Source organism: Lipophrys pholis (genome assembly GCF_963383615.2).
Source record: "Lipophrys pholis genome assembly, chromosome: 9".
Classification (NCBI taxonomy): domain Eukaryota; kingdom Metazoa; phylum Chordata; class Actinopteri; order Blenniiformes; family Blenniidae; genus Lipophrys; species Lipophrys pholis.
In genome coordinates this window covers 24,740,884-24,877,205 of record NC_137639.1, presented here as the reverse complement: position 1 = coordinate 24,877,205, position 136,322 = coordinate 24,740,884, and the positions used below count along the sequence as shown (strand labels likewise).

Sequence of the window (136,322 nt, the reverse complement as noted above, 5' to 3'; positions counted from 1 at the left end):
GAGTTTGATTTGGATGCAGAAGGTCAGAGCTATTTATATGGATTGGGGTTAGTTGGGTGTTTTGTTCTCATATCGAATGGTCAGTCATAACTGAAACGGAGTTCCTTGCCCGCTAAAGTCAAGCTCAAAGGTAGTAAAAGCTCAGACACCAAAGCACAGAGCTATACCTCAGAGCATACAACAGCCGCTGCCAAATACATGCAGGCTACACAGCAAACAATCCACGTGGGTGGTTTTCCGATGACCAAAATATAAGTGAGTGGAAGCAGCAATCACATATCAAACATCAAGTCTGGCAGAAAACAAGGGTGATGATTGGACCGCCCAATATTCCCAGGCTGCAGCCATTACCATGATTAGCTTCATACATTGCAATATCTGATTGTCTAAGCAAAAAGCCGGATGCATGAAAGCCACAAGTCTATGCTAATGGATTCTGGTGCATGAAATGAGGCTCGCTGGAACATTCTGATTTCTGTACTCTTTATACTATATAATCAGTAGGATTGATTGTGAGATTCACTCTTTCGAACTTTGAATGCATTGTGTGCACTGTTTTAAATTTTCAGGCAGTTTTCATTAATGTGTAATTGTTACCATGGTGCAAGTTGCTGGTTAAAGGAACAGAAAATAAAGTGGATGTAGATTTTCTACATTAATACAGGGTTATCAGAGCAGATAGTTCCCAGGTAATGGATTATCTGATACATAAAAAAAACTGCAACAGTTATTCTTTAGAGAGCATGCTGAATGAGATCAATTATTAGCTGTCTACAGTGGAAAGATTTGTTGCAAATTGTGATTTGGCGCCTAAAAGAAAGAGGAAGACCAAGTAGGAAAGGAATGGGTGTATTTGAAGCCATTCTAGATCGTGGTTACACTGTACTGCAGAAGCTTGCTGGGAAGAGGTGGTTGGATCTGAGGTGTGACCGAGCCAAGGAGCCACTGTGCCGCAGGGCACAAAGCAGAGGAGCGAGAAACATCCTGGTCTAAGGCCCATGCCTGGTACAGTGACTTTTCTCTCTTCTCGCTTCACCTCCTCTGCACGACACATCTGCTGTATGTGTTTCCCTGAAGGCTTTGAGTGTCCTCATATGAGCCCCTTCAGCTATATTTTTGAGGTTATGTTTTGGGTTGCAGGCCATGACCCAGCACAGCTAAAAAGGCCAGATCTAAAAGCAGTTTTTCTTAAGGCAGAAATATATGAGAGGCCTTGGCTGGAAAAACAACCCACATATACTCTCAGCATTTGCTCAGAAAATGGCTGAGCTGTCAAAGCCGCCCTTTTTGTAAGGCGTTTACATGAGTAACGGAGGAAAATAACGTCCAGCTGGCTGGTTGGCAGCAGATGATATCCTTGGTAAAACTTATCTTGGCTTTGGACAAAGTCAGGAACTGTGTTGCAAGCTGTGCATAGCTCTCTCTTTTGCTCTCTCTTTTGCTCTCTCTCTCTCTCTCTCTCTCTCTCTCTCTCTCTCTCTCTCTCTCTCTCTCGCTCTCTCTCTCTCTCTCTCTCTCTCTCTCTCTCAGCTCTATGGTCTATCATTTGGATCGTTTTGGAGATTTACAGTGGAATCTCCCTACTGACCCCTACTGCTCTGGTGCTCAATGAGTGGCCTGTAAAGTTAATGGGTCAGATCCAATCTTCCCTTGTAACACACACACACACACACACACACACACACACACACACACACACACACACACACACACACACACACACACACACACACACACACACACACACACACACACATCACCCTGTCTCTCTATCTGTTACAATGTAGAACATCGCCGGGATATGGCCTCTTCTTTATAGCAGTCCTCATCATAGTGGTTATAAAACCTGACTGAAAGAGTTAGCAGTAGACCTGGTAACACTGATGCATGCAATATTAGATGAGCATAGAAGAATTGAGACTCTTCCCTTTTCTATTTCCCAAAATAGGAAACTTAAAACACATTTTCAACCTTACAGCCCTTTCACACATTGGCTCAGGTATTTGTTTGTATGCAGCCTGAAAAACTGCACAGTACCACAGAATAGAATTTGCAAAGTATACTTCAAGAGCGAGGGAGTGAAGAGATTGCACATGTTTTTTTAAACAGCACTGACTACTGTAATTAGCTGACAAACCAATAAAAATTAAACATAACTTAACTAATAGACGTTCACATCTCAAGAGCCAGTTTCTGTTGCAGGGGCCTGGGAAGCCACATGGCTCCCAGTCACCAGCTGCTCGCCAACACACACCGACAACAAGCTGAGACCTCGGTGACCCTTGTCCTGGCAGGGTCCATGATTGTTTGTGTTCTGTATTCATGGAGAATTTAGAGTGGCTCTGCAGGAGAATGTGCTCCCAACGGCATAGCTCTGAAGATCCCTAGACCATACAAGCCCTTCTGAAACGACAAGGCCATTTATGTATTTATGCATATTAATTAAATGTTGCTGTAATAAAAATGTATATGGGTTATGAAACATAAACCCTGATCAATGCAGCCATTGAAATCCAACAGCCTCACTATATTTAGACATCTTCATGACACCACTTGTGTTATGTGGAATTTTCTGGGTCAGATGTGACTCTTGCACGACCAGACACCTCAAGATCCAAAGAAGAATATCTAAGTGAGACCTGTGTGTGGGTGAGGCACAGTCTGATGATGAAATGCAGTCAGGAGCAGTAAGTGTGGTAGCGCACGCTGCAAACTGAGTCATAAAAGCAGTCACACTGGCAGACCAGGAGTGTAACCGCGACTTTTGACAGCTTAAATACGCCACCATATTACAAAAGCCCTGTTGGATGGTGCAGCAAATAGTGTGTTACATGATAGTGTGGTTTTGTAGCTCAAATTGTCTGCCTGAATTAACTTTGTAGGCTTTGCTCGAGATGCGCCATTTAGGATTTAACCTGCCAGTGTTGCAGAGCAGAATAACAAATGATCTGTTCTGAAATATTCCCAGAAATGTAATCAATATGTACTTCTGCCCTCCACCCAAGAAAAACCAACTCTTGCCACACATGCGAAATGAAGAAGTGAAACTCAATAAACCGGAAGCAGCCTGGTCACTTCAGCACTTTCATGTGTTAGAATGTGTTTTGTTTCTGTGAGTCATCTGTAACTCCAAATGACGAGAAAAACGTTGGCATAAAAACATTCAAATGAAGAATATTTGAATAAAACATGTTAAAGTGACCCCCACACAAAAAAGAACACTGCAAAGCTCAGCTGTGCCTTGCATGCATCTTTCATTCACGAAGAGTATTACAGAGCTCAGCAAGCTGCAGAGGAAAACCAAACCTTTTCCACTTCTAACCTAATCTGCCCTCCCTTCTCGTCTTTAATCACACCATTAACTCCCCTTTCTGGTTTTTCTTTCTCCCCATTTTACTCCAGCACCCATTCCTCCTCAGCTGCTTCAACATCAAATCCCACTCTGGAACAGAAGTCCTCAAGGTAGTGAATATATAATTCATCCCTGTGACCACACACTGTTGAATATTTCACTCTGACAGTCATGTATAATTATAGTTGACTCTGTGTCAAGCTGTCACTCCAGTGCCCCCTCTCTGGTACTTTTTTTTCTTCTTGCCTTCAGGCCTCAAAAAACAGTTTCCTTGCCAGGGTGGGCTGCCTTTTCGTCTTTTGGAAGAAGTGGATTGCTCAATTACTGTCAATCGTTGACTGGCAAACCACCATTCACACCTGGCCCCACCTCTGATGAAACACAGTCGGGGGGCTAACAGTTTCTGACAAACGTTTGTGTGGCACAGCGCAGACATCCGTGAAATGCATACTGTGGCGTTTAGGAAATGAGATAAAGCAAGTGGTAACGATCCTCGTGAGGGTGGTAATGAGACTTAATGGGAGTTAATGGGGTTACACTGATCAGGAGAGCAGAGAGACCCCAGGTTAATACAGCTACTAACAGGACAAAGACTGAGTGTTTGTGTGTGGGCTGGGATTTACATACACACACGTACACTCGCGCGCGCGCACACACACACATGCACACGCAGCCAATATAAAGGCCTGTCTCAGTGCTCGTGCCACAGACTGAAATCATTAGATCGTTATACCTCTCAGCAGTTTAAGAATTATACATGAGCCCTCTGGTAGGTTCCTTTCTTTGATTTTCTTGTCCTATGCAACTGTTAGGGTTACACTGTGTGTGTCAGTCAGTGTGTGCATGTTGGAAAAAGTGTGTTCTTTCAAGTATTCTGCGCTTAGCAGCAGTTAATTAGATGAGGGTGAGTGTTACCTGTGCCGAGGCCTTTGATGAAATATGTTCAAAAAGAGACAGGGGGTGGCGGGGGTCGCAGAGAATGAGATGGGAGGAGAGCGCCAGCAGGAGCGAGTGGGAAAGTGTCAGGGTTTGTGTGCGTGTGCATGTATGTGTGTGTGTGTGTGTGTGTGTTGGGGAGGGGGAGGGGGGGGGGGGGGTGATATATAGAGATGGCTTGGAGAAAATAGAGAGGATATAGAATGGATAATAGTGAAAAAGAAAGGGAGCCAGGGCAGAAGCAATAGCAGAAGCAAGGGAAAGTGACAGAGAGCAGAGTCGAGGACATTCATTTTTAATCGAGAAGAAACGTCAGTTTCACCCCAAAAAGGAAGGCTGATAGATGAGACCCATTCACTCAGAGGCTCTGCTCCAAGCACACAAAGCACACACCTATTCACAAGGCACAACACATATGCTCCCAGCTTCGCTTAACATTAACTGATTAGGCTGTTTAGCTTTGTGAGAGGGAATTGCATTGAAATTCTATGAAACCCATGAGAGAACGTTTGGATTATAGTTTTTCCTTCATCATAATCAGACTCAAATCCTCCTTTTTAACCTTAATACTTTAATTCTAATTACTCCACACAAGCTTCAGTGAGTGAAAAACTGGGAATGGTCCTTATCCTAGGGGACAGTAAGAAGGGGGGACAGCAGGAGACAAACCAGAAATGAGAAAAAGAACAAAGCTGAGAGTTGAAAGTGGAGGGAGTGGAGAACTAACTCACATGAGTTAGACTAGTGTGTCTCTCACAATTATTTCATGACTAACATTAAAATGCTTGGTCTTCTGAATGACAGGCACACAGAGCTTAACCAACAGAGGTTAAGACATTTTCTATGTACTGTATTTTGTAGGGGTGTGTAGAAACACAAACATGGCTCTCAAAATTGAGACAGCACTGCCTATTGAAGCTGTCCACTTCATGAAAAGAGCAAACAACATGGTTGGCTGTGCCATGAAAGGGCCGATTTTCAACAGGCCAGTATATAACTGCGTGTGTCCCTGGTGGGTTAGCTTGTAGTTGGCACTTTGAAAAATGGGGGCGGCAGGTTATGAAGGTGAGGGACAGGCCGTCTTCAGAACACAAATTACATGATGTCCCCAGTCAGAAATGATTGGTTGTGCAGAACCAGAATCACTTCCACAGCATCCAATTCACAATCAGCTGCAGGTTTAGGGGATCCAGAAGCAAACTCCAGAACCTTTGCTCCTTGTTTTACTTCCCAGGTGGCAGTATAGTGGAGCAATGGTTAATGCTTTCACTTCACAGCAGTCAAGTTCCTATTTGTAAAACGCTGGATGAAGATTTCGGAGTAGAGTTTGAACGTCCTTCCTGTGGCTCCATGGGATTTTACCTAGGCGACCCCCACAACTTAAACCCGTTGCAAGTGATGGCCATTGGTGTCTCTAAACTGTCTGTCAGTCTCTCCAGACATGTGATTGATTGCCACTATGTGGAATGCCCTGCCTCCGGCCTTGTGTTGTCAGGGAAAGGCTCTAGATCCCAGTGAACCCAGTCTGAATCCCCAGGACAGATTACTTTGATGGTTTTCACAGGAAAAATGTTGATGGAATGCTTTTTCACTGAAAATGTTTCCTATTGATTCACGAGCAGATATCATGATACGAAGAAACAATTGCATAATTTTCTAAGTGTAATAGAGACAAATTAAAATAATAAAATAACCTATGATGCAAGAAAATAGTAAAGAAGAGTATTTAGTAGTGTGGTGGTCACTTTTCTTGTACACAAGTATATGTAGGGCAACAGAATCACGTCTTAGTCCCTTTATTAAGATATGTTCCCATTTCACTTGGTCCTTCAGTTATACGGTTCAATTACCAGCCATAATGGCCTTGGTGTTACGACTTTGTTTATAGAGGATACCCAAGATTTGAGGCAACGTGGAGGTGATATCACACGGTTTAATTTCCAGCCTCGAGGACTCTGTTGTTCAGGTATAGGAGAATTAGAATTGCAGATTATATATAATGACTTACCAGATGTTGTTGGTATGGAAAAGGCTAACACTGGAAGAGTTCTTTTTTTTTATTGTTTATTGCCTGATCTGAACAGCTGTTAACGTTTCTATCTAATAATGTGAAAACATTAGGAAGTCCAGCATTCAGCCCAAGATGTTGTTCTTTATGAACCCACACAATGGCCTTTTTGGTATTGATGCCCCATGAGGGCATTACAGTGTCTGCGAAGCAGATATAATTTATTGAAATTACGGAGATGGCGAGGAGAAGATAAAAGAAAAGGGTGAGCAGAAAAGAGAGAGAAAGAATATTTTGGTCCACTGTCTGATTATAAAGATCAATTTGTGATGATTTTAGTGAACCAAACAAATTAACTGAGCCTGATTAAATTGACATACATTCTTTGAAATGTATGAGTCATATGTGCAATCACTACAGAGGAAACATTGTCACTCACCTGTAGTGAGTGGGGTTTTTTTGTTTTTGTTTTTCTCTATTCATTTAGAAAAACCTGTCTTAAAGCCAGATTTTAGAAACATCATAACATTAAATGATTGACCCCAGGTACTGCCGACTAAGAGGATAGACACATACTCTGCAGGACCTATTAATACTTTCCTGAACACTGTCCAATGGAGGTTGAGTTCAGACCAGAACTCAACATGAAAACGCATCAGGACAGATGAAATTTTTTTTTTCCATGGGTCTCTCCCCCTCTCTCCCTCTCTCTCTCTGCTCATTCTGAACTGTTACCTTTCTCCACGTTAGTTGTTCTCATCCTGCTTCCAGAGCTGAGAAGATACACAAGACATTAAGACAGAAACACACAAAAGAAGAAAAAAAAAAACATTCCGGGAGAAACATAGGAAGTCCACTGAAAATAGAAACACATTCTCCCGCACACACACACACACACACACACACACACACACACACACACACACACACACACACACACACACACACACACACACACACACACACACACACACACACACACACATTAAAAGACATACACACATAGGAGAGCCAAGGTGGCTGACAGTCAGAGTGGAGATAGATGGAGGAGGTAAATAGGGGTGTCATGACAGTGTGATGGAATGAGGCAGAGGAGAATTCATCCTGTGTTTCCTCTAGCCTCTGTCCCCCTGTTGACAGGATCCTGAAATAGGGCCCACTGTGTCTGTATATACCTGTGTGTGTGTGTGTGTGTGTGTGTGTGTGTGTGTGTGTGTGTGTGTGTGTGTGTGTGTGTGTGTGTGTGTGTGTGTGTGTGTGTGTGTGTGTGTGTGTGTGTGTGTGTGTGTGCACTTGTGGACCCCAGTGATGGAGTGAGGCGAGGTGGACACTGTATATTGTGCTGTGGCGTGGTAGAACATGCTGTGTTACCCTTCAGCATTTGCCCTAAACCCTGTGTTTGTGTCCAGATGGTCGAAACACTGATTCCAGCAAGATGGACTCAAGAAGTTTCTTCATTGTGATGCCAGTTAAGAGGTTTTACAAGCAATCTCGCCAAATGATGTCCCCTAACTTAGTTGCAGGGTTCTTTCTTAGATTTTTTTATCTTTTTTTTCTCAATTGTATTGTCAGCTCCTCAGGCTCTATAGCATTCCTCTCCCGCTGTTGTCTTCCAACAGCTTTGTTTCACACCCCATATGTCCTGCAAATATGAGAGGGAGTCACTTTCATTGAACGAAAGAGTTCTATCCAATTCCCCAACCTCATTTTTGTTCTGCAAGAAATTGTCCCTTTCTTTATGTCTCGCACACACACACACACACACTCACACACACACACACACACACACACACACACACACACACACACACACACACACACACACACACACACCCCGGCGGTCCCTACCCTGCTGTCCTTTTATTCCCCAAGGCCACGGTCATGCATTTTCTCTTCATATTAATTTTTTTGTTTGTTCTCTCTGGGTTTCTATGATCCATGACCACAAAAAGAGAGAGAATGAACAGCAAAAGCAAATAAAATGGATATTAACAGCACAGGCATGCAGCATTGAGCTATCCAACGACTTTATCTCTCACTGAAATACCTCTATAGCTGCCACTTCTCAAGGCCAGCAAACACGTTTCTCTCATATAGGCACTCGCTTTGTAACTCTATCACCACACGTTTCCACTTTGGCTTTAGTCCTCAATTGAGTGCACTCTTAGATGACATGACAAGGGTTATAGGGTTTTAATTACATTCAGAGTTTGTCCTTGATTTTTATTTTGATTGATTTCTGTTATCATGAGGAGGGTTTCAACAAGTGTCATCCCATTTATGCAGCATACTGTACCTCAGTGAGGCCAAGGTATGTCATGGTTAGCCTGCATATATAGAGAGAAAACGAGAAAGAGTGAAATCATGCCGCATTGATGCAGAGTCAATAAAAGCAATTGTCAAAGCCTTGTATTTGCAAAGAAGCAGCACAACGGTGCCAGAGATCACAGCCTCCTGGATATCACTGAGAGATTCTTGTGTAAAGTCTATCATGCTGTTAATGCGACAATGCTGTTCATTTGCTCTTTCTCCCTACTTAATTCACTTTAGTGCCATGGATAGGCAATCAGCTTACTGAGCTGAGCAGCGGGAGAGTGAAGTATAGCTCTTGATTCGTATGTGCAGATTTACATTATCATTTTTTAAACCTGTGAACACACTGAATACGTTAATACAGTGTGCAGTGACTCATGGCTGAGAATGAAGTCTGCTCAGAGGTTACTATTTTTAATCATTAAATATTCATGAACACGTGATATTCAAATACCTCAAGGACACATGTATGAATTTTTGAAAAGTGCTTAGTTGCTGTAATGTGGTTTAAGAGGTAATTCCTGCTGGGTTTGCAGCTGATTTGATTAAATTTAGTGCAATCTCAATTTATAATACTTACACTTTGTGCTTCATGACAGCTTAAACACTACAGGGTGACAAATTGTTGCTCATATTGAAAGGCCTGAATGCATATCCTGGATTTTCATGCATATGCAACAGACTTGCAGAGGCCACTGGCAAAAACAAATACACTTCTCTGAGTAGCTGATGGCTGTATGTTATTCATGTGTGCGTGTGAGTGGGGTCGACAGTCTGCTGATGGCCTAACACCTTTTTCTCCCAGACAGGCTGGACTCCCGTGTTGTCTCGTCAAAGCAATGACGACATCCTCAGCATATAAAACAATTGCCCACTCGAACAAATGTGACCTACTACACACTCACACACATACAGGCTCTCACCCTCAAATTATACATTCACAAGCACAAGCTTACTTACAGTTAACAGCTTTTTTTTATACGCTGACCCAAAGCAACCCTTTAGCATTCCCAAGGCAAGGTCAAAAAACATTACTTAATGATACAAACACAACTGCAAAATAAGCTGGAAAGGCAGCGCCTAGAAATACAAAATTAGCCTGCTGCCCAGCCCAACCACAAAAGCTGTCCCAGATGCTGAGGAAAGCTCCTCTGGGGCCCATGCAGAATGCTTAAGGGTGGTTAGTTATTTTCAGAAGCAATAATTAGCTTCTATAGTGTCAAGATTCCTCTCTGGCTCTGCAAATAACATTTTGTATGACAACTATTAAATGGCGTAAAATCAGCTTGAAGAGCCTATTAGTTATACCACTCGGACATAACTATTAAAATCTGAATAATGCAGGGTGAGAAAGAATTCAGATTAGAAGAAACAGGCGGCAGATCCAAATGTCAGACAGAGTTACATAAAGCATCTGTGCAGACCGAGAGCACAGAGGAAAATAGAATTTATGAGAAATAAAGCAAAGGAAGGAGTAAATGATGTAATTTCTTTATCACCTTTGCATCTCTTTGGACATTTTCTACAAATAAGGAAGTAGCGTGGTTTATCTGAATAGAGCCTTGTGCATGAAGCAGTTACAAAGTTTGAAGTAAAAAGAAAAAAGCAAAGAATAATGTTACAATGGTGAAGAAATTGTAATCAATTGCACAGAATACATTTCAGTTTAAAAAGTGTTCATCAAGGATGAAGAGTGCTTACAGCGAAGTATTCAAAGAAGCCGATCAAATGGAACTGAGGCTCAAGGCTGCAGGGATGGCCTGATAGAGGTCGATAAGGAGCATGACAATAATTTAAAGAATATAATAGTTTCCGAAAAAGGAAATTAAACTATGTGAAATGGAGTGGAAACATGTATGTAAACTACCCAAGTTATGTTGTTTTTTGGGGCATGTATGCACTCATTATTTATGATTATAAATTTACTTATTTCACCCCGTGTGGAACTGATTGATTTAGTTGACTTTCTCTTGTGATAAATGAGTGAAGTGGTGTGTGTGTGTGTGTGTGTGTGTGTGTGTGTGTGTGTGTGTGTGTGTGTGTGTGTGTGTGTGTGTGTGTGTGTGTGTGTGTGTGTGTGTGTGTGTGTGTGTGTGTGTGTGTAAATTATAGAAGGGTTTCAGAAGGAGACTATGCAATTTGTCCAATATGGGAGGCTCTTCCTTGCATTTATACCAGATTACATATTATGTTTGGGAACATGCCGGTAATTTTACAGTGACACATAACAAGAAACACAACAAAACAAACAACAGGTACAGAAAAGGAGAGAGAAGTGACACAATCAAGTGGATCCATTGAAACCAATAGTATGTTGTTATCACAGCCATGAAAACACAACACGTCAATCAATGTCAAGGTCAAACAATTGCACTGCAACTCTGGCCCCCGTGGATAGCACATCATCATCAGTCACTCACTTCATTTTTTTTTTTTTCTTCCTCCCTCCACAAGTCAGGATATCAGCTGACACACAGTTCAGCACACACTTCCTGTGAACATGCATAAATGCATGGCTGCAAAAGTGTGTGGTTTGGGTTTGTGCATGTGTGTCTATATGAGAATGAGGATGTGAGGATAATTTAATTATGGAGCAGATAGAGCGGGTTACCGAGGTTAATATCCTGCATGCACTCTGTTACTCTCCGGACACAGTAATTGCTTTAAGCACATTAGGAACTTTATTGACTGCGATGGCCTTTTAAGACATTACATTTCTGCTGCTTAGTGTCAGACGGGAGTCGTCCTGTTCTGCTTACTGTCTCTGTCTCCCTCTGTCTCTCTCTCTCTCTCTCCCAGCTTTCCCTCTCCTCACACTGTCACGCTCTTCTTTCTGCATGTTTCTCCTTGCCAGTATCTGCTTAATTGAGGCTCTGTAAATACTATGAGATTTGTATAGTGCCTCATCTGCAGAGGCGGCTTGATGAGGTTTGACTGACAGGTGATTAACTCCTCTTAACCCACAGAATCATTTGTCCTCAGTGGAACAGTTGCACTAATGACACCATGAAAGGCTTTTTGATGTGTCAAATTCTAGAGCAGTGCTCTGGAGAGAGAGAGAGAGAGAGAGAGAGAGAGAGAGAGAGAGAGAGAGAGAGAGAGAGAGAGAGAGAGGGAGAGGGAGAGGGAGGAAGCTTCCAACAATTCCCTCGAAAAAGTGCAGCCCCCTCACTTTCTCTTTCTCTCAGCTGAGATCAATCCTCTCAACACCCCCTCAGTAGATGTCTCCATTTTCACTCAACTAGACCTCTTAATGAGGATGGAGGTGAATGGAAGGAGTTATTAAAAAGTCCTCACCTCTCTCCTGGGATCGCTAAAGAGGAATTATATGCAACTAAGTGCACTTACAGCCCCAGTTAGAGTTATTTCACATTTCTGTAGCCATAAATCCACATCCACTGCAGTCAGGACTGGGGTGGAAAATTATTTCTGGCCCAGAAAGAATTTGGTGTTCTTTTCTTTTTATAAGGGATCTGCTGGAAGATTTTCATTAGAGGCTTCAGGTGCTGAGAAAAAAAAAAATAAAATGAATTGGAGGGAGGAGATGAGAGACATGGGGAAAGTGATTGGGAGGGGAGGAGAAGCGAAGGAACAGTGTCACAGCAGACAGGGAGGGGAGCCAAGCAATAACTACAGCAGATATAGCCAATGTGCAGAGATAAATGATGTAATATCTGCATTGATCAATGTCTGTCCTGCCCCTCTAAAAGGCAGCATCTCTATAAATTACAACGCCGCCCCCTCCTACAACCAGCCTCCACTCAAAGGTGCTCGTTCCCACTGGAATAAGACACACGTTGAACACACATACTCCACAAATATCTCAATTACAACAAATTAAGATGCAGCGCAGTAAAGTTCCTACAAAGCCACGTAAATGTCTTCCTCCAGCTGTCCAGCCCCATCTCCATGCAGATGGTGGTAGGAAGGAAGGAAGAAATCAATGTGTTAAGATGGAACCATCCGACTAATGAGAAATCAAGTGGCTTGACTTTTCACATGAATCTCATCATGTCCACTCATATTATGAAACCAGGGTGCCATTAGTTGCACTTAGTGTGACTAATATTTCTCCCCACGTCCTCCTTTTGTGTCTTTGTTAACAGTCCCACCGTGTGGCAGGAAAGAAAAATACACCTAGAAAGATCACATGGGGGAAATACCGCTCGACATTTTTTAATGTCTTTAATTAAAACGCAGTGGAATAAGAACTGGTGGTAAATCCCACAGGAAATTTAATCAGCTCTAACGTTCTCTCACTCCCTTCTAGTCCACTATAATAATTATGATTTGAAATCTACTACATGAACTGGTCGATTACTCTTGTGTGCCATATCGATTATTCACAGCACATGTCTTATCAGACATAATTGAAACTCGTGTTTCCATCATGTTTTCAATCAAGGACAGAGTTTCAATGGGGGCATGGGAGAGCATCTGACTTTTGAAACTTTTTTTTGTTTAAGTCATCACCCATCATTAAGTTGTAAAAAAAAAATTTATCCAAACCGAAAAGTAGTTTGTAATTATGTAAATCACATTGAGTTTCTTTCTATGTGTTAAAAAAATAATAATCTGTTAATGAGATGTTTCACATGATAATGGGCCTTGCTAAAATACATAATATTCTTGTTTTGCACCACTTAAGCTGCATAGGATTCAGCTGAATAGCTTAATAGCTTAGGAACTGCACTGGGAAAGCAGATGTTGAGGAGAACAATGTCACCAAGTGGACATCCATCCATCTTGAACATGGCTCACTCAAATTCAAAGGCTCTTATTAGCTATAAAGAGAAAACAGCATACACACAAACACGTTGATACCTGAGCCAGAGAACTCCCAACCTTCACACTCAGAGACAAACAGCTGAGCATGACATGCCCAAGTGATCCAGAAGGAAAAGTCCAACCGATCATCGATGCTGACTGTGCATGAAAAGGTCCTATGCACCCTCCTAACATAGAGAAATGTCTAACTTAGCTAAAATAAAACAAGAAATGATTACAGTAAGAGAGCAATCTAAAATTTTATTTCTAAGGAGCCTAGAGGCTAAAGAGAGATGTCTGTGGCAGCCATTGCGATGGCCTTCAATGTTCAAACCTCTGTACCCTCTGTGTCTCCTCTCAAAAATGATCTGTTCCGGTTTCAAATCATGATTCCTGATTGAATCAGACACAACCTCAGAGGGGACTTTTCCTTTCAGGTCTTATCCTCATGTAAATCGACGCTCATTGTACAAGATGACTCATTTATGAAGCTTTTTCCTGGGATAATGATTTATCGTATTGCCAGCATGAATTGCTGCATCAGTTGCCAGGACAGTGAAAACACACACACACAGACACACACACACACACACACACACACACACACACACACACACACACACACACACACACACACACACACACACACACACACACACACACACACACACACACACGTACACCAGTATGCTTTCACTTTAGTAAGGTTACACAGCAGTGCTTCACATGGTTGCAAGTCCTGGTACCACAACTTGGATACATGTATACATATATATTGACAGTGTTTTTCATCTATATATAAATATTCAAAAATCATAATATTACCCATATATATATATATATATATATATATATGGGTAATATTATGATTTTTGAATATTTATGAAGAAAAGCTTTGGTGTCAATAAAATCTAATGTGGATGCAAAGAGTTATTTCTAGTGGGCAATCCAGGGATCTATCTGTGAGTAGTTAACCAAAGGTGAAAAAATGAACGCAGGATTTTGTCTTTCTTTAATATTTGGACTTCTAAGAGGAAATAAACATTTTCATTGTTCCGTTTGATGTATTTTTATTTATTTATCTTACCTTATTGATTTCTCTTTGCAAACAAGTTTTCTTTTCCATTTCTGGTTCTTCAACAACTGAATCCTAATCAACCTGAGCAGTCCAAAACAAGAGAAAAAGAATTACTATTGCAGTATTTTCTGTGAAAGAAATAGAGAAATATCCCCAAAGAGAACTCAAACGCCTACTAAATGTTGTCCTGAACTTTATGTTTCATGTCTTCTACATCATATAGTGAATTGTGGCAATTTTCAAGAATGACTGACATCACTTAAGAGCGATGAAAGAAATGAACGAAAGGTGCCTGACCCCAATCATGTAAGGACGTGAGTAAAAATAAGAATGTCAACATTTTCATACCAGTCCACTCGGTAATTGTAGAGATCCTTCAGTCAATGCCAGTTTGTATACATGTACACTTAGTGGTAATTGATATTTTCGCCGTGTGTGTCTCTGCAGTGACCTTGCTTTATTCAAGCTCAACAATGAAAGCAAAAATTGTCATTCAGCACTTGGAAATCTTCAGTCAGCATTTACTGTTACACATGAGGAGGTTTTATCAGAGCACTTTGCCACCAACACAATGAAATCCTATTGATTGAGACAATGTAAGAGGGCTTTTCTGAAGCATCCATTCTTTCCACAGGCCCGTGGCCATGTGCAAAGAGTGCAGTCACTGTTTCAAATGCTGAGTAATGGAAAACTATGAGGTAATTCATGGCATCTTGCTGCAAGTTTTTTTATGCCTTTGTTGGAAGCGCCATTAAAGTGCCATGAAAGCAGGGGAAGAGAAGAAACCTATACAGGGAAAACAAACAGTAGAAACTTCTTCCACGGTCTCCTGCCTTCTCCTGTGTGAAGGAGGCAACAGGTAAATTGTTCAATCATTCATGTTCTTCATCTTGTCTTTCATGCAGGAGGGAGGTTCAAGAGTCATTCTTTTTCAGGTGGGCGGATTAAGAGAAATGTACCAAACCAGACGTTATTGATCAAAGTGAAAGCAGCTTGTGTGGCCTGTTGTTTTTAATGATGTCCAATGCATCCTTCATTCTTTTATTCAGATGTATTTTTTGTAAAGCACTTCAAATAGTCTAGTGTCAGATTGAGTCTACTTAAAGATTGAAAGTGAAAGAGACATCAGCTTATAAACTTTAGTTCAATGCAGCAGAAGACCGGTATGTAAAAAAAGAGGAAAAACCACAGTCTCATTCACATACACTAGAGTTTTCTTTCTCGGCTAGAAACCAGCAGAAACCAGAACGTTGGAACCATATATGGAGATGTGTCTCATAAAGATGATGTCAGCAGTGGGTGAAGGGATTCCTCTTTCATTTGGAGGAATGCACAGGCAGCTGTGGGTGTGAGCTTCTCTGGGCCATAAAGATAGAGGCAGGGCGAGCAGAGGGCAGGGCGTGAGGCTGCAGGAGAATCAGGCGGCAGGTTTCGTCAAATGAAGTGAAGCAAAACTCAAGGAGGAAGCATGTTGTGCAACAGAAATTATATCCGGATGAATAGCTGAGGGGGAACTTTGTGAAAAATCTTTGTATTTAGGGTGAGATGAGAGAGGATAAACATATGAAGAGCTGATTCAGAACCCCAGACTTGCAAACTGCAACAAGAAGGAGAGACTGAAAGAGAGAGAAAATAAGAGAGAGCAGAAGCTGCTTTCACTCTGTGCAAAGCTTGTTACTGATCTCACTGAAGGCTTCCTGTGTCAGCACCATGGGAAAATCAGGTAAGTGGATACTGCACCCTGTGGAGTTTAACTTTGATTGTTGTGCGAGTTGGATCTTTGCTCTCACAAATGCGTCTGCACACATGACTCATGGCTTCCTTTATTGTCAGCATTGCTATCTTAAATTAGATAGGTGTTATCTATCACATTGTCATGAATTCTAATGCTATGTGCTTCTTCTCTTCTATGTATTGTGTTGTCTCCACTGAGATGCATGCTAGATGGATGCTGGCAGCATCTATTGTTTCTGTGTAACTATGTGAATGTGCCTATTGTGTGAGCACTTGAGAGATTGTGAGACTTATGAAAAGGCCAGTGAGTGATAGGCACCAGGCAGGCAGGCGGGGGGGAGGGGGGTAGGGCAGGGTAGGGTGGGGGTGTTGTGGATGACGTTTTCTGCTCCATCATCTGTCACCAATTCAGCACTCGCTCTCTGAGGTCAGTCAGACTGTAGGTTGTTTTTTCTGCAGCCGTGTGTGTCAGTCCCCGTGTTGCTTCATTACGTGTCTTTTGTCAAGACGCCGTCTAACTCTGCTGCTGCCTCTCGTCCCTCAGCCTCCAAGCAGTTTGCTGAGGAGGTGCTGCACTGCCATAACGAGTACAGGAAGAAGCACCAGGCCCCTCCGCTGAAGCTGAGCAGCAAGCTGAGCAGAGAGGCTGCCCGGTGGGTTAATGCACAACACAGATCAAATTAGAAACCTAATTAGCAAGGACTACACATGGCAGTCATTGTCAGACCGCCCTGGATAACAGTGACAGTCGCAGCTCGGTCTGTCAAATCCAATCACCACTGAATGTAACATGAGCTCTCAGGTGTTCGGCTTGCTTTTGTTGTGCTCACATTTTATGTTGACAATTTATTTACCACTAATTGCGGCCACATAATCATTTCTTTCAAATTATATTTTGGAAGAAGCTTCATTTCAAACTATTATAATGAGGGAAGCTGTGGAAATTAATTGCATAAACCGGTTCAGTATTGTGTGAAAAACAACAGAGAGGAAGCTCTCCTGCATACTACCCTTTCATTCCATTTACTTAAGTATGTTTGATGATGCAAAGCAACAAAACCAAAAGCTTTATGTGTCATAAACATAATTGAATAGAGAAGCAGCTGAAGCACAGTAATGGCTGAGAAGTTGTTTATCCATTCATGCTTGTAAATCATTTAATTCAGGAAGGCTGATTGTGAAATGCTCTTACTGATCATTTTTTTTAAACAAGAAACCGCAATTTTAATGCTAAAAATCTACACTATGGACATTAATATCTCTCACATTCAGTCAGTGCTGTTGTGTTTAGAATCTACATGTGGAACATGCTGAGATTCATGTCTGCCTCTCTCTCTTGGTAGACTTGCTTTTAAAGGTACTCACCACGGTTTCAGCAGTAGAGTATTATAAATATTTACAGAAACCAGCCAAAAATTGTATACAAATATAAAGAAAACAGAACAATAATTAGAAAATGAACAAGTTTGTTTTTTCCTTTAAAAATGGAAAACAAAATGACAATAGTGGAGGACTCTAAGTATTAAGTCAGCGAAATCGCACTGTTTCATTCACTCCTTTTTCTTTTCAAGGGTTTTTCAAATAGAAAAGATAAGAACAGGTTATGAACTGATGACCTGCTCTGAGCGTAATCTGCCTACTTTCTCTTGAATTTATTCACAAGTAGGTTACTGATAAATTGGTTTCTGGAAAAGTGGTTCACAACTTGGGAACCACGAGGACAAAATCACAGCGAGAAACTAGAGTCTGACCGTGCTGAAATTGTCAAAATTCGATATGCACATGTTAAGATAAAATACACGATTAACACACTTTCAATGATCTAGAGCAGAAGAAACTGCCCAACGCTCTGATTCTGATGTTCCTCCTGACCAGTGTTTGGCTTCACTGTTATGTTTTGGCCAATCAGAGGTCCGATGTCACACAGGAGGTCACTCAGCCTTTCATAACAAAATTCTGTACATTTAGAAAACCATTAAGCATGAAAATGTAGAAACCCTGCTTTTTTCTCAGAAATCAATAAAATTATACCAAATTATGAACCTTTAACTTGTCTGAGATGAACGCAAATATCGACTAGTTTTCTTTGTTTACATCAGTTTGATATGTGACTGTGTGGAGGGCGCGTTGCAGGATGCTGATGATGCCCCAATGAATACGATCAGATCATCTTGTTTTTTGTTTTTTTTATTTCAAACATCAGCTTGTCCAGAAGTGTCCCTGTACTCCAAATGGCCAGTCAGTCCCTGGTTTGCCAATAAAGTGAATTTAGTATTATCACTCTATTTTTGGAGTTACATAAATCAATAAATAAAATACATTTTCATGCTGAAAGGTGCTACATGATGAACTGTTCGCAAAGAATTTGAAATCCTTTATTTCATACATTTATATCATAGCACCTTTTACATATATACATATATAATCAACATTATAGAGGTGAACACATTTTACATATATTGCACCCACATCAATGCAGCTGTAGTGTATATAAATTCACTTATACACACATTCACAGTAATCATGTTTGAAAAGTACTGGTAAGAAGAACAACTTACTACTTCTTCTATATACCGACATAATATTTAATATGTTTCTGAACACTATAACGCCTTTTTCATATTAACTCATCGGTTACATTTTTTTAACCTAACTTCTCTTGGTATTCTATACTTACACACATCTACACACATGGCTCCCTATGGACACACAATCACTCATTTAAATCAGACACTAAAATTGAAAGCCCTTTTTGTGTCATTGTGTTGTTGTTATTTTTATTACTGGGGCTGGATTACCCCCACTGCAAATAAATATAATTCATCAGAGAGGAAGATGTATTCGAACAACAGGAGGTAAAATGCTCCCCAGCCAATTGCACCCGATTCGCCACTTCGGAGGATAATTGATGTTTTGCATATGTAGCAGGATGCACAATGTAAAAGTGAGGAAAAAAAGAAAACACAAGCCAGCAACCAACAGGCTGAACTTTCTCTTTCCACAGTTATGCTGAAAGTCTGGCCAGCACACGGATCCTGAAACACAGCGTTGAGTCCAGCAGAGGGAGCTTTGGAGAGAACCTGGCGTGGGCCTCCTATGACCAGACAGGTACTCAAAGGACATACACACATAGTGAAAAAGTACTGCAAGTAAGCTTTTTAATGACAGATGGTGTCTGTCTCAGCTTGTCTGTATGCATGTGATCCTTCCAATGTGGCCGTCTCTATGGATGAGTGTCTTTGTGATAAAGAGAAGATGGAAAATCTAATAAGACCCATTCCTCTGTGCAATAGTTTAGTCTACTTTAAGTCTGGAATAAAATGCTTGATCCCAACTCTCAGCGCCTGCAAATTAGGAGCTGGGACCTATTTTTCCCCTCTCACTTCAGATACCATGACTCACCGCAGAAATATGTCAGCCCGGGCCAATGTGATTCATAAAACATCTACACTGCAGCAGCGGGTGACACAAAGTGCAGTGCTGTAAACAACATGGGCCCGAAGGGGATTTGTAACTCAAGGATGCTGTCTCTTTACATCGCTATTAGTCTGATTAATATGGATGACCTGTGACTGATTTGACTGTCCTTTAAGTTGCTTTTCTGTCCGGCGCTCGTGCAGGGAAGGATGTGGCAGACCGCTGGTATGATGAAGTGAAACAGTACAATTTCAATCGTCCAGGATTCTCCTCTGGCACGGGTAAGTATCACAAACGTCTGTGTGTGTGTGCGTGCGCGTCTCATTTTAATCTCATCTGTTGCTTACAGCCTATCGCTGTCGGTTGCCATCAGTTTCTCTTTCTCTCTGTGGGACACTTTCTCAGGCATGTTATTCTTGTACTGAGGTCACATTTCAGCCAACGTGTGACTGTCTGACTCGGTGACTGGGGAAACTGACAGGGAATCATAATCTTCTGTATCACTCCTAAGCCTGTCGGTCTGCATTCATTTCTTCAGATGTTTTCCCATAGCCTCAGTTTGTGTGTACTATGGGGATTTGCTTTATCACAAACGATGCAGATCACTTGTAGGTCATCGTAGTGATTTACAATGACTCATTCAAAGTTCCCAGATAGTTACAGAAGAGGATACGATGTACAAAGTACCAGGAGAGGTATTAAAATTCCCATGTCTGTAAATGTTTAGAAGAACTTACAAAGATGTGTACTTAGTTTCAACCAAGTCCTAACAGAGTTGTTTTTTTTTAATTCCTTACTTCTACCCCATCTCCCTGCTGTTAGATGTCTTCTTCATGCTTTCAGTTTATCATTTCTTTTTCTGTTCGTCCCACAGGTCACTTCACAGCAATGGTGTGGAAGAGCACCAAACAGCTGGGTGTTGGAAAGGCCACAGCATCCGACGGGTCTTCCTTTGTGGTGGCCAGATACTTTCCAGCTGGGAATATTACTAACCAGGGACACTTTGAGAACAATGTCCTCCAACCTCTCACCAGCTCCTAAGGCGGCGTTGATGCCTTGGCTTGACTCGGGGCCCAGAGGCATTTATTTTGGTTTTAGGGAGAAGTAGACTGTCTGAACTGCATTGAGGAATACTCAGGAGAGCAACAATTCCTGCCTAGGAGAGAGCCATACAAGAAAAAGGAAGTGTTTTTTTTTTTTTTAATGCTACTTTAATATTGCTAACAAAAAAAAATGTTTGGTTTGTGAAAATCTATACTATCCCTTTGGATAGTTGCTTTCATTACCTGTGACAGTATTTGAATCATTAACACCAATTTCTTTTGTATAGTTTCACACATTGAAGTACTACCTATAGTTTCACAATGGTTTGGTTTTGTGTGAATAACATGTGAAGGCTTGAGATGCTTCGTACCGTATCTTTATTGCTTTTTTTTAATTGTCCAAGACTGCAGTCCTGTGTCTATGTATTATATTGCAAATGGTTTTGTACAATAAATGTAAAACATTCTGTCTGACATTCTGTGGCATCGCACAACCATGTATCATCTATGATTGCTTCATCCAACCTAAGGTTGCAGGCTGATCACTTCTGGTGATGGCCGTCGGCAGATGTCGGTCACTACCACACACATTAACCCCTTTGTAGCATCACCATTTAACCTCATCATGTGTGTGTCTTTGGTCTGTGGGAGAACATGCAAGCAGCTCAAACAAAAATGGAACAATTTACCTGCACATGACCAACATGCTACAAAATATAATGATGCACTACATATAAAATTCTCATTTCTGAAAGTTTACCGTTTAACCATGAAAAATCACACTTATTAGTATTAAAAAATGTCATTTTACTTTTCTTTTACAGAAAGTATTTTATCAGAGTATTCTTTAAAATGTGCTAATCTCATTTTGAGAACCGGAGAGTGCAAAGTATTAACTCCACTGTGATCTCTGCCACCCCACAAGGGCATCACTGACATAGCTGAATGAAGTTAGAATGTCTGCAGAGTTTGTATCCATCTATTTTCAGTACAAAAATCACTTCCATGAGGCAATCAGAGCTGACATCAGAACAGACTTTATTTAGCAGATATTGGGAGTGGGGTGGGGGGGGGGGGGCAACATAGATTAGCAGCGATACAGAAGAGTCGGTAGTATTTAGGCTTTTTAGGCTGGAGAAGGGGAGTCGTGGGATGTTACATCGTCATCATCACTCACATGGTCAGTTCCTATGAGAAAGAGGTGCAGAAAAGTAAGAGGAAAATTAAAAGAAAGGATTTAGAACAGACGATTGAAACGGAATTGTACAATTCATCATCACAAATAATATTCACATTCTAACAAAAGCAATTCCTCCACTAAAGTTGAACCTGTTTCTTTCCACTCAGTACAGATGATTTGAAAAAAGGAGTAAATGTATTTGATGTCTTAGAGTTTGAGCTGTGCCGCTGTTGTTAAATCACGGTTCATGAGGTTTTACAACCAAATCATGAAAAGAAATGAATCTGCGTCACTTGAAAACTCCTGCAGTAACCTCAGGGTTGGTAGCTGCTGCCACCTAGTGGCGATGTACCGGCACCGATGACCTACAGGACTGCAGAGGTTACTCAGTTACTGGGGAGAACCTCTACTTGTCATTTGTCCTCTGCTTTTTCTCCCACTTCCTGCTTGTCGACTATGACTCATTATTTTTGTTCACCATCTGTCCTGTTTCCCTCCCTCCCTCCCTCCACCCCTCTCTTTCTCTTTCTCCCCCTCCTTCCTTACCATGATAGCATTCACAATGTCATTCTTGTTGTGTTTCAGTGCACGGATAGCCTTGGCTCGTGACACGTTGGCCTGAGCCATCACCAACTCGATGTCTCTCTGCTCCAGACCTCCTTCGTCCAGCTGATGGATGGAAAGAAGAAGAAAAAAAGAAACAGGCAATTAAAAGCACTGACAGCTCAAGTAGTGCATACATATTCAAAAACAACAGTAGAGACTTTGAGCACCTCTTCCTCCTCCTCTTCACTCTCCTCCTTGATAGTGAGGCTGGGTGGGACCGGTGGGGTTAACGGGGAGGAAGTCACAGGCACCTTGAATTTTTCAGCAGCTGCTTTGTGAGCCTGCTGAGACAGGTCTTCGATCTGAGGAGTGAAAAAGAGAAGAGGGGAATTGAGTAAGAGGATATTATGGACATGCACTGACAATTAAATGAAAGGCCAACAAAGAGATTCACCTTTGCTTCTCCAAATACAATATAGATATCTGACGCAGGACTTTTGAATACATCAGGTCTGCTGATGACAAACAGGATACTCTTGGACTTCCTGATAGTGATTCTGGTCACACCGTGGACTGGCTTCAGACCCAGTTTAGACATGGCCTACATACAGAAACAGCAACAGAGAATCAGCAAAACCTCAACACTGAAATTATACCGAACTATTATTAGAAAGTCCTCAATTTAATTGTATAATTAGTTATATATTTTTGTATCTTTGACCTGACCTTGCGTGCCTTTTTCTCACTGCGGCTCTGTTTTGGTCTGTTCAATCCTTCATCTGCAGAGGAAATTGACTGTAAGGAAGAAAGCAAATCAGTGAGCTATTTTTAACAATGGATGGATGGATGGATGGATGGATGGATGGATGGATGGATGGATGGATGGATGACCTTGGTTCCTTTTCATCTCATAAAATACTAGCTAAGGATGGATGTTGTTTTCTGTTTTGTTTTTCTTTGTCGAGCTTGGAAAAAAACACTTTGCTTTTGTTTTTATCATTTAGAACAGCAGTTTCCAAAAAGTTGGTAAAAACTGTGAACTAAGACAACAGCCACCACAGCTCAATCACAAAAAAGAAATAGCCACAGAGCCTTGAATCTCATTGTTGATATTGTGATGAAAAGCACAAAGAAATAGCAGCTCACTGCCAAACATGAAATATAAAGAGCGCTGCTTTTGTATATGTTTTAATTGATTTTTGTTTGGGGTTTTTTCAACTGTAAAAGCATTTAAGAAGACTCTCACAATGAAATCACTGTATCATGGAGACATGGGCACAGAGGTTGTGATAATACATTACATTCAACATGCATCAAAAAGTGAGATTTATTGTAAAGAGAAAAATGAAGCTTGTGAACCGACTCACCTGTGGCTGGGAGGGTCTCATTGGCTCTGGCTCTTCTAACTCAGGCACTGAGCCTTCACTCTCAGACTCGTTACAGGAAGCCAGTATGGAACCTATATGAGGGCATGCATGTGAAAGAAGCCCATGTCAATATTTTGATGGGAACTGAAAATAACAAAGGCACTTCTGACTCCGTTGTATCCATTTTATGACGTTGTACCATCATGAAATGTTCTAAGGAATCAAATTAGCCTATGGAAAACAAAGGTTAGGGTTACTATAGATTATTAAACAAAAGGTTTGAATAAACAAAAGGCAGAAAGAGAAAAATGGGGGTAGTTCAACAAAGACTAATGGAATTAAGGTAATTTAGATTATCCGTAGTGGGTTTAAAAAAGGAACTCACAGTTGTTTTTGAAGGATAGATCAATCTCTTCTGAGATGCTGTGGCTGTGACTGATTGGACAGCCTGAGTGTCTGTCAGAGAGATGAGGGGACGAGAAAGGCTGGGTTTCCTGTTGAGTGGTGGCATCACAGACACTGTGAAATGATCCATTCCTACTTCCTCTGGGTTGGGACCGCTGACCATGTCTAGGTGGTGCACAATCGTCTTCACTGTCAGTCTCTTCTTCAGCCAAGCATGGACCTTACAGAACATACATACATCATCATTCACACATCAGGAAGTTCATATTCTTCTTAAAACTCATAATCAAGCAGATCAGGGTGAAATAGTAGCAGTGTTCTTTTCAAATGCAATTCCATTAACCAAGTTATAACAGAGTGAATATAGAATTTGTCAGTGTATATTGGGTTGTGTTATCAATATAACAATTATTGTTCATTTACCTCTGCACCTGCCTTGGGGACTCCACGTGGGACCTTGTTTGATTTGCTTCTGAGGAAGGATTCCGACATTCGTCTGAATCTGTGAGTGTGATTGGCTTTGGGGACGAGACTCTTGAGTCCCTGATCCAGGTGACGAAGACCTCCGGTCAGCCTGGAACAAGTTTAATGGCATGGCAGTGGAAAATGAGGGTGAAGAGACACTTGTGGTCGACGTAGATGATGTGGACAGGACATCGGTCAACTCTTGAATGAAGCTGTTGGGGTATCCAGAACGAGCAGCTGGCTGGGTCTTAGAGGAGATGGAGAAAAGGGCGGGGTTGGTGTGGCATGGGGATAGTGAGGATTGCTGTTGGGCTGAGAGAACAGGTTGGGATTCCTGCACAGGTGTAGGAAGATCATTTTCTGGCTCTGTTGAGGCACAAGGTAGAGAGGAGGATGACGAGGAAGAAGAAATAGGAGATGCTGTGGAGGAATGGGGTTTCAGTGAGTATTCCATGTTGTTGTGGGGAGATGTGTCGTTAATGTTGTTGTCATTAATGTCCACTGTGATTCCTCTGTGACTAACAGATAGAGGTCTGTTATCGAGCACTTCTTCTTCCTGTTGTAAGTCTTGGTCCATCACGTTCACAACATTGAGGTTGTCTGCGGTATACACAGCAGAGCTGTTATGTCCATGACAAAGACTTTTGACATCAGGGCAAGAATTGACAGCTTTCTGCATCAGTAAAGCACTATCAACTTGGTCTGTTGCAGATGTTCTTTGTTGAGAGTTGTTGTTTGCATTGTGGACTGTCTCAATTGTAGAGCTGTTAGCGATTCCCTTCGGCCATCCATCTCCTGTGGCTTTTAATGGACAAGAGGGTTTCTTTGGATCGTCAATAATTTCAAGGTTGGAGTCAGCATGGCTGCCCGTCTGAGATGCCCTTTGTTTGTTCTGCTTTCCTCTCCTCCCTTTCTTGGTAGGAGTTGGAGCATCTGTGCAAAATCCCCCCTGAGGTGTTTGACAGACAAAGTGCTCTGGTTCTTTCTGCGCCGAGAAAGATTTGCTCCCCTTTTTGTTCTTATTTTTTTCTTCACCACTGTTTTTTGCATCTCCCTCCACTTTTTTCTCCTCCTCTTCCCCTGAGTCACACTCAACACATGGATGTCCACTAAAGGCATCTTTAGTCTTTGGTTTATTTATAATTCTGTCAGATACATGACAAACTTCATTTTTTCTTTGGACTTCCATCTGAGGCTTCACCATCACTGTTTCTGACTGACAAACATTTTTGACTTTGTGTTCAGAAGCTCTCCTTTGTTGGCTGCAATCAAATTTGCATGTAGGAGTAAAAGATCCAAAGGATCCCTGAAGCAAAGAAAACATTCTACTCTCCGGACTGACTGGCTGGCATTGTATGCTAGTATGACGTTTTGACTCTTTATCTGGTGAATCAAGGCCTTCATTTGTTTCAGTTTCAGCCGAGATGCCACAGATACCATCCTCAGAGAACGGTGTTTGCTTTGTTTCTGATGTTTGGTTTGCAGAGCTCTCTGTTGGTTCCTGTCGTTTATCATCTGAAACTTGAGTTGGCATCTCTTCAAGTGGAATATTGGACACGGACTCTCTAACGCTGACGCTCACGCTCTGGTGTCTGACTTCCTCTGACAGAGCATTCAGACTTCCATACAAGCTTACTTCCAAGGAGTTAAAAGTAGAGTCATTGTTATTGTTAGAAGTATTCCAAGCATCTTGTGTCTGTGCGTCAGTGTTTTCTAATTCATTGTCTGGATTCAGATTACTAACATCATCCTCTGGAAATCGGGAACTTCCATCCTCTCCTCCTCCTGCTTCTGAAATCTCCTCAATAGACTTCCAACTGGCCAAATTGGACTCACAAGCTCCCCCTACGACCAAATCATCATCAGTTATTTGGTCCTTCTTTCCATGCTGACTGTTGTCATCTGCTTCATCAAAAATAGAACTCACAACATTATCATAGTTTTTGCACTCGTCACTGGGAACCATAGCTGTCTGTGAGCTCTGGCCCTCCGCATCACATATGAGGAGGCTCTCTGCTTCTAAGTTGTATCTCTTCCCCATCGACAATGAGAGAGATTCCCCTGCTCCCCACACGCCACATTCAGATGCTGAACCTAATCCTAGACCGAAGCCCAGTCCCATCCTGGTGTCACACCATGCCCCAGCTATCGGGCCCATGTCCCTGCTCGTCTCTGTTTCAGAGTTTTCCCTTTTTGGTGAAATGGCGAGCGGAGAGTGCGGGGATCCGACGACTCCCAGCACCCCCTCATCAGTACTCAGGGTGTTTTCCCTCAGGTTCTCCTGGGCAGAGTCGACAGGACATTGCTCAGAGGTTAAGACCAGATTGTCAGAAAGTTCTGAAATCACTTCCGGGGAGGCAGAAATGGGGATGTTACTGAGGTTGGGACTAGGATCTTTAGGGCAAGACAGAAGAAGAACACCTTTATTCAAGTCATTTGTAGCAGTGAATATTTTTACAGAGGGACCGGACTCAGTGATTCGACACTCAACTGAATCATTCCCACTCTTCTGTTCAAGCACTATATCGGTGTGAAAGCTTGACTCTGCCCCAATTTGCCCATCGTATTTAGCTGAAAAAGCCTTTGATAATGCTACTCTACTTGCTCCTACAGTCCTTTGACTTTCAGACTGGTAATGACGTGGCTTTATGAGCAATTTGTACGAGTCCCTTTCAAGCTCTTTTCTGGGCTCATCTCCTGAGTAACCACAGCACAGGCGGGTTTCCTCTGACACTTCTTGTAAGGGGAGCGAGCTGTCTGGGTCAGCTGTATCCTGTACAGAAGGGTCAAAGAAAGGAAGCGTGTGAGGCTCGGCATCAGAATCGAGTGAAGCGGGAATGATTGCAGGTGTAGTGGGAGAGGCAACATAAAGACTTTTCTTGGGCTCTTCGGGAGTGTTAAGACAAGGACCCTGATCTATTGTCTCACTTCCATCTCGATATTTGTGCAGGTTGCCTTGAGACTCTGGTTGACAAGATGTTCCCTGTGCTGGACTGGACAGTTTCTCCTGATCCTGATCCGCTGGTTCGTCTTGGGCTGCTTGCACAAAGTTTGTGCGACTTGTTTCACTGGTGGATTCTACTTCACAGCCTGATTGAGATTCCTGATTTTTAGGTTCATCTTGAGGTTCGTGTTCCACATTGTTGCTTTTGGGGTGTTCAGCAACGGCTTCAGAAAGACATGTTGCTTGTTCGTCCATGTTGAGTTGTGTGTGCAAAGGTTCAGTTGCTGTACCAAGGGTTGACTCCTGTTCGGGTCCTGACGTGACTTCATTCAGAGCATATCCGTTTTCCGCGGTTGGTTCTAGAGATTGTGCATGCCTCTCAGTGCTGTATAAACGTTCGTCTTCCTCCCCATTGTATGATGCAGAATCTAAGGAGTCATCAGTATCATCTTGGAAACAGAAAGATTCATCCAACCCCTCCTTAATAGATGTTTCTGAAAGTGAAGGAAGGAACGATGCTGAACTGTCTTCATCTGTGGCATCATCTACAGCTTTGCTATCACATTCGTCATCATCATCATCATCGTCGTCATCATCGTCATCATCATCATCCTCTTTCTGCGCTTCCACTTCTTCTACAACTTTCACCTCTACTTTGCCTTCCTGACCTGCCTCATTGTGCTCCTCAGTTTCCTCATCTTTTTTATTTTTCTCCTGTTCAACACTGTCAGCCCCACCATTGGCATTTATTTCTCCATCTTCATGACCATCCTCATCTCCATCATCCTCATCCTCATCATAATCATAATCATCATCATCATCTTCATCATCATCATCATCATCATCATCATCTTCTACATCTGCCTCCTCTTCTCCGGCTGCATATGCATCTACATCTTTTCCTTCATGACTGTCTTGAACTATGTCATTTTCATCCTCCGTGGGAAAGAGGGTGATTTCCATTGAATCAGCCTTAAAGATGAGGCTGGTGTGGAGAGGAAAGGAAATGAGGGAAGCAGGGATCATTCTTTCCTCCTCTGGTACGTCATCAGCACAAGCTGCTTGGGAAAGTATGAAAGAACTTGGGCCAAGCCTATCAAAGGCACCAGAACAGAAGGCATCCAGAGGGAGGACATTTGACTCAGGGCGAAGGCCAGATGGACCCATTGTTATGCTCTCGGAGTCAGGAGTCAATGTTGTCGAGAGAAGATCTTGGTGAGCATTGCTCTGTCCATAATGTTCTTCTGATATGCAAGCTTTTAGCTGCAGTCTCAGGCCTGTCTCCATAGGTCCAGGATACTCATTTCTCCCTGGGGCGGCTTCTTCTAGTGGACAGAGAGAACTTTCAGACTCTCCTCCATCCTCCTGGGAGTCACTGCTACAACTGCTCCTAAGAGGGGACCGATCCTCTGTCACCCAGAAAGGACGACAACTTTCCCTAGAAATACTGATCTCTGCCCCTTTTCGAACTTCTTCCTCCTCTACGATCACTGAATCAGTTATTCCAATCCGTGAAGTCATAGCAAAGTCCTCAGGATGGTACAAGCAGTAATTCCCTGCTCTTTCCTCCTCCCGCTCTGCACTCGCTCTGCCCTTTTCCTCTCCATCTTCATCTCCTATCTCTGACAAGGAGCCCACAAAACAAGCAGGGGCTTCTGGGTTTTCTTCTGTGAGGAGCAGATTGGGGGAAGTGGAGGGAGAAGTGGAGGATGTATAAGAAGAGGCCCAGCTGCCTCCCTCTGCTGTAATATAAGAACCAGAAGGAGAAGTGAGGGGGGAGCAAAGGTCCTCGCTGTCAGATGGAGAGACAGGAGAAAGAGGGCAGGCTGGGGAACCAGGATAGGAGTGATGTTTAAGGTGAGATGAGTGAGAAGCCATCTTGATTGGTGTAGACGGGGCAGTATAATAAAGGTCTGGGTCAAGAGCAGAGGGAACACCCACCCGGAGTGGGTCAACAACATATGTTGGCTCAGAGAAGGACAGAGCAACTGAACAGGAGAGCTCGGAGAAAGAGAGGGAAGGCACTTCATCCTGAGAGAGGGTTTGTCCCTCTTCCTTGTCTGTCAAACTGTGGCCCGCTGTAACTAACTCTGAGGAAGAGGAGGAAGGGAGCGGTGGGTTGTGAAAAGGAGATGGGAGGATGATGGCGGGCTCCTCAGGCTGTTTTTGAGGACTTTGGGGTTTGCGTTCCTCTTTGCTGATTTTCTGAGTCTCTTTTGCTTGTGTCTGAGGTCCTAGAAAGTTTGGGAAATAAGGTAAAGGTATAGCCTGACCGCCCGTTTCCAGTGGCTTTGCTTTCTGGGCCTCTGTGGTTTTGAGCAGAGTCTCCTGACCCATCACAACCCGGGTGTCAATGGTCTGCTCTTCCTGATAGTCACTCTCCACCTCAGAACCAGTCAGGACCTGGAAATAATACATCATACGTGTAAAACAATTCCATATCAGTACAGCACTAAAACAGCTAGCATATCTGCTGTCAACTTGGAAACGTAAATCACAATATACTGTGAGTCTGCACACACACACACCTTGATTCTCTCCATTTTGATGGGGACATGGCGGCCACACGGCCCATGACCACCCAGCTTTCCGGACAATCTTTTTGTGTTGTGGTTGCGATAATCAGAGCCCTCAGGCTGAGGTCTTTGAGAACCAGAGGAGCTTGGCGTCACATGAAATAGCCGTGGCCCGAATGGAGAAGTGCATACTGGGAGTCGCTTCTGTGGCGTACTCGGGGAGGGGCTTGAGCCACTGTCACTCGGTGAGGAGCCACTGTCACTTGGGGTGGAGTCAGTCGATGGGTGTCTGGTCATGTCTGAAATAGCAAGATAGAGTAGGATTAAGATATAGTAAAATAACAAAACAACAAATGATAGTCCATGAGATTTATGTTAGATTTGAATATTGTTCAATTAACAGATAAATAAAATTCTTGACATGAGGTGGCTCCTTTATTGTAGAGTAACAAATATTATATCTTCATAATTGAACTTGACTCTTGTCATCCCAGACACAGTGGGAGCTTCAGAAATGTCACCAAAATGTCAGCTACTAATTTAAACAAACACATCTCAACTGTGCAGATTCCTCTGACACTGCAAATTGTTACGAGGAGGCACGAAGGCTGAAAATTCTTTCTTTTATTAAATTTAGAGTCAAAAACATAATAAGAGATCCACAAATGGGAAAACACTCGGGCTCCCTGGGCTTGTCTGTCTCTTTCTTTATGGACCTGATTCAATTTGCCGGGGGCACTTACAATGTTCTCTACACACTTGTCTTTTTAGTCCATATTATTTTCCGTGTTATCAACTGTGGTCAGTCATCTTGAAATCATTCATGTGAAATGTCAGAATGAATGAACGAAATTAGGTCAGGAGAAATTGGAGTAAGTCTTTGCACATGAGCATGAAATGAAAAAAAAGACGCAGAACATCAGATGAAAGACGACTTTATATGTCGATTGGTGACTGTGACATTAAAACTTTGCATTCACATAATTGTGCCAACAAGATGTGCTGTGAGCTTCTTTCACTGCAGAACGGAACCTGTATGTGCTCTGTTAACTGGGCTACCACTGCCACTGTGACCTCAGTCTGCACGCTGATTGGTCATTACACACACACACACACACACACACACACACACACACACACACACACACACACACACACACACACACACGCACACACACACACACACACACACACACACACACACACACACACACACACACACACACACACACACACACACCATGTGCCCAACCAAATCAGTTTCTTTCTACTAGATCCTTCCTTGAATCCCTTTGAATCGCTCTTGAACATTGACTTTGAGATGAGCCGTACCACATGGATTTGATAAAGCAGGACATGAAAATCACCTGTTTGTTTTCTTCCCATGTCCCCCTTTCTTCTCTACATCCTCCTCAGGTCTCCCTCTCCTCCCTCACTTCTGTCTTGCCCTGCTTGGGGTGGTGACCGATTGAGGCATCTGCATTCAGCAGAAATGCTGCCTGACCACTGTTTCAACAAGACGCTCTAGGTGTGTGTGTGTGTGTGTGTGTGTGTGTGTGTGTGTGTGTGTGTGTGTGTGTGTGTGTGTGTGTGTGTGTGTGTGTGTGTGTGTGTGTGTGTGTGTGTGTGTGTGTGTGTGTGTGTGTGTGTGTGTGTGTGTGTGCGTGCGTGTGTGTGTGTGTGTGTGTGTGCGTGCGTGTGCGTGCGTGCGCGTGCGTGTGTGTGCGTGTGTGCTGAGTCATGCCTCGGAGACTGAAACCTGGCACTCGTCAGAGATCTGCATGCATTCGCTATAATTCCATGTACACTCGGCTTCAGTGGCCATAAGCATATAAAACAATAATTAAAACATGTCTGGATGAAAGAAAATTGTGGAAATGAATATATATATACAGCACTGCGTTGCCTCTGTGCAGCAGGAATTGTAATCATTCCAGTAGAAACAACATAATTTCTGTTTTGCTTTGCAGTGAACTGAGCAGCCGCCTCGCTGTGTGGGGAACAGGCCGCAGTTTAGCAGACTGGAGCTGCGTCACAGAGGCTGCAGCGCTGGATTGCCAACCCCAAGGGGAGCAAGCGCTTCAGCTACTGTTCAGTTTGATCCATGATAAAGAGACGCCACAGTCCGGTAATACTCTCCATTGTATTGTCTTCCCTCATTTTCACAACCACAATCTAAACAAGCACATTTATTTCAAATATAAATATCTGTCAGTACAAATGTATGGCAATGAACTTTCTTTAAAGCCTCTTCCACGCTCCCTTTGTGGCAGGTCACTGATTTCACATTTCGGCACAGTTTAATTAACCGGGACAAATATGAGCAATAACGGATTGCAGCAGGATGATAAAGCCTTTGCCTTTGTGTTTCTGTGTTACAGTGCTCTCTCCCATGCTGCTGTGTCATGTTCCTGCTCAGGCTGGGGGAAGGGAGGAGCCACTCCACGCTGCTCGGCTCTTACAGCCCACAAACTGATGTAGAGATGTGGATGCAGATGAAGATGGGGTTAGTGGGAGGAGGCGCCAGGGTGAGGAGGCCAGGTTTCGGCAGGGGGGGGGGTTCAGACAAAGCCATTAGAAATCAGAAAGCATCTTTAAAGAAATATGTTCTGAATTTTTCAAGGAGGACTATAAAGAGACGAGCTGAGAGTTGATGTGTATGGGTGGTAGAAGCTTTGGGAGGGATGATAATAGCCGGGACCTGGTAGAGCAGTCAACATACAGTTTAGTGAGGAGGCAAAACATGCAGCTGAATCACAGCTTACTCAGACTGCACATGTCAACAAACCGACAGCAATGGCCAAGCTATGAACTCGATGTCCTTCACATGAGATATTCTACTTCTTTCTGCTTCCCTGTGCTTCCTCCTTCTTCTGAAAAGTCCTCAACAACTGCTCTAGTCTCCGTCTCCTGCAATGATCAGCTAGATTACCACAGACTCCTTTCTCCCTCCAAAGATCTTACCTGGTCCAGGGAGCCCTGTCTCCTCGGCTCCATGCTCTGGATGCTTGTGGATGGGGACAGATCTGTGCGTGCTCTCCCCTGGCATGCTTCTCGCTGGCTCCCTTTGGCTCTGACGCAACGATAAACCATACAGCTGGAACAGACAAGGTGAACAGGGAGAGTGAAAGAGAGAGAGAGAGAGGGAGAAGGAGGAAGAAGAAGGGGAGGGGATCTGAATGCTCAGCGACCCAGCACTCAGATCTTCCCCGCAGCACGTGTCTGCCTATGTGTGTGTGTGTGAGAGGGAGAGAGAGAGAGAGAGATTACGTGTGTGTGTGTATGACACCGAACAAGGCAGACCAACACCAAGGGAGAGAGAGAGAGAGAGAGAGAGAGAGTCAGAGATGAGAACACAGGCTGGTCTCTCTCTGTGGTGCAGCACAGTGATGCTGCTGTTGTGGGCGTGTGTTTCTGAGCCTCATGATCCACTTCATCTGTGTGTGTGTGTGTGTGTGTGTGTGTGTGTGTGTGTGTGTGTGTGTGTGTGTGTGTGCGTGCGTGCGTGCGTGCGTGCGTGCGTGCGTGCGTGCGTGCGTGCGTGCGTGCGTGCGTGTGTGTGTGAGACAGAAATGCAGTATTCTCTCTTGATGCCCAGGTCCTGTATTTTTCTCTCTTCCTCCTCCTCCTCCTCCTCTCTCCTCTCTCCTCTCTCCTCTCTCCTCTCTGCCCCCCCCCCCCCCCCCCCCCCCCCCCCCACACCCCCATTCAAGCCATGACTGGATCTTGAGAGGTGATGTCAGCAGATTTCTGCTGATATCTCTCTGCTGCCCCCGAGTTCGAAGGAAAACTCCAGTATTGCAAAAACAAGAGTCATATAGAAAGAGAAAATTGAAAAAAGATTTTTTTAAAGAATTGAGATGGAAAGGTGCAGAAGTGAAACCTGGAATTATGCTGCTTCTCACATCCTCTGCCTGCAACCCTGATTAGATCCCAGAGGAAACAACAAGGGAGGCTTTCCTGCCCGGGGGAAACTAGAGCATCTGTTTCTGCCCTCCATCTTTGACTCCCATAAGGACAATTATGTAGCTTATTTCAACAACAAAGTCAAATCAAAGTGGTTTACTTCGGGGAAAATAAAGGACCAGCATACGAATCCAAATAAATCCAAATATGATAAACTACATAACATAATATAAGAATTAAAGTGGGAAAAAAATACAAAATTGATTAAACTAAAGTGATATTACAACAGTAATTGTGGTGCTCAAAAAAAAAAAAAACTCCAACAAATGAACAGAATTTGTTATTGAAGCTGCAGGATCCAGACCACATTTGATTTAATGAAACACTGTGTTCGGTTGCTGACACAGACACTTCCAGCAGCTTCATTGTGTTTGGTTCTGACTCAAGGCCTGGCCAGTTTAAAAAATGAACGCCTGCCTTCTGGCGTTGCGCTCACAAAGATAAGAAAAGTAACAATTTAAGATTAAGGTTACACATACAAAGAAATTTGATAGTAGATCACAGATATAAGACAAACGTCAGTACATAACTGAGTCAGGGGCTCACTGAATTAGGCGGGAAACTAAATGACTCATATTGTAACTTCTGTGTTTCATTTGAAGGCATAGCAAACTTTAAAATAAGTTTCTCTATTTTACCGGTCATGACATTTGTGAAACATTCAGTTTGAGAGAGCAGGATCATATTAAAGCTTCTTGTTCAACGAATTGTCATCTTGCCTATATCAGATAAAATTATATTCAGAAGCAAATAGGTTTTAACTCCAAGTGTTGATAGGATGGGTCGAACTGAGCATTATCGTATGCTGAAAGTGAATCTATGTCGTCTTCATAACTTTCACTTCTGTACATGTTGAAATGAGTCTAACCAAAATAATGACTATATAGTACGAATCATAGAGAATTCCCTTTTACAGACAGTAATTTATCATCTGATCTAAATGGTGGTTTTAAAATCAAGGAGAAACAAAACTGATGCTTTTCCAGAATAGTACATATTTACTCTGCTGAAAATATAACAGCAAAATCATTTCAGTTATATAAATCTGGCAAAAATGAGAGAGGGATGCGGTGGCCTGGAAGTGCAAAATTCAGAAACCACGAAAGAATTTTCAGAAAACACAACAAAATCCAGAATTTCTGAATTTTTCAGATTTTTGTAAAGTGCTAATGTAGTGTTTTCTTGATTTTGTCATGTTTTTCTTGAATTTTGGAATGTTTTGCACTTCAAGGCCAACATAGAGGTTCAAGTCAGGCATGAATAAAGTTTTTTTTAATATTTTTTTTTTTGGGTTTAATTGTTGAAATAGAAAAATAGTTTACACACTCATTCCACATAATCGGGATGAGAATATATTTGTTTTGCAGGATTAGTCAGCTTTCCAATGCTGGCAAACTAAACATTATAATTCATTTCTGTTAATTAAAAAGGAGCCTGTCTTTCTTTATAACTTCCCAATCAATTGAAAGACTATATTCCAATTATATTCTGCTTTTCTGTGTCTTCCACGGACTGACGAGGTTCATGTTTACACAGAACTTTCTGTTTAGTAGGGTTTAAAGGATTTGTTTGTTGTTATAGTTACAGCAGCCCATCTGAATTATTCTATTAGCTATGACATCCTTCCAAAAGGATTCGTATAGCTTATTTTAAGCAAAAAAAGATCATTGTGAGCTGGGATTGCCTCGAGCACTGTGCGAGCCTGATAGATGAACAGATTAAATGGATTAAACTTAATCTGTTGAAAAAAGAAAAGTAGTTTAGGCTTATGTGTTTGTAAAACTTAATTTAAAAAAAAGTACCTTTACATGTTTGTTTTTTTCTTTCATTTGTACTGTTTTGAACAATCAAGGGGGTAAATAGGTAGAGTCAGTAAGAGGGGGCGATAACGCTGAACCTAATGATCAGCCATGGTAGTTTCCATGGTAACCTAAAAGTTCCCAAGACAGCGTGCCAGCTCGGCAGCAGCGACTGCAGCTCTACTGGAGAACGGCCTCCGTAAGATACGGTTGACCTCAACAAATCCCACTGCTGATAAAATCAAAGCTTGAAAAAGAAAGACGTTTTTAGACTTTACAGCTCACATTAACCCCTCACAGGCTGCAGGGTTTGTGTGCACAGCAGCGTTTTGCAGATGTAAATTACAGTATATTCGATGTATCACATTGGGAGTTTACTTTTGGTTGAAAAAGAAAAAAAGTATTAAAAACAGCTGTATTAGAAAAAAAAAAACCTACTCTGACCATTGTCCAATTTTAGTGAAATATCATCTTTTGAGTTTTGAAAACTTCCGAATTTTTGAACATGCTTGTCTCATCTACAAATCACTCCATGGTTTGGCCCCGCCCCCTTCGGAGGAATTTATTAGACGAAAAGACAATAATCTTAGAACGAGATCAGCCACTAGGAGACTGTGAGGTTCCATTCAGACGAACCACCACTGGACAAAACATCATTTCAGTGAAAGGGTGAACAAGCTGGAATAGTCTTCCAATTACTATCAGAGAGTCTTCCACTTTTACAGCATTTAAAAAAAAAAAAAAAAGAGTTGAAACTATGATTAAATTTTATAGACTGTTTATATTGCAGGGGTAGTTAAATAGTGCATATGCTCTATGTCCATGTTTGTTTGTTTTTAAATAATCGTTGCCCTAAATGTATGAGGACTACGGATGGAAATTAGCCCATGGCTAAATCTGGTGCATTTACACAAAGTGACTGTACTGAGTGTCCATGAATGTGCACTGTCCTCTGCAAATAAACAAAGAAAGAAAGAAAAGAAGATCACGTGAAGTCTTCATCAGTCCTCATCATTTCTTTTTGCGCTCCTCCTCCAGTTGCCTCTCCAGCTTCCTCTGCACTGGCCTGACTTGCATTTCTCCGTCTCTGATGACCGAGTGTTTCTGTTGCTGTTCGCTGTGCGTAAGCAGCATCAGGTCAGCAAAGTGTCCATACAGGGTCTCCCCCTCCTCTCCTCAGCAGGGCTGCTAATCTTAAACATCCGTTTGTGTACAACCCAAAGTGTTATTCTGAAAGTCCTCTGCATCAGGACACTGTTTGTTTTGGAGTTGTGGAGCGTAAGTTGTTAAAGTTGAAGAAAATCTGAGACGGGTATTCAGTGAGAAGGATTTCTGTGTGATGATGTGTTGTCGAGGACAAAGGTGGATGAGACCAATACATCAATTCGCGTCAACTACGGTGTGTCGACCATCGACTTTGAAGGAGGAAAACATTGACATTGATTTGAATTTGCACCAAAAGGAGGTCATACCACTTGAAGTTGGCATTCTGAGTTTAAACTGGGGACAATTAGGAGCGTGACATGTGAGTATAAAGCAGGGGTGTCAAACACATTTTAGTTCAGAATCAGAAGCCACATTCAGCCTAATTTCATCTTGAGTGGGCCGGCCCACTGAAACATGTGCCATAATAACCTTCAAATCGAAACTTTAAGGTTTTTCTTTGTTGTGGCGCAGAGCATACGAGATGAAGATGACGAGTTTACAAATCCAAACAAATCGCTGATAAAATATTACAACAATCTCAACATAGAGCCAAATTTAATGTATAAAATCCAGTGAAAAGTTCAAAAAAGCTTCTCTCGCTGTTGCACTATGTATGATTTTACAAACTCACCCTGACCGCATGGCTTTGAGGCTCGTTTGCACACAATAAGGTGAGCGAGTTTTCGTGGCGGCATCACCGAAATCTCAGCTCGGGTCTCTGGTCAACTTTGGCCGACAGGCTTTGTGTTAAGACGTGCCTGGTATAAAGGGCTTCATGTTGTTTTCACAGCATTTAAAAGTATTTTGGACTATTCAAATCATGATAAGAGCAGATCAAATTCCGTTTTTATTTCTACTGGAACATGTTAAATATAACACGAAAATTCGAGTTGTGATATTGTATGAATTTTTGAGCTCAATGTCACACAATGCGTGATGTGTTAATATCTCCAATGTGAGTTAAACAGGCTAAATAAATTGCAAATCAGTTTCTATTGTTATATCAGAGAAGCTATGAGGCTTCAGTGCCGCTTGCTGTTGATGCAGACATTGTTTACTAATAATACTGACTCACTCACACACACACAGCAGTGTGCTGACAGATGCTCGAACTCGCTGTTACACGTGAATTCAAACATCCTCTCTCTGAATATCACACCGGGAACCGCCTGGAGCTCACATCCACAGAAAATTAGATCACAACACACCGCCACACAACCTCAAGAGTTTCTCCTGAATGAAGAGACAAAAAGAGACATAAACAGGCAATAAAACAATTTATTTTATCACATGATGACACACATTCGGATATAATCTAGTTCATGCCATGTATTCACATACTGATGCACTTTTGTTGCAAAACTCTGCTAAATGCAGTGCTTCAGTGTACGGACGCCTCACAGATGTAAAGACTCGATCATTTCTGCAGAAAACTCGTGTTTATTTCTGTCTTCTCATGGCTCCAAAACTTTTCATCGCCATGGAAACAGGGAAAGCCCCACACGTTTCCAGGGGAACCAGAGTGAAAATATGTTTCTTCTTCTTTTTTTTTTACACCGACAAAGTAGAAGAGCTACACTGCAAAGCGGCCTTGCTTCCAGTGTGAACGTGGGTGTGTGAGTGTATTCCCTGCGGTCTCATTTGATTGGGAAAAGATTTAGCTGAGACTGCAAATGTGGCCCACTTCACTTGGCCATGTCCTCAGCAACAGCCTTCCCCATTTTATCCTTCAGGTAGGCCAATTTCTGCCACTCGGTCTTCAGCTCCAGCCACTCGTAATATGGCACCTGACAGAGATCAGAGAAAATCCAACATCAAACACATTTTGTGGTTTTAATACTGATGGTTAATGTCCTTTTGCTTGTGAGAAAACCTCACTTGCAAAAAAATTGTTAAACGTTAAAAACACCACTTGGGTTTTCAGATAATTACTCAGGTAAATGCCTACGGCGACAATGAGCGCCTAAAAGGTAACAGATCCTGCTGTTGAATAAAAAGATTGTCCTAGATGAGAGAAAGAGAGCGCTTGGATTGGCCTAGATGAGGCAGAGCTGCAGCTGAAGCTCTATTTATACCACCAACTGCAGCGAGGCCCACCTGACTCGCAGCTCTCCCAAAGTATTAGGCCCATTGTTGGCGTCCCCTTAGCCTGTCAGATGCTGCTGCAGCAGCAGCAGCACCGGTGCTTCGCCGCTCACTATCGCCATCAGAAGAGCTAACACACTAGAAAATTCCGCATTTGACTGAACTCTAGTGCATAAATAAATATGTGAGAAATAAATACCTCAGATCAGCCTACAAAAAAAAATAAAAAGTGTATTTTCATGTTAAAAATACACTTTGAGGGAACTAAACCATCATGACAAACACTGCAACAAAGCTTCCCCCATCCCCATCCCCACCCCCTCCCTACCTCCACAGCGAGGAAACCTGCCAGCTGGAGGTGTCTCTTCATCATCGCAAAACGTCCCAGAAGGTCTTTGCTCTTTGAGCCAAAGTTGGGAAATTCCCAGGCCAAGAAAGCAAGCCTAGAAAAAAAACAAAAAACAAAACAAACAAACAGAAAATATGTGGGAGGAGGAAAAATCATCAGGAACAATGAGCAAAACGAAAAACTGCTCCAACGTCCAGGCGGAGGAGAGGAAAAGTTAATTCTCTGTAACTCACCTCTGGGCTCCTACAGGCAGAGCCTGGTTTCCTTCTCCACTTTGTAAATGAGGAGCTTTGAACTGTGACAAGGCAATTGGTTTGTTGTCACAGTCCACAACCAGCTCACCATCTAAGACATGAAGAAAACAGAGACGGAGACTTTAAAACTGCAATGACAGAGGAGGCGTCGATGAGATCTGAGAGTATGTTCCTAGACGACGTTGACAGTATCTTACCAATAGTCCATCCATAAACCGTGCCGACGCCGGTCCGAAGGAACTCTGACTTTCCTCCCACTAAACTCTGCAGTGACTCTCTGAGGCTGCTCTGTAAGGCCGACACTGTGGGGCTCCTGGTGGGGACGTTCAGAGGGCAAGAAGGATCTGAGGAGCCGGGGTGCTCCAAGTGAAGAGTAGCAGCGACGTGCAACAGCTTCAGCATGTAGTTTTCTTCTCGAGCTGGACTGCCTTCTACATAGAACAATAAAAAAAAAAACAATAACCAGAGAGAAAATGTCAACTTCTTGGAAAAATTGATAAAAAAAAAAAAAGAGGAATTAAACTACCATGACAATGTTTCAAATCTAAGGAAGTGAGAATTAGAGGTGAGAAGAACTCTGCTGGTGCTGCACTGCCCCCTACTGAGCCAGTATGGCACTTTGACACCTCCCAACACACCACAGCACTTAAAGATGTTTAATAATTACAGGTGCATTGAAAAAATCTGAATATTGCACAAACATTTGAAATTTGTCTTTTTATGCAACAGACCTAGAATAAAGCTAAACAATCATTTCCATTGTATTGTAATGTTTTGGGATGTGCCTGTGCAAGAAGCTGATCATTGGAATAGTCTCAAACAAAACTGCATTAACTCAAAAGATCCTCAAAACATAAGCTTCTTAAGCAATAGTAAATACATATTATGTGGTCTTGAAAAACTGTTAGAAAGTTTAGTTATATGCCACAAAATCTACGTCTCTGAAGCAAACTACAACCAAAACCAGAACCTGAATTTTAAATATGACACATTAGCCTGAGGCAGTAAACCGAAGCTCTTTTATACCAGCTGGTTTTTTAAACTGGAAGTTTCAGACATTTTACTGTATTTTGACACTGCAGACAAAGCAATGCCTTTACTAGACTGTTTACATGTTTATTTTTCTAACATTTTCTAACTGATGCTTTTTGCTTTAGATAGTCCCAATCAAATACAATATGGGAAAGCATTGTTGGTTTTAATTGAATTTAAATGATTGAATTTGATTTCTCTGCCCTGACTGAAAACACTGTGTGTGGAGGAGCAGGTGTTTTGGGTTCAAGCTGAAGCGCCGACACTTCAGGATCAGCCGGCATATTGATCAAAAACAAAAAGATACAGAATTAGGATGAAGGCCCACAGTCACGTTTCTTACCCGACAGTTTGGTAACATGACTCGTTTGTATGAGGGGAATAATATAGCTGGGCTTGGCCTGCTGCAGAACACACAGAGCCCAAACCACATCTGTCTGCAGAAATGGGTCCAGCTGGGAGAGAGGCGCCTCCAGTGCTGCGTGAACCTTTAAGACAAATAACAGATGACACGATCATGACACGACAAGTGCAACCCAACATGTGCCGTCTTGAACCGATCCAATAGCAACAGTACCTTGCTATAAAACTGTACTCCTTTGCTGGGCTGGAAGTCCAGTCTGGCGAACGTCATGAGGAGATTACAGAGCTGCAGAGTGCTGTACTTGCCGCTGTTCACTGTGTAGTGCTGGGGAGGAAATGTACAAAAGGTTTCACACAGAGTGAGAAAGAAACAACTGTTAATCGTTGTTCCTTTGAAATCATCAAAGACCCAAACTGAATCGCAGAATCTGTGTATTACTGACATCAGCAAAGGCCTCAAAAAGAGGGATGTGCAGCCACTTGAGGAAGCCCAGTGACTTTGCACAGCGTGTGACGTCTGTAGAGTTGAGCTCAGGGACTCTGGGTAACAACTCTGAGGCCATACGTTGAAACACCTGAGAATGGTGGAAACTTAACTTTCCTGTGGGAACGCAAAGACAAAGTTGTTACAAGCGTGCATCAAAAACAGACTGCGCTCCACTCTACATTACGAGTGGTCTCGGGCCTCATTCAAGTTGAGTGAATCGCATTGTAAAGCTGCTGATGAGGACTGAGCTTCAGTGGCATTACCATAAGCGAAGGCCATGTCTAATATCAGCTGAGTGGTGAACTCCTCCGCGGGCTTCTGGAGGAGGTGGTAGGACAGAGCCCGGAGCAGCGGGACGCTTCTGCGGCCCTGAGCCGCCAAAGACACGCACACTTTGCGAATCTCTTCAGTTGAAAAGCCCTCTGCAAGCTCCAAGGCCTACGAAGAGACAAACGGAAGGTCGTCAGGCTGCGTTGAGGATATAAACTTTTTTGTAACTCACACTGGATTTAGCCTGGCTATTCAAAAAGGTTCTTCCACTGTCACATTGTCTAATGACACTCCTTTGAGGCACTTAGATCTTTTAGTTTTTTAACTTTTTGTAACTTGGTATCATTTGTAGAAAATAAATGAAATCAGCAAACATCACACAAGATTCCATTTTCACTTTTTCAATGAACAGACTTTTCAGATTGCACAGATTATGTGTATATCGACACGTTACACTTCCAAAAATGTGTTTTTTTCTAAATATTCAGATTCTCCTTTTTGTGTTGATAATGATTTGTCCCACAAGATTAAAATAAATCAAATCCTGATGCACACTTTGAGAAACACTGCATACGTTGGGCCAAAAAGCAGGTTTCCTTAATTCTAATTAGGATAACCAATCTAAAAACAGTCCCAACCACACACGAGAATCAATGCTGTTAAGAGTATTTTGTAAACATGCAGCTTTGTACTAATACTCTCATTGTATATTGTTATACGCATAATTTCTCTTTTTTTGCCAATTTTGAAAGGGTGAAATACAGATCTCATCAACTATTACTGGAGGGAATTAAATTGTTGTTTCCAATCTGCATCCAACAAAAAGTATTATTGTCACTACATTAACTTTAACTTATACCACAGGAAGTATTTTAAATGTGACACCTTGTCTTCTAGTCGGTCCATCAACGCAGGCGACATGCATTTTCCTTTGGATATGAGCACGCTGACGGTTCTAGCGTCCGCTATTTCAGTCCAGCGTAGCTCTAATTGTTTTAACGCTGCATTCACTATGGCCACGTCCTGCCGTCCCTTCCTGCTCGCTCCCCAGTCTGCCAGGTTGCCCAGCTGCTTGTACGCGAGCCTGCGGACCCTCCACAGGACCTCGGTCTGGACAGAGCCGAGAACTGGGTCTGTGGCGGGGGTGCCCATAATCCAGAGGCTCCGCAGAACAGACACCAGAGAGCTGTTCCACACTGAAGACACCTGAAAGGACAAACAAGCAGAGACAAGGGGTTCGTTTCAACACAAATAGGAACCTCCGATAACAAAACACAAAACCAATTCAGACATGAAGATACACCTTTTCTATCCCTTTAAAAGTTTTTGGAGCACAATATGAAATCATTTCACCTTTTTAAAATGTGGATCACTAAGTGTACTGCTTCAACCATCTTTATTTATAAAGCACTTTCAAACAACCAGGGTGGAAACAAAGTGCTGTACATGAGGAATCTGATTTAAAATATAAGACATAAACCATAACAAAAAAACAAAAAGACAAAAAATCTGAATAATGTCTCATGCTGGCTTGACAGCTCGAGAGTTAAAGTAGGTTTTAAGATCTGTTTTAAAAGTGGACAAAGAAGAGGCTTGTCTGATAGATTGCTCCACACATTAGGGGCAGCAGTTGAAAACACTGTCGCCTCTGAGCTTCTGCTTTGATTTGGGTACCAACAAGAGCAGAATAAGTTTGAAACCCCAGCAGCAGAGTAATTGTTCAAGCTCTGGCGGACTCCACGGCAGCTTTTTGCTCCATGAGATCAGAACTCTGAACTCCCACCTGATTCTGCTGCTTCTTTTTTATCTAACCCGTGATAAGTCACCCAATGAAATCCCAAGAAAAGTCAAAACCAATAGTATGATTAAAGACTTTTTCAAGAGCTAAAAGCCAGTGTAGAAGAAAACCACGATGCACCGTTTGCAATTGATAAAAACTTATAAAAAGAATAATATAATTTTTACCTTGGAAATGCTTTAAGGGAATCCTGTAAGAAATTTGTTAAATACTTCTGATAACATCCATCCTATTGTGTTAAAAGCTCAAAATAAATCAAATTAAACTTACCAGCCTTGGGTGAATGTTTTACAATGGACATGCTGTCACTTGCTCATTTTTATGCTTTCATGTGTAAATGTGGGTTAATAATATTGTTAGGATAGGTTCTCTGCCTCAGAGGAGTAGATGCTTTACCAAAGAAATCAACTTCCTGGTTTTTATGATCTTTATCAGTTTACGACCATCCATTTGGAGTATGTTTGAATCAATATGAAAGAATATTCTTTGCAACAAGTGTGTATACGGCAACTCCTAAGAGAAAACTGCAGACATTGTGCTGCTTCACATCTCAATGGTTTAATCCTCGGACTTCCTCACCTGCTGAGAGAGTGCCTGCATCATGTCCAGAAGCCTCGGCTCCACAGTCAGTTGTGGTTCTTGATCTCTAAACTTCCCCTTTGTCTTTAGCATCAGCTGAGTCCACTTTATCAAGGAAACAGCAGCCTGATTACCGTTTCCTCTGCACTCTGCCCAAGCCACCAAGATGTCCTCTGGCTCTGTAGCCTTTTCCACCAGGTCATCCAGATGGGTGCGTGTAGGCATGGATGCAAAATGGTCTTCTTTGGTATCTGTCTTGCTTTCAGACATGAGTCTCTGTGTGACCCTCGGCCAGCCACTTGCCCTCTGCAGCTCAGCAGGTCCGGCCATAGGTGGAGGCGGACGGGCACCAGCAGCAGCTGGAACCTGAGAGGAGGACCTGCACAGCAGACGGGCATATCGGCACAGGAGCCGGCTGGCCATCGAGTCCAGGAGACAACACAGAGGCCAATGGTGGGAAAAGAGAGCAGGTTTCTCACAGTTCAGCAGCCGGTGTCACATCACACATGGAACCTAAGGAGGAACAATCTGTGGTTGAAGATAGAAATGCCAATTTCTGGTATATGTAGCAAAATGGTTTCAGATAAACAGACTCGCACCGAATATCAGTACATGGAATCTTAGAATATTCCAAAAAAAGAACGAACAAGAATTAACTGCAACTCTGTTAGGACAGTTTAAACTTTTAGCAAATTCCTCTATGAATACTTTACAAACAAGCATATTTATGTATGAATGTATTATTTATCGATAATAAAAAATACCTTCCAGACATATTTCACAAACCTTTCCTCTTATTCATCAGACATTCACTCCAACACAACCAAGAATCCAAATCGCTTTCATTTACTTTAAGTATCAACTTCTCGTCACATTTTGTGGGCCCAAACTCTGGAAGGCTATGGATAAACTATATAAACTGCTTTCCTCTTTAACTCTGTTTAAGGCTAAATTATTTAATTCTCTCCTGTCCAAACAGTATCCCACTGATTCTGTGTTGATACGTTGTTTGGTTAAGGTGACTCTTTTCATTAACTTCTTTGTTTGCTTTCTCTGCATGTTGTTCCTTGATCCTTCTTTTATTTCTATTTCATTACGGTAATGTTATGACTAATATTGTTTTGACTATGGTGATATTTAATGTACAGTTAATTTGTATACATGTCAGTTTTAAACAATGATCTGAGCAGACATTGGTGCAATCATAAACCTCCTTTCACCTTTAGTCAGAGTTAAGGTTTTATTTCCTTCTTTATAGAATTGTTTCAATGAAATTGCAGGTTGTGTAACCAGCAAAATGAACACAATGTCAATGATGTAACTCCAAGCCGTGCAAACGAGGGCTTTCGCAGCTCGGATTACAAAGACAGCTGTATTATAAAGGAAGTCACCAACTGAAAGAAAGAAAGAAAGACTGACTGACGGAAAGAAGACGGTTCTGCTGTCAGTAACATTAAATCCTGACCTTGTGGAAATCAAGAGTCGCAGCGACACGCTGGAAGCCGATATTAACATCGTCTCTTCACACACAACAAAGCCCTAAAACATGTAGGACATAAACCGCTACCTGATATAAAACAAGGGAAGGCTTACCTTTAATAAAGAAAAGACTTTTGAATGGTGAAAGATTTTCACATGGGAAAGGGCTGCAACCGACGGTCGCAGGAAACTGACGTAATGAGGTTTTTGGTCACGTGTTTAGCGGACGACGCTGTGATTGGCTGAAACCGTCCAATCCTTCAAATAACTCCTCGTGGAGATTAAACGTGAAAAAAAAAAATCAACCGTTCAGTTTTTTTTGCAACAAAAAGAAATAGATGTTTAAATGACAATTAGACAATAGGAAAATCAGTTTACTGCCATCTGAAAAACATTGCACGAATTAAATGATATCTGACCAAACAAGATTAATAGAAACTTTTTCATGCATTTATTTTCGGTAGGCTGGATTTGTAAGGGTATAAAAAAAATGTGTTACACAGCTGCAGCTCATCAAGAATCTTCATCAACGTAAAGAAAGTAGAGCACGTTACACCTGTGCTCAAATGTCTACGCTGGCTGTCTGTGTGTCAAAGGATCCACTTCAAAATCTCGCTTCTTGGCAACAAAGCTTGGAATGGTTTTGGACATAAATAGAACTCAGATTTATTCATAGAAAATGAAACATCCAGACCTCTGAGGTTCTCAGGGAGAGGTTCACTAAGTGTTCACAGAGTCAGATTATTCAAGGTGAAGCAGCTTTCAGTTCCTACGCTCCTCACATGTGGAAAAAACGTCTTGCTGACACCTGAGGACAATTCCATTAACTCAACTTTTACTTTATTCACCCTATTTTTAATGGTGTTCTTAGTCACCTTATTCTAACGTATTCCCTTTATTTCCCTGCAAAGCTCTGCCAATTGCCTTGTGTCTGAATGGTGCTATATACTCTAAATGAAGTTGCCTTCCCTTTCCGAGCAACCCCTCCACTGAAGTAAAAGTACAAAGCATGTTTTGAAATGTACCTCAGTGCAAAAGTAAAAAATAATACACAAAGCCTCATTTCAACCAAAACCTCTTTATTTTTCATGTCCAGATACATGCAGCACATACACAATATGATCTTCAACTGTGTTTGTCCACATAGATTCACTGGATTTCTTGTAAGCAATGACACAAAGCATAAAGTAACTTCATATTAGTTATCATACTGTAGTTATGACTGAGAAATAATATGCTGCTACTTTTATGCCATTAAAACACTATAGTGATATTCTGTATATTGATATTTGCTCTACCTCATTGTACATGTTGGATACTACTTATTGTCTTTTAAGATTCATTACCGGTTACAAGTCACTCGGTCATCACTGTACTCTTTGTCTTTGTCAACTCGAAGGCTCCTCTATTGGTAGACCTTCATTAATAAAGCATTTATTGAGCTGCTCCCATCGAACCATCCAACATACAGTTTGCAGACTTCTTATCTGACTTTATCCCAGAACGCAGACTATAATTGGGGAGGGGCATTCATGTACTCTGCTCTATGTGTCTGGAACAGTCTTCAACGATCACTAAAATTACAGGAAGTTATCATCATTAATGATTTTAAAACCCGTGATGCAGACTTTTTAATGGAGAATTGTGAAATGCGTAGATGGTCTCTTGTATATACTGCCATCATGTTTGTTTTGAGGATCTTTTAGTGTGTGTATTGTGGTTTTTCTTTTCCTCCTCAGGATCCCCCGTCACCTCCTTTTCTGCTCCATCCAGCAATCTTCTTCCCCTCATATTTCCCCATCCTTCAACAGGCTATTGAACACAACACATCCACAGGACTTTGGGACTCTGAGGAAATACAATGTATGATTTTATTTTATTTGTTTGGAGGATGCTTTTGGTGCTTATACACGATCATTACTCAGCTCAACTGAACTGTAGGAGAGTTTACACCATGATTTTATGGGAAACACCAGCGAGGCATCACAACTTGACAATGTGACAAGACAAGGCAGTAGAGAGATGAAGATTAAGTCAAAATGACAAGACTGTTGTCAGAGTAGGCATGTGGCCAGTCACACCCACTTAACCTCGAGCAAGAGGCACGAAACCTCTGAGGAGACAATGACACATTCACTGTCCTGAGCAATCCAACAGCACTGCTGAAGATCAGAGATTGATAGCACACGTTGCAGCTGATTTAATCCAGCTGAGCAAGCAGTTTTCTTTCTCATGTTTATAGTTTGCAGGCACTGCAAAGCTTCACTGGACGTCTGATCTAGTGATTGGTTGAGAAATGTGAGAAATTCTTAGTTGTGGTTTTCTGTCCTATTCCCATTTGTCATGGACTAAATTGCCAAGAGAAAATGGTCATTGTGTGGTTGTACATGTGTAAAAAAGAAAGCAGGAAAGTGCTTGGTAGAGTGTCATGAATGACATTGGTCTGTTGTGATTCAGGATTTATTGATCTCTTCTGGATACTGTAGAGATACTGTAGAGGGTGGTCTTCTATGAGCCTATTTTAGAAACAAAATTATTTGTACGTACAGGTGACACGTTTTGTGTGTGTTTTGGGCTTTGAGTGTGTGTATAACCCCGTAATCTTCTCTCTAAATTATTTGAAATGAGTCTGTGGAAACGAGGACATTTCAAGTTATATCAGTGTAAGATCAGGTGGACTATTGGTGATACTGCAACAGTTGGAAGACTTTCCCTCTGACAGAAATAAACAGAATGTGATTATTTCCATGTGGTTCCAGGTGGTTTTCTATCTAACTGGACTGGAACAAGTCTGGAAACTGGGAATGTTCAAGTTATTGAATTCAATGTAAATAAAATGTCCTGATAAACATGTAAGAAAGCTTTCAGAACAGACTGATAAAGTATCTCTCTCTCTCTCTCTCTCTCTCTCTCTCTCTCTCTCTCTCTCTCTCTCTCTCTCTCTCTCTCTCTCTCTCTCTCTCTCTGTCTCTCTAGCTGCACAGGGAATTTTTAAACGGACTGTATATCAGCAGTTATTTGGCTCCACCTGCTGGAATACAACGGGGTTGCACATGATCAGTTATAGAAATGAGGTACAAGTTTCTCCCTGAAATTCCTGAAACTGATTTTTGTGTTATTAATCATTTGTAATGTACTACTAACAAATATATTTATAACAAACAACATTTTTTTTAAAAATATAATTGTTTAACTTGTCGCTTTTAGATTTTCTCTTCCAAAAACTAAAGGGGAAAAAATGCTGTGAAAAGGCGTCTGGGATCCGAAGGCCAGTCTTTTACCAAGAACGACTGCTATACAGTGGATGATGTTTTGTGTCTTCAGGTGAACTTGCTGCTGTTTTTGTTGGTCATCCTATCTTCGACAAGTTAAAGAGGTGCATTGCCTCCACACTAACTGAAAACATTCCTGAGCCGACTCCATATCCGATTTACATCACTACATCACCATCCGCATGCCTCTTCCCCGGGTTTGTACCACCATCCTTTTCCTGGCCAACAACATTGTGAGTAATTATGCCATTAGTACAAGCTCCCTGAGCTAGCAAATTACTTAATTATGGTCATTACACTGACAATTTATCATCACAATAGGTGTATCTAATATTTACTTGCGACATCACACATTAGCCTTATCCTTTACAGCGGGTCATTTGGTGATATTAGGAGCATTATTATGCTCCTCACATCCTTATCCACCCCACACTGATGAGTTGTTTGTTTACTCCTGTTTCCACAGTAGTTCCCATCTGTCTATCTGGCCTATCAGAAGGCAGAGTGAGATCATGCACCCAAAGCCAAGAAATCCGTGTTGTGTCCCTGTGAGATTGTAACTGCTACCCTCAGTTATTATGAGCTGAATATGTACTTCATACCGACATGAAGCAGACATTCAACTTAATTCACTGTAGTTTAAGTGCCATGTTTACGTGCAAAGTACAAGATCACATCCCTTTACAGTCTAAATCGCCTATAAAAACTCTAAAAATTAATTCAACAAAGAAATGTGTCCAAAGAAATGTGAATCTGAGACTCAACATGATGTCTCAGAGATGCCACGCAGACATTAAGGTCATGATGTATTTAAAAAAAAAAAGATTTAATCCATTTTCTCTCTTTTTAGAGCCATTCATACTTTCTCAGCCTTAACAGATTATTTTGTTGTCAAAGTTTGAACTCAGGACAAAAAGCAGTGAGCTGTTGTCTATTTAACAGCAACAAAAAGCCAGTGAGGGACTTTTAGCAGGCCTGTTTGGTGTAACTGTAAAGATGGGAAGCTGAAAATTCACTGCAGTGCACTATTTCAAACAGACATTTAAACCAGTGATTTCTGTTGTTCTCACAACTGAATATTGACATAAAATACACAAACAGAAAAATGGAAACTTACATGTTTGAGAGACAGAGTTAAAATACATAAGAGGCAATTGCAAAAATTATGTATATTAAGCATCCGAATATCAAAGTGTATAATTCATTATAATTTATTGTTCCAAAAAAAGGTGACATTTTTTCAGCATAGTTTTAACACTGTGTTTTCAGTCTTAAAATTAAAGAGCCACATGGACGTGGCTCGAATATAAACAGTGTAATTTACATTATTATTAAATATAATACATGTTCAATACATTGCATCTTCATATGATACATCGTTTGATCAGTCACCTTCATTTTTGTCTTCCTCGTTTCAACATTATCGTAACTTCCCAACCTGATAAAACTTTTTATCATGTTTGTAAATCTTCATGTCCTTCACTTGTACCCGACTCCTTTTTATTCCGCCGCTGTCCGTGTCTGCGTTCTTCACTAAACCTTCCAGATGGCGATCTTTCCATCCCGGCATGCAGAACCGCTCAGGACGTAGCGATCTTCCGCAGAGCAGAGAGTCTGAATGCTGTCCGAGTGAGCCTGCAGCTCCTTGTCCACCGTGTGGCTCTCCGCGTCCACCACCACCACCTGGCTCCTCATTTGCCCGTCACACTGGCCCCCCACACAGCTCCACCCACAGCAGCCCACCCAGATCTGACGAGGTGGGAGCACATTGAGCGAAGTTAGATATGATTTAACATACAACCAAACTAGTGATATAAAGCATGAAGATTCATGTCAAAGTATGTTTAGGATCTTTGGCCCACCTGATCCTTGACTCGAATCATGCAGGTGACTGCGGCACTGCTGGGCAGCGAGATTCTTTTGAACGGATGTTTGCTGTTGTTCATCCGCCAAAGACACAACTCTGGTGAGTCCAGACAACCTGTCCACACCTGCCCATGCTGGAACAAATACAATATACAACCAGAAAATGAAGCACAAGCTAAACTCTGCTGTTACAAATACTCAAAGTACACAGTTCTTATCAAATACTTATTAGCAGCATCTGATAACATCATCAGTAGCATTAAAACTACATTTCTGAGACAATGTCAACAAACACATATGGCTTTGGTACTAAATGTGGATACAAAGCAGGAGCTTTATTGAAATATGAGCTCATTTATTAGCAAGAAAACTTCAAATATTCATTAAATTTGTGGACATACTCTGTCATTACTTGTGCTTTGGAAAATAGATTTCATGGTGTAATTTCTAGAAATGTATGAATAGATTTGTAAAAGTATGAAAAGACCTTTTAATTACTGTAATAAGAGTTTTTTTTTTATTATTATTTTCAGTTGTTTCTTTCTCTTTTGAGTCAAATTGTTCTTAAAAACTTGACTCCCCAGGTTTCAATGACAACTTGTTGAACCGGCATTATCATGATGCAGAACCAGGTTCATTTACTGGCTGACAGTCGTGAGTCGCTGACTGGACAATTCACTGACTTTTTAAACCCCTCCAATGCGTTTTAGGTCAATTGCTTTCTTCATTGATCGATTTTTCATTTGCAGCTTGCCGAGTCACCTCAGGCATGACGATGAAGCTGCTGAAGCTCCTGGGTTCGCTGCGGAGGTCACCAGGAAGTACGATCCTTCTTTGCGACGTGCCGTTCTTTTTCAGTTCCACAATGCCGTCACCACAGCCTGCGCACACAGAGACACGGAGTGGGTTTTTGACTCGTCAAGCACAATGAATGACAGAAATAAGAGATTTCACTTCACACAACACCATGACAGTGTATGTGAAAAAAAAAACCCAACTAAATCAGGACATAAAAGCCCAGTTGCATTCCATTAACGTTTGATCTGACTGCTACTGTAAGAAATAATGGAAGGAGCTCAGACAGAGCTCCTTGTACTGCAGCAAACACACAAGAACTGTGTGAGTTCTGCCTGTGAATCAACAGGGGGCAGTGAGCACTCACAGCACCACAGAGTGCCATTGTGGATCTGTATGGAGTAGAGATGGTCACAGCTGACGTTGAACTGCCGCTTCACTTTCAGACTGGACGAGTCCCATTGCAGGACCGTCCCATCAGAGCTGCAGGAGTATGCCTGGTCACTGAGACAGGGAGAGAGATATATTCACTTTATGTCACAAACCTGTTCAATCTTCTATGTAATGCGTCCATGGATAATCTCATCTGTACCTGTTTTGTTGAGCTCTGGCGTCCACTGTAAGGCCGGTCACTTCATGCCGGTGTTCAGTCAGCTGTTTGTTGCAGGACATACTGTGAGTGTCGATGATGTAGATTACAGAGTCCTGAGAGCCAATCCACACATGCTCTTGGACCAATCCCATCATGCAGTTCTGTGATTTTGAACACAGGTTAGTTTCAGTTCCTGGAAAGAGAACGGTGACTGACGAGACTCAAAAGCAGTTAGTTGTTCATTTTAAAGACCATTTATACATCTGTGCATGGACAGATATGAAGTTTGTCCTTATCTTAATGTGGGAATTATCACTGTAACAATCAGTAAAAAGCCTTTACTTAAAAAACAAACAAAGTTAATTAACATTACAAATAATGTTAAAGATCTTTAAATCACATGAAAAAAATAATACAAATGGAATGCATGAGACTGGCTGCAGCATTTCCCTTATATAGTGGAGCAAGATAATGATCGTTGAAAGTATGCAAGATCAATTTAGATTCCCTCTGAATAACTCCAACTAACCACACCGAGTCTGCTCTCACCACTTGTGACTCTCCGACCTGGATCCGGTCCTGCAACATGGACCAGCTCGCAGCATCAAACACGACCACTCTGCCCCCGCTGAGGGCCACCCACAGCTTCGGGTTCATCTCACTGCTTGAGTCAGTGCAGGACAGCTGACCTGAAAGAAGAGGAATTGTGAGAGAGATTATTTCTCAGTATAAAATATTGCAATAAATACACAGAATATTAATTTGCAAGTTGACTGACTTGATCAGACGCTAACATTGTTTTAATGCGGGACAGGATTGAAAATCAATACATACTGCATACCACAGCAATTTGTCTTGTTCTATACATAACTTGCAAATACATAACACAACAAAAATAATCAGGTTGTGACTACCATACACACAATTTAAGCAGAAAGAGTGTGGAAAATATGCGGTGAAGTAAACCTACTGGCATTACGGCATTATATTTTAACTGCATTACATTGCATTGGCCCGGGCATGCATTCAATGCATTTTTGCAGTGTTAAATCCATCCCTGCATATACCTTGACAAATAAGAATCCAAATTAAATACAAGAACAGTTCACAGACACTATATTGACTTGAGCTGGTACCTGGTGTGTAAAGCAGCACACGGACAGTCTGGGGTTCGGGGAGGTCCTGTGATGGGTTGATCTTGTGTTTCAGAGTTTCTGAGGTAGTTTCAGGCACGATCATCGGCACTGCTCATAGACAAACACGACGTGTTAATGAATCCAGCTTCAAAACAGAGAATGTCTCAGAGAAAATGGAGGACAGGTAAGAGCGATTAAAAAGGAACTAATGAACTGATGGTTAGACATCAGGAACAATTAATATTAATATTAATTCATATCAATAATGAATCAAGTTTTCACAGAAGAAGCACCTTCATGTCTGATTTTATCAAAGTAAACCAGCTTAGATGCAGCAGTGATGGGCCTCTGAGTCTGCAGGCAGCCCATGACGGCATCCATCAGCAGCACGTTGGTCAGAGCCTGAGTCATGTACTGTGGGTCCTAGTAGAGAGACCAAATTTAAAGAGACACACAAAATTAACAAAAAACAACAACAACCAAGTTCATTACAACAATGTTGGCGCACGACAATAACCAACCAACTCAGTAACTAATTTGATGTGGGTTATTTATTTCTGTATGTATTGTAGCTAGAATTCTTCAGTATCATCAGTATCAACCTCTTCATCCCGTTCGGGACATAAGGTTGTAATAAGTCCATCCCATAGCAAATTTGAGTGTCCTGCATTTTAGCATCCTTAGGACATGACCAATTCATCATAGCCTGCGATTCTTATTTTCAAGAGACAAATTCATTTGTATGTCTTCTCATGAAGATCCTCATTTGTGATCTTGGGTCAGTAGATGTTGCAGATCTTACGGAGGTAGCTGTTGAAAGACCTCAACCTTTCTTTCATCTCCTTTCGTTACTCCCCAGCATTTTGCTGGAATTCTTAATTTGGCAAAAAGAATCAGCTAACTGTATTTCAAATGAATCCAAACACTCTATATAATTAGATACTGTGGTCAAAGGGCTTTTCCCGGGTCAATTAATAAAAGTTAGTACATTTTATGTCGAGAGACTGTATAGTAAAATGATATATAATTATTTTATTCACTAAAGGCACGACCCTAAGTCTAAGAATGACAGCCTCCACCTCAGAAAAAAAATATTTTGTCACGTTGAGTTTGTGAAAATCATTAATTTTGTGGTATTAAGCCGTGAATTACAGGGTCAAATGATGCCACGATGCATCAGTGCCAAAAGAGCCGCTGCTGACAGAGCGCTGAGTCGAAGCAGATGAAAGGGAGGTCGATGGGAAAAACAGAGTGGGGAAGAAGGAAAAGGAGCAGCATTGGACGAGCTGCAGGTCTGACAAAAAATTCAAGTAAAGCTGATTCAGGGTGTTGTGGGGGATCACATGGACTATAATAGTGTTGTCATCTGTCTTTCATACATGTGAACACGTTAGATGTGGTGTACCGTCAATACCACGTTCAGTGAAACCTTTGAGAGTTGTTTACAAACTATAATGCACCTTGTGTTGGTCTGCCAGCTTGCGTCCAGCCCACATTTCTTTCACCATGATGTTCCACAGTTCAGTCTCGGCCTTCAGGTTCGCCTCGAATGCCTCTGACCTGCCGGAGGTTTTAATTCGCAGGGAAGGAATCCGGAGGAGCAGAAAAGGAGCCGAGGCAATCTTTACATCCTGCAAGGAGAGAAGTGGGAGTTATCGATTGAGCGAACGCTGGAGAGGTCTTTGCATATTCTCATTTAGTGAATTATATTGCATATTGCATATTATACAAGAACAGAAAAACCTTTGGAAGTAGTAAAAAAGAACTTCTGACAAATCACTCAATAGTTGTCAGTCACCACAATAGGACACCTTTTAACTATTTTCTTGTATACAGAACAAATCTCTCTATGTGTAACCTGCAAATTGAGGGCGTTAAAGAAATGTCACCTGTATGTCCCTGAATTTTGTGATTTCCAGAAAGCCAGGTCGTCCCTCGGTGAGCAGAAACAGCCGTTTCTGCGTCATGGCGATTTTACCAACGCCGTGGGAGGTTTTGACAGAAGACGACAACTTATAAACGCATTCGCTGTTGTCGAGGTGCTCGACGACCTCGGAGGGCAGGTCGACGTCATTAGATTCCGCCTCCATCTCCTTCCAGAAAGTGTAGAAGTCCTTGAAGAGTTCGGGCTTCACCTGCCTCGACTGGCCTGAGACGAGAGAGACACTTCTGTGTTCAGTGACGATCGCCATTTCATTGTTCTTCTTCATGTGTCACTAAATGACTGAATTCACATCAGTCCACAAAGCAGTGCCAACAAATGTCAGAGGCTTCATTGTTCAACAGTGATTCCTCAATATGGCCATGCTCGATCACTCATAAAGGGAAAAACATGTCGACGCGAAACAACGAAACAATTGTTTTAAAGAAGACAAATAAGACTTTGTTTGAGGTTCAGTAAATTGAGCAGAACAGCATGAACTCACAAATAGCCGGGTAAAGCTAGTTTATGGCCTTTCAAAAGGATTGAATTTTCCAACTGATCTAAAAATAAACTTCACAGCAATGTGAATTTTCCTTCTGACACAGTAATCAGATGTACTGGTTGCTAATTTGAAACAGCTATGTCAGATAATCCTTACTTATACTTTCACATGAGGATGTGGCTGATTGACCCATACATCAAAATGTTGATTATTATTGGCTATGTGTTCAGGTTCACAAAATAATTTAATGAATGCAATTTAGGACATAATTTAGAATCCAGTGGAGAAACTGGGGCAAGTAATGGAATGTCTGCTCTATTTAGCTCCTTTTTGTGCATTTCCTAACGCTCTTTTTAGTTTAACATTTAGATGAACTTTGACATTTTCACATTCAGGAGCTTTAAGTTTGTCTTAAGAGCGATGAACTACAACTTCAGGCTGAACGGCCCAGAAAAACATTCTGGCTTATAGAGCTAAGTGGAGTCACAGTCTGCCTTCCGATTTGTGTCTGAGCAAAACAGAACACGATGAAAAGACTATTGTCTATAAGAAGAAAAAAAAAAGAGGAACAGATGTGATTACTACTGTTCAAATTGATTCAAATTGAATTTATGTAATGCTGCTGGAGACTCGGTTAATGTGAAGCCACTTCTGTGTTTACTATCATTACATTAAAGAGCAATTCTGAAGAGACGTTCATCTCTTTAGATTAAACAAACATATCAGAGCTATACCAAAAAACAATTACAAATATAACTCTACAAAACGGTGTGAAAGGTGCAACGCTTGCAGGTTGTATATAAAGTGTCTTACTAGTGTTTGTCTGCAAAAGATGTTCATCGTCTATGAACGTAAAACCTTAACTTTCCTTTTACTCTGAAAACATCCGCATAGGTAATTATTAAGCATATTTTTTAAATGGGTGCAACAGATGTAGCATATAGGATTATTTGTATTCTTTATACAATAACTTCTAAAAAAAAAAAAGTAGAAGTATTTAAAAAAATGTTTTACATCGTCTCACACTTTTCCTAGCATTTATATGTGTAAATCATGTAAATACACATATTTATCAAATATTTAGCTTTTTTATTTTACAGAAATGTAATATTCATATAGTCACTACTGTAATTGTATAACTTTTTCAGTTGTTTTATTGTTGATATTCTCTTATGTACTGTATATACTCAAAATAAATAAACTACATTTAAATGTTGTTCATTGAACTGTCCCTTACCGTCAGTGAGAGCATCAAATAAACGATGTATAGTTGCCACATTCTTAACAATCCCACACTCTTGAATGCAACGCACAAACTCGTCCTGATATAGATGTTTACGGGGTAGTTGGAACCTTTTGACCGAGTTATCCGGCTCCACCAGAGGCTTTTCATTATTGGATTTCACCTAAAGGAACAAAAAAAAAAAAAAGGAAGGAAATCATCACTGGGATCATCACCAGCAGAACTTCTAACCATCACCTCTAGAACAACAACAAGTGAATGGACTGACCCTGACGATTAATCTCTTCAGTTCAGGTCTTTTTTGTGCTTGGTGTCTCTCGTCTTGGTGCAGCGAGTCCACGAGCCACGTCACCAAGTTTGAGGGGAAGATGTCCGTGTCGGTCTTATAGAGGTTCTGGAAATCACTCAGAGCATCGAGCCGCCTCGAACACAAGGTGTTGATCAAACCGCGCATGTAGTAAAACCTGCAGAATGAACGATGTCTGATTGAAACTCACATGAGCAGCACCAACGCTGACATGATTTTTTAATGTGAATTCAAAAACTGCTACAGCGATGAAATTGTACTTAATTTCAAATAAAGATTAATTTAAGAAAATAATAAGAAAGTAATAAAAGTCAAAGGACTGACTCCTAAAAAGACTTGACTAAAAGCGTAAAATATTCCCTTGAAAAATGACAACTTTTCAATCAGTGGATGCTTGATTCCATGTAATTGTCTGTCTAAAATATAAACCAAATTTCTCAGACGAACAATAGAATATTAAAAATACTGATCAAGTACTTGTTTTGTGAACAAAACAGAAATGTAGTCTGTTAAACTAACCTTATCAGTTATAAATATGAACATCAACAGGTTCGACGTTAATGATGCTCAGTATTATTTTATGATTTAAAAAAAAAAAAGGATTATCTAAGTATCCTGATCCTAATAAAAAGTAACACATTCACATAGTGTTAAGTTGTACTGCGGTCGTGTCAACAAAAACGTCAACACACAGATGCAAAGTACTCCTAAATACAACCTAATGAGCAGAGAGAGAAATCAAAGCACAATACCTGGCCAGCAGAGCAGAGCTTTCGTTCTGGGCGGAGAAAATAGATTTCCCAAGCTGCTGGATGAGCTCGAAGTAATAACCTTGGACAGACTGGAAAGACAAATATGCTGGGAAGTCTGGGAGTTTAAACACTTTTACTGGCTTGGGAGGGATTTTAGGGGCTGGAAGAGAAAAAAAAAAAAAGAGACAAAAGATGAGAATATATAGAAAAGGTACACGTTGTACCTCTAATTACAATTTAATCAAAGTGGCTCATCCGGTCTCACCGGGGTCAGACATGATGTCGCTGGTGGGCAGTGTGCTTCTCTGAAAACTCATGGATTGTGCGTCTCCTAAGTTAGGGAGGCTCATTCCTAGTCTCTTATTGAGCCCGTTGCCTGTGATGGAGCTCTTCCTCCTGGCTTGTATTTCCTGCATGGTGAGTCTGCGAGCCACCTGGACCACGGCCTTCATTCTGCAGGACAAAAGAAAAGATAGAAACTTGTAGTTATATTACGAGTTGTCAGAAAGATTCCAAGTTAGTGTCATCTGTATCTTTAAACGCGACTAACTTTTGCATCTCAGAGCGAGTGCTCAGTTCCATACGGGCAAAGCTATCCATTTTCTTGTTGAGACGATCCCTGAGGAAGGAGTGAAAGATGTGCGTATCCAAAACCTGCAACACAATTAGGTTTATTTTAAGTAGAAATCATGTAAAAAAAAACAAGTAAATAAATCCTTCATATGCTCACAATGTGCCATGTATTCAGGTAAAACGTCACTTGTTGCACCTTCTTGTAGAAAAGTTGCTCAGATGGTTCTCTGGTTTTCAGGAACTCTTCGCTGTGAAACACTCGATGCTCATAGTTCAGATGATTGCCAACATCCCTGTCAAGTGGACACGCAGCATAAGGCAAAATATATACCGGAAAATACACACAGCATATGAGAAACGGTGAAGGGAGGGAGACTAAAAACAATCTTTTGGGGGTCTTAGTGGAAACAGAACCTGAATATATTGATGATCAGCTCCAGTGTGATCATCTGGATGTTTTGATTGAGGTTTTGTTGCCACGCTCTCCTCTGCGCCCGCTGCTCATTGATGCCAGTGCAGCTTGCTTGATGGCACTGATTCAAGTCAAAATGTATCTGCAGTGACTGACACCTGCAAAAGGAATTCACATTTTTGTCGTTGGCATGGTGGCAAGTGTATTTAGTGTGTGCTGCAAATGTTTATCAGAATAGCTTGAGCTGCTTTTCACCGCATACCGTTGTGTGAAGCATTCCGCAGCAACTTGAGGTATGTCGGGGAGGTCGATAATATCAGAGGAAGAACAGGAGACACTTCCATTATCAATACTGATGAGGATCAGATCGTCTGTTTCCTGGGGAAAGGAGTGAAGATATTTAAACTGGAGAAGGAAGAAATTAAATTTGCCACAAGCTATCAAATTATGCAACAACTTGAAGTTTATGAAAAGGAGAGAGCAGCCAAGGGGGCTGTAATAGTCATGTAATTTATTTATTTATTTTTTTCCTTAATGAAGGAGGCCATGTGCTTACAGCAGCAACCTCTGCAAAATGGTTGAGATGGCAGCCCATCAGAAAGGCAGTGGGGGCCATGAGAAAGTCCAGCATGCCTCCGGCCAGGACGGGAACATACGGCTGCTGCCATGACAGAGGCTGAAAGAGAAAGACCAGGCAGCAGATTAATGGTTCTAATAGCACAGAAAGGGATTCATCCTAAACATCATTCATTCAGTTCTCTATAGTCTTCACTATAATTGAAATAATTACCTAAAAAAGATTTTCCCTCCTCAAAGTAAATGAAATATTTCTATTGGAAAACTTTTAAACAAGAAATTATTCTCCTCAAGAAAAATGACAGGAACAGATTTTGCACCAACCTGCAGAAAAAGCAGAAAGCTCTCTGCCACCAGCGTGAGTCTTGCCCAGTCAGCGGAAAATAACACCACTCGCTGCTCTTGCAGGAGACAAGCAAGCACCTAGAGGATGACACAGACATGGATGAACAGAGGTGGACATAAGAGTCACCGGGGCTCTCCTCACAAGAACAAACCCTGTTACCTGTAGCAGCTGCTGAGGCCTGAAGCAGATGAACGGCAGATGGAGATCTAAATCTATAGCTGGGTGGTTGTTATCTTCACTACAGGGCAACGTGATGGTGAGTGGGTGTAATGTAAACATCTGGAAAATAGAGCAGGAAAAAAACAACTATCTATTGTTTGAGTTCATGGAGAAGTTTTCAGGTGGATTACTCTGAGCTTCAAGTTCACACACGCACACACACACATACACACCAAATGTAGCTGTCCAGGAGGTGGAATAGGAACAAGTGCCAGCTTGGCTGCAAACTCCCTCACTCTGTCCTCCATGTCTGACAGTCGACATGCTTTCAGCTGGATTAAAAGACTTCAGAGGGAAATTAAAAAAAAAGTGTGTTAGAGACACTGAAATGAATCAGAGATTCACAAGGTAATCTGTTAAAACATTGTAATTCCCAGTCAATTGTTCCTCAGTTATATGCTCATGATTATGAAATGTTTCACTCCTCCACTGTTAGAAATTATTACTTCGAAGCATTTTAATGTGCCGAGTTCGTTGGGTCGCTGCACTATTACTCACCATGACAGGCAGTCTTTGAGTGCAGTGAAGTAAGGATACTTGGTAATGACACAGAAACTGTACGCAGAGTAAAGTTTGACGCTCGGAGATGATCCAGCGCCATTCTTATAGAAAGATGTCCAATCCTGCAAAAAAAAAAACAACAACAATAAAAATATCCTTTTGAGGTTACTTGTTCTCTTTTTGCTACGTAGTAACTTTGCTCAGTCTCGGCAGCATTTTATTATGAAACGTAACAAGTCGTATCGTGTACCAGTAATGGAAAGTAACACTGCATTACTACTCCATGGGTCTTGTTGCCAAAGACATCGGTGAAAACCAAAAAGTGAAACTGTTCCTCTTTGTGCTTATTGGTTACTTGAAGACCACCTGTTGAGAAAGTACAAATAAAAAGTGTATTTGTTAGTACAGTATAAAGCAGTTAACCATATGGACAACATAAAACATGTGTCTAAACTGTAAAAAAAAAAAATAAGGAAAGAAATTTATGTCATTTCTATTTAATTACAATGCTCCTCTGCAATAAATCCTACACAACTGGAAAACATGATTATTTCATTTTCAAAGAGAGCCACATTTGCACTTTTGGAATGAGCAGCAGAACCGAGTATAAAAATGTCCCAAAGCTTCTCTTTTCTTTGCTGTCGACTCTTGTTTAGTGTAGGGGATGACTGAAGTCGGAAGAAAGAAGACTTATTTGCAATTTAACAATGCATGGTTAGTTTGAGGACTGCTGGCAGCATACGCAGATCCCAGAAGCTCAAAACAAGAATCAACCACAAAAGAAAAACTGTTTGACACGGGAAGACATGATGTGGCTTTTCCTTTTTCCCCTCATAGGCACAATCCAGATTGTTCGCTCTGCTGCTCATCCCACAAATGCACGTGTCTTACAAATGTTGCACCACTTACAAGGGGAATAACCAGACTTTATGGAATAAAGTTTATAATCAACAAGTACTGTAACAACAAAGTAATCATTTACCAAACAAATGTCCTTGCTTTTTAAAGCACTTTCAATACGGATTATGTAAATGTGCGTACGATAAAACAGTAGTTACCAGGAAAGCAGAGCTGAGGTAAAGCCATGAGGTCGATGTCTTTCGGTACACTGACATCTTCACTTCCTCCCGTTGCTTCTGTCGTACCTCCGCCTGAACAGATTTGACTGAGTGAAGTAGTGCAGGGCGTCAGATCAGTATCGATGAATTGGTGAGCTCTGCATGAATGAAACCTGGACTCTGTGCTGCTGTATCTGAAGGGGGTTGCTGCCTCTTCTTTCTCAGAAAGGAACGCCGTCGCCTCCCACGTGATCTCAGCGATTCCCCCTCAGGCTGACTTTTGCTGACAAAAGGAGGCACAAAGACGTGAAGGACCTCCGGCTCCAACAGGAGGTGCTCCGGTGTTCCGTTGTGATTAAAGGCCTGCGAGTAAAAAAAATCAGAGTTCAGCTTTTTTGGACTTTGAGGGTAAAACATTGAGTCTGATGGATATGCATGATTACATGGTGGGCTTGCTTTAATAAATATGCAATACATAAATTGTTTCTATCCAAAGGTGCAAAATATAAAGCAAAGATATACTCAGAGATTTATTTGTCACATAAAATATGATTTATAAAACCTGAATCATGTTTATCATTGTATCTGTATGAACCGTGTTTAGGAAGAAGGTGGTAATCAGCCCCGTTCTGAAACGTTTATACGCCATTTCATATTTTCTCTGTTGTTCTTTATCACACAGCGTTGACTATGTTTGTCAACTTCCTCCATCAGCACTTCCAACTCCATGTAATCAACTTCTTTGGAAAGCTCTCCATTTGAAATATCCTGTCATCAATCACGCTTTTATTTAATTGACAAGTCAGTTGAGTCGTGTTCTAAATGCCTTCGACCTTATGTAGTTGGGATTTTAATCAATTGAGCGCATAGCGAATTGAATCTCAGTTTCAGCTGGAAAAGAACTAAACAGTTGTTATAGCATATTAGAGTCTACAGAACATGTCCAGTTTTGTATTTATACTTATAGTGGGGTTTTTTGTAGCATTACTGGATTCTGGTACTTGAGAAACAGGAAATGTGGCAGACCGACTACACAAACAAGGCCTGGTAAGGTTCAACTTACCTTTTCTTGACTCTAATATTGCTTCAGTTTCAAATTGGAGCAATACTGAAGTTGCACTAGTGTGTGGTTTCTGTTCTCGGCACCAGAGGGGATTCTGTTCAAAACGCACCTCCTGTAGATATTTACCTGATGGACTTCCTGGAGTTTGTCGCTTGATGCTCCGACCACGACACAAGCTTCCAGCAAAGAAGACGGCAGATAATCCGCCATCGCTGCAACCGGTCCAGGACCCCAGCAAGCAGAGTCTGGCTCAGACGTGCTGCATCAAAACCACTGAAACTGTGGAGTTGAAAGAAAAGAGCAAAATGAGCCGAGAATTAAAAGCACACACGACGAGGAAACATCATCGCTATAACAGCTCAGGCTAAAATAAGGCAGACAGTTGTTAAAAAGGTCTTTCACATTCATTTTGCCGTATCAAAACAACATTTCAGATAAACAAACCAGAACTCAGTGAGGCTGTTCCAGCTCATTATCTGCGCTCCCGTGTGTGTCAACAACATAACTCGACTAAGCTTGAGTCACGCTGTTGAATTTACCAGCACAAGACGAATCCCAGTTACGTGCTGAAGAAGTGGCCTCTGAGCATTTTAATAGTTCCAAGATGATCACATCAGTGATTACATGGAATGGCTTGTATTTGTTCCGCATTTGTTTTAGCAGCACTAAGTCACATAAAGTCAGACACACTCCGCTGCACACACATTTCTGACTTGCTTATCTTTCAACACATCAGCTAAAGTTTGTCGTCCATTGTTCCAATCGCAGCCGTACCAGTCCATCACAGTACAAGCATTATGTGGTGTGCTGTTTATTTAACAGTGGTTATGATGAAAAGTGGCCGTACAATTTCAAAACGCTCTGAAATCATGAACATGACATCCTACCTAATAATTACTCTCTGAATGTACTACGGCAAGCCCACCAGCTCCTGCAGAAATAAATTCTCACAGGTCATCTACTCTTGAAACTCTTCAGCTGTCACATTGCAAGTGATTCAGAATTTACAGTGAATCTTGTTTAATAATCACAAACAACCTGAATATATATACTTGCTGAAATGTAATCTCCTGACTAATAGACAAACACTACTAATATCATTGACAAAATAAATCTAATAATACAAAGCAAATAAGAAATTAGTACGCGGAGCTGCTTTGAACCATGTGTACAAAATGCAGCCATGAAACAGGATGCTGCTCGTCATTTAATTAGTATTTTTCACTTTTCCAGACAGTCCAGTCTGTTCCTAGAAAATGAGGCTCGTGTGCACAGAGAAAATCACTTACAAGTTTCGCTGGAACAAATGTGACACACGGGTGACATGTAAGCATGAAATTCGGCTTGTGAGATTTCCCCTAAACTGCAGAACAGACAGGCACCGATTTGGTAATTTGAAATGAAATGACAGCGAACCCTCGGCACCAGTGTGGGAGGACAAGCTCCCGCCTGCAGTGATTGAACTCTAATCTCTTTATTACTGATCTGAGGTTATGACATTACCATCCTATCCTCATTATACAAGTCATGTGACTGGGGCAGAAATAGGCCAAACTCCTTACCAAGTGTCTCTCAGTGTTTGAACTGCGCCAACGTCTGATAACAATGTCACCACACAGTCAATGACAGAAACAAGTTCATCTTCTGGACCTTCATCAAGTCATCGACTGGACTGTGCTCAGAATGAATCAGATGTAACTTTAAAACTCATGAGACAAGTGTGAACCCTGTTTGTTGGAGCAAGATAAAAAGTAACTGGGTCGTGTGTGTTACAGTACGTGCTCCCTGGAGGAGGAAGCCACCAAATAGACCCTTTCTGATCATGTACACAGAAATGAGGAACGATCATAACTGAGGAGTCACAGAATATCTGATGTCTTGTACTTTGCATTAGATCCGCTTCTGCTGGCACACACTTCTTTTAAATCAGGACTTTAAATTATTTTTTGCTCAGACTTTTCAATAAACAACAGCTTTTACTTATTCTATTACCTTTATCTTGACAAAGATTTTACTTTATATATTCTCCTATTTATGCCTTTCTTAATGGCCTGGTTTTGCACTGTGGATCGCCTTTTCTCTGTCTGGTGTTACAGAAATTAATTTGCCTTCTGAAGCAGAGAATGAACTCTTTTACTTTCAGTTTCTTTTTATTCAACTTTTTTTTTAACCGGTGAACCTGATCGGGTTGAACATTAAAAAGCAAAAGTGAAAAGACATCACAATGTTAAATATCAAAAACTCGAGAATAAGTTACTTGTCTCGTGAAAACAAGCCGAGCATCTGACATCACTGGGACATCCGTGCATCATGGTGTTATTGTAAGTTCTCTCACACGTTTCTCCACCAAGAGAATCCACTAAAAGCTTAACGCTTCCCATCGCAGATGGACTCCTTTGGTTTTTAATATTTGTTGTGACACGTGACCCAGGTCACGAGCTGTGCAGGTAAAACACCTCAAGCGCGGCTCGAACGGCGACGCAAAACCAAACGACAAAAACAAATAAAGCACAGATTTAAAAGTTAGAATAGACTTAGACGCCACTGACCTCTCCACTCCTCGCAGGTTCCCGGATCCTTCAGTCAGACCAGACCTCTGGCTCCAGACGCTTCTTCACTCCCGCCAGGAGCGAATGAGAAGAAAGAGCTGTCAGCTGCACCTCTTCACTCAAACTGCTTCCTGTTTCTGCATCTGAAGCTCAAACATGCGCACTGATCGTTTCAGGAAACTGCAAGGACGGTATTCATTAAAGAAGGAGACTTTGATTCCTCTCGGTCATCGAATATTATCTTGAAGAGGTGGCAAGTAAAAATGTATTTGTGTTTCTTTACTATAAGTATTTTACCTTTTAGTTTATATAGTATGAATAAAAAAGAGATTGGAATACTTAAAGCACATCATGGAGTATAAATTATACTCCATACAAGTGAAGAAAATATATTTACTGCAATTGAAAGGATTAAAACTGTCATCTGTGCTGAAGCTGTAGAATTTAGGAATGGCCAATATGAATGAATGAATGGCAAGACGTGTGTGTGTGTGTGTGTGTGTGTGTGTGTGTGTGTGTGTGTGTGTGTGTGTGTGTGTGTGTGTGTGTGTGTGTGTGTGTGTGTGTGTGTGTGTGTGTGTGTGAAAGGTATTGTGTTATAAATAAGTTATGGGATGTCAAACATAAGGCCTGTGGGCCTAAACCGGCCAGCAAGAAGCCCCAATCCGGCCAAACCACCAAGCAAATTGTGAAACTATAAAAGGAACTCTTGATTTATTTATTTTTAACACAATTTTCTTCAGAGTATAACTGACAGAACACCAAGACTTAGACAGTAAGACTAATGACTTTCTCACCGTGAGCCACAAGTGCTAACAACTGCTCCACTATGCAGCACTAGACTCACCAATTACCCACAAATAGTTTTTTGGACAGCACGGGGAACTCAAAATATCAAAAGAGAACCCAAGCATGCACAGGGAGCACATCCTCATTGGGGCATTGTGGCTTAGCTGGTCTAAGTGGCTGTCTTGTAAACAGGATATTCTGCGGTTTCAATACTGTGTAGAGTTTGCACCTTCTCCCCGTGTGTGCATGGATTTCCTCCCACAGTTCAAAAACATGCATGTGAGGTGACTATAAATTGCTCCAAGGTGTGAATGTGAGCGTGTGTAGTTGCATGTCTTTGTGTTTATGTCCTGTGATTGACTGACGACCTGTCCAGGATTCTGGGATCGGCTCCAGTGCCATGTAACCCTGCAAAGGCCAAAGCAGAGTAGAAGACGGATGGATGATATTCCTCATTGTGATGGACTCTTTGTTCTTATTATTTCTCGTGCCTGGCAGAATAGTTACCTAATTGAGTGCAACCTACCAGAGCTAGCACATGGGATATCGTCTGTTGTAATGTCCTCTGGATTGGGTCAGTTGCACAGTTTGCATTGTAAATAAACTACAACAATCCCCCCCCCCCCCCCCCCCCCGGAAAAATAAATAAAAAATTAAAGAATTTTAAAAAAGGCCCAATTTGTTATTTTAGCATTTCTGAATGAAAAGGTTTATTGTCAAGCTGGTGAAAACACTTAAAATTGTAATCTGCCTATTAATACGGGAAACACAAAGTATCACATATGTACAGTTTTAAAGAATTTCCCCCGGGGATTAATAAAGTACTTATGGTTCTCATGATTTCACCGAACAGTTTATAGAGTAACCTTTAAATCGTGCAGGACTGGAGTGGGGTGAGACAAATGTCCGAGAAAATGAATGCGGCGTGTCTTTTCGTCTCGACAGCTAATGAAGTTGTATCACAGCTGAGAGCAGAGCGACAGAAGAGGAAACATTGTGTCAGTTTTCCAAACTGAGAAAATCTACTCACACATTGAACATGCAGATTGTTTTATTGTTGAAGCTGAAATGTCAAATTCCTGCCAAGTTCTCCTTTCGAAAAGCACCTTATGTCGGATTTGTAAATTAGCAGCATTAATTATCCTCCGCAGAAGCTGCATGATTGACTTGAAAGGGACCAGATGAAGGAATTCTTCATGGATTAATGTTTATTCTCGGCCTTCTCCACACTGTGAGATCCAGCCGAAGCAGTATCTGCTCCACTAGTCCTTCCTCCATGCTCCTCTTGATCTGCTAAATCAACCAAGTCCAGCTTCTCCGCTGAGCTGCTCGGCTCAATATCAGGATAAATGACAAGGAAACAGGCAGTCAGGAAGCCGGCGAAGGAACCTGCAGAGGCAACCACCGGTACCACGCGCACACTGCCGATCGCCTCCACTATAGATCCCAGAGCCACCGCCACCAAAATCTGGCTGATGTAGACCTGGGAGAAAAAGAAATCAGCAGTGTGACCACCGTTACTGCACAGAAATATAACAATGGTTAATCACAGTGACTGTGGAGTGTTTCAGAGAAAAGAGACAATCATTGTCGGCCATATTGGTTTGGCCACAAAGTGGAATAAGAACTTTTGCTCACCTGGCAGGTTAAGATGGCACAGTCGATACCAAAGCCTCTCTGCGTGTTTGCTGGACTGTGGTAAATGTACTGAGGGGAGCAACATGTTTCATCAGTTTGTTTTTTATGTCGTTATACTACATTATGTCTGAATCGCTGGATGTTCTCAAGCTTCTTTTTTTTTCACCAGCGGAGGAAATGTTGAGCCGAGGCTTACCACAATAGCTATGGACAGTTCATATATTTACTATTTATGAGGATTATATTTTCCAATGCAGTCGCAGCCCCACGGTGCAAAACAGCAGCATTATACAGGAGGAGGTGCTGCACATCTTTAACACTCATAAATACTGTACAGCCAGAACATTGCTTCTTATGAAATGGAAATATAATATTCATGCAAACATCAACATTATGTTTTATATGTTTTAACTCAAAATGCTGTACTATTTTGATAATATTAAATGTTTTCAAGTTAAAATACTGTCCTCCACCACTGGAAGGAGCTCACACACCACAATCTGAGGATTAATGCTTGATGTAAGGTACAAGAAAATTCTTCAGAATGTGAGTTCAGTTACAACAGCCTAGTAAAAAAATAGGTTTCAAATGATCATACCTATGTGACAATATGACCTCAAAATGCTGCTATGTGTTGATATTTGGTCTAATGCCTTAACAGCGACACACATAGAAAAGCTTTTCTTTGCAATGCCGTGATTTAAAAACACGGAAGGATAAAAAGGAATAGAAAATTACAGAATTCAGGTTTCTTGTTGTTCTGTGTGAGTTTGCTCATGTATCGTGGATATGAGTGTGTTTTTACCTCTTTGATTTCATGATATTGCCCGAGTAAAGCAAAGGGGCAGTAACACATACTCATGGAAATGATGCCCATGGTGCAGATCATCACCATGGAAACATAAACATTGGGAAAGATTGCCATGATCGCAGTCCCTGGGAAAAACAAAAACAAACTTAACCTGGGAGTTAATTCATCAGCTTTAATACCTGCTGACGTATTATGATGAAAAACTACACAATCTACTAATATTGAACGTGCTAACTCACCTATTGAGAATGCCAGAGTGCCAACACTGTAAACCACCTTGATGTTCAGGTCAAAGTTATCTAGATATTTCTGTAGCACAGCTACAAGGAAGGAAAGGATTTATTACGGGACAAAATGTTACTTTCAGAGACTGAAATGAATGTGAATCGATTTCTATCACCACTTATGCATTTAACAGCAGAATATCTGAATCCTAATATAAAAAACAGAACAACAAAAAGTGTGTGTGTGTGTGTGTGTGTGTGTGTGTGTGTGTGTGTGTGTGTGTGTGTGTGTGTGTGTGTGTGTGTGTGTGTGTGTGTGTGTGTGTGTGTGTGTGTGTGTGTGTGTGTGTGTGTGTGTGTGTGTGTGTGTTTCACCAGAGGAGACAGCGGACGTAGCAGCACACCCCACCAGGCCCCAGCAGCCCATCTGCACTCCTCTTTGATAATTTTGCAGTTCTGTCGAATTGGTCGCCGCCTAAAAACATTGAAGATTTCCTCCATTAACATTTCAACATTTCTCAGCTTTAAATCAGACGTGGTAATTCTTCAGTGGCAATGTCGATAAATTACAGTGTATATGTCACAGCTCAAGTGCCCAGTCTTACGTGTTCCCAGCACCTACTACCCACATTGTGTTTCATTTAGAGCTCTGGTGTCTTGGCATGATTCTGTGGACTTTCCTTCCCCTGGTTTCAGCCCTTTTCCTTTGGGTTTGTGTTCGATTGTTTCATGCCACAACTGTGTTTCATTCTCCTTTCTCTTCTTTATGTGTGTGTTCCTGTTCTCCTCCCGCGTGTTGATTTGCCCCGCCACTCTGTGTGTGTGTGTCTGTGTGTGCGTGTGTGTGTGTGTGTGTACCAATGGATCTCCATTATAAATGACTTGTCCCATGAAATCTGTATAGAACACAGATTCAGCCATATAGGAAAACCACGTGAAAAGATGGCACACACACAATCTCCAAAGCTGTTTCGGCATCTACAGTGGATAAAACAGACACAGTCAATTAAAATTAGTGTGTGAATGAAGGCATTCCACTGCTTTGTTAGAAAAAACAGAAAAACCTCTTATAGAGGCCGTGAATGTAAATCAGCACGATAAAACTAAACAAAAAAAAATAATTGTTTCCAATTTACTTCACCCTAAATAAAGACAGCCAAAGCAGCCGGACGGTCGTCCCCCTGTCTCCTTCTCCGTCACTGCAGGAGCTCGCCAATGACATGTTGCCAGCTGATATTTGCAGCTCTTGTCTGTCAGTATCGTGCCGGACCTTACTCAGGTCATTCAGACTCCGGGAGACAGTGATATGCCGAGGGCGCACTGTACGACTCCGTTGTGATCCCACCCGTCCGTAATATGAAAAGGTAAAGGACGGCTGGAGAGAAATAAAGGACAACGATAGACACCACAGTACAAAGACACACATTCATACTTATGGGTTATATAGGGTCATTGATAAAAATAAACATGTTTACAGACTGTGGTGGACAGAGATATTGTCACTAATCGCTGCAGTAACATGTCACTTCTATAAAATATTTTCAACAATAATAGAAAATGATCTTTAAATAAATCACTGAATTGTACTTGTCTGTAGAAGCTCTGTGCACGAGGCCGTGATTCTGCCAGAATACTACAGGTACGGTCCCTGGTTTTAGTCAGGCCACGACTTTTGCTGGGATTAGGCGAGCCAGATGAGAGCAAGCCAGAACTGACAGCCTTGTCAGCTTTGACCTGGTGAAACTGAAAAAACAAAAAACAAAAAACTATTAAACTTCCTCCATGAAACTGTAAATGAGAAACACAGTAGTCTTTGAAGTCTCTAAGTATGGGAAGTGATCAAGGAGGTACTTATACCTTTCTCTGCAGTGACTCCTCTGAGCCACATTTTTGATGAAGCAGGGAACGGAACCCATTTGCTGCAGGAGCAGGTTTAGACGAAACTTGAGTCAAAGGTTTAAAGACCATCTTCTCATCAGCAGGATCCTCAATCGAGGGCGAGCACCCGATACTGTGGTCTGATGGCATGAACGCGTCCTCTAGCACTATATCTGTGGCTGGTTGAAAACGGCTCTCTGGGAAGGAAGTTTGTACGTCTGGAACAAGGACACTGTGAAACTTAACTGAAGCATCTGACATGGCCAAGACTGAGTCACTTTTACTCCGCACTCGTTCCACAGAAAGGAGATCAAGGTGTCTTTTGTGAAGATCTGATATCTTGTGCTCTCTTAACATGCCTTGGGCTGCACCCTCTTCCATGCTCGTGTCTGATTCAGGACTAATAAATACCTTGCTGCTGTACCGCCTGTCCCCTGTGTCATTTAGGGGGTCGGCTGGAGTCAGTTGTGGCTCAGGAATACTAAACATGTGCAGTGCGACAGAGATAATGAAGATGATGCTTGAAAACAGGAAAAGGACCTGTTCCTGTGATTTCAAAGCGATCCCAAGAGCGGTGCCTGTCCAATCTAGACCTCCCACCATATATCCCACCGCTCCACCGATACCTAGAAAGACAGAGATATAGGTCAAGTTTGACCAATAACAAAGCTTAAATTTGTGGTATGCTTGTTACTGCAAGAGAGAGCTGCAGCTACGTCTTTTGATCGACAACTGCGACTACAACTACTCTATTTAGATCCTATTTAAATGAAAACGTTTCAAGTGAAAAGCAAGACTTCATTCATGTCTGTCTTGAAGCTTGAAGCTTGAGGTAATTGCCGATTTACATATACAACATATTTTCTGCGGCCTCGTGGTACTACGACAGGATGAGTATCGACTGGGGCACAAAAGATACTGTATGTCTCATTCACCTTGGTGCCATGAGACAAAAAAAAACAAACAAGATCCCGACAGATCCATCCATATTCACCCTGATCATGACCAATTCCGCAACTTTGTCTGATAAGAAAAACCTTAATAGTGTTATGAAATTTTAAGCTTTTGAAAATGTGGTAAATATCTAACACTTTGACATGGATGCTCTTTGTGCAGTGAAGAAAACATGCATGTCTCACTCGCTGTAATAGCATGAATATTCAAGGCGATGTCTTGCTCCTCTGTGTCAGCAACATCAAGCAGGTAGGCTCTGATTGGTCCCTCAGCTGCATCGGCGCAGAAGTCCAGCACTACCACACCCAGTATGGTAAGAATAATGCCGATTGGCTGACTGTTGAGGTTGTCGCCAACAGAAAGCCCTGGAAAAAAAAAGAAGAAGAAAAACACAAAAAACCCCACGGAATGTTCACATGTTGGCATAAACTGTAGTCACACTATTGCACAAGTTTGAACGCTTCTACTCACCAATGAGTGATCCATTTAGGAACAGGGCTATTCCGAGTAGAACACCGACACAGAGAGCCAGAATGAACGGTCGCCTGCGGCCCCATCTCAGAGTGCAGCGGTCGCTGGCTGAGCCGATCAACGGAGTGAAGAGGAGACCCAGCACGGGACTGAGGAGCCACGTCAAACTATAATACTTCTCAGGAAGACCTAGAAAACACATGGAATAGATTCATCCATGCAAATGACATTGGATTAGAATCCACTACAATGTTTACATTATTTTCCAAAACGATCTTAATAAGGTTAAGATCTTGATGCTCAATAATAATAAATATGTTCCAACTTTACTAACAAAGTTTAATAAACTGAAATGCCCATTTGTTATCAACTAATGTTGTTGTATGCTTGTGTGCTACAGTAGCCAAAATGAAGGAAATATTCAAAGAGTTAAATTCTCCAATGTCAGATTATTTTTAAATCCAAGCACAAGGCATTAAAATATCATGTACAACAGCCAGTATAGTTTGGTAATTTTGCTGATATGACGCTGATGCATTGTTTATGTGATTAGGCCAAGGTGCTAATCTTTAACTTTGGTCCAAACCATTATGTTGCAAGATGAAACTGGCAGAATACATAATGTTTCTTTGAAGAATCACAAACATACCAGCTTCTAAGTTTAATACGTCAAAGTTTTTCCATGTAGTAACTTGTCCGAGAAACTACTCTGGTGTAAGTCTGAACACAAAAACTAATCGTTTCCCGACACACTTGAAGTGGAATTGTCTAACGTTGCTGGTGTTTACTAAAGTGTTGGTTCACGCCAGGCCCTGCATACCAGTGTATGGCTGAAGAACCATTTGGGCTCTTCCTTCACATTCGGTTTTAAGAGTGGCAATAACATTCCAGATAACGCGGTGGCCGCTAACAATAACACTGGCAGAAATATGCAGCATCCGGACAGGCGAATTGTGAAATCGCCTCTTGTGGCCCCTGGGACATGACAGGACTGCTCCAGTGTGTACTCAAATCGGGAAACACTCCCTTTCAGCACATCTCAGCTCATTTATCTAGAACACATGTCATAAGAGAAGACATGCCTTCAGCACACTAAAGAATACACACTGTGCGTTCTGATGAGTAATAACACACTTAAAATGAAGCAGTGTTTTTTTATGAAAAGGTTAAATACCCTTAACGAAATGTATGACACTTGGATTACTTACTGTAGTCATTAATGTGGGTTGGGCAACCAAATTATTCATTATTTTATCAGTTATCTGAGGGTGGCACCTGACTCCCATCCTGCTATGCCACTTTTCATCAGCAACAAGCAGCACCAATTGTGTTTACTCTGTTTATATTAAAATGGGTCAGAGCAGAGAAGTTCAGTCAAAAGGCATGCAGGAATGAGAAAAACGTGAAACTCAGAACTCAATTTGATGGTGAAATGTGGAATTACTGTATGTAGATGCTTTGTAAGCAACACTGAATGTTATGTCACCCTTCTGGTCATGTGTTGTAAAATTAGACCAAACCCGGCTCTATTTAAGAAATCTACATTGAGCGTATAGGCTCGTCACCATCAAAAGTGTTTCAGATACGTACAAACCTGACAGCAAACCCCCTTTTAAATTATGGTAACTCTTATGAAAACAATGAGAACAAAATGTGCTGTGTCAAACATTCTTGTCATACCTATTCATGGAAAATGCCTTTGTTCCTCTTGTGCTATGGTGGCAAACTAAACATCTTTCTATACAGCCGGCGTAGGCCACGAGTTGGGGTCGCGTGACGGAGGTGCACTGGAATATCATTGGATTTAATCTGACAATCAAAACAATAAAGGCTCCAGACTGCTTTTGGATCTTGTTTGGATAACTGTCGTGAGATTTATTAAAAAATAAACAATTAAAATCGTGTATTCAGATATCGAAAAAGAACCCGAGTTTCTGCAAACTGTTAATGTCAGTCTTCATGGTTCTGGACACAGTTCAAAAAGTATTTGCCAAATTTCCCCAGATGACATGCTGAGAACATTTTTTTACAGCACGAGGAGAATAGGAGTGTGTTTGTCTTTATGCATATTAAACTCCTTACCGATCTGCAGCAGCACAGGCGTCACTAGTGCTGTCTCGATGGCATAGCAGAACTCACGTCCAAACATCAACGCCCCGTGCATCAACCAGCGGTGCAGGGGGATCCGCACCGCTCCGCCTTCCTCCTCGACATTCGTCTCGATCTCATTGATCTCGCTTTCTTTCTCTGATTTGGTCTTCCCTGGAAGGACAGGAATCTCCTTTTCGTCTGCTTCCGCTCCAAATTTAAACTGGTCTGACATGAGGGCAACTATATGACCGTCGTTGGTGTATCTCAAATACCACAGTGTGTTTATAAATGCCAGCAAAGCCTCACCATGTTATAATGTACGATCAGAAAAAGGTAGAGCCAATGGTCCTCTTGTGGGCTGTCTTGTTGGATGTGTGTGGATGTGAGGAGTTGGTTGGTCAGAGAGACTAATCAGTGAGCAGCAGGTGGAAGGCATATGAATTGTAGATAACAGAGACAGAGCAATGAGTCATCCTCGTGAGATAAGCACGTCCAAAATATTTATGAGGAAGGTTTTTTTTAATCATCTGGACATACGAGCACTTAGCTGAGCTAATAAGTTCTACCGGCGTGTGGTGATGCTCCGTTACAGCAACTCTCACACATGATACGTATAACAATAGGGGTCAGCATTCGGAGTATAGTGTGGTCATCATTCCAAGAGGTTTGTGACTGTTTGCTGGAGTGTGTGTGTTGGGAGTGTGTGCATGCAGTTGGTTTGTGAGATTAAAGTTTGTCTCATAAGTCTTTGCATCTGCACCAAAGTGCACCTGAAGCCCAATCCGGTCAAAAGATATAGAAATTCCTGAGTGACGGTCTGTCCCCATCACATAGGTACCTGCAAAATAAGGACACGAATTAGACAATAAAGCTATAAAACAAAGGACAGTGGTAATCATTGTCTATTTGATCATGACCAAAGTTGACTTTTGAATTTAGACCAGGGTTCTGTCACCTTTATGACCAGAAGAGTTGTTTATGTCGCTTTCCACCAAATCAAATTTAACTAGAGCTGCAAAACACGTTTAACCTTTTAAATGCAGCTGATGTAGCTCTTAAAGTTTCATATTTAACTTTGACATATGAAGAAAAACTGTGTCTTAAGTTTCATTTATGAAGTTTCAATTACATTTTCAGCTGTTTTTGTACCTGATTTTTGAGGTTTCAACCTTATTTTTCAGGATTTTTAAGAATTTTTTAAGCTCTATTTGAAGCCTCAGTAATTTATTTATTATTTTATTTTATTTCTTGTGGATTTGAGCTAATTTATCTCCATTTTAGTTGCACTTTTTTTAAAAGCCCTTTATAGCCAAGAGTTTAAGGTCCTTTTGAAAATGACCTTGTGTGTGTAAATAAAATGAAAACAAGATAAAATGTTTGGTATAATTTTGTAAAAACTTCAGGTAGAAGGCCCAAACAGCCTCATATGGCTGTGAAGCCGCAGGTGGCTGACCCTTGATTTAGACAAAACAAAATATAGATATTTTTCTGAAATACAAACATAACATTTGAGCCACAGAACTTTAGAATGTTATATTAGAATATACATGATTTTTATATTGCCGTTACATCAGGATGATCACATCATATCTGCTTTCCAAGTGTAAAAAGTAAAAGAAAGGTGATGAAATCAAGCGATTCACTGACTCATTTCTTTCTCGTGTGTTTCTTCATTCACTTTCTACCTCTGAAGTAAGCACAGGAGCTTTAGCAGCAATAAAAGTTCAGTCACATACAAGTTCAATGTTCAGATCCCTGAGTAACAGAGTAACTTGACTCACTACTGTATAATATTAAAGCCCCTCCTTTCTTTTGCTGTGAAAACGTGTTATCCACAGGACTGAGCAACATCTGGATGTTCTGGGGGGGCTTGGTGAACCAGTTTGGACATGTTTGAGGAAAACCTTGGGAAATCCACATACCTGAGCTGCCGACCGACCCGCAGCCGCGGGACAACGAGGCGTTTCAGTTTGAAACTTGTGTTGAAAGTCTGGAATAGATCCTCACTTTATGGCTGCAATCTTAATAAACTCTAGTTTAACTGACGTTTCGCTGTCTGCTCATTAAAGTTGTATCGAACGTAAAAACAGAAGAAGAAAACCAGAAGTAGGAGACGTACCTGAGTTTTAACTCCTCCGCGCTGAAGTCCAGCCAGCTCCACTCTGTAATCTCTCAGATTGTCAGTAAAATCTCCACTTTATACGAATAGTTCGCACTTTAAACCTTCTTAAAACTGAGGAGCCGTCCGCATGGGCCGCCTGCCCATCAGGTTCATTGGTTTCCAAGGTAACGGGGCGGGACGTGGACACAGGATGACGCATGCTACGTCATCACGCTGTCCCTCCTCTCAGAACGTGAGCGTCAAAGACATGCGTTTTCTAAAAAGTTTCCCCCCAAAGTAGACGAGTGGAACGACTGATCTGTTTACGTTTTGAGTATTGCAAACTTTGAAAAAAGTTAACGAAACAAACAGAAAAAAAAAAGTAGTTTAAGCATTGCTTAGCAGTAATGTAACAATTGTAGTGCGTATTATATAGGTCTCTAATTCCAAGTGTGAAGTGTAAAGGTTTATCTTTAGGTGATTTTTAAATATTGGGCTTATTGATAACTATTTTATACTATTGTGGCAGTGTATCATTTATATTAGTTCAATGACTTTAACTTGTACAGTCTAAATTCATGCAAAAAACCCTTAAAAGGGACAATTTTGTAATTGGGTACATGCTTGGAGACACTGGATACAACAATGCTTAAGATGAAAAAAGTAATTAAAATTTTCTGTATTACTGCAACATCACGGCAGTTATGAAAAAGGAATATGTGCTTATGAAACAGGAGAAACAGCGTCTTGCCGAGGGCCTCTATGATACCAGAAACGGCCCACTTGTCATGCGTTCACACGTCCTGTCAGTGATTTTAGAGGGTTTATGATTAACTTAATTCAACTTATGGTTGTAGATGTTCAGTTAACTTTCTTCACAAACTAAAACCAATCCTGACGTGAAGGGATCCCTGGCCAGAACTGATAAACACGTGGTGCAAGGAGGAGGACATGAGGAACGAGAACCAGATGTGCATGCACGAGCTTCCATTGATAAACAGGGATTTCTCAAAAGAAGTTAAAACCTCTCATCATGTGTAAAAGTTGCAAGCGCAGAATAAATCTCTTGGGGCTGATTGCCAGCACTATAGCAGAATAATTACTGCACAGGTATGTAGTGCTTCCGACATAGTATTCTTATTTTCTAACACCACTGACATATTCATAAGCTTTTTTAATTTGTTATCCCAAGCAAAATTTGTATTAATTGTGTGTTTTTTTTTAAAATAGATTTTACTATTAGTCCCCTAATGTTGTACTTTTAAATGTCAAAGGAAAGCTTCGTTTCTATGTTCTAAGCAGTCTGAGGCTGATTTAATTCCTCTGCAGGAGACTTTGTATGAATTCAACACTAGATTCTGGAAATCACAAGGGGGCAGCACAGTCTTTTTCAATCATAACGTGAATCATTTCACTGGCGTTTCAATTCTACATGTAAAGGGAATATACAGAGACTGTGTCCTCCACTGATAGTATGGATTACTAAAACAAGACAACACAGTCTTCAGCGTTTGTAATTTGTACAGTTTTAACTCGCATGTTTCCAACATAATTTGTCTGACGTCACAACTTCCAAAACCTGGAACCTAGAACTTTGGATGCAGAGAGATGATTGCAGAGAGATTTTAATAGGAACAATCTATTTATTTTTCCAGTGAAGTAGTGGTAGCAATCTTGCCATCATAACTAAGGGTGTGAGCCTGGGCTGGGCCTTTCTTTGTGGAGTTTGCATGTTTTCCGGCAGTCCAAAAACATGTATTTGACGTTAGTTTGTGACTCAAATGTGATGTGTGTGTAACTTTCTGTCTGGTTCCTCGTTTGTCCTGCGACAGACTGGTGGCCTGTATAACAAATAAGGGCAACAAATAGAAATGATCTATTTAAATACATAGAAAATCAAGTTCTGAAATTGTACATGGAAAAAAAAACGGAATAAGTTGCATTGTCAAATTACACGTTACACAAATATTTGTACTTTCTCCTTAGACCATGTGCTGTAGTGATTGCATTTCAGAAAAAGCCCTCATTTTACTAATGAAACATAATTTATTAGTTTAAGTGTCTTCTTGTTCACTTCTTGTTATGTTCTTCATTTTTCACTACGCTTTAGTGTGACATTACCGCCTTACAACTGCAAACAAATGGATTGTACTGTAGAAAATTATACAACGTTTTGTATTAATGCACATCATATTATTCTATGATGTTGATGTTCATATGTGCAAAACCATAAATTTCCTCCGAAAGCCAAATATCTCGCATATATAAGTTTTTGTGAGTCGTGTATATTGAAAAAAAATCTCCCACGTTGTCTTTTCCTTTTCAAACTAAGCCAGGTAATGCGGTAGGAAGTTGATTCAAGTGTGTTTCACTGTTAAAGTAAATGCAACGGCTTCAGACAGGCACTGACAAGGAGGTCGCTTTTCTCCTCTCTGGCAGTGTATTTGAAATAGAGTGCAATGTCGCCCTCTGGTGTTCAAAATTAGTTACATTTCCAAAACTTTCATTATGAATTTTATTGTAATTCAGACAAGTAGCAGATGAGTGTGCCTTCATGTCAGAGACAACTACAGGTGTTTAGAATTAATTCCATGCGGTTTCCACTTCAATTAGGCTTCACTGTAGGAATTAATCCAGGTATGATGAGGTATCATGGATCCTGTTTTCTGCTAAATGACGGTCCTCGTTACTTCAACAGTCAGCTGCAACATCTATATGTGTTCTATTATTCAGTACATGGAAGATGACTTAATACAGTCAATATTCCTGTGGGTTAAACTGCTCATAATCCCATGCTGAAAAATACTTTCACAGATAAAAATTCAAAGGTCTGTAGTAATGGAAATTTTTCTGGACAGGAAGATAAAACTGTATTGCAGAATGAATGCGTCTTTTGTCCAGCATGTACTTTATTCAGTTAGTAGCAGACTTTGTTATATTTTCTTTAATGTAACGATTCTCTTAATTAAAAATGAATGGCATTACGCTTTCATACAGGGATGTTGTTGCTCATCAGCATATTACAGAGTCCATTAGTTGTAGCTCCATGCAGCCCTTACAGATGTGTCTTTACAGAGTGTGGTTCTTTCCTCGATTGTTTCTTGGTGGCGCAGTAGGAATCTTGGTCATCATGATCACATTATTAGTCATGACATTGGCTGTCCCTCCTGAGGCCTTGGAGCTGTGCTGCATACTGACAATGTCACCGCTGGTCTGCTCTGGCTCTGCACGGCGGAAAAAATGTCTCACGGTGGCCTGAGGACAGTGTGAGGGCAGTGAATTATTTAGCAAATCGATGAGTTAAAAAAAAAAAAAAAAAAAAAAAACAAGTGAATGAATGAGTGATGGAGGATATTATAGCTGGAGGAAGAGATGGATAGGTGACCGAGAAGGAGGATGTCAGGGTTGATAGGATGAAGAAAAACACTGAGAATAAAGAAGGGACTTGAGTCTTACCTGGAAATGATTTGTAACGAAGCAATAGACGACAGGATCCATGCAGCTGTTCAAACTGCTGAGAGTGACAGTCAGGTGGTACACGATGATATGATGAGGCATGTCGGGGTAAAAATACACCACCACCTACAATAAGAAAAAAAAAGAAAAGAAAAGACAAGGCCAAATGTATACACTTTACCTTCGCCACCTGGACAAAAGCATCAATTCATTCTGAATAAGGAGCTGGTTTCTATCAGTGGATAAAGCGGCGTCTCTTCTGGTCCACGTGTCAGAGTTTCCTGTCTTCAGTCATGTGTGAGATGCTGTGTGAACGTTTTAACAGGATCACCAAAGTAAAGTGCTTGGAGACTGTTTCCATCTACTCATCCGGTCTATTCCAAACGCGTCCAAACATTTTGAGTGTGAGCATACACTATGACAAGCTTAACCAGAGGGGTTTCATTTCTGTGCCATTTGAATGGGACATTTGAGAAAGAGAGACACAAAATTGAAGTTCAGCGGAAGTAATCCCATTGGTCCCCCAAAACTTGAAACTCTCCCTCCAGGAGATGTTGATGTCATGCTTTGAAAACTACTGTGTGGGAGAATATAAAGAGGATTTAACACATTTGTCAGGGGCTCACTCACCTGTCTGATGTGGAAGGGTGTGAAACAGACAGTGAAGATGATCAGAACTGTGCTCAGCAGCTGGACTGCCCTCATTCTCCTCTCCCTGAGCAAATACAATCACTTGTGAAATGACATCATGTCCGTGCCAGCATTATGTTTAATGCTTGTGTGGCATCTCCTTAAATCAACAAGACGAGATTCTTCTCATGTACCTGCTCTGCTGCATGAGACGGCGGTCAGCCAGGGCCCACATGATGCGTAATGTGAAAGCCACAATGATGACGAGCGGCAGGAAGAACTCAGTGATGGTGAGAAAGAGACAGCAGCCCGTATGCTGGAAAGCGGTGGAGAGAAAGGAGTAGGTGACCACAATGGCAAACAGCCAGACTGAAATACACACACACTTGGCCACACTGGAATTCCTCCACCGACGGGAAGCTTCAACCTGTGAAAACAACAACAGCAACAAAGTAGGTTTTAGATTCTTAACCACACGTGGAAAAGCCGTTTCAGACTCCAAACCACAAGCCAAGAACAAAAAATAAAAACTTACCTGCACAATCGCAAGGTAGCGATCAACACATATGCAGGTTAGGAACAGGATGCTGCAGTACATGTTGACAAAGTAGCTGAAGATGTGCAGGTAGGAGCAGGTGAGACAGGCTCCTCCACTGTAGTAGAGCAGGATGCGAGTCGGCAGAGAGAGATTCACCAGGAGGTCGCTCACCGCCAAGTTGATGGTGTAGATCACTGAGGTGGTCTTCTGCTTGGTGCGGACACAGAAAACATAGAGAGCAAATATGTTGAGCACCATGCCCACCTGAAAAACAACAAGGGAGATACATCGGGTAAAGATTCTTTTTGGTATTATCGCAAAAAGAAAAGTAGAAAAATAAAAATAAGCGCTCACCAGGAAAATGAGAGAATTAGTGACCATCAGTGCAATCCAAAGACCATAGAAGTCATTGTAGAGTCCTTCATCTAAATGTGCCAGTCTTTGAAGATATGCCTCCTTGCCACTTTTGTTTGTGGGACTGGTTATTACGGCTATTGTGGGAAATGAAGTGTTGAGCCAGGAATCAGTGCTGTTGAAGTCCATCGTTGTGGTGACGAGATGATGATGGTCCATGACGATGATGAGGCTGATAAAAGCTGCAAGGATGATACCAGTGATGACAGGTAAGTATCAAAGTAGAGACTATTAAACTAAAAGAAAAATATGTTAAAATGAAAGCTTTCCATGTGCATCTTTCAAGTTTCCTCTATGTGGGTTTTCTCCAGGTCTTCCATCTTCCTGTCAATTGGTCTCTAAATAACTCCTCATTGTAAATACGTGTCTGTGTGTGTTGTTGTTGTTTTTTCTGTGTGTACCCAGTGACGGACAGCAAACCAGCCCAGGCTGCCTTCATACAATTATTATTATTATTATTATTATTATTATTATTATTATTATTATTATTATTATTATTATTATTATTATTATTATTATTATTAATAATAATTTATTAGATTTTTTAAATTTTTATTTATTTTATTTATTATTATTATTTTTTTTAAATCATAATAAAACAGACAAATGTGACTTTAAGAGCAATTTTGATCTTCTACAATGAAGCTTTTCTGAGCCTCTGCAAACAACTTTTTTCTTTCTTGCACCGAGCCTCTGACACGCACAGATAAACAAGCACTCTGCTTCAAGTGATTGTTGCCTTTGGCATAACTAATTGGCAAGGCCACTTCAAACCATCTTCAGATTTATTTAATCCAACTATTTGTTGTTTAGCCATATTTATTTATTGCTGGAGGAATGCTCTCTGGGAGGACTGTTCCATTGCCTAATAGGAATCAGACTATGAAGCTCTAACCCTTATATTAAACACAGAAATGACACATGTCTAGTCTTTTTGTTTTTTTTAGGTTTCATTGGATCAAAACATGAGTCTGTGTGAATTTGCCCCGTTTGAATGAGGGCAGCCCAGGTCTCGATGGAAACAGTCGTTTTATGCCTGTGCAAAATCAGTTCTGCTCCCAGAAGCTGGACGGTGCCTGTTTATTTACCTCCAAGAAAGATGGCAAATTCTTCTTGAAACTGGTATAAACAGAGTGCAATTGGGAAAATTGAATGCAATCTGTTTATATGAAGGCAGGATATTTATAATCCCAAGTTTTTTTTTTGTCTGGAACCTTTAACAGACTCAGCAGCAACATATTTACTGGTTAATGAAGAAATCCCACAGACGTCCCACTGTGTACCTGGAATTGTAACTTATTCAAAGCAACAAGATGCAATTTATGCTCTTGTCATTTACAAGGTATATTTACCAGCAGTCACATTTTCACATTTTAGTGATAATGTCCTGCTGTGAACAAACAAATCCTGCTGTTATGAGACTTTGTCACCCTTCCCATATGGTGTTTTCAGCTGTGCCGGGGATAATGTGCAAACATGAAGAAGGATCCATCAGACGTGATCATTATAGACAGCAGAGGGCAGTCGGTGACAGAATAATGTATCTTCGCAGTAAATGGTGAAAAGTGTTTGAAAGACAGAGTGAAGATCAAGGTGATTCAAAAAGCTTATTGATTGAATCATTGTCATGGGGGATTTAATGGCGTTTTAAATGTAAAGAAAATTCAAAGTCGCACGAGGTTAAACAACACATCGTCTTCTCCTTGCAGGCCTCACATTGAGCGGAAGGTCCACGGACTGGCTGGAGGCCAGAGCGCTCACATCTCCCTGCATGACAAATGATGTTAAATTGCTCATGTGATCGTCAGACTGGAAGAATCTGAGAAGCCCGGCGTGTTGTGCTGTGCATGCTCACGGCTCGCAACTAATGTCTCGGCAAAAAAAAAATCATCTGGATGATGAAAACCACAGTCTGCTGGAGCCAATGAGAATAACACGCTTAACGAAGGGTGGGCATGGATAATGTGATTCATCTACATGAACAAGACCAGTCCATCCGCGGAACATTAGGACCAATGAGGGAAATAAATGGGGGGTTTTCACAGTATCATCCTCTGATATCATTCAGCTCATTGGATCTAGTTCATCATCATTTACACTAACAAATACTGTTTCAAACGGCGTTCGACCACTTGCCTCTTGTGGTATAGAACAGATGTCATTGTGACATTTAGTGGTAAAACATTCCAGCGGTTTTCCATGTAAACTATCATAGAAAAAAGAAAAACTGGTATCCAAAGCTTCACACAACTACAAGAATGGGAAGAATGATCTTACATTTACTATGACTGAAAGGATTTCCAAAACTCTGGAATACATTTAAATGAATGAATGACCAATGATGCAGGACAACGTTTTGAATAAAAGTCACATAGAATGCTATTATTGCACATTTCCAATTAAAGCAACAGCTCGCTCTCTTCATTCCGCACTGGGATTGGAGGCATGAAACAACACAAACATGAAACTGAATAGCAGATCCTGCAGTAAAAGGTAGAAACATATTTACTAATGAATAAGTATCAACATGAAAGCAACAATGAAAACTGCAGAAAAAAGTGTTGATTGCATTCGGCTCAGAGATATAACTGGAGGTACTGTTTACCACATGGAAGCATGGCGGTGGTAGCATCAGGTTGTGAAGGATTATGGGAAAGAAAAGAAATCCTGGAAGTCAAACCGGCTTATGAAGCATCAAACTTTTCAGGAATTGTAAAAAAACAACAACATTTGATTGATCTTTCGTCGCCCGACCAAACCCATATTGTACACTTTGCTAGAAATGACTGTGTTGTATTTAGTGCTGTATGAATAAAGTTGAATTGAATTCTTGTACATGGCTACATACAAACTAGTAGACGTAGTTTATACAATGCAAGTAGTCCTTAACAATTTGACTTTTTCTGTCTTTTTTATATTCTAATACTCCTTGTTCAACCTCTGAGCTACAGTAACATTTGGAAATCCTCACTGTAGGATGAATACACCTCTATCTTGTATTATCTGATCTTGATGTTATCTACAGTCCAGACAGCCTCTTTAAAGAGACCTGAAGGGGGCGCTTCACACATGTTTCTGTACCGTTGATCCAGTTAGGGGTCAGGGGTTGCTGGAGCCAATCCCAGCTCATAATAGGCGAAGGCAGAGTTCCTCGATCAGGTCGCCATCCCCTCACAGGGATCCCACATTCACACCTACCAGCAGTTTTAGCGTAATCAATTAACCTCACAGGCATGTCTTTGGCTTGCTGGCGGAAACCAGAGTACTCCATAAAGACATTTAGGAGGAAAACATGCAAACAGAAAGGCCGGGTCTCAAACACACATGCTCTGGTATGCTCGTGTGCAGCTTCCAAGATGAATTACATGAATGCATAGCTAAAGATGAAGTTAAACATACTGCTGAAGACTCCAAATATATTTCCATTACTAATAACAGAGTAGCTCCTGTGCTCCTCCAAATGAGAAATAGCACCTCTTCATTTCAAAATGTAATGAGTTTAAACATACATACTCACTGTATACTTTCTGAAAATCGTGTAAGATTACTGTAGTTTAAATAGTGAAAACAGTGCGTAACCTATGATTTCACTCGGGGTGACATGCTATCACTCGAATGCGTCGCCATTGTTTCTAACCTATTGTTGCTCTGCTTTCTCTTTTCTTTCTTCCAGCATCAAAGACGGACTGATGCAACGACGGTAAAGTGATATTGAGAGGAGATTGGAAGGCCTGGAGGCAGAGCACAAATAATACTGTCCAAATAAATTCCCGCAGCGTGGGAGTCCTGTTCGTCTGAAAGACAGAAATATACAGAAAGGCAGGGAGACAGGGTGGAATAGTGGTGTACAGATCTCACGCTGTCCTGCATCAAATTATAGCTTTACAGAGAAGCCCTTGAGGCAAGCACAACATTTTGTTGCTGCTATAACTCTAATTTTAGAGACAGTTGTATTTGTACTCGCAATAAAAGCTCGCAGGGGTCTTCCTTTGTGCCCTAATAGGATAACTTCTTAAAACGCTTTACTTCATATCCCCAAAAAACTTTAACAACTTTCAGAAATAAATTAATTTTTAAGAGACTTTTGGTACTATGTGTGCACTTGCATACTCTGATATATATATATATATATATATATATTTTTTTTATTTTTATTATTTTTTTTTTCTTTACCTGTTGAGAAGCAGTTAATCCCGTCACTTCGGTTTCATTAGGGTTGCGTGTGATGATAATTCCATAGTCCTCAAATCCTCATTCAATGTGAAATCATTCATCAGACGCATCCACTTCCAGTGACCTCGGCGCTGTCAGTCACTTCTCCATCTCTGATATTTTAAGTTTCCAAGCAGAATTTCATTTTTCGTATCAATATGTCACTCATCATGTCTCCTCTCAGGTCCTCATGTCCACGAGCTCTGGGAGTCAACACTCTTCCTCAAATATTTGCATTAAAAAAAAACCATCCTTGTCATTTCACTCTGTCAGTCTTCGTACTTCAGTTTTTGCCCATTCCTGAAGTCTTACTCCTTCCTTTAAGATCTCCGCTGTCAATGTCTCTTTTTTCTCCTCTCTTTCTTTTCCTTTTAGCATAATGTTTAGCTTTTTGTCGTCATTCACTGACTCTGCCTTTCTTTTGCTCTCTCACACTCTGGAGCTTCCCTCGGTTTGGCCGTCAGACAGGAAGTCTGAGTATGTGTTTACATTCTGTAGGGACACACACACACACACACGTGTGCCCATGTACAGCACACACACACACACACACACATAGATATGATTTCAGAATGAACTGAGCTAAAGTGTATTTTGTCACATAAACGATGAAAGATGTATGTCAAGCCACAGAAAATATTCAAACCATGTCGACGTAGTGAGTCATTACTGTTCCTTCTGACACTGATTGTTTCACATAATGTGGGAAAAGTTCAATCATTAACATTTTTCTTGCTTGTACAAAAATAAACTATATAAATCTAAGAATTGTTGTTTAATGTTTGTTTTAAAGAGCGTTTTTATATCTAGAGCCATCCATCTTCTATGAAGGGTCACGGGGGGGTGTTCATTTTAATATATGTTGGTTAAACTGTTTCTACAGAGCCCCAGAATTAACCATACATCATACGTCGGCTGTCGGGGGACATTAAAAAAAACTTTTGCAAGTTTTGCAGCAATGATACATTCTTCAATAAGCAAGTAGTTGCAAGACACCTATATTAACATTTACATATGCTCCATATGCAAACTGAATGCAGTTTACTGTACATGCATGTGATTACTTATTAGTGCAACTCTCCACATGCATGCAAAAATAGTTCTTCTACAATAATAGTTCCATAAAACAAAACATCTTTACTTTGAGTTTCAGTTAAAAGTATCTGAAAACAATTCCAAGCCCCAAAATGATTGTATGAATAAAAGATCACTGAGAAAGGAAGGTGTTTTTTTATGAGAATAATACAAATGCACACAAGTGTTTCAGATGACTTGACAAATTGAATTTGAATGAGTGATGTAATAAATGACATGGTCACGATTATGAATGAGAATCACTTACGAAACACCAAAAACTACAAGTCATTTGTTTCTTCCTGACACTTGTTTCTCTGGAAGTGGAATGTGGAAAGACTCCGGCAATATCAGCCTGACTTGCTTAAACTTGCACGGTGGAAAATCTGTAATACATAGTTAACAATAAGGTGAAAGGTTGAATTGAAACAAAGAAGGAGGCAAATGATATTGAATAAAAGAGCACTATTAATGAATGTATTAAATGCCATCCCCTCCATTACACTGACAGACCATACCTAAACCTTTTTGTAATTTTAAATTTTAAACACATGGATCTGAATAAACCAATGAGGACTCAGGCAGTTTCTTTACACCTGGTCCCCAGTCCTCCATCCATCCTGCACAATGAGACAGACTTGTGTCTCCCGGTTTCCTGTCGAGAGGCTCATCATCACTCACTGCTTGTCAGCGTTTCTCGGGAAGATCCGGAATAACGGATGTCGGGAGAGGACCCATGGATCAACTTGTTACCGAGGACGGACGAAAAAAAGAGAAGAGGCACCGAAACAGGAGAGGAGCCGGGAGAAGGCAGAGGACAGAGTCTTACTTTTAAGATGCAGCAAACATATGATGTGTGTTTGTGTGTTCAGGTATCGAGAGAATTGATCCCGGAGGAGTATTTCAATACTGTTTTACTGGACTTGCCCCTCATTAGAGGGTCTATTTGTGAGGAATGAGAGGGAGATGGATGGTGAGATATGAGTGCTCTGCACCAAAAGCTTACGTTTTGGGCAAGTATTCTGACATTAGACGTGACCTGGAGAGTCATGCTTTATACTCACAGCCATCTCGGAATCATTGAGCATCACTAAAAAAAATTTATTCAAGAATAAAGTAAATACTTAATAACTCCTGAACCTCTTTTAGATGTTGTTTTTTTCCCCAATGTGATGCAGAGAGTGCAAGGTCCAAAATGTCAACAAAAATAATGGTTCACGCTCTTATTTGGAAGTCAGAAAAAGGAGAGTGGTGAAAGAAAATAAGATTTAGTTTTACTCCGAGCAGGTGTTCTATATTGCATTACTGTGTATACGCCACAGCCTCCTGTCACAGCTCCACCGCGGCGCAGTCCCTGCTGACCGTTGTGTAACGGCGTGTCACACTCTCCGAGCACACTCAGTGCACACAGAAACCTCGCGATCTGACTCGCTCTTGCTGTTTAATTCCCCGTCAAACTGACAAAATACAGGTTCACAGTCCTGCGCTCACACCTCGGTGAGACAAATGTACAAGGAAAGACAGACAGAGAGAGAACATATTGTTTTGTATCTTTGGATAAGGGATAGCCGGAGCAGCAAACTAGGTTAATGTTCGTTGTTGTCTTCACTTTAAAATTCAACAACATGGCTGACTAATGATGACATTAACTCGTTATACGTGAACGTCCGTGACTATATCCCGGAATGTAGGAAACAGGATGACAGCGACTTTTGTGCTCAGAGCGAAAAAGCGTCAAGGTAAATCGTTATGAGCAAAAGTTTGTGTTTACTAGTATTTGAGTATTTGTGTGATCGCTCTGTGATATATTGACAATCTATGGGTATTTTCAGGAGGTCAATCGAGTCCATGAGATTGGTTTTGCTTCATATTTGGGGATTTTGGTCCACTTGAGCTTCAATAAAAGTCCTAAACTGTTGTTATTGGATGGAACCAGCAGTGTCGCCAGCAGCCCAAAGCCATTTTAGAGTTATTACAGGACGAGAGAGAGGAGTCAAGAGTTTGTGACAATGCGGATAGCCACGGGCAAAACATAAAACATCATCATTATCATCATCATGATAGATTTGTAGGACTCCCATCACTCCCTGGAGGTATTCATTTGTGATTACGTTGTTTGCTCTGTATTGTTGAGCACAGATCAGTGTTAAGAACTGGAAGGAGTGTCTTAGGAGTCGGACAGGCAGTGGAAGTGATTGCCAGCGACCACAGTGTGATACAAATGGGACTTACAGCATGATGCACCCTGCGAAACTGGCAAAAAAAAGAGCCACAACAATAGTTCCAGTCTGCTGGTTAGTAGCAAAAAAAACCACCACTTAGTTACTGTTAGGGTGAAGATCGAGTTGAGCTGAAAAGCAAAGTCCTGAGACAGGTAGATAAGGTTCGTTGGTTAAATTGCCCGAGCTGTGACTGGAAGAGCGTGTGACACTCTCTCTCTGGTTCCCCTGTGATGGGCTGGTGGCCTGTCCGGGGTGTACGCTACCTTCACTGTCAGCTGGGATCAGGAGCCCAATAGCGAACAGGATAACTGAGCTGATCCACTTATTTAACCTCGTTTGTCTTTCAGCAGTTCAGACATGTGCTGTTTACTTCTGTCCAAGGTGAAAGCTCCAGTGAGCAATTCAACACCAACAAGAGAAATACTTGTTCGTCTAACAAAATAGGTCTGTGACCATCTGTTATAGTTAAATACCATCAATATTCTTGCCTCTTTTTTTTTTTTTAAGTTTTTTCTTCACAAATCCTGGGAGTGATTTTAACATACTTAAACTGATTAAATCAAAATTACAAGCCATGTTAAAAACTCAAATCTTGGTGCAGACATAAGAACTCTTCTTAATTTTAAGACAACAATGAGTCATTTTAAGAGACAGTAAGACTGTTGAGTAAAATAAATATTTAAAGCAACTTAAGATGTGATTCACTATTTTAATAGTACTTTTTTTTTTTTTTTTTTAATGCATCAGGTTTTTCGGTTGATGGGCATCGATGCACATGGCAGCAGCAGTAAGCTGAACACGGCAGGTGTATCACCTGCTTTGCAGGTAGAAGAGAACCTGGCCTCATTAGGAGGATCAGTTGAAGGTGTGTGTGTTTGACAGTGTGAGTATGAGTTTTGCATGATCATGAGGGTGTTTAGTGGCAGAAGCGGCTAAGGCCTGAGATTTATAGTTTGCATTTGGTGGACTGAGCTCGTGCACATTCTAAATTAATGTGGATTTCTTCCGATTTTAAGTTATTTCCTCACACTTTGGAGTTTTATTGACAGTTTCTAGGAGATAATTTGTGTTTGATGTGCTCCAACTCATGTGTTGTTTATCTTTCCATTTAAAGAAGTCATTTTATGCAAAATTAACTTTCCAATGGTTTTCCAACAGTAATCTGCGTCCCCATACCTGGAATGTCGCCCAAGAAATAAAGAAAGTCTGTCATCTGTCTTCCTGGGTTGTTTCAGTTTTTAAAAAGTGTGTTGCTCCAACAAGCCAATCAGAAATCAAACCCTATATGGTGTCATCGGGGGTTTAGTCAATCCCCATCATGGTAGACCCTCCCACAATTAGGCAGCTCTGCTCTGGCACATGGCAGCACGAGAGGAAGTACTTCCTCCTCTTGGGCATGTGTGGGCGGAGTCAGTCCAGCTCACACAGACACTGAATGCAGCTCATATGATTCAATATTCAAATGGATGAAAAGCTGGATTTGGGGCAATACATTTTGAATACAACATTTCTGGACCAATGAGACCCGTGTGAAAATGTTGAAAAGCTGTATAATATGACCCTTTTAATGTTTACAACTAACAGAGTACTTATTTAACAAAATAAAGTACAAAAAAATGGGTGGAGTTATCCAGAGTCCTCTATTGCCATCCAGGCTGGTTGTAAGTTAAGAGAGCATTGAAGCAGAAACACAAAAAGGAACTCAACATTAGATGAAAACATAAACACCAAAACAGTTTTTTTTTTTTTTAATAGTAGATACAGTATACACAATAAAAGATAAAATGACAACAACCCTCCCGCCATACATTCAATTCTTCTTGTGATGCCGAAAGTCACAATCAAACAAGACAATCATAAATCTGTACCGTACCTTCCAACAACACACTTCTATCACATTAATATTTGATGAAATCCGTCTATGTTGAATACCATCCAGGCACAAATGAAGATGCGTAAGACGTAAAAAGCAAGAGAGTAACGACAATCCAACATGCTGTTGATCTACTAGTAACAAATCTATGAAATTTATAAAGTTTAGCCTAAACTGGCCGTCACATTTTTCACATGATAATCACCTGAGCAAAATGCAGCATTATTATTATGTACCTTTCTCCCTCAATCACAGCAGCGGTTCAAGATTTACACTTGTATGTAGCATTATTATCTTAAATGATCAGCTCATATCGACATTCACCAGACTACGTCTGTTAGCTGCACTGTAGACTCGTGGTTGTTTGTGCTGGAAACCAGGAAAAAAAAAAAAACAATCGGATGAATAAAAACAGGGAAGTTGTAAGTCTGATCTTATAGATTATTCCAATATTGTGAGATGCCCCTGTATAACGAGTTTCCAGCATCAGTTGGCTTCTTGTATGTGGTTCAGGACGTAATAGTCGTGGACGTACATCAGGACAGTGAATGGCTGACCAATGATGATGGACATCCACACCGCAGCGTTGCCGTAGTTACCACGCAAGAAGCGGCCAACAATCCAGGCCAGCGGAAGCTGATGAGTGGACAAAAAAAAAAAAAAAAAAAAAAAAAAAAAAAAAAAAGGAATTAAACAAACTTTGCTGAGTGACTGAGTTTGACTAATTACGGCCTCACAATTTCTGTGCATATTTTTCTCTGATTGTTATTGTTTGTGCGCATGACTCAGCACTGTGTATCAAGCAGATGAAAGACCGACAACAAAAGCCATTTATGCTGCCTGTTGTCCTCACCAGTTAGCCGAAGCACAGAAAATGACCCCTGCTATGCTAATGAGGCCATTCATTAAGGTAATGATGGTGGAGACAAGGCCAAACACCGACAACACCTTTAAAGAGCCCCACAGCTGACAAAGGGAACATCATCACCTTGTCTTTCGACACACACACACACACACACACACACACACACACACACACACACACACACACACACACACACACACACACACACACACACACACACACACACACACACACACACACACACACACACACACCACTTATAATAGATAATAAATGTAGAAATTAATGGGCATTTTACATCATGTGCATTTCTTTAAATGAACAATCGCGCCTAATCTCATGTTCTACTTATGTTTTTATTTGTTAGTTTTACATGTTGTAACGATTCTGCTTTTAATTGATGTGAATTACACAAAGCATAGACACGCACTCTCTAGATTAGACTCGAGATGGGAGATTTTACATATTTTTTATTCATTTTGCACCGTCAGCAATGGCTGCTAAATGTATTCTCATTTCTGAAACAAGAATGATAAAATCAGACTCTAATAAAATGGAGACAGTGAAGTGAACCACATTAAATATCCCAGTCAGGAATAAAAACCTAAGCTATCAGTCTATTTTGTGTGTTTGGTCTTACCTGTACCATCATGCCTGTAAATGCCCAAAGTCTGAACATCCTGAGAGGAACGCTCACCAGGTACTGACGGAAACAAGACATGACATTTTATTTGTTGCATTTATATAAAATACAACCTGCAAAATAACCACTGAGGTGCAATGCGATCAGTTGAGAGCAGGACTGTCTGGTTTTAATTTGTGCTCTCACCTCGTGGAAGAAGGCAGACAGGAAGAAGACGGCTGATTGGCTGATTATCCTACTGACTCCTCTCCTCAGCAGCGGCTTGTAAAAGTGACTGCAAGACATACAGAAGGGAGAGAAGACAATGAAATGAGGGATCGTAGCAGCATTATGCAAAAAAATCATATAATGAAGTTTCCCCTATTATAATTCAATGAGTAAAGGTTCCACATATATTTGAATTATTAAACAAAGTCAAATATATTAAGTCTTTTTCTTTGTTCATGTAAGAGCCAATAATGTAATAATTGAGTTTTTTTACAACCATAAATGTGAGAGTGATGCATGGTATCTATCCTCAATGAATGAACATGACGACTGTCATTCACTAGACCTCGTTTAATGAGCAAACTGCACAAAAGATGTATAAAAGCTTTATTCGTTTAAGCCTCAACCCTATCATAATCAAAATGTTACAATACTGGATTAAATATCTTATTACATTATTGCAAGTTATTAGATTGTGAAAAAGACCAAAGATTATTACATTACTGGTATTATGTTATTGGCCGTTATTTTATTTTTGGTTTTATAATAGTTTTATACATAGGATCAGACGTTTTCAACCAAAGGCCATATTCTTTATCACAAAAATTCAAACACTTTATTTTAGTCTCGTGCTGTAGGCGGAACAGTCTTCGTTCCGTCTCTCCCACACACACACACAACAAATAAACTGAAACCATCTAAATAAAACACATTTACTTTGTCTAGTTTAATGTAACCACACTCTATTTGCTCCCACCGATGTGTTACTGGAAACTCCACTCATTCAGTTACAGCCAAATGAATCAATTTCCCAAATACATCAGTGGGCCTTGTTAAGTCTGCCTTCCTGCGCTCAGTCCTGTGAATTTCATCGCTCTCATAAAATGTATTAGTGTGCGAATAATTTACCGCAGACACCACTTGTGCACAGGGATGTTCCAGTTCTGCCAGAAATATGTCACCGTCTCAGAATTCCTAGAAAAGGAGTGTCGGCGAAAACAATGCTGAACAATACAGGCTCGGGATAACAGTTAAATCAATAATGAAGTTTGCATGTAAATCCACTCCGCTGCACACAGACCGGAGTACATGGTGCGCAGTGACTCAAATTCTAAAGAGACAGTGACACACTGAAAACTCACCACCAGTCATTGTAAAACTGCCTGTCTCCGAAGCGCAGCAGCTCAGCTGTGAAGTTCATAGACGAGTGGAAGAACCAATAGAAAAACATCAGCCACAACAAGTGATTTGGAACCTGCACAGAGAAATCGGCGGCGCAGTAAAGTGTAAAACATACGCTGATCAGCCAAAGTTCATGACTAAGCACATTAACTATGCTGCTACAAAACTCCACAGTCTCTGGAAGATCACTGTATGTTATATGGACACCCACAGGCACAAGTGTATACGTGATTAAAAGCGACGATGCCCTTAATTGGCTCTCTGTAACTTTTGAGTCTTGCAACCCTCCAGATTGTTTCCTAAAATGAGCAGTTAAAGCTTCAGGTGGCCTCATCTGCCCTGGAGAGTCCCACCGTCTTAAATATTTCAGTTATTTACATTCCCACTGAAGATTTAGCATCATTCTTGGCCATTACCAACAAAACACAAGTGGTTTTTAATGAGATCTGTGTATAAGGTGCCGTTTAGGTGATATAGGTTCTGTTGTTAGCCACTAAACAAACTCCACTTTTGTTTTTAACTTACAGCTAATCGTAGGAGTCTTTCAGTCATCCTGGACAGATCCATGTCCTTGCAACAAAAAGAAGAGAAGTTGGAAGTTAACAAAATGCACAGCAGCACTTTGCATCATGGTATGATTTATTCATTCATTTTGCCTGCCTTACTTCCAGTGGCTTCATGGAGCTTTGAATGACGGGAATCATCCACTGATGGTCAGAATAAGAATAATGAATCACTTTCAGACATGTGACCTTATAAATTCAAGACAATACCATGTCATTTTCATTGCATTCACACAGATTTAATGGCAATTCTTTGAGTTATGTAGTTGCTTAAAAGAAAAACATTATTAGATGGTACCTGTTGGGTCAGGAAAACTAACAGCTGGATGAAGAACATCTGGGGAAAATCACACACACGTGAAGGAAACAGTCAGGAAGTTTAAAGTGATCCTAGGTCAAATAATGTAATTGATCAGAAAATATGGCAAATGGTAAACTTTCAATTGACATTCTCATGTGTCTTTTCAGTTTTGACTTTCATGTGTCACCAAATGTCTGGATCTCGATTGGTCGACCCATAACTGATATACGTGACCTCAGAAACGGCAAAAGAAACAAACAGGATTTAAAAAAGAGCCGAATAACTTACGACAAATACGAAAACACTTCATAGCTTTAGAGGTGGACCTCAGCACTTCTTCACTACACCTACATCTATCAGCTCTGAAAAACTAAGATTCTTTATCATGAAGCCGTCCTGACGTGTGAAAAACAGACAAATGGACAAACGTGATGACTTGATGTGGTCTGATAAGGGCTAAAGTGTAACAGCTGGACGACTGTGTCAGATCACATCTAAAACTGCAGCTCTTGTTGGGCGTTCCTGCTCTGTAATGGTCAGCATCCACTGAAGTGGTCCAATCGAAAGGTGAGCTACTGCAGCTTGATGATTCTCACCATCTCAAACAGTCTCCTCAACAGGAAACTCATGCGAACGCTCGGCGAGCGAGGGAAGTTGAGCTCGTAGCACAGAGTCGGAGCGAAGGCAAAGTAGTATATATCTAGAGAGAAAGGTAAATGTGGTGGTTATCGTATGTGACAAATTATAATACAATACAACTTGCTTTACGGGATACGAGTACCTTTGATGGTCAGGTTTCCGGGGTAGCACACCTGGGGTTCGTCTCCATCTGCATGCTGCACGGCTGGACCTGCAGCAGACATTTAGGATTTAAGTAACACAAAGCCCCCCCCCGCCAAAAAAAATCATCATGGATTACCATTTAGTTTAATAAGTCACTGCAGACAAATACAGATGATATGCAGCAATTAATGAGCAAATGGAAAAACGTGTTCATGCTGCATTTTGATGCTTTCTGGTTTGTTAAAGAGCTGCAGTGACAGCTGACTGCCAGCAGGTGTCACTGCAATAGCACGAACAATGTAGTGAATAGATCTTCTGCAGGCTTATCTTGAAACATCACGTCATTTAAGTAAATTGATGAGTCAGTTAATTCTACACTCACAACATATGATCTAATAAGCTTAAAGCATTTTTAGAATATTGATTTTGATAACTGTGTCCAAATAAAAACAAAGTTTATTTAACCCTTTTGATTCTGATCATGTTGAATATTTCTGTATCTGGAAAACTAAATACAAGACTAAAATCATTTAAAAATAAAAAGCTGTCTGTCTTTCTACAGAGTGTGAACAGCTGCATAGAAGACTTACACGACAGTGCGCGGGTCAGTTTCTTGGCCTTGATGCTGCTCAGCTCCCTGCACCAACAGTTGACATCTTTGTAAGAGTACAGCTTCAGGAAGAGAATGGTGTAAACACTGAGAGCAAATGTACCGCCAACTGGAAAAGACGGGACAAAGTGATGGTTGTAAATGTTGTGATCAGAACAAACTTGCAGTCAAAGAAGATCTAAAAGAAAACGGAGACAAATATAGACGGCAGAGATGAGAGGAAATAAGTCAGGGAAAGTAGATGAAATGGGGAAAAAAAAACCAAGTGAGAGGAAGATGAGAACAAAGTCAAAATGGAAGGGCAACAGAATGACTGACTGTGACTTGTTTTTGAACAAAAAGGAAAATAAATCATTTTAATCCAGCATTTGAGGAGTCTTAATATGCCAAGGACATTCTCACAGCACCCATGTTGTTCACGAGTGTAGCTCTTATTGTGTGCGCACTGATAAAACCCAGCATTGGTGGGGTTTTTGTTTTGGCTAATCGGGAAGAAACTGATTTGAAGACGGATTATTAAAAGTATTTAGAAAATCTGTAAAAGTTTCTCTATCTGGGTTTTGTTGACAGTTGCCATATGCGTCCTACAGAGGGATCATGCAAACCTATTGTCGCCCCCTTATCACTAACTCGAAACAGAAAAACGGGCCGTTGGGCCAGCGGGGTGAGGACGAGGTCAGCACACCTGGCATCAAACCACAGCACAGCTCCGACATTCACCATCTGTCCCCCGGCCTCAGTGCGGCTCGGAGACGACTCGCCCGACGTCCACGCAGTTAATACTGACAACGGTCATAAAAGTGAGAGGGAGAATGTGCCAGAAAGGCCACCAAAACTAATTAATTTGAAATGATTATGGACTGAGAGTAAAGCCACAAAACAGCTTTATACACTATTAAAACTTGAAACTGCTTCCAGAGTGAAAACTGTTTATTCATCAAGACTCATGTTTTCCTTCTTTCTGTTGAAATGAGACCTGAAATGGCTGAATAACACAAAAAAAGCCTATTTCAAAGGCTGTTATTTTGTTAATTATTTTCAATATGAAACAATACAACCCTGAATCAAAAAGTTAGAAAGTTTGTGGAGGTTGTATAAACAAATTACAGCATAAAAAAGTGACTATTGTAGAATCCAGTCAGAAAATGAAGAAATCTAATCAGTTTTGGAAAACGAGTTTAGACTAAAATACAAATACTTAGGGACATTCTTTTACAGCATCGCTCCACACAGGATACATAGAAAAGAATGAAATAAAAAAAAGACGATACACATTACATAAGCAATGTTAAATATTAATATGTACAGGCTTTACAGTGACTAATATAAGCGCAGCAAGAATGAACTTAACAGAAAGCACAGCAAAAACACTATTTACAGAGGACTTAAGAGTCTTATGGCCACAGGAAGGAAGGACTTCCTGTCGCACACTAGAACTTAATGATTGTAAGATAAAAATGAAAAAGAATCAAACAAAAATGCTTGAAATAGATCCGTTTGTGTGAAATGAATCTACACATTTAAGTTAAGAAAATAGACTTCCTCTCTGTTTGATTTAGTCGTCCATGTGAATCTGGGTTTGCTCCAGTTTTCAAGACCTCTCTGTCAAAGTCAGGTTGATCAACACTTTACTGCATTCATGATAGGTTTATGTCTGTGGCTGAATAACAGTTTTCATATGATGAATGTCATGTGATGTCGAACACGTATAAAACATGATAACGTACAGCACTTCACACACACCCTCGGAGGGGGATTTCTATCGGTTGGTTTCTCCACAAACCAGATAACTCAACAAGGTGTTATTGTGATTATCAACTTGTGAATTAGATTGTAAATGAAGGCCGTATTAAATAACATAACGGCTCCTACTGAGCCATGCTGCATAATTTAATAATATTCCCTGGGCCTATTGCTGTAAATGGATGGCAGTGCAGTGAGATGAATCACACTGACATTAACACACACACATCTACATCTACAGTTCCTTTGCAACAGCTTGGAAGAAAAAAAACCAGGATACAATTCAACGTATTAAGAAAATGTTCAAATAAAGCTATGTTTTGAATTTCTTTTTCATTTTGAAAAGTTGACTATAAAATCTGAATTTTTTCACATTTTGGTAACCACTCCTTATTACTTCATAATGACATGAGCTTCCCCGCAAGTTGAGCAATACCAACATGTTTATTGACACACACACACACACACACACACACACACACACACACACACACACACACACACACACACACACACACACACACACACACACACACACACACACACACACACACACACACACACACACACACACACACACACACACACACACACACACACACACACACACACACACACACCTGCCCTCTGTCGTTGCCCTTCCTGTGAGAACAGCAGCGCAGAGAGAACAACAGACAGACAGATGGAGTGACTCCTTTACTCCGTCGCCTCCCAGTGAGACAACAGATGAGAGGAGAGGAAACCAAAATGGGACTGAAAAACCTTATACAAGTAAAATTTCTCTCTTTGCTGTCGTTAGGAATTGTACGAGCTACAGCTTGAAGAGTAAATGAGCCATGAAGCACCGCTGGATGTTGAATTGTCACGTTAACGACATGTAACACTCTGTACTGTGGATCATTTACGGGTGAAGTGACAAATGTGACCTTGACAGTGAAATATTCACACGTGTAGCCCTCGCATTGGTCTAAAAGGACTGGCATGCGAGTTTTGATCAGTCAGAGTTTTGTGCCCTAGGTGGCAGCAGTGAGCTACTGTTCCTCAGAGTTTAAGCAGCTTGTTGTTGCCTCAAGCTTCAGTGCACTTTTAATATCCAGTTTTCATTTGTTTTCTTCAGGAGTGGTGGTGGTGTGACTCACTGCACCACCTTGTGGCACCAATTGATATGACAAGACCGATCAGGTCGTGGCTGTATGGTTAACTTCAGTATGATCATTTTCAGATTTATGTGATAAGAAATATTACAAACTATACCTTTGACATGGCACTTTAACCACAATGAGAATATTTTGGGGATGATGGGATAGTAAAAGTTCTTACATATTGTACGAGTAAAAAAAGGCCTGTGTTTGACATTTTTTTGCACATAATTGATCTGACCCTCTCACTTTGTAGCAAAATCTTAAAAAAATGCCATAAGCTGACTTATGAAGTTATTCATTCACAAAACTGTGATATTAAAGTGGATGGATCTGTATTCTTTAACAACAACAAAAACCCAACTATAACTACTTTTATGCCAACTGCAATCCTCTCAAAGATCATGATTTAGTATTTCTCAGAGGAATATCGTGTACGTATGTGTAACATATATAGTCATCATGGGTATAGTGCATGCTTTGTGGAGGGCGGCCATGGTCTCTGTCAAGCAGCCTGATAAAGACAGAAGAAGATGACCTTTGGATGAGCCCATACAGTAAACCACACCCACTCTGGCATCTCCTGCCTCCCCTCCTCACTTGCTCTTTCCTTTCCTCTGTCCTCCTCTGCGCTCCTCCTCCTCCTTTTCTCGGAGCCAGCTGGAAATGATCCAGTCATGACCAACTGGTCCATTACCACTAACCGACTCCAATTATGACTCCGTAGAAGAGATGTCTTTTACTGCACTATCAAACTGGTTGACTGTTTCTCTGAAGGGCAAGGATATAAATGTCCCCTTAATCTTTATTACTCTTACATTATTTTCTATTCAATACACACGACTACATTGTAAACCACCAATGAATGGATATCGGCTTGCACCTTAATATAGATTACTACTTTAGTCATCGCTTTGTCGGAGTTATGCAAGACTGCAGAGAGGGCGGCATAATACGGTGAGAAACATTTTACCTGGGGTCACGGAGGGAACCAAAAGGACCACTGCAGCGGGGAATGTTAGCATAATTGCCATGTTAACGCAATGGAGCAGAAATCCCACCAGTTCGCTGAATGAACCCTGCACAGAAAGAGCAAAACACAGAGACGGCAAAAAAAAAAATTTTTCCCGTCAATTCCTGGTAGTATGTCATCCCACTTTTAGCCACTCTCACCACAGTCTGCCTCCAGTATCAGATGCAGATTTTGAACTATCGTTGACCTCGTTCTGCGAGACGGCGATTACAATACAGCGTCCCAAAAATTCAAATTTCAAGCGTTTGCCTAGTCTGCTTTTGAAACAACCACAGATCACATTTGAAGTTGTGGTGGCCTAGTTAAGTTTGGGGTGAAAAAAGAAAAGCTTGTGATGTTCCATATTCATGCCAAACACACACAGACAGAGCATAACTGAATATGCCCTAAATGCAGATGGTGAAACTAATTTCTCATTTTACCATTTAACACTTGCAGACGCAACTGGGGAGGGTCAGCTAGTCAGTCAGTTTTTAAGAGAACAATTTTAGCAAAATAATCCCTCATGGGAATTGTGGAAGTGCTTTGAATTCAACAGCCTAGTGAAAATCCACAGAGCTCTGCCTCTGTTCCTCCACTCACCTTAGAGAGCTGCCGTTCAGTGTAAAGGGCCACCAGAATGAACATGTTGGACACTGTGGAGCACAATGAGGGTCAGTTCATCGGAAACAGCCAGCATTTTCTGCCATACTTTCTTATCAACAAGATAAAAAAATAAAAAATGGCATACAATATCATAATTCCCACGTATTCCCTCAGTTGGAGTCTGGGTTTGGCTTCCTGTGGGAAATCTGGATATTTTCCTTTCCTTGTGTGGACATGTGTTTTCTCCAGGTACTCTGGTTTTCCTCCCACAGTCCAAATAGGGACATTTTTTTAAGGCTAACTGGTGATTTTAAATTTCCAGGGGTTATAAATGTGTGTGGTTGTACTCTGCTTTTCCCTGAGGTAACATGCTGTGACCCTGAGTTGCATAACAAGTCAATGGTCTTCGGTCACAGTTCAACAAATAGGAAATACAGAATATTGTTCACTTTAAATGACAGAGAAAAGAAATAAGCTGAAGTGGCTTATTTAGGCCAATCCTATATATCCAATGTATTTCACAATTATAATATCTAAACTTCTATGTTTTTATCTTCAGTGATTGTCTGTGTGGATTATGTGTATGAATTGGAAACGGCAAAGGAATTGCTCCATAACTCATAAAATTGTCTGAACTGAAACGATCACCAATGATTACATTTTTCATCAAAGACACAGGCGGGATGGTAGGACACATTAGGATTTAACAATTTATAAAGTACTTGATGCAAAAATATATTTACTAGTTGTGTTTTTCCAAAATGTTTTTACAGTCTCGGATTGTCAGCTGATGTCACAGCCAAATCCTCTCGCTCTCGGGCGCACACACGCACGCACGTGCGCGCGCACACACACACACACACACACAGACTATTCCAGACTCTCACATGATTAAACAGCAGCATCTGATGAAAGAAATGAGGCAGCAGTAACAAGGCATATGTGTTTCACAGCGCACACCAACTGCTAGACAGCTGAGTGACTGGGCCAGTAGGTAGATGTGGCTGCCTGGCACACACACACACACACACACACACACACACACACACACACACACACACACACACTCACACACACACATACATCACATTTTATTCAATACTCCCATTAGGTTTGATTTCCTGTGCTTATATTCAACATTAAGTGATTCTCGCTCTTTCAGCACCTACACTGTTGCGTTGGAGATGTGAGAAGATAAATTGGTATAAATTGCTTAAAAAATATATTTTTCTTCTTTCAGAACGGTGGCCTGTGCAACATCAAAAGAGCTTATTAAATACCCCCGCCTATAAATACATCTCGAGGGAATCTAATGGGTCTCATACTTAATAAGGTGCTTTGGTAAATGCAGGTGAAGCTTCAGAAGTAAAAGACAAGTTGCCTTTCTTTTGCAATTTATTCAAATTTTGGTGAATTGGGGGTAAGTGAAGGACACATCTCTATCAAAAACACATGTTTGTGCAGACTTTTTTTAAATGCCACATTATTATGCATTAGAGGCTGTGGTGTAGGAGGTTATCTTGTAGCAGGCGTGGTTTTTACTGAAAGGAAACTTACGGATGACTTCAGAAAGTCACTGATAGGCAGCATCCCCGTTACCCTGACTCGACTCTGCTGAGGCACGTTGATGGCATTTAATTGCAGCGATTGTTAGATTTTAAAACCCTAATCAGTCATTAGCATATCAATCTATCTCCTTTAGAGTGAACAGATGTGCGCACTGACAAGACAGTTTGATTATTGTCTTGTCATCAATCCAGTCATCTTTGAGCTTTGGCATTCCAGTTTATTAGTCACTCAGTCATGTCGTCGTTTTCTTTTATAAGGGGCACCGCGTGTAAAAAAAAAAAAAAAGGAGAAAGTTGTGACAAGAAACAAATGCCCAGCAGGCAAATCTTTTTTTCATGTGACAACAACCTGATTTCCCCTCATAAAACAAGCTTAGTACATGAAAGCACTTTCATCCGACCTGTCATAATCTGGAGTTTCATGTGATGAAGCTAATCTCTTCATGTGATTGTGTAATTTATTTTACTCGTCCTTTTCTCATTCATCACAGATCCTCATTGAGCCTATTCCTGCTCGTTTTTGCCCCATCAGAACATTTCAAATTAGAAACTAACCATGTTAACTTTTGTCTGTCTGCTATTCTGGTTTATCAAACTCATAGAAGCCAATTCCAGCTGATTACAGATTCATACCGTCGTTTCAGAATCACCAAATAACATCAAATGCACGTCTTTGGACTGGAGGAGGAAGCCCAAGTACGCAGAGAAAACCCATGCAGGCCAAGGGGGAACATGCAAACTCCCCACAGAAAGGACAGAATGAAGGAATACTCTTCCTCTTGCCAGCTGCTGCTGTGTGTCAGGCTTTCAACCGTAAGAAGAAATACATGTCAAGCAACAACTTATGTAGGGCATGTCTGCACTAAATTATATAACAGTTACGGAAAACACAAGAATTGCGTTATAGGTCCTAAATAAACACGGCTGCTCTTCATCACGTCTCCAGTTTTGATTGATTTCAGAAACATGCCTGTCCAGCATTTTCAAACGCAAACGGCAACAAGCTGGAACTTCCAACCCCGTTTATAACCCGTTACCTTTCATCAAGTGCTGGGTCACTATTGGGAGATACAGTGTGTTAAATTTGCGGGTCAGGTTTAAATGTAAAACTTTCCCTCCTCCCAAACGTTGCACCACTTCTCTGATAGACTCTGTGAACTGTGGTCCACTCATTTACTCCGGTTGGTTATTTGTGTGTAGGAGGATGTAAGTGTGTTACTTGCTGCAGTGACTGTCTCAATGCCCGTTGGGAATGAGCTGCTTTACTGTCCACGCTACTGTAAACAGACTCCCGTTCTCTCCCGCCTCTGAGCTATCGCCTGCGCAGTCATTTACCTAAACTCCGTCTAGTTCTCCTTCCCTCCACCTCCCTCTTTGTCTTGTCCTGCAGCCTTTTACGTCAACCCTCTTCGTTTCTTTGTATCGCTCATTTCATCACTGCATTCTTCCCTGTTTTTGAACCCTAAATGCACATTCAACTCATTTAACTTTCTTCCTTTAAAAGGCTACTCCTGTACCGGCATCTCCAGCTCTCTCTCTCTCGCTCTCTCTCTCTCTCTCTCCAGTGCTCCTCAACTTTCTGCCTCTCTCGCTCTCTGCAGGAGTTTCAAGTGTGCCGTATATAGGCCAGGTGATTGTCCCTCTAGAGACACTGCAAGCTGCAACACTGCAGACTTTCACTGATATATACCATAAAAATAAATACGGGGAAAAAAAACAAAAAACTTGAGTACACCATGCACCTGTTTACGTAAGCCTTAAATGAGGCAGATCAACAACCTACATTGTTTAAAGAGACCTGAAACAGTCTCAGTCATTTCAAACCAATTTAACTATTTTATCTGATTTATCGCAAAACCTCATTTGACATTTTGATCAAGTATTTCCACTCTAGATATAATGACCACTGTAGAAAACAATTTAAAATGATCAGCAGTGATTTTGAGGCGCCGTTTACCAAGTGTTTAAAAGTTGACCTACCAATCAGCAGGCACGCCGCAGGCCATCTGTACGGATCGTTCAGAAACAAGGAAATCACCTGAATAGGGTCGACCAGAACTCCGTACCTGACAGGCAAAGCAAATCCATAGATTAAAATCAAAACTCTGATATATTTTAAAGAGTGAGCGAAAACTGTTCTATACATGGACTTTTCCCCAGGGAATATAACTCAAAAAGAGAAACTAAACTATTCCAGTAAGGTATAACAAGCCTGAAATTGGCTCTCCTTTGTCAAATGCAGTCTTTATTGTTATGGCACAAAATCCATTTCCTACGGTATTACTAAATGACGAGGGTAAAGAAGCTCTATTGTCAATACAGCAATAAAAAAAATCTGAAGATAAGTGAAAGTCTTTTGTTACGGCAGAAAGCATCAGAGTGATTTTTCTAGGATTTGATGTTTATGTCAAACATCCCCTTAATCTCTGTATAGAAAAAAAAAAAAGAAATCACTAAATGTAAGTAGTGCAGAAAGCCTCTTGGAAAAAAAAAACTGGCAAATAATCTTCCAACAAAACGATTCCCACCTTAAGAGGTTTTCTAAGAAGAGGCGAGCGTTACTCAGCACCTGTAACAAAAAGCAAAGTGTCGAGTCATGTTTGATTTGTTGCACAGTGATATCGCTCCTTTTCCTTTGTCCCCACTTCTTTCACTCGTCTCTGTCAATTCATTTTCCCATAAGTGACTTAACTAGTTGTTTCATATCACTCCTCTAATGCTTTTCTTGTGCATACATCCGATTGTTCCCCTCTTTCTTTCTGTCTCGTCTTCACATCATTCTTTGTTATCTGTCCTCCACGCTCCCTGGCCGTGTAAATGAAGTGTAATATCTCATTATCCAACACAAAGTACACACGTTCAGTCTAAATGAGGGAAAACCACCTATGGTGAACTCGTGTTAAAAGAGATTTAATTAAGGCTTTACTCCTCTCATCTTTTCTCTCGCCGTCTCTCTTCAATTGTGTCTCATTTTCTGAGGTTAGACCTTAAAAATGTGTCGATCTCGACAAACATTTTACTGTATTTGATGAATGTGTTTCATAATTCAAGAACACATACATTTCACACCCTCCCCATCCTCACCGAGTCACCTAAACTCAGGTGACTATTGATACAAAAAGATTAACAATATGCTCGAGCTGTGATGATTTAAATGACCGGCGCTGGGAATCTTTGATCAAATGTACTTAAAATAAAAATCAAACGTTGTGAAAATTGCGTGCTAAGTATTGACAACGGAGGCGGTATGTAGATATCTGTTTTAAAGTGGGGGTTGATTGATCAGAAACAAGATCTGAACAAATGTCAAAGACATGGAGCTGGCTTGGAAATGAGTAATTAGGGTCAATCATTTTCCATATTTTCCATGGTTTTGTTTGCTTTAAGTCTTTCAATCTTTGGCTTTTAGTATATATATATATATATATATATATATATATATATATATATGACTCATATTCCTATTCCATTACCGCTGAGAGGATTTGCCATGCGTATTTCTCATAACCATAACAGTGTTTACAATATCTCGAGAAAATAAGAACTGAAGCTTCATGGTGGCCCCCCAGGATTTCCTCTGTGAAAGTGTCCAATCATCAGGGCGTCACACATCTGTAACAGCTTCTCAGCACTGTTGAAAATAAAAAACTGAAGTTATACTGGAACAATTGTAAGGAGTATAAGTATTCTCTTCTCTCCTGTTCAGGCAAGTAGGCTTTAAAAAAAATTTAAAATTAAAAAATGGTGTTTATCTGATAACTTCGGGTGCACAATTTTTTGCTTTCACGAAAGGAACAAGAATGAATGAATGAATGAATGAATAAATGAAAAGTTGTAAACAATCAAAAAAATATATATAATGGTAAAAATGTCCAGATTGAGTCAAAACTTGACTGCGGTACAAAAAGCTCAGGAAGTAGATAAACGACAAACCAGCTGATCGTCTTCTGTAATTGTAACTGAGTGGATAAAATGGTGCATTTACCCTCAACTGACAGAGAACGTAGGTCGATAGAAACGATAGAGAGCAGTCTTCACCTCCCACATGATGAAAAAATAAACCATAAAAAACCCTGCACTGCTACAGTGACATCAGTTGGTCTACAACTTTACATCCATTCCGTTGTCCGATAACAGAAATAAAACAGTCGGTATGAAGTACTTGTTTTCGAATAAAAGAAAATCCCATCAATAATAATTTTAGAAGTTGATTCTGCCACTGAAAACCCATCAGTCGCTGGTGTGAAATCGCATAAAACTTGATGATCACACAACGAGAAAACCATTCTGAGAGTGTTACAGTCCGTGCAGTGAGCAACGTGTGTGTCAGCGTGGATCTTACCAGCATTACCACACACCAGTTGAGCAATCCTCTATAGTTGCTAAAACCACTGGACGAACTCAGAAGGGACTCCTGTCTTTTGTGGCAGCTGATGAAATAAAACAGATGGATATGAGACAAACGGAAACGCCGGTTGGACGTTTGGCTCCAACGTATCACATGACGAATATTGGAAAAGGAGGAAGAGTTATTTTTATGGCGCCACATTTATGTGACAAATGTAGAACAACAGGTGCAGCATAAAGGTTCAGAATAAAGTTGGTAAAGGAAATTTGACCAACTAACGAACTGGATATAAACGTTATGGAAGATGGTTCAAGTATCTATTTTTCGATTCAACTAACTGTTGTTTTGTGTCAGTAAATAAAGTACATATGGTGTGTAAATCTGTTTGTAGGATGTATGCAAAGCAACTGGTTTGCCCTTTCTTAGGAGGTGGGTTTAATGTTCTTGTGTACTCATTTATGAAGAAGATTTCACAGTAAATTACAAGACAAAGCACAGCAAAAATACAAAGAACTGTACAATGTAGAGCAGACACTATAGCTTTTCTATTTAATAAGAGCTATAATGGCATTAAGAAGAACTTATGGATCCTCGGTGCAGTCCTAGTTTTATTCATTCAGTCTCTGTCTCAGGGCTATTTCGCCATTCAACATATCACTATCATATTTTCGTTCCCGTTACGGCAATTTTGCGTCGACTTGTGGTTATTTAACATAAACCTGTTGTAATTCAACATCTCTGTGGCAGTTTTATTCTCTTTACAGGCCTTTTGTTTCACTTTATGGTCATTTTGCACTTCTTTATGATCATTCAGTTTGATTTTGCTGTCATTTTGCATCTCTTTATGGTCATTGAGCAGCACTGTCATCATTCTGGGTCCCTTTATAATCACTGTGCATTGCCTTGTGGTTTTCCACGTTGCGATTATTATGTGGCTCATAATTAATTTGTATCTCTTTACAACAGTTTTATACTGTTTACATGGTTTGATGTCATTCAGTGCCTCTGAATTGTGGTCAGGTGTTTCAGTAGCCAAGCTGTTTTAGTGTCTGTTGTCATTTTGTGTCTTTTTAACATCTGTTAGTGTCATGGAGATCATTTTCGGTCTATTGGGGTTGAAGTTGTAAAATTTTGTGTCAATTTTTTTGTATTATTGTATCTTTTTGCTGAATTTGACTGTTAAATTTGCACTTACCACTACCCTGCATGTTTCAGAGGTCTCTTCCGCTGCTACATACCTAATTCAAATAAATGGGTTGTCATGAAGCGCTGCAGCGGCCTGATAACAAACCATCCATCTGAATCAGATTTGTTGGAGGAGCAGGGACACATCTGAAACATGCAGGACAGAGGTACCGGAGGAGAAGGATTGAGTAGCATTGGTTATATGGGAGAATAAGACCCTCCTTAACCTCCAGGGCCCCTGGTCCTGCTCCCTGTGGATCGGTCCAGTAATCCTGGATGGAGGAGCTTAGATTTACCACCGTTTCAAGCAAATGGCTCAATCCAGGTTTGTCACTTGATTGCAATGGGGGGGCTTCTGATCAGGCTTTAAATAAGAATAAGACAGGAAAGAAAAGGCACCTCCAGGACAGGACAGGACAAAACAGGCTCCTCCAGGACAGGACAGGACAGGACAGGACAGGACAGGACAGGACAGGACAGGACAGGACAGGACAGGACAGAATAGGTCCCTCCAAGACAAGACAGGACAGACAAGGCATCTCCAGGACTGGACAGGACAGGACAGAACAGGCTCCTCCGGGACAGGACAGAATAGATCCCTCCAGGACAGGACAGGACAGACAAGGCATCTCCAGAACTGGGCAGGACAGTACGGGACAGAATAGGAAAGGACAGAAAAGGCCCCTCCAGGACTGGACAAGACAGAACAGGCCCTTCCAGGACCACCCAACACTGAGTCCCATTCAGAATGAATGGGCGACAACTGACACTGAAGTAAACAAGGCGTCGCTCCTGTCCACGTCCCCAAGCGACCTTTTCCCCTCGTCTGCTTCACTTCTTAACAGTCTCTACTCACAGACGTGGTATTATTTTTCTCATATTTATCTCTTCTGAGTTAATAAAAAAAAAGAAAGAAAAGAAAGAAAAGCTAAACCCGTTAGCTTTTCCATGCGCTACGTAGAAAAACTTGTAAAAACAAAACTTCTTCAAACTTTTTTTTTTCTCTCCGACTCACTTCATTCGTTCGCTCAAGTCGTTCCGGGGTCTCCTTTTCTCCGTCTTCGCCGACGGACGGACAGTCTCCAGCAAATATTCGAGTTTTCTCTCATTATTCTGCCCTCCGGTGCCAGCGGGCGCTGCGCTCTGAGTGGCCGCCGCCGACCTCCCGTTCGCCGGCAGCAGGCTCGCGCCTCGCCCCGCTGAAGTGGCTCTCCTCTTGCGAGCCTGCGCTGGGTTCCAGTCTCCCATAATGAATGAGAAAACAAAACAAAACGCTATAAGTCTGGAGAAAAAGTGACCTTCAACTGTTGATCGCAGAGAATAGCATGCCTGTCGCTGCTGCTGTGACACACACAGACAGGGAAGTTGAACAGGTTGCCAAACAATCCGCCCAAAGCTCAGATTTCCTGAGTTTACGTCGCAGCAGAGTGGAGGACTGTTTGCATGACGCACTGTGAGGAGAAAGCAGCCTGGATTGTTACTGTAGCTGCAGCACACTGTCGCACACACAGGTAAGGCACACCCTCCAGGGCTGGGCGCGGGCCTGTGCTGCAGGTATGCAAGGAATATTGCATATTATACTGCAGGGAAATGGCTTCACTCCCTTGTCAAACACCAGTGAATGTATGAGATGCATGCAAGACTGAACTCCAGCAGAATGGCAAAACAGGAAATCGGGGTCCTTTTACAACCCCCCCCCCCAGTTTTCTTTAGCAAAAGGTCTTTCATGAGGAGATCTATTTGTCATTTTATGCTACTTCCTGTTGACTTCAGGCAGTAAGTGGTCAAATCCCATCAGCTGAAATAGGAACAGGGTTGAATTTTCCAATGGACTCTTGTTAAACCATCAAAAGTCACATTTATGATGCATATTGGTGTTGTGGTTAGTAAGCTCAAGTTCAGAGCTTGTGAAGGTTGCATGTTTTCCCTGTGTATAGATGGGTTTTCTCCTCCTAGAGTCCAAAAGCACACTGAGATTCTGAATTGCCTCTAGATTATGAGTGTTAGTTTGTAACAGCATTGTGATGCCACAGGCACCCTGTGCAGGGTGTACCTTGCCTATTGTCCATTATCAGATGGGATGCTTGTCAGCCCAAACTAGATGTGGCAAAAGGATCGACACAAAAGTGATAATAAAATCTGTTTGCTTGCAACTGTGCTCCAGTTGCATATGCAACCTTGGTCGGCTGTTGTCTCAAGCAATACCATATTGCCAATAGGTTATCAGTTTGAGTCCTTGAGCAAAGCCTTTAATCATACAACCTGCATTTGAAATAACATGTGGTGGTCATACAACAATTGCAAAAGTGGTCATGATCAAGCTGGGTCACAGGCAGTCTGCAGATTCAATATGTCTTAAAGTTAAGTCTTGCCTCAGGCTTAAGACCTTACTAGTGAATGTTCCACTGGCAGGGGTTAATGAGCGCAAGGGTGAGTGGACCTGGAATATTAAAATCAGATTTTCTTCTTCTTTTTTTTTTCATGCAAGGGGCTTCAATTAGATCCAGAAAGCAACTGGAAACCAGTGGTGAGGTATCACAGTGAAAGTTTTTTGTGGTGTTTTAAACTAGTTGAGGAACCGTTGCATATAGATCATGGACAGTGGTTGAAATGTGCATGTGATTAAACTTGTGCAGAAGTCACAATTGGCATGACATTTGCACTTTTTCTGACTCAATGCCTTTACCTACAGCTTAAACAGCAGAACATCAGGTATGATCACTTTCTTTAGAGATGATTTAAAATGGCAGTTTTCAGAGAAAAGGAGAAAAAGACACACACACACACACACACACACACACACACACACACACACACACACACCCACACACACACACACACACACACACACAAAAACACACACACACACACCAGTGATTGATCTGAGTCAAGATAAGGCCAATTTTCCTCTTCTCGATTCAAGAAATATGTGAAAATTGTCCAAATCTCATTTTGATCTTAAATCGAATCCAGTTATGTTCAGCAGATATACGGTGAAAGAAGAGATCTTATTTTGACTTGTCCTTTCCTCGCTGTGCTGAGGCTGATTATTTGCAGCAAAGTCTGACAATTCAGAGCTGAGCCTGAAGCCACTCTTCTCAGTGAAGTAGTGAATAACCTCTGATTAAAAAATCCGGAAAAGCCTTTTTTTTTTTTTTGTGATTGCACTAACAGGACCCAACTTCACAACAGCATTTCTGTTCTTTCTTTTTTTCACTTCTATTATCTATGATTCTGTAGTGGAGCATTAAAGCCACCACTCGCAGAATAATGTGGGCTGTTGGTCCTTAAGAGGAAAATCTTCAACTGTGTGGCCAAAGTACTTTTACAGATCAGGGATTATTAATTCCCTTTAACGAATTGACTGAGTGGTTCTGTTTTAACTATCTTCCTCGAAAAAACTAGGTAATTACATCAAACTCTGTAAGTTAAAAGTGTCTTAATGTGAAAGGCTCTTTGGAATTTACAGAGGATGCCCTCTCCATCTGCTTGAGCTCTGCGTGTTTATCCATATTACGGCGTGAACTGATCAGTAACATTGATCCAGCCTTATCAGTCCTCACTGTCGCTGAAGTTGTCTTCTAGAATAATGAGACTGTCTGCAGTCGTTTGGTTAAGACACCTTGAGGAGAGATCCGTGAGAAATGTATGACCGACTGTCTTATCTCCACGCCCCATGTTTTTCCAGAAACCATTAAAATGCATTAAGCTTCATCTACATCTTTTGCCTGCCTTCTCTGTAGTGACAGTAAAAAGATTAAAAGACTGGTCTGTTTGTTGGGTATAACAGCAAAATCCAAATTGCTCCTTCATGTACAGGGTGGGGGGGCTGGAGAGGCTTTTTCTGACGACTTATAATAATCTTCCACAGGGAGGCAAAGTGTTGTGATTCCCCAGAGAAGACATCTCAACAGTGCAGCAGAGTCTACAAACCGCCTCTTCCAGCCTACCATGTGAACCAGCAGGGGGAGTGCAAGGCTTAAATCCTGTTTCTACCTTATGGTGAGTCACACACTGGTTTTTGTGTCGTAGTTGAGCTTTCAATCCCTCGATTTAGGAAAGTGTAACTCTTCATATCAGTGCTAAGATATCAGAGTCATTCACGGCTGATGAGTGAGCGTACTCATTAATACCGACAGCTCATGAATGTAAAATCCTTGTAAGATACCTGCCTATTTTTTCCCCCATAATAATTCAGTAAAGGAGCGTTGGATTTATTAGTAAGAAACATGGATCGTGATGAGCAGATACTTCGTGACTTTTCTTTGCGGAGTACCGCGGCATTTCTGTTGCGTGCAAGTCAACCACTGCTGCACAGATCAAGTTATTTTTGATAACAGCCAGCCATTTAAAATTTAGAGAATAAGAGGTTTTAGCCCTGTATTATTCATGGTTTCTGTAGGGCCTTAAAAACGGGGGCTTTCTGCAAGCTTTCATCCAGTTCTGAGAGAAGCGCCTGAAAACACCACAAACTTCTCTTCTCATGGATCTTTGTCTTGTACTCTACCCATTTTATGTATGACATATCTGTGAACCCTTTAACCTGATGCACATATTGAACAATTGCATGTAATTTATGCAAAAACATTGCAGGTTGAAGTTTTTTGTTTGTTTTTCAACAAAAGCTTGAGACCATTTGCTTTGTGGTGATAACATCAGAATCTAATGCATTAAATAATGCATATTAGATCAAGTGTATTGTTTTGAGTCTTACTATTACCACAATCACTATATCACAGTGTGTTACTGGTATTCATTATCTAAATTATTGCTAAAAAAAAATTTGGGGGGGGGATCTTATGAATGTTAAAAATGGTTAAAAGAGATCCAGACATAAAATGTCTTGTTTCTTTGGACAGTTCCGACTCAAAAGACGATCAGTCCATTGTTGTGGCGGACTAATATCTACATGAAGAAAAGTGGAACAAAAGGAGAAGAATGAATAGTCGTTCAATAATTTTCAGTTGGGTCACCTAAATGCTTATCGACTGAACCTTTGAGCACTAATTTGTTGCTGCTTCGCGGTTTTTTTTCTTAAGCTGTAGAAGGTTGGAAAAACTTCAGGGAGAAATAAATAACAACAACAACAACAAAAAAGAAAATGCTCCACATGGGCAATAAGTTATTTTGCAAGTAAATGCTGTGTGGCAACCGATCATCGAAGGGTTAAAACCTTTACGTCGATCTGCTTAACCATCATAGCTTGAAGCTCGGTGGCAGAGGAAGAGTGAAAGACTGTGTGATTGAAAGAACAGGGCAATGGATACAGAGACCGATGATAAATATAGAGACGAAGGAACAAGAGAGAAAGAGCAAGATGGGTGGGCATAAAAAAAGGGAGGAATTTCACTCTACAAACTGTATCTCTCTCCCTCTCTCTCCCTCACTCTCTCTCTTGCTCTCCCCATCTGGAGAGGCAGAGGGAACGAAAGATAGTGTTTGCCCTTGCAGGTTGTAATGAAGCTGTGGAAGGATAGATGACTCACTTTAACACAGGCAGAAGAGAAATACACACTCCAACATCACTCAGCTGACCTGAGTGTGTTTGTGTGTATGTGGGTGCATTTAGAATAAGGCCCGTGTATCCGTGGTGGTGATTGTAGGAGTGTGGTCGGAGTGTGTGTCTTTGACAATAGAGACTGATGTTGATTATATAGGAGACTGGAGCAGTGATAAAGATGTCACTAGACAGACAGACAGAGATTGAGTGCGCTCTGCATTGCACAAGTGCACATTCCTGCGTGTGTGTGTGTGTGTGTGTGTGTGTGTGTGTGGGTGTGTGGGTGTGTGTGTGCGTGTGTGTGTGTGTGTGTGTGTGTGTGTGTGTGTGTGTGTGTGTGTGTGTGTGTGTGTGCGCTCATATGCATCTTTAAGTGTGCAGATGTGAACCTACGTGCAGATAAGTCATGCGAGTCTGCACTTTTCCGTTCATTAATATATGAGCGATGCTTGCATGGTTTTAGGCAAGTAGCAGTTCAAGCATGCACCTGTGAGTGAGTGTGAGTGTGTGTCTGTGTGTGTGTGCGTGTGTGTGTGAGGTGGCCTCATGGAGAGACATACAGAGGCGTCACCACTCTGTTAGGGGGCTTGGCGCCACGTCAGCATTTCTGCAGTTCAGCCAAGGACTCTTGCGCACTCTGTCCATCCATCTACGCACTTCCGAGGAAGGGAAAGATGGAGAGGGAGAGAGAGGGGGAAAAGAGAGGGACGCACTGCCTGCTAGATAACTGAAATTGGGAGAACGTAAAAAGGTTTGGATGGAGGGATGAGTGATTTCCAACTTTCTCTGTTCGTGTACCCTGGAATAGATGTGCTTTTGTGGCTGTCAGGAGGATTACACCGTCATGTGACCCAATCATGGTCCATCCTGGAGTTTTGGCCATTGCAGGATGCAAAATTACTTAGTTCTCGTTCCCCTGGGGGAAATGAGCTCCATCCATTCACAGGGCTTTCTCTTGGCTCGCTCTAGTTGAAAAACTCTCCAGTGGCGCTGAGATCTACAGAGGAAGTTCTTGTTGTCGGCTGTATTAAATAGCTGGGTCTTCGAAGAGACTGTCCTCTCTCAATCACATGCGAGAGTGCCTTTGTTGAGTATAAACACTGACCCTTTCTCTGTAGCTCAGGCTTTTGTGTGTCTGCTGGTTCTTATCCAATTTACTCTTAATAATAATGTAGAATTTACTGGGTGTTGAAGCTCTGCCTCGAAGGACGTTTACTTGGACTATTGATCATTTAATGGTTGTCAGTGGTGATTAATAGTCTCACTGAGAATGCTAAATTTGTGAAAAATTAAATCGCTTTGTGAGCCTGATAGCAATGCAGGGATTATTTTTCCTGTGAGATTTTTCATCACCACAGGTCAATACATTGTTTGGAACTTGTTGAATATTTAAAACTGTGGCTACCAATCATTATTGATGGCTTGATTTAGTTTTTTCTTTTATGCATTGATAAATATGGAGGTTGCATGTTCTCCTTGAGCCAACAGGGTAAAAAACTTTGGTCACTTTGTCAATTGCTGGCTCCACGTCAGACATAGATTTGAGTCTGTGTGTGTATATAATGTATTTATTGTGGCTTCAGAGATCCATCACATTCATCCATTCACACAATCACGAACATTTGGCTATGGCTGTCGTGCAAGGTGCTGGCCGAAGGACAATTCGATAAGGGACGCTCTTCCAACTGTCCAAATGTTAGTAAAGTGATGAGCAGAGCTACGAATGAGGAGCCTGTAAAGAGTATTGTTTGCTTTTCAAGGATGGCCTGAATTGTTCCAACTGACCACTGAAGAGCGTGAAAGATGCGAGAAGAAAAAGTTTCAACCTGAAGTTGAGGAATAAATAATCATCACTATCCTCCACAGTGCTAACTTGAACAAGGCGTAGAAGATGGATCAATGGTTTGTTTGTAGTTGCCCATTAAATGCTCTCGACCTTGGATGGTGACATAGCCTTTGTTATCCTCTCTGCTATTGCAAAAAAAATGAAGAACCAATTCCCGAAATTGTTTGAAAACGTAGCTGTTCCATCTTGAAACTCATGCCGTCATCCATAGTGCGCTTTGATGTTAAATACCTGTGGCTCAGTGGCTGTAAACACAAGCTTCATGTTGACAATGTTGTCAGTCTGTGTATGAATCACAACCCGTCAGATGTCACGTTCGCTCTATGCCTCCGACTCTGCCCCCCTCCTGTCATTCAGCCGTCCGCGTTATTGGAAAAGATGGCAATTTTCTGAACTTATTCTCAGAGACAATTATATCATGTAGAAGGTTGCAGTCAGAGCGGCTTACTGCCGGTGAGAAACGCATGGAAGGCAAGAGAAGAGTTAATGCCACCTAAAATAGTTTGACTCGAATATGAAAGGGCACAAGTGGGAGTTTGAGAGAAAGAGCTGAGAGGGACAAGACAGTTTGTTTTCATAAGCATCCGTTTTATCCGTGCGTGCGCATGTGAAGCAGACCATGTTTAACAGCTGGCCCGGGGAAATGTCATTCTCCACTCCTTATATGAGTGTTATGTAAAAAGGGAAATGCTTTTTGATGGGACTGAATGGAGAAAAAAAACCAAAAAAAAGATTTCATCAGTTTTATTTGTGGCCTCTGTGTTTTCTCTGCTGTGAAATAGGTGAAGTTTGCTCTCAATGCCTAAAATAGTTTCATTATATCTGTTTTCACTGCGGGGACATTAAAACCTATGTACTTGGAACTACGCAGGAAAAAACAAAACAAAAAACTAACTCAGGAAGATTGGAAGATCTTGTTTTGGAATCAAATTTTGATGAAGTACAGCACTGAAGGCATGACGGAGGAATACTGAAGGCTGACTGGAAGGGTTGGATTTTGTAGTAATATCACAGCAGAGCGACGGACTGATTTGAGGCCGTACGCGTTTACAGTCAATGATGAATGGGCTTCACTTATATGGCACATTTTCAGCTATTTTGAGCAGCCTCGAAGTACTTTACATATTCATCCATTCACACACTGGTGGAGACGGGTGCTCAAGCACCATCGGAGCCACTTGGAGTTCAGTGTCTTGCCCAAGGACACCGCTGATAATAAGGTTGAAGGACAACCCACCTTACCATTCTGATGCAGCCAACTTAGCTGTATCAGGGTTTTTTTCCAACTGTTTTTTTTATTCACTTTGCGTAGAAACTATCTGGAAAAAAAAAAATCACATCATTGAGTAATTGCAATCCGCTGCATTTTGTGGTGCTCTCCAAGAAGTCGATTTGATATTAAGCAAAGTCAACTCAGCTGTGTGGCAGCATGAGTCACTAAACCATTGTGAATGAGTGAGTAATATTCCTCTCACACATTTTACCCAGAAATATGTCAGTTATGCTGATCTGTCGGAGGTGACACGTTTTGGCCTCATTAATTCATGCTCATGAATCCTCGTGGTGTTTTCAAAAGCTGGCATGGGATGCTGAGCAGAAAGCTTTGATTTTATTAACACTTTTCATACTATTTGTTTATATTAAAAAAAATAAAAACTTTACACATTTGCATTACATTGAACTGTTTGAAGGGAAAACTAAAAAAAAAAAAACCCACAGTATTGAATGTTCAGCTCACAGATGTGGGGAAACTGAACCATTTTTATTGCAGCAAGTCAGTTGTGACAACTTTGAGATAATGAAAAACAGATTCAAAAAATTCAAAATGTCAAAATATCTTTTCGAGCTTTCTCAAAGTTTCCAAAGACTCCGGGAGAAAGATGGTGGTTCTGCTTTAGCCAGTGTGGAGAGCAATGCATTAAGCAATGGGTTCCACTATATTATGAAGTACAGCGGGGGTGTCAAACATATGGCACTGGGGCCAAAACTGACCTGCAAGAGGCTCCAATGAGGCCCACAAAACCACCAAGCAAATTGTAAACATTTCAAAGAAAATGTAGATTTTTTATTTTTTTTTAAAAACAGATTTTCGACGAGTAGCGGACGCAACACAACACTGAGACCTGAGCTGAGATATAAGTGATGCTGCCATGAATGTTGTTTAAAGCCACGTTGTTGAGGTGAGTTTGTATAGGAGTAGTTTTTTTTTTTTTTTTTACAATTCACTGTATTTTACACCAGAATTTTTAATTAAAATTGATTTTATGTTGAGATTGAAGCCATTATCAGTAGTCATTATTTGTTTTTTGTGATAATATAGACGTTTTTATCACGCATACTCTGTGCCACAACAAAAATAATCTTTAAAGTTTAAATTTCAAGGCTACTATGGTATTATTTTACCGGTCCAGCGCACTCAGGATGAAATTGTACTGTATGTGACCTCTGAACTAAAATGTGTTTAACACCCCTGAAGTACAGTAATACAACTCATCAACTTTATTGTTAATAAATCGGTTAACACAGTTACAATTACGACAGTTTGTTTGAGCTTGTTGTTTATCTTATGGAGAGCTGCTGTCTCTCTCTGTCCTGCTCCCTGAGGCAGATGTTTGCTTCTCTATCGTCAGTCTGCCAGTGGCTCGGATGTATTGGCAGCCCCAAAGAAACATTATTGTAGGAGCTGTTGATCGCTGCCTGCATGTTGTCTAAACATAGCTGTTTGCCCCTGCTTCTTCTCCCCCTCGCATGAGAAAACAGTGGACTCTAATAATGACTGATTTACCAAAAGAGATTAAAATGATTTGAGCGAACCACAATTTGACTTTATCAGAATTCAATAAGTTGATTTATTTATTAAATTTTTTTTCAGTAATAACTAAATAACTCCTCCACTTTATGAAGAAGTAATAACTGGAATCCACTCAGAATTGTAAAACACTGGCTGTTGAACTCAATACTAAAACTTGGGTGTAGTTGTAGTGACATTTGAACAAATAAAGCACCATAATGAACTCTTCCGTCTGAATATAAGGTGATGATAAAGAGGTTATTGCATTATAATGACACTTTGATCTCGCTGAACATTTGCCCCAGAGCAACATATCAACTCTATCAGAGAACAAACAACACCCTGATCAACTTGTCAGCTAATTGTCACTGAAAAATCAACACTCATTAACAGTGGCAAGTTCTAATCTAGATGCTAATTTGTCGACTTCTGATATCTGGTATTAAAGCGTGGAGTATCTTCAGCCTCTTAATTTCCTGTAATGTAATGTTTCAAAGGGCGGAAAATGTGAGGCTGTGAAGCTCAACCTTACAAGTACAGATAAAGTCTTCCCCTTTATCTCCAACAGTCACTCTGGTCTTCAGTGACTTCAAAACAGGATAGTAACACAAGTGTTTTCTTACCTTGGAGGGTGCCCAAGGGTAAACTGTTGGAAATGGGAAAGATGGAAATTTTGAACGTTTTTTTTTACAAGAAAAGAAGCGAGGTGTCCTTTTAGTCAATGGGTTATGAAGCATTTTATCACAGCTTTTTCTCCGACTCCGCAGCTCCTCTGACATTATCAACCTCACACTTTGTGGAAGCAAAACTCTGAGGAAAAACTGCAACACATGCAGTCTTCAAACAAACGCCTCAAACATTTGCACATTTCGAGCGTTTTGGAGCCAAATGTCTTTGTATGCAAATCCGGGATCAATTCCGTTTTGATGAAAGAAAACGTACAAGTTCAGTCTGGCGGTCTGCTGTTATTTACATTGTGTTCCAGTTTTTAACAGCTTCATAATCAAAGGCTTCTCTCCCTCTGCACTGTGTTGAACTCTGAGCTGTAATGGAGGAATAGATTGAAGTGCTGAGATTTCAGCATACAATTATGTTTTATCTCCTGCTCATTATTTTACACACACACACGCACACACACGCACACTGCCATGCAGACATAGAGCACGATTGCAGAGGTGCACGTTCAGTTTGCTTGTGCACTAACATAAACACACATTGTCAGACAAGGCGTCTTTAACAAGTCGCGTCCTTAATACACTTTGAAGCATTTTGCTTGAACAATTCTGATGTAATTCACCCCCAATTCAATGATTTCTCCCCACTCAGCTCTTTTGTAATTACACACTTTTCACTGCATACTCCCAATTAATGAATCTAGATCGTCTGTTGTTGTCTGCCCTCTTGCTGGCTGGTGATAAATCACATTACCATCCAGTATTCTCCTCTGATTCAGTTTGGGAGGTGGATATATTGTGACTCTTCTATTATCCTTATAGTGAGTTAGCGGCCATGCAGTTAATAAATGGCTGCTGCGCAGCTTTATCTTGGAATAAAAGAGGGCAGTGTGTGGGGAGGGGTTTCTGTGAATGTACTTCCACTTGTTTCTGGTGGCAGTACGCACGATGTTTAACACAAATTGCTCAAAATCTGGTGATTGACTGGATTGTGGGTGAATCAGTAGATTTATTTTGGGACTTGGCTGCAGAGGCTATCTGGTGTCCTTCATATTGACATGAAGTGGCCTTTGGGTGTGGATCTGAGTATGTATTTTAGTATGACTCTCTATATTTGTGACTGATGAATGTAAAACAAATGGTTTTCATATCAGTCAAAGCTCATTAGAAAATAGAAGCTATCCTAAACAACTTTAAATGCTTTAACACTGTGAAAAGTCTTAAATGGCCTGGAAATTAAAAATATTGACATCAATCAAAATGTCTTGTTCTTAACTGACTAATCAATTGTTGTTTTGTCTCTAATTCCTCATTTCAAAAAGGGCATGTCTTTCTCAATTTTACAATGAATTGGCTCACATTTGACAAGCTCACACAAACGGATTTCTGTGTAAGGCTGCCACTTATTCCTAAGATCTGGGACAATGTCAAAATGTTAATATGTACACATTAGGGATTATAAACTCTATAAGGAATAGCATATATATCATATAGAGGAAATTGTTTACAGCATTAGCAGCACATAATGTATTTCCATGCTGATCCACATCAGCATCAACAAAGACATCCAGTTGAAGCATGTGATGATTCTGCTGTGTTTGTGTTAATGAAGGCAGAAGATGGTGTTTATTTGGAGCTGCTTAATTAGCAGCAACAGTAATGAAGCCACATGGGACACAGTGTTGGTATCTGGACAGCCAGGATATGATGATTATTTAGACTGGATTTGTCCAAGAAGTCATTCTTTTTATTCTCTTTGCAGGCACAGACACTAAACATGGTACACACACACACACACACACACACACACACACACACACACACACACACACACACACACACACACACACACACACACACACACACACACACACACACACACACACACACACACACACACACACACACACACACACACACACACACACACACACACACACACACACACACACACACACACACAGAGCTTTCTTCTTCTGCCAGCGGAGGTTTGCGCACAAAATCTGTTGTAGCGTTTGTTTATCCCTTTGTATTCCAATTTAAATGTGAATCTGTGATAACAAGTGCAGGTACCTGTAGTGTGTGTGTGTGTGTGTGTGTGTGTGTGTGTGTGTGTGTGTGTGTGTGTACGTGAATGCTAGCTGTTTGAAGTTGCGTTACCAGGGATGTGATTATGCAGTCTGTTTATGAAGGGTGAGCTGATTGCAGTGACGTTGCTGCTAACTGCTCCCAAGCTGCAAAAATTTTTCATTTCCTCGAACATTCATAAGCTGGTGAACCATTGAATATAACCCACCTGAGATTAATATTGCAGGTATTAGGAAAATAAACTGAGTTATGAATTATGATTCATGTTGATTCTTCTCGGAAATTAACTGAAGATAAAGGAAAAGTGTACTCCAGCATTGAACGCTGTAGCAGACCTCAATCTTGTAAAGTGGCCCAGGGAGAGCCGAGAAGGTAATTTTCTGACAGCAGAATCACACTTCGAGTTCACGTGGGTGTTCGTGATAATGAGGATTGTTAAACTGACACAAATACTTATTTATTGCCGAATGAGAGGAGATAATCCCCCAAATTCCATGCTTAACGAACAAAAATGTGCTCATATTTTAAACTTTTTATTGCATTAACAACAGCAAAACTTTTGTGCGTATTCCTAACAAATGAAAATGTTAGTTTTACCAAAAAACATTTGCTTTGCAGTCTAAAGACGGATTAACTAATATGTTTTTGTACTCTTGTTGGTCTTTTGTCTGACTCTGTAAAACAGCTGTAATGACTCTGAGACATCTGAAATCTCAAAGCTGTTTGACCAGATCTGGTCAAGCAAGAGTGAAACAGACCACATCAAGACGTTTTTTGTTTTTTTCCCCAAAGCCATCCAGTAACACTAAAATCACTCGAATGGATGTCAACCTTGTGGGGTTGTCTGGGACGTTTCCAGCTTTGCATATTTGCAGGTTGTTTCACAGGACAGCGTGTGAATGACTATTTTGGCGTGTTTGCCACTATTTGTATGTGCATGTTTGTGTTGTGTGTTCCAGGCAAAATGGCCTTTCCAAGCATTGGAACTGACAAAGGAGGGCAGAGAAGGAGTAAAAAGTGCTCTGAGAGCGACAGCACGCACTTTCTCCTCCTCCCTCCAGCTTGCTACACTTATCTCCTCTTTTACTCTATTCTCTTCCTGTCTCTTATTCATCCTACCGCTGTCCCTTCCCATTATTGCCTCTCATCTGTAACACCTCCCTCCTTTTCCTCTTGCCTCCTCCTTTTTCTTCCTCCCACCCCTTGGAGTGACAGTGTTGTCACTTCGGCCAAGCACTTGTCATTTCCTGATGTGATGTTAATGGAAGCATTAACTGGCACCTGCAGTTAAGAGAGAGTGTGTTTGTGGCTTCCAAAGCAAGTTCTAAGCTATTTATTTTATCACCCAAGCACAGAGGAAATGATGCCGACAGTTGTTTTGTCCGTCAATCAAAACAATTGTGACCCAGATTTTAAGTAAATTTATTTCTCCCATGACACTCTGGACAAATTACCAAGAAGACACTTTGATACAACCACTTGAATCCTAACATGTAAGAACTGAGCGTCTCTTGGCTGAGTGGATCGTTCTGCACTGCTTTCCAATTTTTCTTCTGTTATCCAACACGGGGTGTTTGTTGTTTTGTCTCACTGTAATTACTTTCATTAATATTAGGCTCGCACACGGGGAGAATCACTGATAGTTTATTGTCTCCACAGTAAGAAACTCCGCCGAGACGCGGCCAATTTCACAGATGTTGAGTATGTGTATACTCTGGAAGCTCTCTGGGAAGCATGTGTCTGTCTGTCTCTGTGTCTGCCTGTCTCCATCGGTATTAATCATGTCTTTGTACCTTCTCTTTATCTTCTCTGCCTGTCACTGTCTCTCCACTCTCTCTCTCTCTCTCTCTCTCGCTCTCGTCTGTCTGTCTCTGTCCTTATATATGTCTCTGTGCTCTCTCATCATCGACTCCTCCCTTCCGAACCCTATCCATCCATCCATCTATTCCAAAAATATTAAATGTCTGCACCATAAAGATTGCATTATTATTCAGCTCTGTATTGAAAATAATAGCTTGTATAAAACAGTTTTGAAGATCCCTTCAAAGGCCTCAGGTGAACAACAGAGACTCATGAAGGCAGCAGCCTGATGCTATACATCTCTGCCTGCATAGGAATGATGATTCCTTGCCAGGCTTTATGAGGGAGATATCTTAAAATGATTTACAACCCTCTATAGCACTGCTGTAAAAATCCATGAATCATCAGGGTTTGATTTCATTACAGTCAAACCGGTGAGAGGGAAGTTCAGGCAGTTCCCTGAAGGTGGAGGTATTGAGCTCTGCACTGCACCATCCCTCCGGCTGTCTCTCCAACCTGAGGAAACTGCGCTACAAGGTTAACATCTGTTGGAGTCAAAGAGAGGGAGGGAGCAAGGTGAGGAAAAGCAGCATGACTAGAGGAGGAAGAGGAGGAGGTGAAGGAAGACTTGGGCAGAATTTGAGGGATTGATAAAGGAGTGGGAAAATTGGATTGAAAAGCCAAACAAGAAAATGTGAAACTTGAATGTAATGATTTATAAACATACCGCCAAACGATTGGGTTTGGATGGCTCAGCAGAGTGAAACGAGTGATGGTGGATAGACTGAGGGAACAATGGAAAAGAAGAGAAACAATGGATCAATACTTTTACTGCTGGGTGCTGAAATGATGGCGGCAGCTGTCTCCTTCAGTTTCCTCTCAGGAAGACTTTGCGCACACTCAGAGACTCAAACCGGTCAACTGATTCCCTGTAGACAGATGCTGGAACCAAGCTCACACACAAGCATATCGTCTGTAAGCGCTGGAGTGACAACACTGCAGGGTGTCTGGCTGCTGCTGCCTGTTAGAGCTGCAGCTTGACACAGTTCATGTGCAACAAATGGAAAGATGCAAAACCAACACCGTGGCATCGACTGTTGTAGTCATACAGAGGTCATCCATAACATGATGAGCGACCGTGGTAGCGGTTGAGGCACAAACAGCAAGTAATATAAGTCAATGGTTTCAATGTGAACTCGGGCATCGAGGTGTTTTCCTCCGCTCAATTCTCCGGGTAAACATTTCTACGTTCAAACATTTTCTCTCTGATTTAGAATTCCCTCCTCATCCTCATCACTTCTACCACTCCGGCGCGTTCCCAGGAAGTGTGCTGGTGGTGATGCCAAAGGCAAAAATATGTTTGTGATGTTCTTCAAAATGCACCTTTCTGTACATATCATCCATTCATTGAAGAGCCAGTCCAGTCTGAAGCTCCTAAGACTACATACATTTTCCTCCAACGGGTTCAGTTTTCACAGAAATCCTTTTATTCTGCACGTTATCCAGAAGCATTTCTCTCTCGTTACAAATTAGTATAAGATTATGTACTTGCTACAACAACTTCCCTGATTTTTATTTAGAATACATTTCAGGAAAAACACACATAACAAAGCTGTTAATGTTTGTAATTATCAAAACATAGCCAGTAATCCGCTACAAAAAGTTCAGATGAAGCTTTGCCTGCACTGAGGTTGTTTGAATAAGAATTGCACATCTCAAAGAAAACCATAATGAAATGCTTATACAGGGCAGATCTGAGCAACTGTTGATTTCATTTTACAACAGCAGCCTTTGTCTGATCCTGAAAGTGTTTGGCTTCACTGGAACATTTTGGCAGGTCGGAGACTGGAGAAGGGCTTGGTAGATTTTTCTCAGAGGCAATCAGGGTATCCTCCAAGGACACAGAGAACCTCTGGTGTATGCGGTGATGAAATGCTTTAGTAATAGATGCATTCTTCCATGTTGTTCCTTGTACAATCCTCCTGTTTACAAAGTTTACTGAACTTTAGAGTGAAAGAACAGTGATAATAACGGATCCACAGAGAAAATCACCTCAGCACATCTGCTGTCGGTGTGAAGACAGCGTAATCCTATTACAGTCAGTCCTGCCAGTTTGGTGCGCCGCCTTACTGTAGCTACGGCTGCATTATTGATCATAGACCAGCTTAGAGTTATCAGAGAACAATGCAGTCTCCAGTGTGCATCGGAGTTTATAGTGCTTCTTTCTCATTTGTGCCATGAAAATGGGTTGAAAGAGAAATGACAACCCATCCTGTCGGGGTTCATGAGCTGGAACGATGAAGGTCAAAAGCACACACCTTGCTCACAAGGCTGCCATGTGGAAAAGAAAAAAAAGCACACTCCAAGAGAGAGCACACTGGCAAGAGTGTCACAGATAATATATTTCACAACTGTGTGATCTGACACAAAACCTACCGTTGTTCCATCAAGTTCAGGTTGTATGCAGCGAAAAGATCTAGATGTGAAAACTAAGCTCGTTAAAAGATACTCGAGTTATTGAATTTCAGTCCAAACAGTCCCCTTTCAGGTTCACAACACATCAGAGCTACAGCTGACTGGTATATAAGTCTAATATGGAGCAAAGACCTCACAAGCTGAGTTACGGGTTCATTGCACAAATTAACATGACTTGATAACGAAGCCTGTGAAGAACAGCCATGGACACCAGGAAGGGCAGACGTCCATTGTTACTCTGTATATAGTCCACAGAGTACAGTCATGATAGTTACAACAAGCATGTGGTCTAAGATGAGGATGGGGATATGGTAACGCACAAAAATATGCTCTTACTTCAGAAATATTGTATAATATTTTCCATGCATCAATTAATGTATGGACATCGTGTCTTCTATTCTTCACTGTCTATGCATTGTTGCATCAGTTTGCATTAGCCTTGTTAAGGTTTCAAATGTGTAATTATCCATTTACAGGGAGTCTTTCAGAATTATTTAGGCCTAAAAATGATCTTTTTTGAAGGCTTGTATGACATGTTTTTGCTGCAAACAGAGGAAATTACAGCTTTGCTGCAGAAATTAACCACAGAGGGAAAGTGTCAGACACGAATTAAGGCTATCTAAGAAATGCAAACTGTCTGAGGAAATAATTCTACCTGTTTATAGGGGCAAACACCAGAGAGTGTGACATACAGCTGACAGACAAAAGCCACTAAAATTAGTTTTACATAAAATTACATAAATTGTTTCTCACAAATGAGATCGAAGGCTTGGAGACTTGACCGAGTAATCAGTGTTTTGTTTTGTTTTTTTTGCTTATGCTGAGTTGCTTGTGTGCAGGTGTCCAAATCTCTTATACCATGGAAGTCATGAGAGTTAAACAATGGTGTCCTAAAAGGAAGAAAAAAATGTGACATGATCCACATTCCAGATACATAGATGTTTTAAACAACAAAAAAAAATGTTCTTTGAAATAATCCCATCTCAACAAGCAAATACATTTTAATTGTTCTTGACACATACATTTTACAATGTTTGTAATTTATAGGTCTTGCTTCACTTAATTGTACATATTCTAAAAAAAAAGAAAAAAGAAAATATGTTAAAAAGAAACTATTCATGTGAACTTTAAAAGTCAATTACTACCATTTCAAGTGCTTCTTGTTGCTCAGCAGACCCCCCCCTTAATGGTGTCGTTTCTTCACTGAACTCCTCAGGATGTTTGTTACATTAAAGCCAAAGCTTGCATGAATTATCACTGTGAAGTTACACAAGAGTTTATGAGATGAAACCAGTCCATCACCTCGCACGGAGGGGGAGCCCTTTACAATTTTAATAGTGATTCGGATGTCAACCAGTCTGCACAAACCTCATAAAATACAGCATGAAATTGGTAGGACATGAAGATTTGATAAGACCCTCAGAGATAACAGAGACTGATGCATGGCCCTGTATGTGGCTCTGATTCAAGGTGTCTTGCAGACATGAATTATTTTGCCTGTGTGAAGCTTGTGAAGCAGTCAGTGTGAACACTTAAGGGACTGTGACAGGAATCATAACACAAAGTCTGGGAAGCACGAAACCAGCCTATTTTATATCATAAACTTGTTTTCTGCTTTCAAAAACAAACGTTGACTGGCAGGCTCATTGCAGGTTTTTTTTCTTCTGTGCTCGCTCAGTAATTCTATTGCTGATAAACTCCTGTTTTATCCGTCACTCTGCTTTATGGGGAAATGAGTGGGCAATCACTACCTTTATTCGCTCTCTGTTTAAGCAAAGACACACAAGCTATCTTCGGTCTTTTGAAGATATGGGACAATAAAAGCAAACGTTGCACATTTAAATTGCTCAACCCTGCTGTGGAATCTTGATTGGAGCTTCTCCCACCACAGCTCGGCGTAGCCTGCTTTGACCGCACACACACAGATATCATGCGTTTTCATCGTAGTCTAACAGCAGGAGTTGGTTATGGAGTGGATCTGATTTTTACTTTATGTAAAAATGGAAAATCCATCACAGCTGCCTTGCAGTGAAGCTATGAATGCTGCCATGTTGACGGTCATATGTTGTCGAAGCGCATCCATAAAACCTACCTGACCTGGTCTTGACTGGCCTGCATTTTACTTTCACACATTCATGGAGATGACTGCTATCCAGGGTGCTCAATGTCCACAGGGAGTAATTTCAAGGACACTTGAAAACAAACATGTAGATACAGAAAATGCGAGATACGGTTATGAAGAATCAAACTACGTTTGACATCTACTTTTGATTATTAAGTATGGGTATATTCTATGATCAGTGGCAATTCACTTCACTATAATGTGTTGACAAATCAGAGCTTGAGATGAGGTGCACAGCCTTTATTAGAGGTAAAATCTGGCAAGTAGACAAGGTTGAGAACCCCATGACCTTTGTAGAAACAACAATCAAGACATTTTGCCTTCACTTTAGTGGAGTTGTCACATTGTCCAACCATTTAAACACTCAGCCGCAGCAGGGCTGATAAGAATCTTAATGCTGTTTGGTGTTAACCTCTCTGCGCTTCTGCAGTGCTTTTGTAGCATGAAGGTCTGATATTGGGAGTTCGATGTCACTTTTGTGTCCCACTTTGTGCCTAGATATTCCGCTTACTTTACTGTTTACTCATCGTTTTCAGCTGTATCACAGCTGTATAAGGTTCCTGCTGATGTAAGCTGAATATTTCATGCTGCTGGTGCTCTACAGCAGAAGCTTTGTGAACCTGAATATTGTTTGTCCTTAAGTTGTAAAATATACAGTGTGTTTAGACATTGGCAAATTTTTCAGTGGTTTTTCAGATTAAATAATTCACCTTTCTCAGCTGGACTGCTCGAAATTAAACATGGCTAACTCACTGATCAACAAACTATAATGAAAAAGCCCTAAAAGGGTTTAATAAAAGAATCCCTGCCTGTTTGGGGGAGAGGTTTAGAATGACAGAGCGTCTGTGCGAGCTGATTTGTCTCTCAACAGTGAGTCGTCAGTCCCAGCTGTGCCTCTCTGACTCATGGCTCAAAGTGTGTGCTTATGTGCATCTGTGTATGCTTCTGCTCTGTCTGTTTTTCTGTCTCAGTACCTGTCATTCCCTTCTGAGTGGATGATGCTTCACAGAAGTCCCATGTGAATCTTTCTAAATCAGTTCTCATTATTCTGAACCTTTTTTTTTTTTCTTTTTTTCGCAAGATGCCATTGAATTGTATTATGCCAGTTGATGGCATGAGGAAAACATCTGATAGAAACGTCTAATTGTCTCCTTACTGTAAACTTAGGTTTTCTTTCAGTGGTGCATGGTAGTGTATTGGTTAGTGATCTCGCGTCACAGTGAGACACTCCCCAGTCTGATCTCAGCTCTGGAGCATTTTATTGTGAATTTTGCATATTGTCCTTGTGCTTGTGGGAATTTTTTCCAGATATGCCAGCTTTGTCCCTCAATCCAAGCATATGTCTTTGATGAATGAATGAATGTTCCTTCAGAGACTATAGTTTTGAATTGGTGAATATGTATGTATATAGGAGTCCGTGCATATCTGTTTCCCAATAGTGGTTCTGTGCGGTGGCCAAGAAGGGCCAACAGCACAACACAACAGCAAAAAGCCTCAAGGGAAGTGGGCAGTGGTCGTAAGAACAGTCTTTGTTTCCGGCGGGACAATATTTTCTGACCGACTATTATGATTATGATACAGTTTGATGAAACATAAGTAAAACACTGCTGCCAGATGGTTGCGATTAATGTCGTTATGTGTTTTCACAAGTCAGCAATGCTGGTAGCCCTGTTGAAAACCATCCGTCCATCATTTCCACAAACTGTCCCGTAATAGTCTGTCGGCTGCGCTCTTCCGTTGTAGCTTTTTTGCTGTTGTGTTGTGACATTTTTCTATTCCGTTATGCCATTGGCCCTTCCGGTCCTGTGATGAACTGGCAACCTATCCAGGGTGTAGCATGCCTTTCGTCCAACGTCAGCTGGGAATGGCGTTCATTAGGTCGAAGTGAGTTGGATGAAGTGGTATAAAACATGGATGGATGTCACACTAATCAGACTAGTTGAGACATTGTAGTTATTCTATATTGAGTATGTAAGTTTAAAATAGGGAGAATGACTCCCAAACAACCTCCCATTGTGCCTTTTCTCCTCCCATATCAATTTTATATGCCTGATGAATTAGACAACAGCCCTCCTATACAAATCAGACAAAATCCTTGCTGACATGTGGCGCTGGCGGTTCCCTTCTTAAGAGCCGTATGAAATTGCATTTGTGCTTTGGTCTTTTTACAGTAAGGGTAATAGTACAGTGCCGTCCTGAGTGTTCTTGTCATTATAATCGCAAATGTAAAGAAATGTAATCTGTCACAGTCAACGTGATAAAGCAATTCTCCTCTCAGCAACATTAATCTTTCACAGCTGTCACGACCAATGTTAATAAGACGTACCTCACATCTCCTGGGCCAGCTGTAAATTTCAAGATACATATTTAAATTGTGGATTCTCTTTGGGTTTATAAATGTTTAACTTTCTCCAGCAATGGCTTACCACATTGTATTTGAATGCATAATGAGCACCTGTGAGCTTGTGGTGCTTATTTTAAAGGAACCTGAACTTTTATATATTTTTTATTGTGCAAAGCAAAAAAAAAAAAAAAGAAATCTACATAAGGTAGATGTTCAATCACCGAGCCATCTGATTCAGTGGGAAAGTAAAAAAAAGTAAAATAAGAAATAAAAAGATATCGCTTAATTCACCTTTAATGATGCTGGCTGCCTCAATAAGAGACTCCATTTTTCACTTTTGTCCAGAACTCAACAAACTGTTGAGTCGCTGCATTAATTTGGTGTTTTTCCTCATCGACTTCTTTCTGTCTTTTATTTTTCTCACTTGTATTTCTACTTAAAAACGAGCCCTGGGAAAGGCTTGCTTCTCACCCAAAGACACAGAAATGTTCCTTTGCAACCTTATCATTAAAAAAAAAAAAAAAAAGAAAGAAAAGAAAATAATACACACCACCCGCAGTTATTTGCTGTTTTGTAATTCCACGCCATTTATCTATACAAGCTTCTCGAAGTGTGCATTTACATAAACCTGTAACAGCACTGCTTTATCATTTAATTGGTCCCCAGTGAGAGAAAGACACCTTGACATGCAAATAATACAGAAACTGTAAATTAAAAGTAGAGTACATACACGGAAAAGCCATTGAATTCACAAGTGGCTGACAACTGTGGTACTCTCACTCAAGAGTTTTCAATTTTCTTCCGGTCAGCAGGAAGCCAGACGTCCTGTATGTGAGGAGAAATTCATGGTTTCTTTTTGGAAATTGTTGGGTTACAATGGATTTTTCGTCAGTCACGGACAACTCTGCACCAATAAGGCAACAGAGTGAGCAAAAACAAACAATGGTCACAATTATAAAAAGCTATTTATTAAATTAAAGCTTCATTATTTTTTTTTTTTAACACTCCTTACCTCTTTAAATTCCAACCATGTTTCCCTTGACAGGATTTTACATGCATAGTTGTCATAACCACAACTCCTACACACTTTATGATATCTGTCAAACACACACAGTAACAATGAATCACTGCCAGAGCTTAAAAGTTGAAGTTATCTTGGGAGAAGGTGCAGAAACAGTCACATTTATTGCCCAAACTGCCGCCATAACATCAAAATGAATCGTCTAAGTTTTGTGAGTTGCAAGGTCTCCTCGGGACTACGGGCATCAGTGAGCCTTGGCCACCTATTGATGGATACTGACCCCTGCATACAGGGAAAGCCTCACAAGACCTGCAGTTTGTGATGCTCTGATTTGTCCCTAATAAATCCCCCCACTCACAGTCCATGATGAAGAGATAATCAGTGTTATACTCATCATCTGTCCATATGATTGGTGTATATCACTAATAAAGATAAAGACTGCGACCTGAAGTACTCCACATTTCCCCAAAACATTATTGGTCCTCTACAGTATTGATTGGTATGCCATTAACTCAGAGTAACTCAATAAGGTGCACTGAGAAACATTCCATGTTGGGTTTTCAGAGTGAATCATGATTAAATGAGTTATTACTTTTCACTCGTTCCCATTTTCAAATATAGGACAGTGGATCCAGTGACTGAAGCAAAAAGAAAGCCGGTGTTATCATTTCACTGTACTCTGTACCTGCTGTCTGGTCTAACAACCTGTTGTTATACCACAGAGTCTGTTCAATTTCCCAAAATAGAGTTTTAAAAAGGCCCCCGCAGGTCAGATGTCGGCTTTAGGTCGTTGTCACCTTTTGTTCCATGTTTTCACCACAACGTGTCTAATAACGCTTTCTGCTGCATGTAACCCGTGACTTGCTATCCCTGAAATGACAGTGAGTGGTAGGGTCGAGGTTGGATGACTTTGTTGTTTATTCTCCAGGGAGAAGTCCATTTATCATACTGAGACTCGGAGGTGTGAGTGGGAGTAGTCTGATGACACGGGCTGCTGCACCGCAGGGGAGCTGCTGTATGGAGATATACTGCAGGTAGGAAGCGCATAAGACATGTTTATTTCTACATAGTATTGATAACAACAAACAGTGTTACAGCGTGTAACAACCAAAGCAGGGAAGAGACGGGAAATGGAGTAAAAGAAGTGTCAACTCTTTGGGACTTGCACGTAGAGAGTTCTTTCAAACTGTTCCTGGTTGAAGGAGGAAAACTGTTTATTTGCTAAATGCTCTGCCATTCTCTCTCGACAGATTTCCAAATGCATCGGCGATATATGTGTTGCCACTCAGGTAGCACAGAGGCTTTGTGGAAGCCTTCGTAGCTGAACACTGGAGGAAGATTCTAATCAAACTTGTAAATTATATAGCCACTTGAAGCTGAAAGGTGCTAAAACTCATTAAAAACGGTCATATTATCATTCTCCTGATGATAAAGAGCACCCTCCTTCACTATAATATACATATAGTCTGATCTTTCTCGGCTAAATACAATCATTAGAGTAGCCTTGAATAACAATGTCATTCATTGAGTGCCTGTTCAGCAAACTGACTCTGGCTTTTCGGTGTATTTAATCAGTTGTACCTGTTACCTATAATTTACATTGGGAGGAAGAGAAATATTTGATACTTCATATTCGTGAGTCTATGTGTCCATCTCTGTAGCATGTAATGATACAGTTTGTGGCCTATACAAGTGAGAGGCCTTCTGACCAAGTTTAAGCCTGTAAAAAGACACTGTGAAAGAGTCTGATGCTAAAGGTTTTTCCAGGAAACTGCAGCTTCAAGGAACAAATGGCTGATTATTCCATCATGATAACGTTTAGAAATGCATTTGTGCTTCATTTGTGCTTCAAATTCTCTGAAATCAGATATTTTAAGCGAACAAGAGCGCTGCAAGTGTGTTTTGTTCATGGAGCATTACTTTGTTCAGGGAGGATTACTTTGTTCGTGGAGCCATACTTTGTTCAGGTAGGATTACTTTGTTCATGGAGGATTACTTGCTCGTAAGCCAGATAAGCCTGATGTTAAAAGGATCGCGTCAGAGGTGAAATGTAACTTCATCAAACCCGAGTATTTTCAGTCTTGCAATTTTCTTGGTTTTACGTAATTTGTATTTATTCGTTGGTTTACAGGCTTCACTTTAATTTGATGGAACGGAGGATATTTCTCATAAGTGAGGCTTGCTGCTTTTATTTGCATCCATTTGCCGATGTGAAAGGCTTGCACTTACTGTGCACTTTTCTAAGTTGAAGGTTGTTTTTGCAGAAGCTGAAAAAGTGCATTACTGTGTGTCTGTCTATGGGCGGGGTGCATGCAAGCAAGATTTTAACATTTGTGAAACTGATAATCTAAAATGAACATGTAAAACAATTAAATAAACTCTTGAACAAGCTTGTCAGTTAAAAGAAAAATCCAAACATATTGCTGGGATTCTATTCATGTCCAAAAATGTCTTTTTTTTTTCTCAATAGTTTTATAGTTTCAGCCTTTCTGTTTTACATACACTTTAGGATTCTCATTGAGCAACTTCTGCACTACTTTAGTCTCCTCAAGGTTAATGAAGTGAGTTGTTCCTTTAAAGGCCTCGGTTTGAATCTCCACCCAAGTCACCACCACTTCAGGCCCCTCAGTCAGGCCTCTTTAACGTCTGAACGCTCCTCTTCAGGATCGGTTTAATGCACTTTACTAAAAAAGGAACTTCTTCTGTCACCTCAATTCTGCTTGAAATGACTGCTGGACTGCAAAAGGGTTTCTTTTATGGCCTTGCAATTGTTCCACATTTGTGCATTTGTTGCAAGACAGAAACAAACTGAGAAAAAAGAAGTTTGTGTTTTCCTTCTGACATGCAAACTCAAGGCAAATTGTGACCTAAATTTCACTGGGAGTTCTAGAAGCAATCGTGCTACATACACACAGTAACAATTTGATGTGATTCCAAGGCAAAACTGTGGTTAATTAGTGTACTTCCAAGCATTTTTGTTTCTTCAACCACTCATCAGCAGTTGCAGCCCGGTGAAATAGACCTGAAGATAAGCTTTGGATGGAGGGACTCCCCTGCACCTCTGCCATGCTCCACCCAAATGTTTAAATGTGATGTAAATCGCTCCACGACTCATTGAGAGAAGTAATAATCTTGTGATACAAAGATGTGATTGTGAAATGAGGTCCCATGACTTTAAGTATAGACTTCTATCCATTTAATGTTTTTGTTGCAGCCTTATTTGAATTTTAATATGAACAGTACCTATAATGCTGGACATGGTAATTACCTTAGCACTGATGTGGATATTACATTAGCCCCAAGGTTAAAGTCCCAGACTTAACGGCTATACAGTGAATCGGTCTATGATGTGGTGCCAGATTAAATGAGGCTCAGCTACCTAAAGGCAGCTCCTACTGTTAGTGGTACAATGACAAACCCTGGGTTAAGAGCAAGTGAAAAGTGATTTAACGTGGTAAAGGGTTAATAATGTCTTTGATTACCTGTGTGGACAAGGACGTGCTGACTTAGTTCCTTGGTGCTCTGACTGATTAGCCCCCACGGACATTTGGACTCACTGACTGGCCTATGGCGTCCAGAGGGCAGCAGGCAGGAAGTCCTAATAAAGAGGGAGGGATGTTCAATCTTCCAGTTCCCCAGACAGCGACTACCACTGCCTTCTGCTGAGCCCTACCTTTTTCTATGAGTGTGCCTCTCTCGCTTTCTGTCTCTTTTTTTGTTCCCGCTTGCTTCACAATTTAAGCTCGCCACTCTCTCTTTCCCACCCCTCTGTCTTCTCACACCTAATTGTGTTTTTGTCCCTCTCTCCCTCCGTCTCTATAACTTTCTACCCTCTTCTCTCTGACACTGTGTCCGACCCCGTGCTCTCACGTCGTTTTTTATTCATCCGTATTTCTGTCCTCTCCTTTCCCTCTCTGCTTTCCTCTCCTTCCCTACAGCGGCTTTCAGAAAATTGTCTTCAGTGCGAAATGAGACAACAGAGATTGGTTAGCAGTATTAGAGAGAGAGAGAGAGTGAGGGTCTGGTAGGAAGCTGTAGAAATGAGTCCTCCGTGGGGAAATACCCACAGCTGTATTAAGATCTCCTCGCCTCCTTGTCTTTTAAACGGCTCCCATTCTCCAGCTAATTGTTTTGAAAGCCGGGTCTGTAGATCCCCAGTGAGATCTGGCACCGCTCATTGAATTAGCCCGGAGTTACAGAAATATCTCTTTTATCAATCTTTGAGAGAGAAATGTGTTTTTTTTTTCCATCTCCTCCTTGCTGCCTCACTTCCTGAAATTCTGCCTTCATTTAATGTCTCGTCAAAATGTTCCTCTTTAATTCATTCCAGCGAGCAACAGGAAAGAGGACAATGTGTCAGAGATTGTGAGGATTCACATCATGTCACGACACTTAATCCACTGAGCCACAGGGATTTCTCTTAACACAGCAGTATAAAAATATGCTTACTCAGAACATATTATTTCTGGAGGTGACGACCCCAAAATGGCAGATAGCTTCTCTCTCTTCAGGCAGTTCGTCATTCCCACCTAACAGTTTATGAGCCGGCGTGCAGCTCTCCGGTGAGCCGAGGGTTTGGAGGGAGACTTTGACTGAAGTTAAAGCCCGAGTTCACTGGAAGCAATTTACTGAAATGCGCATCTGTAGCTGCTGATCTGAAGCTTGTGTGACACACGGCAGGTGGCAGATTTGAACTGTCACCAGCTGATTTGTTCAACACAAACAGGCACAAAACCACACTGTCAAATGGCAGATTTTGGTTTTGCATATCGCTTTTAAACATTCGACAGCCTATTGTCTATGTAAACGTTACAATTATATTTGTGATTTGTTTTTATTTTTTATAATTTTCTAGTTTTAAAGTGACAACTTGTTGCACTCCAAGTAACCGAGCAGGTAAAAGCTCATTTCACAACATTCACAACATTCACAATCTGTTCTTTAACATTCTAGTGGTGACTAGCGATAAGTTAGCAGCTTGTAAACCAAATGAAAACTTCTTACCTTGATGACCTCTCTACGAAAAGTGTCAAAGAAAAGGTGGTCGCTGTCAAATTCATAATATAGTTGATAAAATGTTTCTACAGCCACTTTTTTTTTTTTGTTTCATTTGTCAAAGATTAACATAGGTGGGTCTTGTACAATAGGATCAAAACCTGGTACTTAAGTATATATTTAATGTAATAGTACATTTCAAATGTTTGATTTCAAACTTTATTTCAGACTTAGGATGTTTTTTAAAAAAAAACCTCAATAAATTTGCAATTATTTTTGTCATTGTGAAGGGTTTCTCCAGGTGTTTTGGTTTTCGTTCACACAAAGATGTGTGTTTTAATCTTTTTGGGGTTTCCAAATTGCCACGCAGTGTATAGCAATAATCTCACAAAAGAAAGAAGATATCAGATTCTGGAAACAAGCCCAAGACAAGCAACTTTCTCTCGAAATATAGAATATAAAAAAGTGGACCTGCCAAGGGTTTGAAACCCCTGAAACGTTTGACATTTATTGAACAGCATCAAACTGATGTGATGTGAATGTTTACAAATCCAATTTCAACCAGGACGTGCATTACAGTATATACTAAATAAGCCTCTGATAATTGCACTTAGTTGTTGTTTTAGTGGACACGTCTTCCCTTTTCTTTATGAGTTTTGAACAAATATTTTCCCACTTTCACTTCAATTTCTCTCGACTTGCTTCCCAAGAAAAATAAATAAATAAATAAATAAATAACACAAGAACTGATTTAAGGTGCTACTGATGACTGTTTTCATTCAGTCATAACACACAACTACCGATAATCACAAGCAACTTTACTGAAAAACACACTTGGCAACACTGGTGTGTGTGTGTGTGTGTGTGTGTGTGTGTGTGTGTGTGTGTGTGTGTGTGTGTGTGTGTGTGTGTGTGTGTGTGTGTGTGTGTGTGTGTGTGTGTGTGTGTGTGTGTGTGTGTGTGTGTGTGTGTGTGTGTGTGTGTGTGTGTGGTTGACTCTCTCTCTCCCTGTGATGGACTGGCAACCTGATCACGGTCATCGCCTTTCTCCTACTGTGAGCCGGGATTGGTCACAGTGCTCCGGGACTTTATGTTCCTAAAATGATTCCTG

At 41.0% G+C, this 136,322-nt stretch overlaps 7 protein-coding genes across 13 annotated transcripts; 1 reads left to right on the top strand and 6 right to left on the bottom strand.

Annotated features, from left to right (window-relative positions):
- Positions 1-15,765: 15,765 nt before the first annotated feature.
- On the top strand, positions 15,766-21,115 carry glipr2l (GLI pathogenesis-related 2, like). Its single transcript, XM_080471000.1, has 5 exons — positions 15,766-16,177; positions 16,733-16,841; positions 19,193-19,296; positions 19,809-19,886; positions 20,480-21,115. Exons 1-5 carry the CDS (start codon positions 16,165-16,167, stop codon positions 20,644-20,646), a joined length of 471 nt encoding a protein of 156 aa, XP_080327126.1. The 5' UTR covers positions 15,766-16,164; the 3' UTR covers positions 20,647-21,115.
- Positions 21,015-33,145, bottom strand: nacad (NAC alpha domain containing). The gene is made up of 10 exons (XM_080470999.1): positions 33,036-33,145; positions 30,084-30,370; positions 24,570-29,958; positions 24,127-24,366; positions 23,742-23,833; positions 23,101-23,169; positions 22,829-22,975; positions 22,602-22,736; positions 22,375-22,497; positions 21,015-21,836 (listed from the first exon to the last, which is right to left on the bottom strand). The coding sequence occupies exons 1-10, from the start codon at positions 33,118-33,120 to the stop codon at positions 21,822-21,824; spliced, it is 6,582 nt and encodes a 2,193-aa protein (XP_080327125.1). The 5' UTR covers positions 33,121-33,145; the 3' UTR covers positions 21,015-21,821.
- A 5,156-nt stretch (positions 33,146-38,301) lies between these two features.
- On the bottom strand, positions 38,302-45,938 carry tbrg4 (transforming growth factor beta regulator 4). Of its 2 annotated transcripts, none has more exons than XM_080470666.1 (11): positions 45,853-45,938; positions 44,260-44,772; positions 42,768-43,088; positions 41,876-42,050; positions 41,569-41,726; positions 41,340-41,450; positions 41,106-41,250; positions 39,928-40,161; positions 39,710-39,821; positions 39,456-39,570; positions 38,302-38,829 (listed from the first exon to the last, which is right to left on the bottom strand). In XM_080470666.1, exons 2-11 carry the CDS (start codon positions 44,680-44,682, stop codon positions 38,728-38,730), a joined length of 1,896 nt encoding a protein of 631 aa, XP_080326792.1. In that variant the 5' UTR covers positions 44,683-44,772; positions 45,853-45,938; the 3' UTR covers positions 38,302-38,727. The 2 variants fall into 2 exon arrangements, with proteins under 2 accessions (XP_080326792.1, XP_080326793.1); XM_080470667.1 differs by having other exon boundaries at positions 38,303-38,829; positions 44,260-44,787; positions 45,853-45,926.
- A 3,920-nt stretch (positions 45,939-49,858) lies between these two features.
- On the bottom strand, positions 49,859-65,493 carry LOC308114028 (DENN domain-containing protein 3-like). 2 transcript variants are annotated; one of them, XM_080470651.1, is made up of 28 exons: positions 65,425-65,493; positions 63,002-63,154; positions 61,986-62,175; positions 61,813-61,905; positions 61,005-61,120; positions 60,752-60,876; positions 60,427-60,538; positions 60,194-60,340; positions 60,013-60,111; positions 59,669-59,788; positions 59,375-59,490; positions 59,115-59,270; positions 58,897-58,993; positions 58,678-58,781; positions 58,393-58,580; positions 58,128-58,287; positions 57,337-57,532; positions 57,063-57,231; positions 55,289-55,548; positions 54,860-55,030; positions 53,693-53,822; positions 53,400-53,507; positions 52,813-52,952; positions 52,264-52,424; positions 52,039-52,175; positions 51,639-51,757; positions 50,873-51,010; positions 49,859-50,759 (listed from the first exon to the last, which is right to left on the bottom strand). In XM_080470651.1, exons 2-28 carry the CDS (start codon positions 63,083-63,085, stop codon positions 50,544-50,546), a joined length of 3,852 nt encoding a protein of 1,283 aa, XP_080326777.1. In that variant the 5' UTR covers positions 63,086-63,154; positions 65,425-65,493; the 3' UTR covers positions 49,859-50,543. The 2 variants fall into 2 exon arrangements, with proteins under 2 accessions (XP_080326777.1, XP_080326778.1); XM_080470652.1 differs by having other exon boundaries at positions 60,194-60,313.
- A 1,409-nt stretch (positions 65,494-66,902) lies between these two features.
- Positions 66,903-76,568, bottom strand: LOC308114257 (solute carrier family 45 member 4-like). Of its 5 annotated transcripts, none has more exons than XM_080470990.1 (14): positions 76,400-76,568; positions 74,587-75,118; positions 74,272-74,505; positions 72,190-72,378; positions 71,904-72,083; positions 70,744-71,390; positions 70,474-70,629; positions 70,028-70,261; positions 69,745-69,864; positions 69,262-69,361; positions 68,902-68,982; positions 68,657-68,787; positions 67,852-67,920; positions 66,903-67,696 (listed from the first exon to the last, which is right to left on the bottom strand). In XM_080470990.1, the coding sequence occupies exons 3-14, from the start codon at positions 74,351-74,353 to the stop codon at positions 67,415-67,417; spliced, it is 2,271 nt and encodes a 756-aa protein (XP_080327116.1). In that variant the 5' UTR covers positions 74,354-74,505; positions 74,587-75,118; positions 76,400-76,568; the 3' UTR covers positions 66,903-67,414. The 5 variants fall into 5 exon arrangements, 4 of the variants coding, with proteins under 4 accessions (XP_080327116.1, XP_080327115.1, XP_080327113.1 ...); XM_080470989.1 differs by having other exon boundaries at positions 74,272-74,451; positions 76,400-76,515; XM_080470987.1 differs by having other exon boundaries at positions 74,272-75,118.
- Positions 76,569-78,879: 2,311 nt separating this feature from the next.
- gpr20 (G protein-coupled receptor 20) lies at positions 78,880-86,069 on the bottom strand. Its single transcript, XM_080472180.1, has 7 exons — positions 85,593-86,069; positions 81,360-81,601; positions 81,003-81,269; positions 80,662-80,894; positions 80,468-80,552; positions 79,838-79,963; positions 78,880-79,636 (listed from the first exon to the last, which is right to left on the bottom strand). Exons 2-7 carry the CDS (start codon positions 81,576-81,578, stop codon positions 79,451-79,453), a joined length of 1,116 nt encoding a protein of 371 aa, XP_080328306.1. The 5' UTR covers positions 81,579-81,601; positions 85,593-86,069; the 3' UTR covers positions 78,880-79,450.
- A 4,568-nt stretch (positions 86,070-90,637) lies between these two features.
- On the bottom strand, positions 90,638-109,047 carry dgat1b (diacylglycerol O-acyltransferase 1b). Its single transcript, XM_080470615.1, has 17 exons — positions 108,571-109,047; positions 106,365-106,452; positions 104,551-104,591; positions 104,003-104,088; positions 100,452-100,504; positions 99,810-99,915; positions 95,935-96,063; positions 95,343-95,411; positions 95,158-95,261; positions 94,559-94,597; positions 94,363-94,404; positions 94,223-94,267; positions 93,658-93,770; positions 93,425-93,490; positions 92,495-92,582; positions 92,306-92,368; positions 90,638-91,436 (listed from the first exon to the last, which is right to left on the bottom strand). The coding sequence occupies exons 1-17, from the start codon at positions 108,801-108,803 to the stop codon at positions 91,287-91,289; spliced, it is 1,515 nt and encodes a 504-aa protein (XP_080326741.1). The 5' UTR covers positions 108,804-109,047; the 3' UTR covers positions 90,638-91,286.
- Between the last annotated feature and the right edge of the window lie 27,275 nt (positions 109,048-136,322).

Bases quoted from the DNA above. Each gene is read 5' to 3' on its own strand.
- LOC308114028 (XM_080470651.1), bottom strand. From the start codon at position 63,085: ATGGCGGATTATCTGCCGTCTTCTTTGCTGGAAGCTTGTGTCGTGGTC. The intron at 60,539-60,751 runs GTGAGTAATAGT...TTCCCTCTGAAG, and splicing joins CTCAAAGACTGCCTGTCATG to TCTTTTAATCCAGCTGAAAG. The intron at 59,789-60,012 runs GTTGGTGCAAAA...TTTCTCTTTCAG, and splicing joins GCTTTCTGCTTTTTCTGCAG to CCTCTGTCATGGCAGCAGCC.
- tbrg4 (XM_080470666.1), bottom strand. From the start codon at position 44,682: ATGGCCAGCCGGCTCCTGTGCCGATATGCCCGTCTGCTGTGCAGGTCC. The intron at 41,727-41,875 runs GTAATGCCACTG...GCGTTCCCACAG, and splicing joins AGACATGGCCTTCGCTTATG to GAAAGTTAAGTTTCCACCAT. The intron at 39,571-39,709 runs GTGAGTTACAGA...TTTTTTTTCTAG, and splicing joins CTGCCTGTAGGAGCCCAGAG to GCTTGCTTTCTTGGCCTGGG.
- glipr2l (XM_080471000.1), top strand. The intron at 16,842-19,192 runs GTGGGTTAATGC...CTCTTTCCACAG, and splicing joins CTGAGCAGAGAGGCTGCCCG to TTATGCTGAAAGTCTGGCCA. The intron at 19,297-19,808 runs GTACTCAAAGGA...GCGCTCGTGCAG, and splicing joins GGCCTCCTATGACCAGACAG to GGAAGGATGTGGCAGACCGC.
- LOC308114257 (XM_080470987.1), bottom strand. From the start codon at position 74,512: ATGTCAGACCAGTTTAAATTTGGAGCGGAAGCAGACGAAAAGGAGATT. The intron at 72,084-72,189 runs GTGAGTAGAAGC...TTTTTTTTCCAG, and splicing joins CCTAAATGGATCACTCATTG to GGCTTTCTGTTGGCGACAAC. The intron at 68,788-68,901 runs GTGAGTTAGCAC...TGTTTTTCCCAG, and splicing joins CACTCTGGCATTCTCAATAG to GGACTGCGATCATGGCAATC.
- nacad (XM_080470999.1), bottom strand. From the start codon at position 33,120: ATGCCAGGGGAGAGCACGCACAGATCTGTCCCCATCCACAAGCATCCA. The intron at 24,367-24,569 runs GTAAATGAACAA...ATGTTCTGTAAG, and splicing joins TCCCCAAGGCAGGTGCAGAG to GTCCATGCTTGGCTGAAGAA. The intron at 23,170-23,741 runs GTGAGTCGGTTC...TCTTCCTTACAG, and splicing joins TGAGACCCTCCCAGCCACAG to TCAATTTCCTCTGCAGATGA.
- gpr20 (XM_080472180.1), bottom strand. From the start codon at position 81,578: ATGGACCATCATCATCTCGTCACCACAACGATGGACTTCAACAGCACT. The intron at 81,270-81,359 runs GTGAGCGCTTAT...GTTGTTTTTCAG, and splicing joins CTAATTCTCTCATTTTCCTG to GTGGGCATGGTGCTCAACAT. The intron at 79,637-79,837 runs GTAAGACTCAAG...CACTGTCCTCAG, and splicing joins TCGTTACAAATCATTTCCAG to GCCACCGTGAGACATTTTTT.
- dgat1b (XM_080470615.1), bottom strand. From the start codon at position 108,803: ATGGGAGACTGGAACCCAGCGCAGGCTCGCAAGAGGAGAGCCACTTCA. The intron at 100,505-104,002 runs GTAGGTCAACTT...TGTGCTCCACAG, and splicing joins TGCGGCGTGCCTGCTGATTG to TGTCCAACATGTTCATTCTG. The intron at 96,064-99,809 runs GTAAAATGTTTC...CGTCTTTTCCAG, and splicing joins GGTTCCCTCCGTGACCCCAG to TTGGCGGTACATTTGCTCTC.